The sequence below is a fragment of the Lygodium microphyllum genome, chromosome 11, assembly GCF_053477565.2.
Source record: "Lygodium microphyllum isolate KBCC chromosome 11, Lygodium_microphyllum_v1.1.10, whole genome shotgun sequence".
NCBI lineage: Eukaryota > Viridiplantae > Streptophyta > Polypodiopsida > Schizaeales > Lygodiaceae > Lygodium > Lygodium microphyllum.
The window spans coordinates 90,448,997-90,593,175 of record NC_141145.1 but is presented as its reverse complement, the minus strand read 5'-3'; the positions used below and the strand labels follow the sequence as shown (position 1 = coordinate 90,593,175).

At 41.1% G+C, this 144,179-nt stretch overlaps 4 pseudogenes across 1 annotated transcript; 2 read left to right on the top strand and 2 right to left on the bottom strand.

The window, feature by feature from the left end:
* Positions 1–37,900: 37,900 nt before the first annotated feature.
* On the top strand, positions 37,901–39,547 carry LOC148029073 (uridine 5'-monophosphate synthase pseudogene; annotated as a pseudogene). The gene is made up of 3 exons (XR_015692366.1): positions 37,901–38,728; positions 39,249–39,333; positions 39,440–39,547. The product of XR_015692366.1 is annotated as a uridine 5'-monophosphate synthase pseudogene (transcript).
* Positions 39,548–85,715: 46,168 nt separating this feature from the next.
* LOC148029070 (uncharacterized) lies at positions 85,716–109,484 on the top strand (annotated as a pseudogene).
* On the bottom strand, positions 87,528–88,021 carry LOC148029072 (uncharacterized; annotated as a pseudogene).
* On the bottom strand, positions 107,751–108,474 carry LOC148029071 (uncharacterized; annotated as a pseudogene).
* Positions 109,485–144,179: the final 34,695 nt, after the last annotated feature.

The window sequence follows — 144,179 nt, the reverse complement described above, 5'->3', positions numbered from 1 at the left end:
GCTCTCCAGTAGGGATTCTCTTGAAGAGACTCCGCACATGGGTCACGTAATCGTGAATGTCCTCCTTCTCTTTCTGCTTGATGTTCATCAAGCGTACTAGTAGGTTATCGGAGTATCCGGGCTCGGCAAATCTCTTAATGAGGAGATCCTTGAGGCCATTGAAGTTGGTTCGCTCTGCGTTATCTAAGCTCATATACCACATCCTGCCTTTGTCGTCTAAGCAAAGCCGGAATGCTTGAGAGCATTGAGTTAGGTCATTGAGGCCGTTCGCTTCGCAGACCTGCTCGACAAAGATGTAGGGATCATCATGGGGTTGGTACTTATCGAGTTGCTTAGCAATAATAGGGATTTTAGCCTGGCTCTTTGAGCCCTGGTTTGCTCCTAATCCTGCGAGCAGTGATGTTGCTAGAGCCATGGCACTTTGCTCTGCAGCCGTGTTATCGAGCAGTCACTTCATAAGAAGCTCACTCAACGTTAAGTCTCCTTCTAGTGCCCTCTCATGGTCCGTTCGATTCCTGCTAGCTAAGTTTAGTACCTGCTGCACCTCTCACAACTCCATGCCTTGCCTTTGGTTCCTAGCCTGCTGATCCCTATTGTACTCAGCCATGCTTTGCAATGCCTTATGGACCAGCTTTCTCTCCTCCTCTAGATCTGAAATGATAGCGTCCGCCATCCTAGTGCGGTGCTCGTACCAAGCATGAGCGTCGTAACTACTGACCAGTTGTTGCTGAACTAAATCTGGAAAGGCTCATAGGTCGAATTCCTCATTGTATCTGCGGTCTGGACTTTCTTCTGCCATTGTTGAGTTGTCGTGCTCCACCAAGCTATCGATCAGGTTCAGTAGGCTTGTCAGATCCACTTCGTCGGCGTCCCTTGCTTAGTCCTACCTCTATGCGTTGATGGTTTGTCTATGTATTGGGTTCTCTTCTATTGGTGGGTTCCTTGAGTGGTTTATCTGGGTGAGTTCCTTCAATTATTTAATACAATCCTCAATTTATGGCCACTCAATGTGTCTTTAATCGTGCACTCGTGCTCAATCAGGCTTTCAGTTTCCTTATGTGTACTTCAAGTGCGAAAATTCAAGGTGAGTGCAGCAACCACTTCCTAGTCGTCTTACACACTCTCGCGTTGTTTTGGGCCGAATAAGCTTGTTGGTCAACTTCCTAGCAATCTTGTCAGGGTTTAGGGTTTCCCTAAGATGTTGCCTCGTTCGCTTTTGGTTTGATCAGGCCTTACAGCTCAGCGGGTCGTGTCTAAGCCTCTAGGTCTTGCAACTGCCCATTTCTAGCTGCTAAGCAATGGCGCCCTACAATTTTACCTATTCCGCGTGCCAGAATCAAGTTCTGAGCGCCCTACAATTTTACCTATTCCGCGTGCCAGAATCAAGTTCTGAGCGCCCTATGGGCTTTCGACAGTTTGAGCTGTTGAGTCCTAGCCGGGTCAGGTCAATTTTCTGAAGATCTGGTAAAAATCTACACTCGGCCCAACTGGTCCAAATTGCAGGGTCCGGGTGGGTTACTCGGACGGGCCGAGGGCCAAATTGGGGATTTGGATAGGGTGGACTCGGACGGAGTCACTCGGACGGGGTCACTCGGATGGGCCGAGTGGTTGACTCGGACAAGGTTGTTCGGACGGGCCGAGGCAAGTGGACCGAGGGCCGAATTCGATACGTGGCCGAGGGCTGAGTTTGTCCACGGTCCGAATTATAGACTCGGACATGCCAATTAGGGTTTTGGTCGGATGGGCCGAATGGCGAGGGGCCGAGGGCCGATTCTAGGACTTAGCCCAGGAGTGGCCACTCGGTCGGGCCGAGCGCGGTGCACGTAAATAGCGCAAACTCGATTTCAATCATTTCTCGTGCTTCACTCAATCATACCAGGCATAACCTTCCAGATCCTACCTAAGGGAGTAAGAGAAGGGATTCATATACCTGGATGGAGTGATGGGCTCGTCGTTGGTGTGATCGAATCGAATTGGCCGGTAGCTCTCTCTCTCTCTTTCACACTGAACTGTTGCAAATGAGTGTTTCCTTGGCCTTTTGGCTCTTATACCCCTTCTCGTGTATGGTGTTAATGCCCCCAATCACTCACTTACCAATCTTAAGCATTGCAAGCGAGCTTTTTGCCATTTTTGCACGATTTTTTCCTGTTTTGCAACAGTAAACCCTACCCTTCTCCAGTGCGATTTCCTAATCCTATCCTGCTCTAAATGCAACACGAATCGAAAGCAAAATGCTGAACTGATTTTTCCATGTTTCCTAATCATCAAACAAACAAAATAACCCAAAATACTTACTTGTTTTGAAGATAAAAAACACCCAACTTCCTACCTATCTCAAGCTCCGGTTCGGGGATGAATCCCTTACTTTGATGCTCGATATGAGGCGCGCAAGTGCTCAAGCTTGAATCCGTTAGTCCCAGCAAATGGAACCAAAATGTGGGAGCTTTCGCTCAACCGCCAAGACCCACGGACCGCTTATTGTTTCAAGCATTCCAAGCGAGCTCTAATGGCTGTCTCTCACCTAGCCGACGCACCATGGATCCTACGAGTGTAGTGAGCTTACCTTAGTGCCGATATGAGCTGCCTCCTCTATTCCGCACACCGGTACCTCCACCATCCTAGATGCTAGCTCAAGCATCCTCAAGCCTCCTCTACCTCCAAGCTCCATCCTCCATAGCCGCGCACGCAAGAAGAGAGAAGGGAAGAGAAGAAGAAGAAGAGGAGATGGTGAAGAGCTTCACCCTCTTGATCCCTCACTCTTACACACACTCACTCCCTCACACTCTCACACTCCCTCTCTCAAGAGCACACACAAGCAAGAAGGTGAGAAGGAGAGAAGAAGAAGAAGACTCCTTTTGCCACACACCAAAGAATGATCTCTTATTCACTTTTTGAACTTTATATATACAAACCCTAAAATCCCATGGGCACCCATCCCTTTTTTACATGACCGGCCATTGTGGCAAGGTCATTTTTCCATTTTCCTCTTTTAGCCCCGTGCCTCCAGCCTACACCCATCTAATATTTTACAATGGGCATAGGAGGGAGCCTGGCGTTTTTTTACAAGGATTTTCTGAGTTTTTTGAGGTGCCTTTTCTTTTAAGGTTGCGCCTTTTGCCTCGGTTCATCTTTAGAGGCCACTTGCTGAGAGCGGAATTTTGGTGCCGACAATTGCTTAAAAATAGCTAAAAATTATGAATATCAAGGGAAAAATATTCACCGTCAAAGGCGGCGGCTCGATCTAGGACGATTTTAAGCGTCAAAGTGCTTTAAAGGTGCCCGAACGACACTTGTTGATTTTTCATAATTTTTCAGACAGTCATGCGGGTTGACACAAGCTACTGCCCAATGCGGGATGCTAAGCCGGACGTCCAGGATTTTTCAGAGCTCAATTCCGAGTCCGGATAGGGAAATGGCCAAGGAAACGGTCAAGATGCGAAGGGGTGGACAAAATTTGGCCCAAGTAAGTGAGTACTCTTGGGAGCCCAAGAATGAAAGTCACATGAAATGTTGTTGTAAAATCGTGGAGAGAGAGGGGAGGACATCATGACAGCATGGCGCCGAATTTTGCGCTCTTCTTGATGGAGATGGAGGTGTGGGGCTGCAAACAACCCCTGCAACTGATCATGGGCCCTCATTCCCTCCTGTCTGTGAATCTTATCGCCGCCCTTCGCTCCTCAATTGATGGCCTGAATGCTGAGATAGAAATCTAGTCTTTCTCTCTCCTCCCTCTCTCTCTTCTAAGGGGGAATTCATGTGGGAAGAAGAGGGAAGAAGAAAGAATGATGGAGGCTTGTCTGGCATGGATCGGATTGCTCCACGGGCTGGAAATGGTGATTTGTGATCGTGACGAGCATGAAGTGCTGCTGATTTTCAGATTTGCAGCCATGGACATGAAACCCGAAACACGCAAATAAGCGGTAATTCAATCTTTTCAAAGGAAATTTGAGATTTTATGGCTTTTGATTGATAAAATGTTGTTCATGTGGGCTAAAAATTATTTATGTTGCTGTTTTCCGTGAGTACTTGTTGATCATAATCAGAAAATCAAAAAAATATGCATCTTGTGGCTCAAAATAATACACTAAAACACGTAAAATATGGAAAATCAAGGGAAAATTATGTTTTTGGGCATAAAAATGGAAAAATGAATAGGAACACCAACTAAATTTTCATTTTGCTGCAAGAAGGAACTAAGGGCCACTACCCATAACCTATTTTGAATTTTTAGTAATTAAATAATGCGGAAAATAAGGGAAAATACAAGAAAAATAGAGAAAAACCATAAAAAAATAGGGAAAAATGCATTTTGGGTGCGGAAAATTAATTATAATTAAGAACAATGTTTGTGAATGGTTGTGGGGACTGAAGCATGAGGATTTGCCTCAGTTAAACCCCATCTTCTTGTTCTAGTGTGTTTTTCCCGCTTTTTACACATAAAATGATGGCAAAATGCCCTATAAGTCTATACTACAATGCAACATTCGATTGATGGGAGGGTAGAGTGGTTAGAATGTTTCTAAATGTGGAGGCAAATGATGAAAAGATTGCTGTTTTTGTTTGCATGCCATATAGGTCGGTGAATAACTATAAAATAAAGGCCTAGTAGCACGAGGGTTTCCTCGGTGCTAGGTTTGTGCAACGCCGCATAAGAACGGTAGTTGAAAATCATTGAAAGAATGTTTTTCGCATATGCACAATATTGATTTCATAATTGTTTGAGCACTTAGCATCCACAATATGCATAAATCATGAAAATATTTAAAGGTATCAGAAATCCTGGATGCACAGCAATTGTTTTCATTAGGACCTTGACCCACGTTGAGTGAGAGACAGGACACCCTAAGGCATAGGCTAGTCGTGAGGTCTAGGGAAAAGAGAAGTAAGGACAATGGTACATTCCTGTATACGATTAAATGGTACCTTAAGTGGATTTTGTACGAAATGTTTATATGTTGAGCGACGCATCGAGGGGCCAATCCCCAAGGTGTAGGAGAGTCGTAGAGAGGTGGCGGCATTCAGCCGTTAGAGGACCCCCTATGTCTGTGCTTCGTGCCATTAGGCAATGCATAAGGGACTCCCTCTGAGGAGTAGTGGGTGAGAGAAGAGTGGACTACAAACGACGTAATACAAATGCAAGATGTCTAGGAAGGCAATGTATGTGTTATCAACGCTCCTGGCCGCGAGGCCGTGGGGTTGTTGAGTGCGTGAGATAGAGGTCCGGCTAGTGCACGAGCCAGTGCCAGCCCGTTTTAGGTTCCATCAGTGGTGCGTCTGCCAGGAGCCGCTTAAATGTGGCTGTCCTCGAATCCTGGTTGTCTAGGGACCAACTAGCGGTTTATGCCAGAGGATACTGAGATTGATCAGTTATTTAACAATAAGCATCGTCTAGCAAAAATCCAAAAGCAAGAGAGAGACGAAAGAGCTAGGCGACGTGCTGAAATTTTTAGGAGATATTCCCCTAAGCGTAGCGGTGCTGAACCCTTACGAGGGAGTGGATCTAGTAGTCTTGGGGCCACAAGCAGTAAGTTAGGAGAAGGTGGAAGCTTTAGTGCTCCCCTTTCTTCCATAAGCCCGTCTACATCAAGTGCGGGAGGTGTAACCCCACCTTCCCCTATTCCTAGTGCAAATCCAATCCTCATCATGGTGCAGCCTATTGCAATTCCTGCAGGAACGACGGATTTGCCGGCTCTAGGTTACCCACTACCCATTTTTAATGGGCTAGTTGAGGAAGATGCGGAACTCCACATTAGGGAGTTTCAAAAGCTGATGTTTAACTGTCGCATTCAAGAAGAAGGACATTTAATGATGTTCTTCAATATGACTCTCAAAGGAAGAGCTACTATATGGTATCATGGTTTAGAAGCCGGAACCATATTGAATATTGATGCATTTTATGGAGCTTTTCGAAGGGAGTTTTCCCCTGAAAGGGGTGGACAATATTGGTTGCGTGTACTCAATGTGACCCGCCAAGAACCACACGAGGATATTCGTGCTTATGCGAAGAAAATAAAAGAGGTTTTCCGTAAGTTGGACACCTCTATTCCTATCCCCGCAGCTGCCTAGTTGCAATATTTCCTACATGGTTTGGACTTTAATATCCAATTGCAGTTGAGTAATGTCCCCTTGGGGGATATAGATACTGCCATTACACGAGCACAAGAGGTGGAATCCCGACTACAAGCAGCCTATGCTTCTCGAGGCAATTAGAATATGGGTTTAGTATTGGAAAACAATATGGCGACGGCCAATGGCAGTGGTAGCCAAGGGATAGCGATGGCTAACCCTAATGGGAGAGGGAACATGATGCAGAATGTCCCTTTATTACCAGCTCCCCCTAGCATGTCAATGCCTACGGGTAGTCAAATGACTCCAAATGGTGGAGGCCAAGTGGTCAATTCTAATGCCATGCATGTGGCTCAACAACCGGTGCCTAATCGAATTGTTAGGCCGATGGAACGACATGGTAATGACCAAGGCTATGAGTCGAGCACTTCCAATGTTCTTGGTGAGGTTAAGGACACGATGAAGCATTATACCGACATGATTACGTAGCAATTTCGACAAATAGCCGTTGATGTCAACTTCCTTAAAAAACAACAAAATTTGATAGGAAGTAGACACCCAGATGAGGGTACATCTTCGAGGTTTAGTTGCAAATGGTGTGATGGGCAGCACTATCCAAGAAATTGCCCAAATGTTAAGTGCGACATCTGTGGAAAATCCGGCCATTTAGCAGCTACTTGCTGGAGTAAGATCAGTTCCCTCCAGCGAGGTAGTCGGCAACCAGGGCCTGTTAATCATCATGCGCAAGGAAATGATTTCCAGCGAGAAGACGGGCCTAAACAAATACTTCAGCGCGACCAAAGACTACAGTGGAGGAGCTACCCAGTGGTAGTGGGGTTAGTTTGATTGAGGCTGTACGCATTAATGATGCTGAAACCTCTAATCTGCAAGCTGTCCTTACAAGAGGTCAAAAGGGTAGAGAAGCCGACAAGGATAAGCCTGTCGACGGAAACCCTAAACAAGGCAAAAAAGGAATGCAAGTTTTGGATCCTGCCATGGAAGGGGGACCTTTAAAGCCCGTGGAGAGTAAAGCCGATAAAGAACCACCAAAGAAGAAGGTGAAAGTTAAAAAAGAGGTAATAAAGCCGATTCACGAACCTAAAGAGCGGATGGTTTGGTGTGAAAAGTGAACTCTATCGAACTATCATGAATTCGATTTGGCGAGCTCTCTCTGCGAAGTCAAGCCGGATGTGAATCTCTTACAGCTTATTAAGCTTTCCCCAGGAGTACGCAAGGAATTTAGAAAGATCCTACATATCGGGTATATCGTAGAACCTTTGGGTATTGCGTGAGTTGGTGATGACTAGTTCGAGCATGCTGAGAAGCATTGCCCAAGGGTTGCAGCCTATGTCGACGGGATATTAGTAGATTATGCCATTGTCGACACGGGATCATCTGTTAATATTATGAGTTTTGAACTGATGGAAAGGTTGGGTCTTGCAATCCAGAAAGATACCTCCACAATTCTCAGAATGGCAGATGATAGTTTGAGACAGCCGGAAGGCTACATTACTAAGGTCCATGTCACTGTTGCAAATGTAGAATGCCTGTTGGACTTTAGAGTGATTCGTTTTGCAGGCTGTCCAAGTTACCAAGTATTACTGGGGTGACCTTGGATCTTGCAAGCGGACTGCCAAGTGGATATACCCGCCGGTCAACTAATATTCGGTAGAGGTGCCCAGCAGTGGTGGTTGATGCTTATCCTGAGTCCCCGCAGAGTGAGAGAGCTCCTCTATCTTCTACAGAATTGGAGACATTAGAAGATTTATCTGCCAGTGAGACATCGTCGAGTGATGAGTCCAAAGAGGGATCCACCACGGAAGACATCTATTAGATCACTTTGAACGAGCCGATAGAGGGCCAAGATTGTATAAGAGATGCAGATGTTATCGAGCTAGACCTTGGTACGCTTGATGATTCGCGGCCAATCAAATTAGGTTCTATGCTCAGCACAGCAGAAAGGGAGGACTATGTGGCCCTGATCCAGGAATTCCGTGATATCTTTGCCTGGAGTTATGATGAGTTGAGAGGCATTCCTCCTAGTCTTGATGTTCATACAATTCCGTTGAAAGAGGGCAGTCGTCCTGTGCGACAGAAAGTAAGGTGTATGCCTTTCGAACTAAGGGACGGGCTATTTGAAGAGTTACAGAAGCTTCGAAAAGAGGGTTTGATTTTTCCTGTGAAACACACGGAATGGTGTTCATCGGTTGTGATAAGAAAGAAGAAGAATAATCAGATCTGATTATGTGTAGACTTTAGAGAGCTGAATAAGCAGACAGTCAAGGACTACTACCCGTTGCCATTTATTGACCAGATTTTGGATCAGTTAGCGGGTAGGGAGATATATTCGTTTATGGATTGCTTTGCAGGATATAACCAGATGGCAATTGCAGAAGAGGACAAGTTGAAAACAACTTTTATTACTGTATTTGGTACTTTTACATACCATGTGATGGCCTTTGGTTAATGCAATGCGCCTGGTTCGTGGCAATGAACAGCAGATAAGACATTCGGTGACATATCCCCTGAAGAGTTGAAGGTGTTTATTGATGACTTAGGGGCTGCCACCGTGAGAGGAAGGCAGTTGATCATTTTAAGAAAATTCTTTGAGCGCTGTAGACAATTTTGCATCGCCTTAAACCCGCGGAAGTGTGTTTTTGGAGTACCTTATGGGCTATTGCTGGGTCATGTGGTCAGTTCGGTAGGAATTGCTACAGACCCCGAGAAGGTCAAAGTTATAGTTGCCATGGGTCTACCACGCAATCCGAAGGAAGTTCATAGCTTTCTGTCTTCGGTTGGTTATTATCGTAGATTCATAAACGCCTTGGCAGAAAGAACGTTGCCACTTACAAATTTATTGTCCTTTAGCTGTTTGTTTGTATGGGGTGACCCTTGTAAGGTAGCATTCGAGGATGTTAAACAAGAGCTAGCAAGACCACCCGTTTAAAAGCACCTAAAAGAGTTGAGGTGTTCTATATATTCTCAGCAACCACCATGTATAGTATCAGCTGCTGTTTAGCCCAAATTTGGGAAGAGAAGTGGTACCACCCGATTGCTTTTGCTAGTCGAAAGATGGGGGTATCCGAGATCAATTATACCTACATGGAGAAGTTGTGTCTAGCGATGGTCTTTGGGACCAATAAATTTAGGCATTATATTCTCTATGAGAAAGTTGTGCTTTATACGAAGGCGGAGGGACTTCGATTATTGATGAATAAGCTACAGCCGCCTGATCGTCTAGCAAAGTGGTTGATCACTTTGCAGGAATTTGATTATGAAATCAGGAGTAAGCCACCAAGATTGCAAGGCATCGTGGAATGTCTAGTGGACTTTGGGGAGCCGAAGGAATCTATGGCTGAAGGTAGTGACATGGAGTTGTTATTTAAAATAGATACGGCATCTATTCCCTCCTGGTATGCTACAATAACGCATTATTTATCGACGGGAGAGGTAGGATCCGAATTATCTAAGGCTGAAAGAAGGAAAATTAAGCAGCAAGCGTTAAAGTTTGCCTGGATCGCAGGTACATTATATCGGCAAGGGGTTGATGACATCTATCGCCGATGTGTGATGCCTGACGAGGTGCCATTCATTTTGGAAGAGTGCCATGATTCTGCTTGCGGTGGCCATTTTGCTGGACGGCTTACAGCACAAAAGGCTTTAAGAGCAGGTTATTGGTGGCCTGCCATCTTCCAGGATGCGTTTGCGTATGTTAAGAGATGCGATATTTGTCAACGACATGATAGTCGCGAGAATAGGAAACGACCACTCACCCCTATTATGGCGATACTTCCATTTGAGAAGTGGGGAATAGACTTTGTGGGTCCTATTACTCCGTCGTCGACTGCGCGAAAGAGGTATATCATTGTAGCAACTGACTACTTCACAAAGTGGTCAGAAGCACGTGCAACAAGGAAAGATGATGTTAAAGAAACTACTAGTTTCCTTTTAGAGCAGATAATATGCCGTTTTGGTTCGCCGAAAGAATTAGTGTCGGACCGCGGAACCCATTTCCTGAATAAGGTGATCAAAGGTTTGACAGAGATGTGGCAAATCAAGCATAACAAGACAATCCCATATAACCCGCAAGCCAATGGGCAAGTTGAAAGCACCAACAAGCAGCTTGTGGGCATCCTGTCCAAAATTGTATCGGAAAAGAAACGGGATTGGGATAAAAAGTTATACGTGGCAGTGTGGGCCTATAATACGACCTTCAAACGAGCCACTGGCCATACCCCGTTCAAGTTAGTATATGGGGAGGAGTGTGTCTTGCCTTTGGAGATTGAGCTGCCGACTATTCGGTTCGCCATCAATCATTCTTTGAGTGATGAAGACGCACTGTTTGAGCGCTTGACGACACTGGCACATTTAGATGAGCTTAAGCTGCAGAGCTTATTGCACCAAGAAGTGGCGAAGCGCCGAATGAAGCAGTTACACGACCTCAAAGCCAAGAAATACACCTTCAAGAAGGGACAGCTTGTTCTGTATTATGACGCACGATGTGAATTATTTCCAGGCAAGCTAGAGCCCAAATGGGATGGGCCCTATAGGATCGTGAGAATAGGAAAGAATAAATCTACAGTTTTGTTAGCTGACCTTGAGGGGATAGAATTTAAAAATAAGGTTAATCTTAATAAGATTAAACCTTATTATTTCTGATTGCACTAACACTATGACTGCCTTGCAGGTCTAGGAGAGATTGATCAAATATCTGCAAGGAAATCGTGATAGAGGTTGATGGGTCGTCTGATCCCTTATTTAGACCACCCATATTTAGAACAGAGGTATCATCAGGGAAAGCTCATTTGGTGGAGCAAAGGATATAAGGTGATTGAGCAAGAAGGCGGGACATTTATTTGGGAGATCAAGGTCTTCTGCCATCACTGCCTACAAATTTTGACGAGCATCCCTGTTGAATCCAATGATGATGGAGGGATAGAGCCTACAGTCCACCCGTTGAATATGCTGAATTTCGATTACCATAATTACGAGTAGAGTTCCGGATGGCAGGATTTGTAAACCCTTTATGGACGTACGCCTTGTATTTCGATGGGGCGTCCAGGGGTGCATGCAAAAAAGGAAGTGTAGGAGTTGTCATCCGAGACCCCCGACGACGCATTGTTATGAAGTTAGCTGCTTATCTCGGGGAGAATTTTACCAATAATATGGCAGAATACAAAGCCCTGATTATGGGTTTGAATATTGCAAAGAAGGGTGGTATCCTTCAGTTATTGGTGAAAGGGGACTCTCAGTTGGTTTTAAATCAACTCAATGGGACGTACATGGTACGAAACCCCATCCTTTGCATGTACCATCATACTACCATAGCCCTGCTAGACGAATTTGATAGAGTGTCTTTTCAACTGATTCCACGAAATTGGAATCAGTTTGCCGATTCATTGGCTAATTTTGCGTATGAAGAAGACCTCTTCTTTAATTGTGGCCCTTGTCCCGATATATCTATTGACGATGAGACAGGACCTGGTCGTTTGTGGGGTATGCTTTCTGAACATGCCCTCTTTGGTAGACGATGGTTGATCTAGGTGATGCAGAGGGTAAGCGAGACTCATCTGCCTTTATTATCTTGGACCCATAGACTGATTAGACGACATGTGATGCGAACACCTCTTGCGATATACGCAAGAGGGATGGGTCATAATTTAATGCACCTAGTTTAGGGCTACGAGCCTCTGTCCCCCTGGGAATGGTATGCTTTGATGTCTATCATAGTTGTTTCCAGGAGGATGTTATGCATAGTCATGTTTTGTTTCATTAGGCCAAGAGGGACGATTCAGTTTTGTGGTGAAGTGTTTGATTTCATTAGGCCAAGAGGGCCATTCCCCTGTCTAGTGCGGGTGCGTTTAATCGGGTTTTTGTTTTAAGTGTTGTGCTGGACAGGTTTTGTGGTTCGTGGAATTTGGTGGAGCCTGGAGGAGCCTTTGCTGTGATGGAAGCTTCTTGTGGCCAATCTAAGTGATACCTCTCCTTTACAAGTATCTTTCTTTCCTATTATATGTGTATTTGTACTTGTCGAGGGGATACATTTTTGTTGGGGACCGGCAACCAAGTCATGAAGTCCCAGGTTTAGGCTAAGTATGTTTGAGGGAGGTCGGAGTAGTCATTGCCTCCTGTAAAGACATTGTCAGGCATCGAAAGACCTGTTTTAGAAGGAAGTCCTAGTGACCCTGTTCTGCTAGCTTGCTAGGAAACCGTTCTAGGAGTTCTTATTAGTAGTGAGGCAGTTAGAGAAGCCTGCCAGAAGATAAAAATGATGATGCCAAGAAACCCTGAACATCCTAAAAGATGAATATAAATACGAAGGTGTGTAAAAAGGGGTTCTAACCCCTATCCTAAGAAAAGAAAAGTAATGAAAATATATAAGCAGTTGATCGTCGCCTTGCGAAGGCTTGGTAGGTTCCTGGGGACGAGTCAGACCCGAGGCCGATACCTTGTCTTCCTAGGGGTGGCTTCTTGCTGAAGAATGAATGACAAAACAAGGAAGGTTGGAGCGAAAATAAAAGTGAACGTTAGAAAAGGATTAAGTGTTGCCTTGCGAGGGCTTGGTAGGTTCTTGGGTGCCGAGACAGGTCCTGAGGCCGATGCCCTGTTCTCCTTGGGTCACTACACTCAGCTCCCTCCTTTTTACATGCCCAAGTATATTAATATTAAAAAAAACCCTAAAAGAAGAAATGTACTGAAAGAAAATACTCCTTGATTAGGCTATAGGAGTCCTCGCCTTGTGGGAGCTCCTAGTTGTGCTGCCTTTAGTTGGTAAGTAGTTCAGACTACCATTTAGGGCAACCTCTGTGATACGTTTTTCAGTTTGGCTGTGTTGGAGCAGTTGGTCAGTCACTCGCTTCGGATCTTCTATTAGATGATGCTAGGCCTACTCCTTGTGGATGTCATGCCTTGGTTCTGTCCCGGGGTAGGGGCAGCATTGTGCTGAGTTTGATTATATATTTGTTTTGTATCAGTTTGATGCTTCTTTGGTTGTTTATGTGCAGATATGTTCGTGGATTCGACGGGCTGAGTCGCCCTATCCCGTGGTCACCAATGAGAGCGGAATTTTGGTGCTGGCAATTGCTTAAAAATAGTTAAAAATTATGAATATCAAGGGAAAAATATTCACCGTCAAAGGTGGCGGCTCGATCTAGGACGATTTTAAGCGTCAAAGTGCTTTAAAGGTGCCCGAACGACACTTGTTGATTTTTCATAATTTTTCAGACAGTCGTACGGGTTGACACGAGCTACTGGCCAATGCAAGATGCTAAGCTGGACGCCCAGGACTTTTCAGAGCTCAATTCCGAGTCCGGACGGGAAAATGGCCAAGGAAACGGTCAAGATGCGAAGGGGTGGACAAAATTTGGCCCAAATGAGTAAATGACTCTTGGGAGCCCAAGAATGAAAGTCACATGAAATGTTGTTGTAAAATCGTGGAGAGAGAGAGGAGGACATCAGGACAGCATGGCGCAGAATTTTGCGCTCTTCTTGATGGAGATGGAGGTGTGGGGCTGCAAACAACCCCTGCAACTGATCATGGGCCCTCATTCCCTCCTGTCTGTGGATCTTATCGCCGCCCTTCGCTCCTCAATTGATGGCCTGAATGCTGAGATAGAAATCTAGTCTTTCTCTCTCCTCTCTCTCTCTCTTCTAAGGGGGAATTCATGTGGGAAGAAGAGGGAAGAAGAAAGAATGATGGAGGCTTGTCCGGCATGGATCGGATTGCTCCACGGGCTGGAAATGGTGATTTGTGATCGTGACGAGCATGAAGTGCTGCTAATTTTGAGATTTGCAGCCATGGACATGAAATCCGAAATACGCAAATAAGCGGTAATTCAGTCTTTTCAAAGGAAATTTGAGATTTTATGGCTTTTGATTGATAAAATGTTGTTCATGTGGGCTAAAAATTGTTTATGTTGCTGTTTTCCATGAGTACTTGTTGATCATAATCAAAAAATCAGAAAAATATGCATCTTGTGGCTCAAAATAATACACTAAAACACGTAAAATATGGAAAATCAAGGGAAAATGATGTTTTTGGGCATAAAAATGGAAAAATGAATAGGAACACCAACTAAATTTTCATTTTGCTGCAAGAAGGAACTAAGGGCCACAGCCCATAACCTATTTTGAATTTTTAATAATTAAATAATGCGGAAAATAAGGGAAAATACAAGAAAAATAGAGAAAAACCATAAAAAAATAGGGGAAAAATGCATTTTGGGTGCGGAAAATTAATTATAATTAAGAACAATGTTTGTGAATGGTTGTGGGGACTGAAGCATGAGGATTTGCCTCAGTTAAACCCCACCTTCTTGTTCTAGTGTGTTTTTTCGCTTTTTACACATAAAATGATGGCAAAATGCCCTATAAGTCTATACTACAATGCAACATTCGATCGATGGGAGGGTAGAGTGGTTAGAATGTGTCTAAATGTGGAGGCAAATGATGAAAAGATTGTTGTTTTTGTTTGCATGCCATATAGGTCGGTGAATAACTATAAAATAAGGGCCTAATAGCACGAGGGTTTCCTCGGTGCTAGGTTGTGCAACGCCGCATAAGAACGGTAGTTGAAAATCATTGAAAGAATGTTTTTCGCATGTGCACAATATTGATTTCATAATTGTTTGAGCACTTAGCATCCACAATATGCATAAATCATGAAAATATTTAAAGGTATCAGAAATCCTGGATGCACAACAATTGTTTTCATTAGGACCCTGGCCCATGTTGAGTGAGAGACAGGACACCCTAAGCCATAGGCTAGTCGTGGGGTCTAGGGAAAAGAGAAGTAAGGACAATGGTACATTTCTATATACGATTAAATTGTACCTTGAGTGGATTTTGTACGAAATGTTTATATGTTGAGCGACGCATCGAGGGGCCAATCCCCAAGGTGTAGGAGAGTCACAGAGGGGTGGCGGCATTCAGCCGTTAGAGGACCCCCTATGTCTGTGCTTCGTGCCATTAGGCAATGCGTAAGGGACTCCCTCTGAGGAGTAGTGGGTGAGAGAAGAGTGGACTACAAACGACGTAATACAAATGCAAGATGTCTAGGAAGGCAATGTATGTGTTATCAACGCTCTTGGCTGCGAGGCCGTGGGGTTGTTGAGCACGTGAGATAGAGGTCCGACTAGTGCACGAGCCAGTGCCAGCCCGTTTTAGGTTCCATCACTTGCGTGCCTTTGCTCTTTCTTCATCTTCCTTTGCTTTTTCTCCATCTTTCGCCATCTTGACTTCGCCATCTTAACTTGGGGTTAACACCTTTAGTGAACATATTTGAGCTTACTCTGGCCTCATAGAAGAGATAAATCTTGGCAACCTTAAGGGATTCCATCCACCTTAGCCTCTTTAAATTATTTTGGAGATAAGCAAGATGGTTTGCATCAATGTAACAATACCCTCTACTTAACATCCATTATCTTTCATAATACAAGGGTGACAGATTGTATATCTGATCTAATATTCACATCATCTGGTTTCTCTAGCTAAAACTAGAGGAGTGCATTGCTAACATAAACATAACTTGGAAAATCAAGAATCATTCCCAAGGTTCTTCTTTCTGCCAGAAATCAAGAACATATATTAACAAGAGAATATTTTTGCTATTTAAGGGAAATATATTTTATGTTGTAAATATAAGTAGTTATATTTACTTACATTTTATCCTATATCAAGGTGCGCTTTGATACCAACTGTAATGTGCCCACCCAAGCTTTCCTTTGGTGGATGTTCTTAGTAGCCCATCAAGAGATATCCTAGAAAGCATCATCTGGGATTTTGATGAAACCCTCGAAGTTTGCTAACTAGGCTCTCTTGATTCTACTCTGCAATGGAAGTTCCAACTGTTCCCAAGAGGATCAACTTGAGTTTTTTTTTGTCAAATCAACTACTAATAGTTGACTAGTATCAGCGGTCTGAGATTCCATCCCTTATAGAAATTGCTCACTGAAACAGGCTTACATTGTGTTGGGTTCAAAGAGAATGGGAAACGAAGGAAACTATGGCACTTTGATCCCTTCTACCCATGGTTCGAAAGTTATGTGAGTCAAGTTTTCTGATCCCTAATGGTCCATCAAAAATGCAATTTTTATTCTTTCTTAGGAAAGCTCTTGGTTTATCAAGACCACCCAAGCATAGGTCTAGATTTGTCGGGGTCCATCCGCTTGCTTCCCTCGATAGAGTATTTTTAATTACCTAATTACCTACCACTTTAGGTTCAACATATAAAAATAGCTTCTTTGAATTATTTTCCAATATAAACTTGTTACATGTCTTTCATTCACAACATAAAAACAGAGTAAAGCAATCCCTTCTCAATAGGTTCCTTTAAGAAGAAATACTTTTTACATTGTTTTCTGCTCTAACTAGAATGATGTCATTTCGAAGGTATTATTCTTTCCAAGTTCAGTTCCTTAACTAGTAATTGAAACTTCCAAGACACTATATGGAAATCAAAGGGTAGTTGGCAATTCGTAAGAGCCTAAGGAGTTTATGACTAGAGCCCCTTGGTATCCTCACCTCCTCTTGCCGACTAAAATTTCCTATGGCAATACCTTTTGCATCATGATTGTTCTATACTCAATAACACGAAATTAAAAAAAGAAAACCCCTTGGAGTAGGTTTTATTCACGCTGACCTTGAGGAGGTCCAGCACCATTAAGAACACTGTCTCAGTCGGCATTCTGTGCTCACCAGAATACTACCTTAGTCTCATGGCGATCTATACTCAATCATCCATATTTTAGCTTGATGATTTTAGGAAAGATCAATACCTATTTTGCAATCAGAAACATCTTATTTTGAATGCATTATATATAAACTTTTAACAAATTTATTTCCAATACAAATATTTTTTTCCAAAAATAATAACATTAAGGTAAAATTTAGCATAAGTAGCAATACCTTCCAATAGTCTTCTCAGATTTTCCCTTCCTCGAGATCTAGTTTGGACTAAACAACAATTCTATTCTTGATAATAACTCCCTGGAGTTTTTTGGGTCCTTGCCCACGATAAAAGAAAATATTAGTTAGTTTAATTATGAACAGTATTCTTTGACAATTTCATCGCAATGTCTTTTATATACCGAGGATTAGCATCAGTGATTATCCATCGGAGGTTTCAATAGATCATTTAAAAATATTAAGTCTCTTAGGGACACAGTACCTTCCTCGTACTTGCTGATGGGACCAAAAATGGGATGGCACTGGCTATGGCACTAGCCGGACCTCATGCACACAACAAACAACTCCACCACCACACAACCTCACGGGCCAGGAGCGTCTACAATAACTAAATGCACACTAGATACATCTAATACTGTGTTTGTAGCTAGATAAGAATCCAATGGCACCTTCCCCAAAACCCCTCAAAGGGGGTATCCCACACATATTGGCAATAAGTGCCACGTATCACAAACACAGGAGGCACCCCATCGACTGATTGCTGTGGCCCCACTGCAGCTCTCCTACATCTTGGGGATTGGCCCCTCGATGCATTGCTTTTACATATAAACGCATTTGCACAAGACTCCTCTTTCTTTCAACGAGATCCAGGAGATACCATGTTTCCTCACCAATAATTTTTCCCAAGAAACAAACGACTAACCTACGGCAAGGGGAATCTCTGCCTCTTAAGCGTGGGTCAACTATAATTCAAACAATTGCTATGCGTTTCCAAGACTTGATACCATATGTATGATCAATGCAATAGTGGATGTCTCATCGTGCACAAACAGTTATGTTTCAAAATCAGCCTATATGCTAGTACACAAACAATCTTTTCATGAATTCCAACTAATATGTATATGCTTCATTGTAAGAATCTAGCACCAAGGCAAACCTTGTGCTACTAGATCCCTTATTTCCAAATAGGCCGTTTCCTAAATGCTATGCATAGAAAAAACAATCAAAATTTATATTATTTCAGCCCTCAAACTGTTGCACAAAATCCTCCTCCCCCTCACCGTTTAAGTTTTGCTTTGTTGCATAGGTGTAGAGGTTTGTTTTGTCATGGTTTAATATATAAAAAGTAATAAATCACACATTGTGATAAAAAAAATAGGGCAAACTGAGGTCAAACCTCATGCTTTGCCACTACTATACTTCCACAACCACTTATTATATTTTTTCGTATTTTTCTAAGGCGTATTCCTATTTTATATATTTTTTCCATTTTTCTCAATTTTTCTAATAAAAATTTGATATATTTTCAATGTTGTGGCTCTTGATTCTTAGAATAGCAGAAATATAGATTTTATTGGCATTTTATCCCATATGTATTGGTTTATCCCACCCGAAAACACCAAAAACCCCCATTTTACTCATAAAAATCGTGTTTTACGCATTTCTAAAAACGATTTCCAATATTTTGACTTTATATTTTCTGATTTTTTCATTATACGAGCATGGAGCAAATAGTAAATAGCATGTCTACCAATTTTCACTCCATAAGAACAACACTGGCTCAATCAAATATAAAAAACGAGCACTTTTCTTTTGTAAAATAGAGTTACCATTTCTTTCCTTCTTTGCTAGTTTTAAAATCTGATGCGAGACTGTAGATTAGCCCTCATTCAAGGCTCAGCCCACCTTTGAACAGCCAAATCTAGCCCTCCATCGATTCAGGAGTGATTGAGTACCATGCCATACAAGTGTTCACCACCCAATTCTCTTCTTGGTTCTTCCCACATGAATGGCCTCTTGGAAGAGAGAGAGAGGGAGGAGAGAGAAAGACAGGTTTTTGTTCTTCATCTTCATGCAACCATTGGAGGAGCAGAGAATGGCAATGGAGAGCGTAGGCATCAAGCATCAAGGGGCTATGATTAGATTACATGGTTATTCTCAAGCTGAAGATGGCCTATAGCCCCCCCTCATGAAATAGTCGTCGCCTGTCAATGGCATTTCCATTTTTAGCATGTGCCTGAAAAAAACGCCCCCCCCCCTCCCATTTCGTCAAAATTTTGGGGGGTGAGACCTCAAGGGTCACCCCCCTTACCCTAAAGTCTTTTTCACTTGACATCCTTTGAATCCTGGCCTCCCGGGCATCCCCATTTCCCCATCTGGCGTCCGAATTACAATCTAAAAATTCTTGGGCATCCATCTCGAAGTCCCACACTTCCAGGCATCTCCCAAAGTCTCATTTGACATACCAAGAAATTATGAAAATTCCCCAACCGCTGCTCGGTGGGTCTTTAAAGCACTTTTGGGCTTTTCGGCTTAAAATCATACTGGTTGCAGCTGCCGCCTTTGACAAAGTCTATTTTTCCCCTAAAATTTAGTTTTTTTGGCTATTTTAAAGCACTTTTGAGTGTCAAAAATCATCTATCACTTGCTTAGGTTCATCTTGTACAAACTTAAGTTACCCCTTGGAATTTACAGTTAAGAATTTCCTTTAAAAATTAATAAAATCCTATTTTTACGAATGCAGATTTTATTGCCAATTCATGGGATGATGGCCTACAAGCTACCTTTGTTATAAAAATATAGTACCTAGGGGATCCATGATGAGTGCTTGGTTGATTGTATTTGCAGCTTCATTTGTAATCCCAATACTTGCCATTTTGTTTATAATAATTGTGTCCATACCATTATTGGCAGCTCCTACCTCCCCGCTCTTCATAACTTTCTTCTTCTGGGCCATGGTCTTTAATCACGAGATCGTAGAGGGGATTTTTGGCAAGAGAGCTTGGGGTCATTGCAATTTGATTGATAGGGGTTGGCGATCACTAGGATTTTAGGAAAATCGAGAAGAGTCTTAATTCCACGGGGAAGTAGGATAGAAGGGATGGATGAATCAATTTCAAGAGCTCGCAGAGTATCCTCCTTGTCTTTGTGATGAGAATTCCCGTCCTCGTGATTCTCTTACCCCACTCCCTCTTGCTCCTCATGCCTCATATTTATAGCTAAATTAAAGAAGGGTTGTGGCCAAGAAGAAGAGCTCTTTATGCAGAGTGTCTTGGGAAATCAACAATCTAGAAGCTTTCAAGATGCAATATGATGTTGGGGCGATTTGATCTTTGAGGTCCAAAGAGGCTGCCATGACTGATTTGCTTGGCTCTCAAATGATATTGCTTCAATCCAAGCCTCTCATTGAACTAAGAAGAGGGGGAGATTGCTGGAATATAAAAGGAGAATTGAGGCTTTTTCATCAATAAATAGGAACTCCAAATTTGGGAGTTTATGGCACCATTTTTTTCAAAAAAAGGGGGGGGTGGCCTGTCATTGTCGTTTTTATCCTCTTCTTCTTCTTTTTTCATGATATTTTTAAAGCTTTAGTTCTTAAAGCGTTGTGACTTGTCTTGCTTTGCTAAGTTTTAAATGTGTTTGGTCAATTTTGACTTATGGCCCATGACTCACATTCGCATGGTAACTTCCGTGAACGGATGGCTACAATCCCTATCAATCCAGGAAAATGTCGGGTTATGATCCTTGGACTATTTTGCTCGAGACTTCCTCGATTTAATGGTTTACAATTCTTCAAGTCCAATTTGCAAGAAGTCAAGAAGATTGAAAATAAAGTTGGGATATCATAACTTTAAGGCTGGTTTTCTCTTCACCCATCAATTTTTGTATGCCAATTTAGATAAGGATGCATTCGCACACCCTACATGTATTTAAAATTTTATTTTATTTTTATTGCACCCCAACAACCACATTTAATGGTTAAAAGGAACTAGCTGATCACTTTTTCCACATGCATCTGTGCCAATACACACCAATTTAATTAAAATAAAATCAACCCACTGTTCACATTGCATGCGCTTCATGTGCTAAATATGCACATTTTTAATTGGTCATAAAATGAACCAATTGTCACTCTTACCACGCTGGCATAAAGGCACTACACATACAATAATTGTTGAAAAATAAATGTGCATTTAGAGACCTATGGAGTCAGGATCGAAGTCCAAGTTTGTAATGCCCCCATTACTTTGTTTATTTTAATATGCATATACATTCCAAAGAAAATTGATCTAGCTCTAATAATTATTATTTTAAATGAGGTATATGTCAGTTCATGGAAGAAAGACTTGGGAAATCCTCCCAAGACTAGCTTATTAAAACTATGTTTGTAGTATAGAACAACAAAAAGAACTAGCCTAGTGGATAGTCACTTGGCAATTAAGTGCACTTGGGTGATGACATTGCCGGGATGGGTGACCTCCCAAGAAGATTCTCTTACAAGCTAGTGGGAGCTTCTCACGTACAACCAACGCCACCAACAAAGCCTTTGTAGCTCGTTGCCAAGTATGCCAAGGCCAAGATGCCAAGGTCTATGCCTTGGTCATCACCTTAATTGTGCACCTTGGAGTGAGGCCCATGTGATGCACGTGCACAATACATAAGGGCCCATATATTCATCAATTTTTATCTTTGCACTACAAAAATGGAGCCCCTCCTTGACATCATCAAAAATACTAAAAGAAAGCGTTCTCTCTTTGTCATCAATGGTGTCATAAAAAATGCAGCAAGTGCCCTCTCTTTACCCCCCCTCATTACTATATAAAGAGGGGTAAAGTGTCACACCAAGGACACACAACGATCCATGGAGAAGTCTCTCTACTACTATTGACACAAGAAAGCTCTACTACAATCAGCCAAGCCTCTCTTTCTCTCTCTCTCTCTCTCTCCACTTTTACGTAGAAGCGCTGCCCGAACCCATCAAGCTTCTTCCGTGGCTTCAAAGAGACGTCGAGATGCTGAGTGAGGTCACTCAAAGAACTTCCCAACATGAATAAGTAGTCATTGTTGAAAAGAAATTAGAAGTTAATCTTGAATCCATTCAACTCGAAGGACGGGTTATTCCACAACAAACCGAGGTTGCGATCATAAACCATAATCACGATGGATGGCCAAATGGAGATAATTAGGTTAGTACATAAGAAAAGGATCACTATTAGTTAGAACTTACTTAAATTTGTAAAAGTATGTCAGTAATATCAAATGATTTTTAGGAAGGAACACAAAAATTGATGAAGGGGGTAGATTCTATGCATTGCATACATTGACAACTGTGTTAAAAATGTTTTATCGTTATTACTACTTTTGGATTTGTGAATGATGAGTTATTGCTCTTATGATTCCAGGCTTGCACAACCGGACGAGTTGTGGATTGTGGTGGTTTGGGACATTGGGATCCCCAACCCAATGCTTCCTAACACTCTAGGAAGTGTTGAAAAACTCACCTGTAGGTGGGGGTCCTATGCTCTCAAGGGAGGCAGATGTTTTTTATTTTGATCACTCAAGCACCTGAGAGGGCAAGGGCTGAGTAGTAAGTGCCCCTGTTATGTAGGATGGCTCCAGAGGCTCAAGGAAGCTTAGAGGGGTTCTAAGCTAGTAAATTCCATGTTAAGCACAGATGGAGTGCGATCACATACAGCCAAATCTCGAGGGATTGGAAGGTCCTATCCTAGGCTCGACGGTGTCTTTCTTTAGAAAGACGATTTTGTATCACTCTATGAAGTGATGATTCTGGATGTTATTATGAAATAAAGTATCTAATTTTCAAACTGTTTGTTATGTGCTAAAGATCGAGTTTAACGAACCTAGCTTAACTGAGTAATAAAAGGAAGCTGATTTTATATATCCAAACAGTGTGGTAGTATGCTTTGCTAATTAGAAAACTAAGCAAACCCATCGTGGAAAGTGGGAGGCTTAGATCATGATAATTGGATGCTTATGGCTAGATGGACCCGATAAGTCAAGTAACTTTCCAACACAAGATAGAGCTGATTAAATCTTGACCCCCCCAATATCAATAGGATTAGTTACTAGGTTTAACACCATTTTAGGGGGCCCGAGCTGAGATTTTACCTTATGGATAGGGGGATCGAGTCACACTCTCCCTTGTCTCTCACTCTCTTTGAACCAAGTGTAGTGTTAACCTCACTCCTACCTTTGATTGATTATAAAGTCGTCTTTCTTAGGTGGGTGTTAGATTGCTGTTAGGGGTGACTTGTCCACACTTCCCTTGTAAAGTAGAACTGAGATTCCCATGTTCAACTAAGTCCAAGGTTTCTATAACGTGCCTGCCTATCAACTATCTAAGCACGTTTTAGCAGTCCATCAAGAAAGGATTCTAAGTGCCGCCACTCGACACTCCCATGGAATGTTTCGAGGTTTGTCACCTAGGGTTTCTCAAGTCCGCCTTGCAATGGAACATCCACAGCCAAACCCACTAGGATCAACCTAAAATTGGGGTTCCTAGTAGACAAGGTCTCCTAGCAGTATCCTAGTGTCGGGTTTTGGACATCCTACTTTACGTAGAGATACCCAATCCAAAGCAAATCCATACCACACTTGGTTCAAAGAGAATGGGAAACGAGAGGGATGCGCCGCTCAACCTCTTTGCCTGTAGGGCATAGTCCCATTCCCGTCCCCTAAAACAACATGAATCAGGTTCTAACCTAACCATACCTAAAGGTCAAATGACGATAAAACCTTGTGAGAAGCCTCCCAGTTCTTTGGGACCTTCCTGCCATAGGACAAACCGTTAGGGTTTTTCCCACCCGCTTCCCTTGATAGCTTCAGTTTTCTAATTAGGTCCTACCATATTTATGTGTAATATTTAAAGTCAACTTCATTAATTAAGCCTTTTAGGGAACATGGTTCATTTGCATAATTTACGGCACTGACACAAAAACAAAACAAGCTGTCCTTTTGACAAACAAGTTTCTTAACTTATCTTTAAGTTAACCTTTGTCTCCTACGCATACACGAGAATTATGTATCCCTTATGTCCAACAGAAGTACCCCATCCAAATCACATGGCACCATAATTTCCATCCTTTATCTAGAATAGGAACTTCCAACTTCGACGTTGGGCTCACGATAGTCTACAATTCCGTTCCAGTCTAGGCAAGGGGTGTCCAGAGCTTCACTGACCCCAAGTAACACAAGAGTGAGACACAGCTTCCATGGTTGGCCTTTTCACCACTCGACCTTCGGCCCGTGAATCAAGCAGTGCCCTCTCGAGGTAATCTGCGATGCGATCTTGGAGATGATCCACCCATGCAAAATATCCTTCCTTAATTAATCCATTTAGGAATCAACCATGATCAAGGCAATCAGCCTAATATCATCTTCCAGTGAAACATTCCTTTATGTCCCATGGCTACTTGTCATTATTGACCCTTGCCGTGCTTTTAGCATCAAACACAAGCATTTGGAATATTTATCCAAATCACAATGCAACAATTAGTTGATTGAAAAAAAACATTTAGGGTGTTTTTCAATCACCCAACAAAACTAATTGTATTTTTCCCAAACAATACAAGAATAGATGCGATAATAATCCCATCGCATATTTGCTCTCCCCCTTGGCATTAAAGAGTGATTCTATGCAAAATTTACTTAATACTTGCATGCACAATTCTTAATGTTACTTTTTTAATGATTATTCTATTCATAACCCCTCATCGATTGCTCTATCAACAAATAAGCCATATGCAACTAAGTGCAATTAACTTCTCTTTTGATATATGCACTTTGCTAACTCCATCTTTCGAATTTGTGGGAAGAGGCCTATTCCTTCCCATGACCTATTCTCCTACATCATAGTATAGAGGCTAAAGTATCTCATGCGAGAATCAAAGCAAGAATCTATCAATTTAGAAATACATTACTTATGATCGGAACCGGAGTTGGATTGACAGTGATGCCTTTGCCCAAAGCTTCGTTGTTTGCTAGTTGTAAGATTGACATCCGCACACGACATTCTTTGCTTCGAGGCCATCATCTGCAAGTAGACTCAAGGGATTAAGAATGTAGAATACATTCAATATGGGAGAGTGTAAGAGAAGATGGCTAAGTCAAGGATTGAGATAGAGGGAATTGAGCTAAATCTCTCCCTTGTAGCCTCTTGGGGTAACTCCTCTCTCTCCCTCTCTATCTCTCTCTCTCTCTCTCTCTCTCTCTCTCACACACACAATTTCTTGGAGGGGTATCCTTCTCTCTACCTCTCTCTTGCAGCCTCTCAGGGTCTCCTTATGCTCTTTTGTGCCTCCCCATGCCTCATATTTATACTGAATTAGAGAAGAGGGGATGAGGCTGAGAATAAGAGTTCTTGGTGGAGGGACTCTTGGAAAACTCAGTGGTCTGATGCTTAACTCATAAATCAGATGGTTTCATTGGCTCCAAAAGGGGGGTAAAACCCCAAGTCAGTCACTTGGTTGGAAAGCTCTCAGTTCACTCCTTTCTCTCCCTGTTCGAAGTGTTGTCTACTACCTGTAGACTACGATCGCGGCGTGCGCGATTTTGCCGATCACTCTTTTTACCTTTTTGTTCTTTTTATAAAATCTCCAAAACTAACTAAGACATCACTTGTCTTTTCTTTTAAATGACATCCAATTCTATCTTTTTAGGATAATATCTAAAATATACTAGTTTTTGGCCCAAAAATCTAATATGTTTGGACCATCCATATTATACACATTAACATTAATGATTAATATGGCTCATAACTCTCATTCACGTTGTAACTTCTGTGAAGGGTGGCTATGGTTCTTGTTAATGTGAGAAAAATATCGGATTCACGACTCTCACTTTTTTAAATAAAGTATTTTTAATTAAATAAAATTTATTAGTTATCAATGTTAGTTAGTTTTTACCTTAGTTAGTCTTTAGTTAGTAACCTTACTAACTTATTAATTGACTAAGTAGCTTTCGAACTAACCAACTAACTTTTAATTGCATGGAGATATTACATCATCCTCCCCTTAGAGAAATCGAGATGTCCTCATCTCGAGAGAAACCGGGAGTATCATTTCGGATCGTATGGGTTATAGGCCCACCACGCTTTCACTGCGCTACTCTAGTCACTCAAGTACTTGTCTTCAAAACCAATGCAATTTATATTATGCAAATTAGTTGTAGGTATAAGAGTAGGATTTATTGGGATATTCTCAATACCGAATGTATTACATTTTTGAAAGATATCTAGGGTTTTTAATCATCCTGAAGAGGTGTTGTAGGTTCTAGGTCTTCATCTTCATCAGATTCCTCTATATATCCATGGATTGCACCTATGTAGCTTCATTTTCTTGGAGGCTCAATGTCTTCTAGACTTAGATTAGGGTAGTCTACTTGGATGTGTCCTAGCTCATTACAATGGAAGCATTGACTATAGGGACATCTCCTATGGATGTGCCCTATCTCTCCGCATGTGTGGCATCTCTTGCCCTAATCTTGGGAGTCATTTTTGCTACAATTACCCAATTTAAGTTCTTGGATGATTGGATTTGCTCAGAGTAATGCATCTTGCAAGTTCTCTGGACTCATTGCTTTAAGACGGTGGTTCAAAGGAGTGTTTAGGCCATGACAAAACTTGGATACTTATTGTGCAATATCCATAGGTGGTGCAAATTTTAGTAGGGTTACAAACTTTGAGTAATAAGCCTCCAGGGTTAATTCCAGATGCTTGATCTTGAAGAATTCATTCATCTTCAAAGTATGGTAGGTTGGCGAAAGGTATCATCCGCATACAACATCTTTTAGCTGAGCCCAAGTGACATCGGCTTCAAAAATACCTTGATCTTTGCACCATTTCTTCCATCATATCTGAGCATGGCGACCTTTTGGCTATCAATGCTTGATTGGTAGAGGTAGTTCCCGATGCAGAGAAATAATCATCCATCGACTCAATCCATATCTCTGCCTCTACTGCGACATCTATCCCTTCTCCATCAAACTCGGGTGCCTTAATTTGCTTCAGAATGAATTTTTTATCTTGCATGTCGGCATTCGTGGGTACCAAAGGTGCTTGACAATCAAGCCATACCATAAAGGTTATTATGTTTAAGATATTTCTACGAGCCACACATTAAACAATCGCATGTGATTACAAAGTTTTGCTCTGATACCAACTGTAACGTGCTTGCCTATTAGCTATCTAAGCATGTTTTAGCGGTCCATTGAGAAAGGATTCTAAGTGTCACGGCCCGGCACTCCCATGGAATGTTTCATTGTTTGTCGCCTAGGGTTTCTCAAGTCCGCCTCACAACAAAACGTCCACGGCCAACCCACTAGGATCGACTTGAAATTTGGGTTCCTAGTAGACAAGGTCTTCTGAAGCATCTTAGTGTCGGGTTTTGAACGTCCTACTTTACGAATAGATACCCAATCCGAAGCAAATCCATATTGCACTTGGTTCAAAGAGAATGGAAAATGAGAGGGATAAGCCACTCAACCTCTCTGCCCGTAAGGCATAGTCCCATTTCGGTCCCCTAAAATGACATGAATTGGGTTCTAACCTAACCATACCTAAAGGTCAAACAACAATAAAACCTTGTGAGAAGCCTCCCAATTCTCTAGGACCACCCTGCCATAGGACAGACCAGCCCACCCACTTCCCTTGATAGCTTTAGTTTTCTAATTAGGTTCTACCACATTTATGTGCGACACTTAAATTTAGCTTCATTAATTAAGCCTTTTAGAAAACAGGGCTCGTTTGCGTAATTTACGGCAATGACACAAAAACAAAACAAGTAGTCATTTTGACAAACACATTCCTTAACTTATCTTCAAGTTAATCTTTGTCTCGTGCCCATACAAGAGAATTATGTATCCCTTCTATCCAATAGAAGTACCCGATCCAAATCACATGGCACCATAATATCCATCCTTTAGCTAGAATAGGATCTTCCAACGCCCTAGAGGTCTGGTCTAGGTAAGGGATGTCCAAAGCTCCACTGAACCCAAGTGACATAAGAGTGAGACACAACTTCCATGGTTGGCCTGGCCTTTTCACCACTCGACCTTCGGCCCGTGAATCAAGCAGTGCCCTCTCAGGGTAATCCGCGGTGCGATCTTGGAGATGATCCACTCATGAAAAATATCCTTCCTTAATTAATCCATTTAGGAATCAATCATGATCAAGGCAATCAGCCTAATATCATCTTCCAGTGAAACATTCCTTTATTTCCCATGGCTACTTGTCATTACTGACCCTTGCCATGCTTTTACCATCTAACACAAGCATTTGGAATATTTATCCAAATCACAATGCAACAATTAGTTGATTGAAAAAAAACATTTAGGGTGTTTTTCAATCACCCAACAAAACTAATTGTATTTTTCCCAAACAATACAAGAATAGATGCGATAATAATCCCATCGCATATTTGCTCTCCCCCTTGGCATTAAAGAGTGATTCTATGCAAAATTTACTTAATACTTGCATGCACAATTCTTAATGTTACTTTTTTAATGATTATTCTATTCATAACCCCTCATCGATTGCTCTATCAACAAATACGCCATATGCAACTAAGTGCAATTAACTTCTCTTTTGATACATGCACTTTGCTAACTCCATCTTTCGAATTTGTGGGAAGAGGCCTATCCCTTTCCATGACCTATTCTCCTACATCATAGTATGGAGCCTAACGTATCTCATGTGAGAATCAAAGCAAGAATCTATCAATTCAGAAATACATTACTTACAACCAGAACCGCAGTTGGATTGATAGTGATGCCTTTGCCCAAAGCTTCGTTTTGCTGGTTGTAGGATTGCCATCTGCACGCAACATTCTTCACTTGGAGGCCATTGTCTACAAGTAGACCCAAGAAATTAAGAAGACGGAATAGATTCGAGATGGGAGAGTGTAAGAGAAGATGGCTAAGTCTAGGATCGAGATAGAGGGAATTGAGCTAAATCTCTCCCTTGTAGCCTCTTGGGGTAACTCCTTTCTCTCTCTCTCTCTCACACAATTTCTTGGAGAGGTATCCTTCTCTCTACCTGTCTCTTGCAGCCTCTTAGGGTCTCCTTATGCTCTCTTGTGCCTCCCCATGCCTCATATTTATACTGAATTAGAGAAGAGGGGATGAGGCTGAGAATAAGAGTTCTTGGTGGAGGGACTCTTGGAAAACTCAGTGATCTGTTTCTTAGCTCATAAATCTGATGGTTTCATTGGCTCCAATAGGGGGGTAAAACTCCGAGTCAGTCACTTGGTTGGAAATCTCTCACATCACTCCTTTCTCTCCCTGTCCGAAGTGTTGTCTACTGCCTGTAGACTGCGATCACGGTGTGCGCAATTTTGCCAATCACTCTTTTTATCTTTTTATTCTTTTTATAAAATCTCCAAAACTAACTAAGACACCACTTGTCTTTTCTTTTAAATGACATCCAATTCTATCTTTTTAGGATAATATCTAAAATATACTAGTTTTTTGCCCAAAAATCTAATATGTTTGGACCATCCACATTATACACATTAACATTAATGATTAATATGGCTCATAACTCTCATTCACGTTGTAACTTCCGTGAAGGGCGGCTATGGTTCTTGTTAATGCGAGAAAAATATTAGATTCACGACTCTCAACTTTTTTAAATAAAGTATTTTTAATTAAATAAAAATATTAGTTATCAATGTTAGTTATTTTTTACCTTAATTAGTCTTTAGTTAGTAACCTTACTAACTTATTAATTGACTAACTAGCTTTCGAACTAACCAACTAACTTTTAATTGTGTGGAGATATTACAATTTCCCATGGGGAGATGGGATGGTTGATGTGTATGGATATGAATTTTAGTCAACTACTAAGAGAACTCCTTTGGGTCTGTTGGAGGAGGCACCTCACACGTGGTATTAGAGCCTAGGTTTCAAAAGAGCCTAGGTTCCAAAAGAGCCTTTAGTGTAAGGTTTCAACGTATAAAAAGAATTAATAAAATAACCACACTTGTTTGAAGAAAACTATTTCAGCGATGAGGAAGTTGCACATTTGCATGATATTTTCCCCGTCATGTATCATGTAGCCTTAGGGTCGAGTAATTTTTCATATCGCAAGGCTATATTTGAGATAATGGAAATGATCTTTATTCCTCCAAATTTTTTTGCAACCTCATCCTAACTCATGGTACATGAGAGATTTGTGGCCAAGGATTGGGTCACATATGGAGATATATTGTGAGCATAACATTCTTCTTCATTATGAACTATGGAGGATTCGATGGGCTGAACAACTAAGGATAGTTAAGATATACCTTTTGTTCAATGCCTTTGTTGAATGGGTACTAAACATTGGGGATGAGCCTGTATTTGAAACCTTGTGGGTATATCAAAAAATGTTACAAATAGTACCACCCGAGAGAGTTGTTGTAGTACCAAGAAGGTCTTATTTTGGTACGGGATGTTTTGATTATCCCCAAGAGCCACCACATTATGTTTTTTGCCATGTATATGAAAATCCCCCAAGATATGAGAATATAGACCTTGATACTTTTCATGAGGAAAGGATCCATGAGATGATGTATTGGTAGATCATAGTATGATCAACACATCTTTGCAAATACTATTCATAAATATAAAGTCTCGTTATTATTGAAGAGTGTGAGTTATGAGATTATGATGATAGTTGAGCAACTTTGACAAGTTAATGATGAAGTATGCTTTCTGCGAGTTATTTTTGAGAACATGTACTCCACTGCTTGTGTGCCAGTCAAACATGTTGGAATTAAGAGAAAGCATAATGTCTATCTTAGAGAAAAATCGTCTATGGAATTGTTTAAGCTTACGAAGGGGATAAAACTGGAGCTCAAATTTGGGGAAGGGACGACTCTTACTTGTACTTAGACTCAACTCTATAAGTATGAAGATGTGAAAGTCCATCTCAAGTTGTTGAAATGGCTTGAAGAACTAAAACTAGTTCGATGTTCTCATTTGAAGTATAGAAGGTTAATGATACTGTGACCCTACATCATTGGGTGTATGACCAATATAGAAAGGTTAATTTTCCCAATAGGATCACCCTTACTGGGAGTGTAAAGTCAAAAAAATTATGAGCTTCCAAAGTATCCCAATCTCCCAAAAATCTTATTGATTCCTAGAGGCAAAGGCCAAACCACCTCATTTTGTAACAAAGAAGTTACGATGATAATCAAAATCGCCAATTAGTGCAAATTGATGAAACATACAAGGAACTCTAAGAGAATAAATTTCTTCTCAAGCAAACACCAACATCTAGGTTTAGCATGTTGAGATATTTGCAATCACACCCACTATGGCCTCTTTGTATGAGGTAGTTCTGGGCTTAGGACATGCAAGCAGACTAAATCCCATATGCATAGAAAAGGAAACTACTACCCATCCAACAACTATAAATCATTGTACACTACCACTTTTTGATACACGATGAATACAATATCATGATGCTTTTCCATCTCAGTTAATATCTTGGTCATTGTTATTCTTATACACAAGATTGTGTTTATGAGTCCTAGTCTCAATCTTAGAACCCAATTCACTCGTGTAACGGGTCAAGTCCTCAGTTTATTTAATCATGAGTTTAATCTTCATCTTCCATCTGCCATAGCCATGCACTAGATCCTGCATCTTTTCAACATGGTATCAGAGCGCAGCTGAGCATGGCTTAGCATGTCTTAGGTCTCCTCTCTACTCTTTTAGCTCCTCTTCATCTTTGGATAGCTCAAGATCAGTGTATGACTCCATTTCCAACTTCATCCTCACTTAACCTTGAGGCTGCCATAGCCACACAACACCTACCCTACTTTGAGCTCTTGGATCTCATCAACCAGGCTAGATCTTGACAGGCTTTCTTCTAATTATTTGTCCCTCTTCTCTAGATGCAACTCCCTGTTATCTCAATCACTGATATTGACCCTTCTACAACCTGGGATTGTCTAAATTTGTGGTCGCTGCCTGTCTGCAACCCACCGTCTGGTCGTACAATTGTTCTCCTTGTCCACATCAATGTTTATTCTAATCATAGGGCTTTGAAATACCACTACCCAAGCTTCCTTCTCATCAAGTCTTGAGAAAAATGATTAAGTCCATGAGCTACACGAGTAAAACCAGGGCTGCCCAGAAACCCTAGAGTTGGCAGCCATAGCCAACTTCTCAAAAGCTTCATCTTTACTTCATTTTCTCTCTCCTATTACTTGGATTGAGACATTGCCACTCTGATTCGCTGACTTACTCAGTGATAAACATCAAGGTGAAGACATTTGTGGAGTGTTTGGAAGACTTGGAATATTCAATCAAATATCATCATCGAGCTTCTCTTCCATCTCACTCCATTGGAAGGTTTTGCAACTTTGATCTGAGCTCCTAGTTCAATTTCAAACAAGGATTCAAGTAAAATTTATCCATCACATCAGCAAGGAGGGGACTCAAGTTGAAGGACAAGACAAGCATCAAGAATCATCATCAAACTCAAGCATAGTATCTCTTGATACTCTACAGTGTGTTTTCACACTACCTCCTTGTGTCCTTTGACATATTCAAGAATCAACTCATTGCTAGTCTGATCTCACTTACTTGATACTAATGTCAACGACAAATAAGAAGATATCTATGTGGAGACACTTCATGAAGAGCAACATGACTTGTGTTGCTTATCTACAATACATAGAAGATTTTTGTGATCTACTTATAGGAAGATAAGGACGTGCCTATATCCAAATGCCATCAATATTTCCATTTGTAGAACTACCTGCTACCTTGGAGAAAGTGCAAGAGTTTGAAGCCATTTATTTTGCCTCAAAGATGATACCTTTGCTTGAGGGGGACATGAACATGAACTTTGATGCAACTATTGCAACCAAAGTCAATAAAGAAGCAAATCGGAAGGACCTAGAAGAAGAGGACCAAAAGATCAAAGTGGTGGACACTAAAGCTACAAGCAAAGTGAAGAACAAGTATAAGATCAAAAAGATCAAGCTAGACTACACTGAAAATAATACCTATAATAAATTGAAGATATATGGGAAAAGAAATGCTGAAAACCACAAGGATCTCACGGTCCCTGACCCAATTTTTACTAGAAATTTTTAGCCTTGTAATGCCTAGCCCTAATGCTTCTGACATAAAATTGTAAACTCCTCATGTAGCCTTGTACTACAGCCTCTGTACACTTTATGAGGCCCCTATTATAGCCTCTGGATGTCCATCATGTCTATGGTACCCACACTTAGTCTTTTCTACAATAGCCTCTGGTGTTTTGCCATGTTTATGGTGTGCCCACACTTTGCAAGTGTTGCTCTCACTTAAGCTTCTACACACTTTGTACTTTCTAGTTGTGATTGAGGAGGGGTGTTGAGATATTTTCAATCACACCCACTATGGCCTCTTTGTATGAGGTAGTTCTGGGTTGAGGACATGCAGGAGACTGAATCCCATATGCATAGAAAGGGAAACTGCTACCCATCCAACAACAATCAAGCATTGTACTTAACTACCACTTTTTGATATATGATGAATACAGTATCATGATGCTTTTCCATCTCATTTAGTATCTTGGTCATTGTCATACTTATACACAAGATTGTGTTTATGAGTCCAATTCTCAATCTTGGAACCTAATTCACTTGTGTAACAAGTCAAGTCTTCAATCTATGTCATCATGAGGTTAATCTTCATCTTCCATCTTCCATAGCCATGCTCTAGATCCCACATCTTTCTAACATAGCGGTGAAGGACCCAAGGTGGAGCAAGATGTAGAAGCATGGATTGAGGCTTTGGACGACTATTTCCTAGCCGTTGAAACTACTGCTGCAAATTAGTCCATGACTGCTCGTCTTTGTCTTACTGGAAAAGCTAAGCTTTGGTGGAAATAGTTTTGTTGAGATACAGGGGTAACAGAAGCTTTCCAAACTTGGGAGCAGATCAAAGAACTTGTGAAAGAACGTTGTCTTCCCCCATCTTTTGAATCAATCAAGATGAATGAATTCTACAAGTTACGACAATTAAGCCTAACCTTGGAAGGATACTATTCTAATTTTGTGAGTCTACGCAAATATGCACCCCCAATGACAACATCTCAACAGATTGCAAGGTTTTGCCAAGGACTAAATCCACCTTTGGACACTCGCCTTGAATCAATGAGACCAACAACTCTCAAAGATGCTCTTATGTGAACAAAACCTACGGCCAAGAAAATCGCTCAAAATGACCAAAAGGAACCGTCCAATAAACAACTATGGAAGGGAATACCCAAACCGTGGTATTGACATGGCCAATGCTAGAGGGAATGGATTGACTCAAGAAGAACAAAGCCCAAATTGTATGTGTTGAAGAGGAAATAATCTTTCAAGACTTGGAAGGAGAAACTGTAAAGGCACATGGAAAAGCTGGAAGAACTAGAGTCCAACTAGCCAAGGCAAGTTGACTCGGGAAGGGATTGAAGAAAGGTCAACCAATCTACATGATCCGATTGAATAAGGTCAAAAAGACTAATGAAGGCACTCTACCTTCCTGGGTCAACAACTTCGAGGATGTCTTCCTGGAAGAATTAACTCAACTACCTCCAAAGTGTGAGGTTGATCATGAAATAAAATTGATTCCCAGAGCTAAATGACCATACAAAATGTCTAAACCTAAAGCTATTGAGCTTAAGGAACAACTGAGGCAACTGATAGAGCAAGGATTTATCCGCCCAAGTAATTCACCATTGGGGAGCGCATGTCCTCTTCTAGAAAAGAAGAATGGAACACTTAGACTCTACATTGACATCAGAAGACTAAACTAGGTTACGATAAAAAACAAGTACCCCATACTCAAGATAGACAAACTTTTAGATCGCCTTCACAGAGCCAAGGTTTTTTCCAATATTGATCTAAGATCCGGATACTATCAAATTTGAATCAAGGAACAAGATATTCCAAAGACTTCCTTTAGCACTAGGTATGGTCATTATGAATTTTTACTCATGCCATTCAAATTGGCTAATGTCCCAGCTACATTCAATTGTCTAGTGCAAGACATCTTTCAACCATATCTAGATGATTTCGTACTAGTATTCTTTGACGATATACTATTATACTCCAAATCAATAAAGGAAAATGAAAGTCACTTAAAGATCGCCATAGTAACACTTCGTGAAAATCAGCTCTATGCCAAGATGAGTAAATGCGTATTTCTCACTGACAGGATTGAATATCTTGGATACATTGTTTCCGCTAATGGAATCTCTGTAGACCCTACCAAAGTAAAAGATATCTTAGAATGGACAATACCTAAGATAATGAAAGACATCCGAGGATTTTTGGGACTGACAAGATGGTATCAAATCTTCATCAAGGATTATTCCCTCATTGTTGCACCCTTGACAAATCTTTTGAAGAAAAATATAGTAATCCTTTGGACCATTGAGCATCAAGAAATCTTTGATAATCTTAAAGAAATTGTAAACATTGCACCTATATTTAAACTCCCTGACTTCAATCAATCAACCATTTGAAGTGATCACTGATGCAAGTGGACTTGCAATCGGTGGGGTGCTAGTACAAGAAGGAAGACTAGTGGCCTATACTTCCAAAAAATTGAAACCCTACGAGTCCAACTATGCCACTCATGACCTTGAGTTACTCATAGTAATCCATGCCTTGAAATTGTGGAGACACTATCTATTGGGAAGGAAAATTACTTTAGTGACAGATCATAAAAGTCTTAAGTGGATCTTCACCCAAGCTGACCTAAACATGAGGCAAAGAAGATGGATAGAGATACTACAAGAGTTTGATTTTAAAATTAAATATCATCGAGGGAGGGACAATGTTGTTACAGATGCATTAAGCCGAAAAGCCTTTCTTAAGAGCGTTGTAGAAGTTCGAAGCTTACGAACCGTATCCATACTTGATAACCCTGTACTTGAGCTTGTACGCTAAGCTATTTCTCAGGATAAGGAATATGTAACGTGGCTGCTTCTTCGTTTGTGGGACACGTCTTAGCAGCCCATCGGGAGGAGGGTCTAGAAGGCTCTGCTTGGCACTCGCAGGGAATGACACAGGGTTTGCGAGCTAGGTCTTCTCGAGTCTACCCCGAGCGGAAGTGTCTAGCCGTTCCCACTTGGGATCGACCTGAGGTTAGGGTTCCTTTCCTATCAGCAAAGTCTCTAGTAAGAAGCTAGCGTTGAGCTCCAGTTATACCACTTTGCATAGGAACCACAAAGTCAAAGTGGATTCATGCTGCACTTGGTTCATGGAGAATGGAAAACAAGAGGGATGCAAAGGTCAACCTCTCTGCCACATGGCATAGTCCCATTCCTTTCCCCTACAACAGAATAAACCCGAAATTCTACATCCACTATCTTATTATCTCATCATTTTAGAAAAGTTTCCAATTAACCAGGACCACCCTTCCGTAGGATGGACTCGGGGGGGTCACCTTATAGAACATGTAATATACCACGTGAGTTCAAAAGAAAGGGTATTTTTATTATGTTGACTTACAGTTTTCCAAAAACAGGAGGGGTTTATAAATGCACCTCATGTAAAATTTACATTAGGGGTCTTTTTATTAAAAAAATTTCAGAAGCATACTTTTTTAGGGAGACAGGGGGGGGGGGGAGGGGGTGTGTGGGGTGGTAAGGGGATGGGTGGGGGGAAGATGGGGGGAGGGGAATCAATACTTAAAGGCATATATATTCTCACGAGACAAATATTTATAACTAGCATGTGGGAGGGGGGGGGGGGGTGGATTCTATCATAGCTTTTCATCAATATGAATTTACCTTGTGTTCACATTAAAATCTAGAAAACTTCCAAGTTTGAGGATTATAGGCAACATAGGTGCTTTTGTCGGGTGAGGCAAAGCATTCATAGTTGTTCCCTCTCCTTGCAATTTTATTGGCATTGCCCTTTAGGGTATATGCTAGTAAAATGGTGCGTGGCAAGGTAGTGCATGGCTCCAAAAAATTAGACACACTTTATTCAAGTTAAGTGGCTCACTATCTTGAGTAAAGTGGCCCACTTTATGAGTTATGAGTTGTGGATATTGGAAAAAAAGAGTCCTTAAAATTAGGCATTGGCTACATCAAGGCATATTAGAAGTGTTGGGGGAGGGCAATCAAGAGGTTTCTCAACTCACTCAACCTTGTAAACTACCATGGATAGTGGTCGAAATAGAAGTGGTACAATAGTATAGTAGTAAATCGCATCTTAGTATGGATAGCACCCCCCCTCTTTGCATAGAAGGCAAGAAGATCAGCCAATCATTGTCTTCCACTCATGTTAAGAAGCCACATTTGCAGAATCTAGGCTCAAGGATTATGGCTTTTGTAATGAAGATGTCATTGTGCATGATTTTCTTGGTTCTCTTATTGATGCTAAGGAAGATAATGTAGCTATTAAGTTGGATTTTCATCGCTTTAGACATCGGTATATTTCCTATATCTTGTAGTGGAGCATATAACCTAAAGATAGGATCAAATTCATAATCTTCTTCTTCGTAGTCATCATCTTCCCCCAAGCGTGCTTTCTCTAGAACATTCCAAATTGAAAAGTAGGAAAAGGAGGCAAATACAATACAACTCAACTTTATCCATTGGGCCTGGTTTAGAAACAAAGCAATTAATGGTTTTTGTGAATTTTTTCTCAGTGGAAATTCTTGAATCCCTGCTCAAAACAAATGCTAGGGCTTCCATATGGGAGAAGAAGTAAACAAAAAACTATAGCTTGAGGAGTGTTCACCAAAAATCCAAGATTTAATGTAAAGTGAATTGCAAAAATTTCAAAAATACCCTCAATTTTTAAAGAAGAAGGTTTTAAACCTTGAACCCTTGAAAAATTTTAGTTATAAAAATGAAAAAATGCATGTAATTTGATTCAAGAATCCTTCCAAAGTTATAAGTTAAAGGTTTTTGTATTTGCTACCAAAAGTATTTTTCATGAACACTGAGACCGGGATATTTTGCTACTTGTGACATTTCATAAATAGAACCAACAATCATTCTTTCATAATTTAAATAATTCTGCTAGTTAAGATGTGGTTGCATTAATGTTGTGTTACAAATAACGTAACCTTAGAGCTACAAGGGTATACTCTGGGTATACTCAAAGTATTGAAATCTACTTATTTGACATAAGTTTGTTGAGCTAACACAGAGAGAGAGAGAGGGCGAGCGAGCCACCATGGACATCTCTCCGAGCTCGACAAGCTTGTGCTAGCTCTTCATGAGGCCAAGGCAATCAAATTCAGGTGCTTCAAGCTCAAGAGCGACATCACCTCCCCCATATACATCAACCTCCGTTTCATCGTCTTATTCCCTGACGTGCTTGTGCAGGTTGCACAGGCCATCTGGTGCACCGTCTCCTCCCTCTGCTTCGACGTCATCTGTGGTGTCCCCTACACCACACTCCCCATTGCCACCGCCATCTCCCTCGCTCGGGCCGTTCCCATTGTCGTGCACCAGAAGGAGGTCAAGGACTACGGCACATGCAAGTCCATCGAGGGCGTCTTTTGCCCTGGCCAGTCCTGGCTAGTCCTTGAGGACCTTGTCACCAACGGCGCCTTTGTCCTCAAGACTGTCGGTCCGCTCACTAATGTCTCACCGATGCTATTGTGCTGATCAACAAACAGTAGGGGGGGCCGTGCAACCCTGCACCAGAATGGCGTGAAGCTTCATGCTGCGCTCGAGCTGACTCAGATGGTGGAGGTGCTCATGTAGCATGGGAAGCTAAACGAAGATGTGGCTGCCTCTATGCAGCAGTTTTTGGCAGAGAATCAAACTTCCTTACGAGGTCCAGCACAAAGGCAGGTTCCCCATCCTCCTAAGAGCAGGATGTCTTACAGCCAACGTGCTCTTCTTGCACAGAACGCAACAACAAAGAGACGTTTTGAGCTCATGGAGAGGAAGAAGAGCAACTTGTCATTCGTTGCAAATGTGAACACAACAGAAGAGTTGTTGGTTATATCTGAAAAGGTATGTATAAGCTTTTTTCATCAAGATGAGGATGGCAACTTCTTGTCTTCTGTCTGATGCTATGGCCTATTTATATGCCCCTTTCCACTCACTTAGTATTGTTGTATTCGATTACATCCACTTGGAGAGAGGGAAAGTGAATGCACTACTGGTCATTACACATGTTGGTATTTCTGTAGCACTGTACTGTACATCTGATGCTTTCATTTATGGATCCTATTGCCCATTCATCATTCGCTTTTGAGTTCTTGTTCTTCACTATTTTCACGATTTGTCTTTTATCACTTCTGTTCATTTGTGCATTCTCACATGGTATAAAAAATGACTGTTTTTGCTGCTGTATTTACATTGATTACATGTCTGCAATCTTTGCATTTGCTGCTTCCCAACCTGCTTCATGTTGGGTGACTTATTTACCTGCTAATCTGAGCTGATGTACCTACATTTTCTACTGTGGAGCTTCTTCTACAGCTGCATGACATCATTCTTGAATCATGAAACCTGTTTTCTATTGTTATAGATGGCTGCACCTTGTGTTTTTGCTGCTACACCTGTTGTGGAGAGCTGGGACTGCTTTGCAAAGGCTGATTACACTGTTGCCTGTGGTTGTGATCCCTTACTACTCCACTGTTTGGGTTGGTATCTGTGCTTTTTTGATTGTTTGTGTGAGATTGAACTGTGAGCTAATTGTTGAATTCTTGTGTTGTTCAGGATGATTGACCTGAAGTGCCCCATGTTTCTCTCTCTATTCTCTATTCAGTTAGAACAATAGTGAGATTTGATGGTATAACTTAACCAATAACACAAGCAATCGATCAAGCAATCGATCAATGTGAGCTTTTCTGTCCTTTACATTGATTTCAAGTTACATAATTGGAAAACACAACAGTTCAAGGAAAAACAAAATGTATGCCTTTTAATTGTTCCTTGGAACTTAAATATACTAACACTTCAAGTCCAGAGACCTTCTTGATGCAATAATTTGCTCCACATTAGTACAATCATCTAGACAAAGAGGAGCATTTCTTCAAGGAGCTGTCTGATTGGATCTGTGTGTGGTACAATTGAAGCCATCTTTACATGTTTCGGTTGTATACACTTATCTGGTGGATGCTGTCATGTGCAGGTTATGTGAGTTTACTATTGTAAAGGCCTTGGTTAGGAACATCACCACAATATTCGATCAAGGCAGTTGCAGTACGAGTTATGAGAGACTGAGGTATTCACCATCACTTGCCAAATATGTAATTAGTAGGCCCACCTCTTAACTAAGGGCAACAAAAGACCACAGCTAGGCTGGGCGCAGACAATTGTCAGTGCATTAGTTAGTCAAGTGCATCTATGTCTAGTAGGTGCATTTTTTGCATCTAGAAAAGATGAGCTTGTCTAATAGGCTGCTCACTTTTCTAGATGCAAAAAATGCACCTACTATAGTGGTTGCACTTATTGCATCTATGTCTAGTAGGCTGCTCACTGGAGTGGTTGCTAAAGCAGCCATTGGACAGACTCCAGAGTTAAAATATTATGTCAAAGGGATATTGGAGAATGTCAAATTCTTCATAGTGCTATTTGGTATTATAGAACACCAAGAAATCATAGGTTCAAAGGGGTGTTGAAGGGGGAGTCTCAAAGTATTGTGATCATCCATCATTCTTATGTGGATTATTGAACTTGTTTTCCTCTTTGTGGTGTCGTGGGCTTGAGATGTGAACATTGCTTGACCTATTTCAGCTTGTGCAAGGCTAGGATTTTGGTGCAATCTAGACAAACTTGTACTTAGAACCATCTCCTTAACTTGGATCACAATTCAATTGTTATGTTTAGGGTCTTTTAGATGCTAAATATTTTACTTGCAAAGTCTATTTGGATTCTTGAGTAGAAAGTTCAAAAGATTATCAATCTTGTTGTGAGAAGGGTCACTTGTAAGGAAATGCTAGGGCAATAGAGAAGGCACAATTTTTACGAGGCATATGGCAATACAATCTAATTGAATGTTCAATGAGAGAAGAGTGTATCAAAATGAAGTATGTACAAGGAGGCCTTTGGTCTTCATGTCTGGAGGGCTAGGATTGGAGGTGAGTTGATGGAGTTAGAGATGTTGGAAATAGCTCCAAGAGGATGTTGCATTGAGATGAATCCCAAATGTAGTAGCAATAGTTAGACAATGATGATGGGGCAACTTGCACAGGCTAGAAATGGTGACATTTGAGAATGTGTAGTAGTGGATCACTTGAAAAGGGAAATGATGAGCAACATGTTTTGTAGAAAGGATCATAGGATGTAGGTAGCCAAATTGTTTTGTGAGAGGGCATAATGGAAAGGAAAGTGAACTCGGAGAGAATAGAGAAGGCTTGAAAGAAACTTAAGAGTTAGAAGCAATAGTTAACAAGGTTGCAATAGTTAGCCCCAACATGCAACTCGGAGCATTTGTGTGGGTGCTAGAGGGGGATGAGATAGAATGAGGAGGGCTGGATGAATGAAGAGTGGATGATGGATTAGTGGAGTGAGGGGGCAAGCTACCTATAAATGGGCAAGTTGTAGTCTCAACTAGTATATCAATCGACTAGGCCCAAAATATTGGCACTTAGGTGAGCTTGCCCATTCCCAAAGTGGCCATCACGATAGAAATGAAATGTATTGGTGCAACTTCCAATAAACACTTAAGCTCGGACACATAGGTAGGAGATGACGAGACATGATAGACATGATTGCTAATATCCCCTCTTAGATCCTAGATGTGGTGGGAGGCCAAAGAAGATGGACTAGATCCAAGGGTGGTAGGAGTGCCACTATCGATGAAGTCCATCAATGATGAATGCCAACCAAGAAGTAAAAGAACAATAGGGACAAAGGGCCATGGAATAGGCATGCAAGCGGTATGGGATGGTATCTCGATGATGAAGGAAAGAGACCGTCACATGAAGAAAAGGCTTGTGGAGGATTGTAATCCTTGAAGAAGTTCCTCACAATCTTGGGTATCCCTCTCTAAAACACAAAGGCTAGGGAATCTAGAGTTGCATCTTTGATATTGTTCCCCTTTGAAAGGGATGGGGGTCTGAGGAAACGACCAAAATATATGGTGGGGGTGGGGTGGAATCTGTTGATGGATGGTACACAAATGGGAATGAAGGGGGCAACAGGAAACTACCTCAGAGGGCCCTTTACAAGAAGGGCCATGGAACCTATACAACTACAAATCCTATCAACTTGTCATAAGAATGGCCCTTGAAGAAGAATCTATAGTGAGTATGGCTTGCTTGGTGAAGACAGCTTAAGTACCTAGTCTAGTAAGGCCATGGATTGAGAGAAGATGAAATCCTAAGTTGAAAACATGTAGGATTTTCAAAATGGAGCTTGAAGTTGATGGTTGGGCGAAGGTAAGGGTATTTTTTCCAACACTTCTTTTGAAGGTGTGAGGTCTTCCCATAGTGTGGATACTTTGAATACCCGTTGTGGTTCCCCTTTGTATTTGTATCAAATCAGAAGATTACTTTGATTTCTTGGACCTCTTCTTCCCTTCCTTTTGCTTGCCTTGTCCTTCTCAAGAAAAATGATGGGATGGCATGCACTCATACCATATCAGGGAGATAGTAGGGATCGCGGGGAGAAACACAGAGTGTATGACAAGCACTAATATTTAAATCTAAGGTTCACTAAAGGTTGGGGAGTACTCCAAGTTGCAAATGGCCTAGGAAAGCTAATTATGGATGGGCACATTTAATTTTGGACTGAAATTAATTTTTTGAATGATTAAATTTGAAAATTAATTAGCAGCTGGATAATGCTGGAAAATGGGTTTAGAAGGCTACCACTTGGCAAAAATTCCCATGCAAACTAAAGAGACATTTTTGGGGGCTTGAGAGATGGATTTAGTTCACTCAGCCTCCTGCAAGAGAGAGGAAGAAGATATTGTTGGTCTGATCTACAGCCATTGGAGGACCATCTGAGGCAGCCAGGAGCAAAGAAATATCAATGTCCAGAATTGCAGCATCATTAGTAGTTACCCTCTACATGACCCACCAATGTCACCCACATAGTGATACCCACATGGTTATAGAGTAATGGGACTAGCATAAGTCTTAGCATAAGTCTTAGGTAGGGGCTATTTTAGGATAAGCTAGGTTAGCTTCATTACTTTGGTATCAGAGCATTAGTTTAGATCCTGTCAAAAGTCATTTTCATGCATTAAATCTAGTTACAGTGACTAGGGAGTGAAAACCATAGTTAAAAATTAGTCATAGGAGTTAGTTCTTCCATAACCGTGGTCACACATGGAGATCTGTCACAAACTATGACTAAGATGGAGGTTCTTGGCATGAACTAGTGGATAATGGCGGGCTTCAGCTATTTTGGCAGGTTGTGACTAAAATTTTGACCAAAATCTAGGGTAACATGGACAAAATGAAAGCTACAGTCTTTAATGAGACCAATCTTGAGTTACTTTTTTAAAAGACAGGGTTTCTTCTCTTTCTTCCAACTTTCTTTCATAGATTTCATGGAAAATTTCTACTCCTACCTTGATTTTATGACTTCTACCTTGCAAAAGCATTCCATACCAAGCTTCTTCATCAACTAAGCTTGCCAACAAGCATCATTTATGGTGGTTTTGCTTCAGATGTGTTGCTTGCTATGGAGCTTTTAAAGTCTACAAGCACCATTTATGGAGGTTTTGCTACTTCAGCTGTGTTGCTTGCTATAGAGCTTTCAAAGGTGTCAATGCACAAGAATTGGTGTTCATAGGGAGCTAGCTTTAAATATTGATGAAGGACAGGTAGAAGGTATCTCATACACTAAGCTTCCATCCCAGAACTGCACCCAGGAGAGACAGACATTAATGAGTTCAGGGGCAAACAAACCGTTCAATGTGTTCTATCTCATCAAATCAAGAGGCACTTGATCATTGGGATGCCATTTCTGACTGTTAGCTTTTATTCCAGACTGCACACAGGAGAGACAAACATTGATGAGATCATGAGTTCATGATTAGTCATTCCAGAATTGCATGCAATGGAAAATACGATGAGGAGATTGAATAACTGGATAGATCATAAGATCTTCCTGTTCAACATCACATTCGGGCGGCCATTCTCTAGATGATTCATGTTTGGCTTCAGCTACTTGTTCCTTTTCTTAGTAATCCTTCTCCTTTTCCTTTGCAAGCGTACAAAGAAATCTGGACTAATGAGGCATCCTTTTGACCATCTTGCATCTTTGCTCGCCTTGACGTGGAGAAATTTGGACTGACGATGTATTCTTTGACCGACTTGCATCTTTGCTAGCCTGAGTCTGCGTCTTCCTGACAAGGGGAGTGTTCTGGCAAGAGAAGACGTCGAGTGCCGTAAAGGATGGATAAGTAGGTATTGGAGAGGATGAACCTATTGCAGATGGAGGTGCAGGAAATTGCTTCCCTTCACATCTCGATTGGAATGCTTGTGGCCATAAATGAAATGATTTAAGACGACCTCTGTGTTGTTTGTTTTGAGCACAGACTGGCAAGGAAGCATTAAATGTCTCCAAGGCAAGGCCAGAGCGGTTTGCTTGCACTTGGGGTTTGATATTGCATGATTGGCAAAGTAGCGTTAATTGTTACTGCAGGACTGGCAAGGCAGCATTAATTGTCTCCAAGGCAAGGCCAAAGTGGTGTGCTTACACTTGGGGTTTGATATTGAAGGATTGGCAAGGTAGCGTTAATTGTTACTGCAGGACTGGCAAGGCAACATTAATTGTCTCCAAGGCAAGTCCAGAGTGGTGTGCTTGCACTTGGGGCTTAGGGAAGGAGGAATAGGGGTGCCATCACCTGCCCCTGCTTGGGAGGATCCTCCGAAAAACTGCCATGTACCAAGTAAACAACCAAAAGATTGCTCTCAGGAGGTTTTTTCTTACAGGATATGGCAAAGTCTGATGTTATGGAGGTCTTACTGAATGATGATTGTATTGATACATCATCTCAAATTCTTCCCTAATCATCAACAAATGTCATTAGGATTTTCCATCATCAAGTGGATAGGTGTATAGGTCGAAGGCCCTTTACGGCCTCAAATAGGCTCCATGTGCTTGGAATGAGAAGATATACTCGTTTCTCCAAGGGAAGTTGGCGTATTGACATTCCTCTTCTGATCTCTAGTTGTATATCCACACCTTAGTTGGAGAGCATGCATTGTTCGTGCTTTATGTGGATGATTTTATCTTGATAGGCGACATGTCTAGAAGGTCATGTAGACTAAGGAGGCACTACATGAGGTGTTCGAGATGATAGATATCGGTCTTCTCCATTTCTTTTAGGTCATAAGATTTACTAGACTCCAAGGGGGTTTTCATCTCCTAGTAGCTGTATGTGTAAGAGCTTTTGGCCACATTTGAGATAGATGGATATAAGTGTTAGCCTGCTCTTATTCAGTCTCAGTCTGTCATCTCCTGGTTGTGAACTCCTGTCAGAGTCTGACAAGAGACAGAGGAGCTCTGTCAGTGTGTTTTCAGTCTGCTTTAGTCAGCATGTAGCCCTGGGCATTTTACAGCCCAGATCTGGGCTGTTTTTGGGGTGACTGCCCATTATTTTGGGCAGTCGGACCAGTTCTGGTCAGTCGGACCAGAACTGGCCAGTCGGACCAGATCTGGCCAGTCAGACCAGATCTGGCCAGGTCGGCCAGTTTAGCTGGTCGGCCAGTTTTCTGGCTGGGGGCTATATATAGCTGCCCCCCCAGTTAGTCCAGCATTCATCTCATTCATGCTCTGCAGGTTCAGCACTGCTCCCTCCGTCTCCGTCTCTGGCATTGGTGCTGCCTCTGCTTCCAGTCTGTCCTGGTTCCCTCACTGACGCTCCGGGCTGCGTGCAGGGACTGTTCTGTCCATTCCAGTGTATTCAGCATTCATCTCAGTCAGTGCAAATTTTCTTCCTTCATTCTCTGCTTCATCTCTCCTCTCCTCTGTGTTCGTGTTCTTCTTTCGCTGCGCACTCTCACATGGTATCATCGCCTGATTGAGAGCACGGAGGACGCGAGAAATACCTTACTGCTGCTGTTCACAGTCCCACAACAGCTAGGCGATTCCTTCAGGAGGCTGCCAACAGGACTATTCCAGCCAGGCGACTGCATCAGAAGGCTGTACAGCCTGCGTTTGCTGTACACAGGGGCTGCCACATCATCAGTGACGCAGCAACCCTGCGTTTGCTGCCAGGTGACCTCCTCTGCTGCAGGGCGACCCTCCTACAGCCTGCGTTTTGCTGTTTTGCAGGTCGCTTCTACCCTGGCTGCTCCTATCCTGCAGGCGACCTCTGTCTGGGCAAGTTCCCGGTGCTGGTGGTCTCGTTTCTGGTGTTCGCCATCAGATCTATTTGCGTTTTGCAGATCCAGGTGGCTGTAGGCACTTTCTGCCTGCATCTTGGTGGTTGGTGACCACACTGTTGGTCCTATTTCGTCAGCGGCACAACTTTCTTTGGTATTTTGCAGATTGGAAGATGTCTTACCAGTTTTCAAGCTTTGAAGACTCAGAGGATGAGCTTCTTTCTCATCACTCCTCTGAGCGGAGGCGGGACTATCGTGAAGTTCGACAACGGGATGACCCTCCTCGCACTCGTCCTTCTTCAGTCCATGCATCTCAGAGGGTTCCATCTACTGCGAAGGTTTCTTCAGTGAAGACTGCATCTACTGTGTGGATGCCTTCCTTGATTCCCTCTATCCAGGTGCCGATTCTCCCTTCCTTTCCGAAGGAAGACAACAGAGTCTGACAGGAGACAGAGGAGCTCTGTCAGTGTGTTTTCAGTCTGCTTTAGTCAGCATGTAGCCCTGGGCATTTTACAGCCCAGATCTGGGCTGTTTTTGGGGTGACTGCCCATTATTTTGGGCAGTCGGACCAGAACTGGCCAGTCGGACCAGATCTGGCCAGTCGGACCAGATCTGGCCAGGTCGGCCAGTTTAGCTGGTCGGCCAGTTTTCTGGCTGGGGGCTATATATAGCTGCCCCCCCAGTCAGTCCAGCATTCATCTCATTCATGCTCTGCAGGTTCAGCACTGCTCCCTCCGTCTCCGTCTCCGGCATTGGTGCTGCCTCTGCTTCCAGTCTGTCCTGGTTCCCTCACTGACGCTCCGGGCTACATGCAGGGACTATTCTATCCATTCCAGTGTATTCAGCATTCATCTCAGTCAGTGCAGATTTTCTTCCTTCATTCTCTGCTTCATCTCTCCTCTCCTCTGTGTTCGTGTTCTTCTTTCGCTGCGCACTCTCACAATAAGGCCATTTCTACTCCTATGGATCCAAACTAGAAAGCTATGGCCTATGGAAATTCAATAATGGTGGATGCTTCCCTCTATAGACAGTTGATTGGGTCCTTGATTTGGCTTCTTAACACTTGGGTTGATTTATGCTTTCATGTAGGTTTGTTGGCTAAGTTAATTAGTGAACCCAAGGTGGTTCATTGGAAGCTTGCTATGAGGATTTTGTAGTTTTTGAGGGGGGCGTTTGATCTTGTACTCATTATCCAAAGGGTATTGAAGATTCACCTTTGGTTCTTACGGGTCGAATGGATTCAAATTGGGTTGGAGATGTTGATCAATGGAGGTCAACCAAGTGTTATCTATTGGAGTGGCAAAAAGCAGCCCACAGTTGCCTTTCCTTTCAGAAAGGTGGAGTATAGAGTAGTCTTCTACCTGATTCAATGTCAAGATGTGTGATGATGCAGAGAGAGTAGGGTTTGCGGACATAATGTGTATACAATAAACACTGAGAGAGAAGAGAATCTCAGAAATACAAGAAGAACATGGTGATAATGCACTAAATCATGCTATGAGAAGAAAAATTGATACAACGGAGCGGAAGCTCTAAAGATGGCTAGTCGTAAAAGTAATGAAGTCAACATACTTATGTATTATTATTTTTTATAGCATACAACCTTTATCATACTACACAATCCAAATGTATAAGACATGCTTTGGACATGTGGATCTTAGAGTCTTTTGTGTATAGCTCTATGTTACAATGCTATTGTAAAAGTTTCATAATATTAACATCATGTTTGGATATCCATCTTGGATCATTGTGAGACTTCCATGGCTAAAATATTATAGTATTATGTTTTAATTTGAATTGTACAGAAGGGGCCATGAGAATGCACATTCAATTTGAATTTTAGATTTACAGAGGGGATATAACTATTGACTTCAAAATTCACAAAAGGAGTATATAAAATAGTGAAAAAAATTTAAAAAGGGGTTTTTTAAGTATCCTTTGAACGCACGTTATATAGAGGGCTTCTATAAGGTGACCCCCCCGAGAGGATGGACCTAAGTCACACCCACTGCACTTTCCTGAGTTTGATTTAGTTATCTAATTACCTAACACATTATGTTTTGACATGCAAAATCAGCTTCCTTAATTAAACAAACTAATCACGAGTTCCTTCACGTAAGCTAGGCACTGACACAAAAACAATGCCAAGCAAGTTCCTTTTTCTCCAATAACTGCTCTTTATTTATAAAAAGCCTGGAGTGCATCCAATATCATGCCCAAAGGCTATCCCAGCAATCTACAGGATTGCTGCTCCAAGTACACGGGCCTCGAGATCCTATCTCGAGTCACGTCGACCTCTTGTGCAGGATCTAGAGGTAAGGGATTTACAGCCAGAGCCTCCCCTGGCACCCAAGCTCCTCCCGCTCCAAGTAGCACCCACGGATAGACCTCTCCCAGCGGGTTAGGTCCATATACCCGACGGGGTTAACAACCCCCTTGGATAGGGCTAGGCAGACAGTCGGAGGTAACTGTTCCTGCCTCTCCCTCCAGAATTTCAACCTGAAGCATTAAGTGTTTTCCTTGAATTAGTTCCTTGAGCAAAGAGATCTTTTCGTGACTTGGCAAGATCCCAATACTTTCAACAAAGTACACAAGAAAATGGTCATGGTAAGTTGACTTATACTTGCCCTTTTCCCCTGGGTTTTATCTTAGGGTATCTTAGTCCCTAACTCAAGCATTAGCTAGTCAGTCAATGCAATGGACATGCCTTATTCACAACCCAACCAAGGGTCTTTTAATCTCTAACTCCAACCAAACACAGTTAACACACATGGCAGCACATGATTCTTTGTTTAGACTTTTCAAGATACAGTCTAGATGCATGTGATCCTTCCAATTCTCTTAGTGTAGTTGTATGCAGGATTTCCCAATCAGCCTTAACCATCGTGCAGATTGTGTGTTTTAGTATAGTTGTACCTCTGAAATTACCTTTATCTCTCTTCATTTCCGGCAATAAGTACTTATTTCTAATACACCAGATCATTATTGACTTGCGTATATGAAAGTCTAGGGTTTTGTCTAACGATGCAAGTGCATCTCATGAACAGAAATTAACATTTCATGTGTTTCTTTTAACCATGATTGCAAAATGTGAATTCTAAATGACTATTCATGCACTGAACTAGTTAAAAAGCTATCATTTTATGTGAAGTAAGGTGATAACCTTATCATTTTATGTGAGTAAAAGCTATCATTTCATGTGAGGTAAGGCGATAACCTTATCATTTTATGTGAGTAAAAGCTATCATTTCATGTGAGGTAAGGCGATAACCTTATCATTTTATGTGAGTAAAAGCTATCATTTCATGTGAGGTAAGGCGATAACCTTATCATTTTATGTGAGTAAAAGCTATCATTTCATGTGAGGTAAGGCGATAAAGTTATCATTTTATGTGAATTCCAAACTCTTCCGTTTCATGCATGTAACTTAGTTCTTAGAGTAAACAAAACCTAAGACTCATTCTTATTCCATGCATGTCATCAATCATTTCATCCCTTCCACAAGAAATAATTCCTAATTAATTTTAAAGCTTAGAACCTGGGCTTGATTCGTATGTGCGATGTTGGTCGCTCTGCTCGCCTCTCCAACATTACCGTTAGCTTGGGCGCCTACGCTTCCTGCGACTTTCTTCTTGGGAGCCATTCGCCTCATGGAGATTGGGTAGTCCAACGGGTTTTGGGTTGTTCGGGTTTGGTAGGAAAGACCACTGAATGGGGTCCTTCGCCAAGGGAGTGGTTTGGGTGTGGCTTGTTGTGGTTACCAACTCTCACTCCCTCTCCTTCCTTCTTTCTATCTCTCTCTCTTTTTCTCTTATCCTCCTACTCTTTCTCTCTCTCCTCCACTTCTTCTTTTCTCTTATTCTCCTACTCTCTCCCCTTCTCTTCTTTTCCTCTCCCTCTCCCACTCTTTTCTCCTTCTTTCCCTTTCCTCTCTTTTTCTTCTTCTTCTCTACTTCTCTCTTTCTACTTCTCTCTCTCTCCTTCTCTTCCTTCCTTCTCCTTCTCTCCCTCTTCTTCTCTTCTCTCCTCAACTCCTTCTTCTCTCCCACTTCTTCCCTTCTCTCTCCCGCTTCTTCTTCTTTTCTTCTTCTCTCCCTCTTCTTCTCCTCTCTCTCCCTCTTCTTCGATTCTCTCTCACACTCCGCCTTCTTCTCTCCCACTTCTTCTCTTCTCTCTCTCCCTCGTTTTTCTTCTCTCCTTCTCCTTCTCTCCCTCTTCTTCTCTTCTCTCTCCCTCTTCTTCTCTTCTCTCTCCCACTCCTCCTTCTTCTCTCCCACTTCTTCTCTTCTCTCTCTCCCTCCTTTTTCTTCCCACTCCTCCTTCTTCCCTCTCCTCACTCCTTCTCCCCTCACGGCCCAAATTCGTGTGACAATCATGGAGGTGGTGGCTTTGTTTGGAGGACCCTGGGGAGGGTCTCACGGCATCTCGTAAACCGGGGGGGGGGGGGGGGGCTATAGTCGAAGGGCCAAGGCCGTTTCAGCAAAATGGATGGAGAAAAAACAACCAGTCAGAGGACCAAGTAGCACCGCCAACAAGGAGAGGGAGAAAACCTTCAAACGGAGGCCCAAAGGCCCTGCGCAACTGCTGATGGGGGGGCTGACGTAAGGGAGGGGGGGCCATAGGCTCTATCGGTCATCAAGTGAGGCAGCAGAGTTGATGGGGGGAGAGGGTGGCGACATGTGGACAATCGTAGCCTCCTCTCTCTCTCTCTCTCTCTCTCTCTCTTTTTCCTGGGGAGGGGAGAAGCCTCCCCTTATATAGGGGAGGGGAGGAGGTAGGTGGTAGAGCCACCCCTCCCACCTGGGGGGCTACATGCCCCGTAGCACCATCACTCCCTCTTTCTGTCTCCCCAACGATGTGCTGTCAGTGGGGAGAGAGGGGGGAGAAAAAAAATTGAACTAATGATAAAAAAATTTCTTTTTCTTTTTTAAATTTCAGGGGAGGGTTCCTATGGCCCATTACATTCTTTTCCCCTTAGAGGAATCAAGATGTCCTCATTTCGAGAGGACCTAGGGGTATTGTTGGTTGAGAGTATCTTCGTCCATCCAAGTGGCATCCTCTTCGGGATAATCTTTCCACTGGACGAGGTATTGTCTCAAGTTCCTTGACCTCAAATGCCTCTCCCTGACATCTAGGACTCTATCAGGCTGTAGCTCAAGGACTCCTTGGCTAGGCATTACTATTTGCTGATCATCAAGTACATGATTCGGATTAGGAAGATACTTTTTCAATAGGCTAACGTGGAATACTTAATGAACCTTTAGGGTTGCAGGCAGCTGTAGTCTGTAAGCATTAGGTCCTAGGCACTTAGTGATCTTATAAGGTCCACAATACCTTGGACTTAGCTTCTTGTACTCTCTCAAGGACAGTGAACTCTTTTTAGGGCGTACGTGGATGAAGACCATATCACCTTCAAAGAAGGATCTGTGTTGTTGTTTCAAGTCCGCATAAGCCTTCTGTCTATCTTTGGTGGCTTGGATGTCTTGTCTTATTGATTTGATTTGATCATCCATGTCTTCCAGCATCTGCCTTGAAGCTTCTACCCTCAGGGTTGGATCCGAGAAGCTCAAAGGAGTACGACAATTGTGCCCATACAATGCTTGAAAAGGGGTCATCTGAATACTTTGTTGTAAGAAGCATTGTAGGCAAACTCAACCAGTGGGTGGTAAATATTGAATCCACTTTTTGGGTTCGCGACGACAGTATGCCCTAAGCATATCTTCAATGACTTGGTTGACTCGTTCTGTTTGACCATCAGTTTGGGGATGGTAAGCTGTACTGAAACATAGCTAGGTCCCAATAGCCTCGAAGATAGCCCTCCAAAAGTGTGATGTGAAGAGAGAGTCACGATAACTAATGATTCTTCTGGGTAACCCATGCAGTTTGAATATTTCCTTGATGAATAATCTTGTGATGTCTGAGGCTTTATAGTTTGTCTTGATAGGGATGAGATGTGCAACCTTGGTGAGCATATCTACTACAACCATAATAGAGTTGTATCCTCCCTAAACTTGGGGTAGGCCAACAACAAAGTCCATACTAATGAATTCCTATTTCATTTGGGGAATGCCAAGTGGTTGCAATTTTCCTGGCATTTTGACATGGTCTGCCTTAATGCGATGACAAGACAAACATTCCATGACATATTTGTGGATGTCACCCTTGAGCCTATCCCAATAATAGCTCTTCCTAACCGCATTAAAGGTCTTGGCATAGCCAGGATGTCCTGAGAAAGGGGAGTCATGGGCTTCCCAAAGTATCTTATGCTTGAGAGATTGGCTTGCGAGGATACATAATCTTGTCCTAAAGTAGACAAGTCCACCACTGACAGAGAATTCGTGATACTTCGTCTTTAGCTTTGGGTCTTGATCCTTGATGGGGATCTCCCTTAGTAATTTCTGAAAGACTGGGTCATGGCATGCCTCTTCTCTAGCTAGCTCAAGAATTGGGTTGTTTGGCATTGATACCTTTGTGGCTAGAGATCTTGCTGTTGATGGATCTTGCAAAATAAGAGAATTCAAGAATGCCTTGCGATTGAGTGCATTAGCAACTACATTCTCTTTTCTAGGCCTATATTTGATTTCAAAATCATATTCTTGTAGCACTTTGATCCATCGATGTTGCCTCATGTTAACCTCATTCTAGGTGAAGATCCATTTAAGACTCTTGTGGTCCATCACTAAGGAAAATTTGTTATCTAGCAAGTAATGTCTCCAAAGTTTAAGAGCATGGATGATAGCCAGTAGCTCCAGATCGTGGGTAGCATAATTCCTTTCATGGCTCTTCAGTTTCCTTGAAGAGTATGCTACGGGATGACCTTCTTGCATAAGAACACATCCTAAGGCAAGTGCGCTAGCATCAGTTACCACCTCAAACTCCTTACTAAGAACAAGAAGTTTCAGGATGGGTGTTGATACTAAGCTTTTCTTTAGCTTGTCAAAGCTGGTCTGTTCGGCAGGTGACCATACAATTGCTACTTGCTTCTTTAGTAGATCAATCAGAGGCACTGCAATCAAAGCATAATCTTTGATGAAGATCCTGTACCATCCTGTCAATCTAAGAAAGCTATGTATTTCTTTGATAGAAGTTGGTGTTGGCCATTCCAGAACATCTCTGACCTTGGCTGGATCTACTGAAATTCCTTCCGCTGATACAATGAATCCCAGATATTCAATCTATCGCTTGAAAAAATGCACACTTCTTCTTCTTGGCGTAAAGCTTGTGTGCTCTCATTGTTTCAAGAACAATGCGAAGCTGGGGTTCATGATCTTTTTCCTGTTTAGAGTAGACTAGGGTATCGTCAAAGAAGACGAGTACGAAGTCATCAAGATAGGGCCTAAAGATATCCTGCATTAACTTGTTGAAGGTAGCAGGAGCATTTGTTAGCCCGAATGACATCACTAGGAATTCAAAGTGTCCATACCTTGTGCTGAATGCAGTCTTCGGGATATCTTCCTCCTTGATCCTTATCTGATAATATCCAGATCTGAGATCTATCTTAGAGAAGATCTTCGCACCTTGAAGACGGTCAAGTAATTCATCTATTCTTGGAATGGGGTATTTATTTTTGATGGTTGATTGATTCAACCCTTTGTAGTCAATGCATAGCCGAAGAGTTCCATCTTTCTTCTTTTGGAACAGCACTGGAGCTCCCCATGGCAAACTGCTAGGACAGATGTAGCCTTGGTCTAACAGCTGCTTGAGTTGCTCTTTCAGTTCAATAGCTTCTGGGATGGAAATCCTATACGGCCTCTTTGCGAGCGACTAGTGCAGCTCCTGGCGCCAGCTTGATTTCATGGTCCACTTCCCTTTGAGGAGGAAGTTTTGTCAGCTCTTCAGGAAATACGTCTGCATATTCCTTTAACCATGAAGGTTCTTCCCCAGATTCTTGATTCTAATCTAGCTTATTCAGTTTAATCAGATAGACAGACAGGCCCTTTCTAACTCCTTTTATTATATGTGTTGCTTTTGCCATCTGAATTTTTGGCTTACCAACCTCTCCTTGAGTTGTAACTAGTTTCCCTTCAGAATTTTGAAAGGAGACTTGGCCCTTTCCACAGTGGATGTGGGCATCACTGGGTATTAGCCAATCCATTCCAAGTAAACATTTGTGGACGCCTAAGTTCATTACCCTGAATCTCACCAAAGTTGGCTTCCCACCCAGTAAGAATTTCACCTTAGCAGTTTTCCTAGTACAAGAGACCTCATGACCATTGGCCAATTCCACAAGTAAAGTAGGTGCGTCTATTGTGGTTATACCTAGCCTTTTTGCACAGATCGGTGAAATGAAGGAATGTGTACTACCACAATCAATTAGGGTTTTAAAGCTTTTACCTTCATAATCCGATGGAGTTTGGATCACCGAGAATTGGCGATTCGGACCCTTCTTGTGAAGAGCGGCGTGAACCGTTGCCCTCTCAATATCAGCATCCATGGATGGATCTTCTTCGTCGCCCAGCTCCTTGTTGGAAACACTGGAGGTTCTCCCTCTGGCCATGACTGTGGCTCCTTGGCCATGGGCGGCTCCTTCGAATGGCCCTTAGCGACGTCCCCTGCTAAGCTTGGGACACTGCCTCTTGAAGTGTCCGGGCTCGTTGCAAGGGAAGCAATGTAGATTGCGGTCATTACCTCGTGTAGGAACAAAGTTGTTGACATCATTGGTCCTAGCTTTCTTCCTTTGTTCTTGATTCTGACCTTGCGCTCTCTTAGTCTGAGCCCTATAGATTCCCTTGTTCTGATCCCTGTAGGGCCAAGTCTTGTTGTTCCTTGGCTTGGTTTGCACCTCCTATATTATTGGTGCAGCTCGAATGAGTGCATCTTGTAGGTCCGTTGGGCGCATTGATTCCAAGCGAGTGTTTATGGGTGGATTTAACCCAGCACAAAACTTTGACACCTATTGTGTCATATCCATTAAAGGTGCGTACTTTAAGAGAGAGACGAACTTTGAATAATATGCATCAAGGGATAGTCCAAGCTGCTTCAATTCATAGAATTCATTCATCTTCTGTGTGCGATAGGCAGGTGGCAGATACCTTCCTCGCACAGCTTCCTTAAGCTTCTCCCAAGTGACTGTTCCTTCTGAGATTTCTTGGTCTCTACACCATTGTTTCCACCAAAGTCTTGCTTTGCCTGTAAGCTTAAGTCTGGCGAGCATAGCTTGGTTAGCAAGTGCAGTACCTGATACCTCAAAGTAGTCCTCCATGGACTCGATCCAGATCTCAGCATCAACTTGAACAGTCCTTCCCTTGTGCCATCAAACTCAAGTGGCTTAATTTGTTTGAGAAGGAACTTCTTCTCTTGAATCACAGTTGTACTTAGTGTAGGGGTCGGACTTGGAACTTGCACTTGGGGTTGCACCTGGGAAATAAGATTTTTTATGTTAAAAACTTATCAAACATTTCCCATATTACATTAATATGACCAGCACAGCTTTTAGCCAAGTGACCTAATCACTTAACTCCTTTGCCAACATTTACAATCAGGATAGACAATAGTAAGAAGTCTTATTCATTCGTGAAGGCATAGACCTTTGAGTACATTTATTTTGGGAAAGTAGAACAAGCAGTTTGGTACATCAGTTTAGGGAAAATAGGATTGTGTTACAATCGGCTACAGGGACTGAGTAATAATATGGAGTGGGGTCATGGATTTTCAGGAATTGATAAGTCATAGGAAGCTTGGGGTATCCCTTCCTTTGGTACCCGTTCCTCTCATAGCGCCCTAGTACTTTGATTTTTTCGGTAGGGATCACCTGAGTCACTTCTTTATACACATACTTGTTCTACTTGACTTGTCGATCGCCAACCTGCAGGGTTGCTTTTGCGTGCGCTTCGACAAAGATGAACAGCTTCACGATCTTTAAATCCTTCATCCACTTGATTCTCTTCAAGTTGGTCTGAAGGTATGCAAGTCGGTGGGCTGCTATATAGTATATTCCTGATTCTCCCATCCCCCTCCATTCCACGTACAGGGGTGAAGGATTGTAGATGCGGTCTAGAATATTCATCATGCCTAGCCTCCGTTGACAAGCATGCATTGCAGTCATAAACATAACCTGGAATACCAAGAATTTGTTTCATGCTTCGTAACTCTGCAACCCAACATCCACAAGTGAGTAAGGAAATGTTTTCGACAAAAAACATTGCTCTATTCCAGTCACCTTCCCCTAGATGTCCCCTTATTCCCTTTACTTTTCTCCAATAAGTTCCTTTGTAAATCTTAGATCCCGTTGGTTCGCTCTAATACCAATTGTAACGTGGCCACTTGTTCGTTTGTGGTACATGTCTTAGCAGCCCATCGGGAGGAGGGTCTAGAAGGCTCCGCTTGGCACTCGTAGGGAATGACATAGGGTTTGCAATCTAGGTATTCCTGAGTCTGCCCCGAGCGGAAGTGTCCAGCCGTTCCCACCTGGGATCGACCTGAGGTCAGGATTCATTTCCGATAAGCAAAGTCTCTAGGAAGAAGCTAGCGTCGAGCTCCAGTTGTACCACTTTGCGTAGGAACCACAGAGTCGAAGCGGATTCATGCTGCACTTGGTTCATGGAGAATGGAAAATGAGAGGGATGCAAAGGTCAACCTCTCTGCCACACAGCAGAGTACCATTCCTTTCCTCTACAACAGAATAAACCTGAAATTCTACATCTGCTATCTTATTATCTCATCATTTGAGAAAAGTTCCCAGCTAACCGGGACCACCCTTCCATAAGACGGACCTAAGCCACACCCACTGTACTTTCCTCAATTTGATTTAGTTATCTAATTACCTAACACATTACATTTTGACATGCAAAATCAGCTTCCTTAATTAAAAAAATTAATCACGAGTTCCTTCACGTAAGTTAGGCACTGACACAAAAACAATGCCAAGCAAGTTCCTTTTTCTCCAATAACTGTTCTTTATTTATAAAAATCCTGGAGTACATCCAATATCATGCCCAAAGGCTATCCCAGCAATCTACAGGATTGCTGCTCCAAGTTCGGCCTGTTGACTAGTACACAAGCCTCGAGATCCCATCTCGAGTTACGTCGGCCTCTTGTGCGGGATCCGAAGGCAAGGGATTTACAGCCAGAGCCTCCCCTAGCACCCACAGAGAGACCTCTCATGGTGGGTTAGGTCCATATACCCGGCGCAGCTAACAACACCCTTAGATAGGGCTAGGCAGACACTTGGAGGTAACTGTTCCTGCCTCTCCCTCCAGGATCTCAACCTGAAGCATTAAGTGTTTTTCTTGAATTAGTTCCTTGAGCAAAGAGATCAAATAATGTACCTAAGTACAAGAATGAACATTTCGGAGGTCATTTGTACGACCAACTGCTAAGGTGTGACTCCTTCTTTTCCCGGATGCTCCCAGCATCCGATCTTGGTCTTTTCGCGACTTGGTGAGATCCCAATACTTTCAACAAGATACACAAGCAAATGGTCCTAGTAAGTTGACTTATACTTGTCCTTTTCCCCTGGGTTTTACCTTAGGGTATCTTAGTCCCTAACTCAAGCATTAGCTGGTCAGTCAATGCAATGGACATGCCTTATTCGCAACCCAACCAAGGGTCTTTTAATCTCTAATTCCAACAAAGCTCAGTTAACACACATGGCAACACATGAATCTTCGTTTATACTTTTCAAGTTGCAGTCTAGATGCATGCGATCCTTCCAATTCTCTTAGTGCAGTTCTATGCAGGATTTCCCAATCAGCCTTAACCATCATGCACATTGTGTGTTTTAGTATAGTTATACCTCCTAAATGACCTTTATCTCTCTTTATTTTCGGCAACAAGTACTTATTTCTAATGCACCGGATCACAAGTGACTTGCGTATATGAAAGTCTAGGGTTTTTTCTAATGATGCAAGTGCATCTCATGAACAGAAATTAACATTTCATGTGTTTCTTTTAACCATGATTGCGAAATGTGAATTTTAAATGACTATTCATTCACTGAACTAGTTGAAAAGCTATCATTTTATGTGAAGTAAGGCGATAACCTTATCATTTTATGTGAGTAAAAGCTATCATTTCATGTGAGGTAAGGCGATAACCTTATCATTTTATGTGAATTCCAAACTCTTCTGTTTTGCGCATGCAACTTAGTTCTTAGAGTAAACAAAACCCAAAGACTCGTTCTTGTTCCATGCACGTCATCAATCCTTTCATCCCTTCCACAAGAAATAATTCCTAATTAATTTTAAAGCTTAGAACCTGGGCTTGATTCATATGTGAGGCGTTGGTCGCTCCGCTCGCCTCTCCGACATTGCCGATAGCTTGGGCGCCTACGCTTCCCACCACCTTCTTCTTGGGAGCCATTTGCCTCGTGGAGATTGGGCAGTCCGGGTTTTGGGTTGTTCAGGTTCAGTAGGAAAGACCGCTGAATGGGGTCCTTCGCCGAGGGAGTGGTTTGGGTGTGGCTTGTTGCGGTTACCAACTCTCTCCTTCCTTCTTTCTGTCTCTCTCTTTTTCTCTTATCCTCCTACTCTTTCTCTCTCTCCTCCATTTCTTCTTCTTTTCTCTTATTCTCCTACTCTCTCCCCTTCTCTTCTTTTCCTCTCCCTCTCCCACTCTTTTCTCCTTCTTTCCCTTCCCTTTCTTTTTATTCTTCTTCTCTCTTTCTACTTCTCTCTCTCTCTCTCTCCTTCTCTTCCTTCCTTCTCCTTCTCCTTCTCTCCCTCTTCTTCTCTTCTCTCTCCCTCTTCTTCTCTTCTCTCCTCCACTCCTCTTTCTTCTCTCCCACTTCTTCCCTTCTCTCTCCCACTTCTTCTCTTCTTCTTCTCTCCCTCTTCTTCTCTTATCTCCCTCCCCCCTTCTTTTTTCTTCTCTCCTTCTCCTTCTCTCCCTCTTCTTCTCTTCTCTCTCCCTCTTCTTCTCTTCTCTCTCCCACTCCTCCTTCTTCTCTCCCACTTCTTCTCTTCTCTCTCTCCCTCCTTCTTTTTATTATCTCCTTCTCCTTCTCTCCCTCTTCTTCTCTTCTCTCTCCCTCTTCTTCTCTTCTCTCTCCCACTCCTCCTTCTTCTCTCCCACTTCTTCTCTTCTCTCTCTCCCTCCTTCTTTTTCTTCCCACTCCTCCTTCTTTCCTCTCCTCACTCATTCTCCCCTCACGGCCTGAATCCAGGTGAAAATTAGGGAGGTGGTGGATTTGTTTGGAGGACCCCGGGGAGGGTCCCGCGGTGTCTCATAAACCAGGGGGTTTGGCTATAGTGGAAGGCCTAGGGCCGTTTCAGCAGAACGGACGGAGAAAAAACGCCCAATCGGAGGGCCCAGAAGCACCACCATCGAGGAGAGGGGGAAAACCTTCAAACAGAGGCCCAAAGGCCCTACACAACTATTGGCAAGGGGTTGACATAAGGGAGGGGGGCCATAGGCTTTGTCGGCTGTCAAGCGAGGCATCAGCCTGCTGACGAGGAGAGAGGGTGGCGACGTGTGGACAAGCGTAGCCTCCTCTCTCTCTCTCTCTCTCTCTTTTTCCTGGGAAGGGGAGAAGCCTCCCTCCCCTATATAAGGGGAGGGGAGGAGGTAGGTGGCATAGCCATCCCTCCCACCTGGGGGGCTGCATGCCCCCCAGCACCATCACTCCCTCTCTCTCTCTCCCCGACGTGTTGTTGGCGGGGAGAGAGGGGGAGTAAAAATTTTTGAACTAATGATTAAAAATTTTCTTTTTCTTTTTAAAATTTCAAGGGAGGGTTCCTATGGCCCGTTACAGAATATGAAGGACTCATGGATAAGGTACTTCAAGGAGAAAGCTCTGACAAAGAAAGGTCTAAGATTAAGGGTTATCGTGCTAGCAATGGTTGTCTATATTACCATGACCACCTTTGTGTCCCAAAAAGACCAAAAGTAAAGGCCAAGATCTTATGGGAAGCGCATGACAACCCCATTGCAAGACATCCTGGGTATGCCAAGACACTCAATGTAGTTTGTAAGAGCTATCACTGGTGAGGATTAAAAAGGGATGTATTAATGTATGTAACTCAGTGCTTGACTTGGCAAAGAGTCAAGGCAGGAGGGATCAAGATGCCTGGAGAGTTACAACACTTGGAAATTCATAAATGAAATGGGGGTCAATAAGTATGGACTTTTTTGTTGGATTACCTACTACTGCTAGTGGATATGACTCCATCATGGTAGTGGTTGATAGATTGACAAAAGTTTCACACTTGATCCTAGTCACATCAAAACAACCTATAAGTCATCTAACATTGCTCTAGTCTTTATCAAAGAAGTATTTAGGTTACATGGATTGCCAAAGAGCTTAATCAATGACCAAGACTCCAGATTCGCCTCTAAGTTTTGGACTTGCCTATTCCAAGCAACTGGAACAAAGCTATGCTTCAGTACCGCTTATCATCCTCAAACTTATGTGGCCAAACTGACAGGGTGAACTAGACCATTGAAAATATTCTAAGGTCTTATTGTGGCAAAGAACCAAAACGGTGGATTGAACATTTACCTTTCGTGGATTTTGCTTATCACACTACCTTTCAACAAACAATCAAGATGTCACCATTCCAAGCCTTGTATGGGCAAGAATGTCATACACCTCTAAACTTCTCAGATCCCACTCTCAAAGTAGAGGCTTCTAAGGCTATGCTTGAAGAGGTGGACCAACAAATCCAATTGATCTGACACGACATCTAAGCTCCTCAAGATCGAAAAAATTCATATGCTGATCTTGAAAGATCCATAAGAACATTCAAGGAAGGTGGCATGATGTTTCTAAGGGTAAGACCCGAAAAGAGCTCATTATCCTTGGGGAAATACAAAAAGCTTAGTCCAAGGAACTATGGACCATATGAAGTAATCAAAGTAATAGAAAGACAAGCCTACAAGCTTAAATTGCCACCCCATCTCAAGACTCACAATGTATTTCATGTAAGCCTACTGAAACCTTATGTATCAAACCTCGATCATGTGCTTAATGATGAACGAATAGTCATGCGTGCCCAAGGAATTCTAAAAAAGCAACCCAAGAAAATTCTAGATACAAGGGAGAAACCTCTAAGAAGCTGAATCCTAAGAGAACACCTAGTACAATGAAAGGATTATCTTGAAGAAGTTTCCACTTGGGTTGATGAGGCAACCCTTATGAAAAAATACCCCCAATTTCTCTCGAGATGAGGACATCTCTATTTCTCTAAGGAGGGAAGAATGTAATGTCCCCATTACTTAGTTTATTTTAATGTGCGTATACATTCCAAAGAAAATTGATTTATGTTGCACATTTTTAAAAACTAGCTCTAATTATGAAAATGACTCTCATTATGAAGATAATTGTTATTATTAATGAGGTATTATATGCCATTCATGGAATAAAGACTTGGGAAACCCTCCCAAGACGAGCTTATTAAAACTATGTTTGTAGTATAGAACAATAAAATGAAGTAGCCTAGTGGATAGTCACTTGGCAGTTAAGTGCACTTGGGTAACGACACTGCTGAGATGGGTAACCTTCCGGGAAGATTTTCCTACAAGCTAGTGTGAGCGTCTCATGCGCAGCCAATGGCGCCAATGAAGCCTTCATAGCCCATTTCCAAGATACCAAGTTTTATGCCTTGGTCTCCACCTTAATTGTGTACCTTGGAGTGATGCCCACATGGCACACGTGTGCAATGTGTCCTCGTCCATATATTCATCAATGTTTTTCTTTGCACTACAAAAATGGAGCCCCTCCCTGACTTCATCAATGACGTCTTCAAAAACGCTAAAAGAAAGTGTTCTCTCTTTGTCGTCGATGACATCATAAAAAACGCTAAAAAAGTAGGTGCCCTCTCTTTACCCCCTCCCCCCTCAGTACTATATAAACAAGGGTAAAGCGTCGCATTGAGGACACACAACGATGCATGCACAAGTCTCTCTACTGCTATTGACACGATGAAACTCCCCCTCCCTGACTTCATCAATGATGACGTGAAAAATGCTAAAAGAAAGTGTTCTCTCTTTGTCATTGATTACATCATCAAAAATGCTAAAAAAGTAGGTGTCCTCTCTTTACCCCCCTCTCGCATTACTATATAAACAGGGGTAAAGTGTCACATCAAGGACACACAACGATCCATGCAAAAGTCTCTCTACTACTATTGACACGACGAAGCTCTACTACAATCACACACACACACACACTCTCTCTCTCTCTCTCTCTCTCTCTCTCTCTCTCTCTCTCTCTCTCTCTCTCTCTCTCTCTCTCTCTCTCTCTCTCTCTCTCTCTCTCTCTCTCTCTCTCTCTCTCTCTCTCTCTCTCTCTCTCTCTCTCTCTCTCTCTCTCTCTCTCTCTCTCTCTCTCTCTCTCTCTCTCTCAGAAGCGCTGCCTGAACCCATCAAGCTTCTTCCATGGCTCCAAAGAGACGTCGAGATGCTGGGCGAGATCACACTCAGAGAACTCCCCAATGTGAATAAGTAGTCACTGCTAAAATGCAAGAAGAAGTTAACCTCGAATCCATTCAACCCCAAGGACGAGTTATTCAACAACAAACTAAGGTTGTGGTTATAAACTGTAATCACAATGGATGGCCGAACGGAGATAATTAGGTTAGTACATAAGAAAAGGATCATGATTAGTTAGAACTTACTTAAATTTGTAAAAGCATGTTAGTAATATCAAATGCTTTTTAGGAAGGAACACGGAAATTGATGAAGGGGATAGATTCTATGCAACGCATACATTGACAACTATGTTAAAAATGTTTTATGGTTATGATTGCTTTTGGATTTGTGAATGATGAGTTATGGCTCTTATGATTTTGGGCTTGCATAGCGAGACGAGTTGTGGATTGTGGTGGTTTGGGACATTGGGATCCCCAACCCAATGATCCCAAGTGGAGTGTGGAAAAACTCACCTACGGGTGGGAGTCCTACGCTCTCGAGGGAGGTAAGTGTTTTTTATTTTGATCACTCGAGCACCTGAGAGGGAAAAGGGTCGAGTGGTAAGTGCCCCTGTTATGTAGGACGGCTCTGGAGGCTCAAGGAAGCTTAGAGGGACTCTAAGCTAGTAAATTCCACGTTGATCGTGGATGGAGTGTGATCACATACAACCCAATCCCGAGGGATTGGAAGGTCCTAATCCTAGGCTAGATGGTGTCTTTCTACGGAAAGACGGTTTTGTATCACTTTGTGGAGTGATGATTCTAGATGTTATTATGAAATAAAGTATCTGATTTTTGAATTGTTTGCTATGTGCTAAAGATTGATTTTAATAAACCCAATTTAATGGAGTAATAAAAGAAAGTTGATTTTATATGTTCAAATAGTATGGTAGTATGCTTTGCTAATTAGAAAACTAAGCATACCCATCAAGAAAAGTGGGAGGCTTTGATCCTAACGATTGGATGCCTATGGTTGGGTGGATCTGATAAGTCAGGTAACTTTCCAACACTAGATAGAGCCATGACCCTCCCCATACCTGTAGGATTAATTACCAAGTTTAACACCATTTTAGGGGGCCCAAGCTGAGATTTTACCTTATGAGTAGGGGGATTGAATCACACTCTCCCCCTTCTCTCACTCTCTTTGAACCAAGTGCGGTGTTAACCTCACTCCTACCTTTGATTGATTACAAAGTGGTCTTTCTTAGGTGGGTGTTAGATTTTTGTTAGGGGTGACTTGTCCAGGCTTCCCCTGTGAAGTAGAACTGAGATTCCCATGTTCAACTAAGTCCAAGGTTTCCCATGGGGAGATAGGATGGTGATGTGCATGGATATGAATTTTAGTCGACTACTAACAGGACTCCTTCGGGTTTGTTGGAGGAGGCACCTCACAAGGTTCATTTAAAGCACTGTTAAATGTAATAATTTTTCTTAAAGGATAAAATGAACCATGTTTTTCTTTTTAAGGTTAAAATAATCTAATAAAAAATCACCCGTTGTTAATAATTGATAAAATCCACCTCCCTTTAAACCTAAATCCATCTTCATTGCACATCTCTCATCTAATCAATGAGTGCAATGTGTGGGAAAGAAAGAGGGAGATGCAGTTGGTTACTTAGTCCATGTTGACACGTTTCAGTCTGGTCGTGGTTCAATTATGTCATGACTAGTGTAGTTTGTGGTAATTCTTTTACTTTGCTAGTCATGTTGATGTGTTTTGGGATATGGTGTGTATATTTTTTAATTTTCTTACTTGATATGGGGACTAGGATGCCTTTTTGTTGCATTTCACAAAGGTATCGGTCGCACGTGTGGGTAGGTCATGCGAAATTTTTTCTAGGATGTGGTTTGCTTAAGGGTGGTCTTTTGTGTTGTGAAAGAATTGATCCTCTATCAAGATCTTATTTCTTCTTTCTTTTTTAATTTTTTAGACCTTATCTATGTCTATTTGTGGTGTATGTTTTGTTTTCTCTATCTGAATGGCACCCACACTCCTCCTCTAGTCCAGTATGTTCCATTGGCTAGTCATGATTATTCTCCAACTAATGACATTGGACCTTATTACTAAGGCCAAACTCTCCCAATTCATGGCTATATCATTGCCACTTATTCCTGACGATTCCACCCTATGTGATGAATTTTTAACCTCATTACAACAAGTACTCTATAGCTCTACTCGAGGTACCACTATTCATATGATACCAGCATTGTTTTATGATACCTAGAGGATTGGGAAAGGCTTTATCTCTTCCCTATTGTGGGAAATCTTTTCCAATAGCCCACCAACTCTTTTTTAATATTGATATTTTGAAGCTCTTACTAAAGAGACAAACAAAAGAATTATTAGATGCCAAATGGGTCATCACTACATCTGGGATTTGTGTCTCATGATTTTTTATCCTTTTTGGAAACAGCTATGTTAGTTCCTTCAGGACAGGTTTATGTTTGCTAAGAGTCTATTTAGTTATATATCCAAGAAATAGGTCGTTGCTTCTAGAATGGTACTCAAGGGCATAACCATTGACTGGAATTCCTATGTCCTAGCTAAAATGGATCAACATTGTATTAGGGTGACTAGGGATAATGTGACCAATGCCACGTATAGCTCTTATTTGTATGCTTTCCTAACATAATATGTCCATGTCAAATTAGGTCCACCACCTCCTAATAACCCTCTAGTTGTTCCCTCTCCTTCTCTCTTGAGGATTATGAGCCTATCCCTAAAGATCATGACTCCCCTCCTCTTGTGGTCATTCAGAGGAAGTGCTTAAAGAAAGTAGAAAAAATAATTCCTACTTGTGTTCCTCCAGTGCCAAATCTTGCTAGATCTAGTAGTACCCTCCTCCATGCCTCACAGCTCCAAATTTATTCAAGGCACACAGAGATGGTAGTTTGGACATACTAATTCCTTCTCTATATATCCTAGTTTTAGGAGATGTTATTCCCTTCCTCTATAAGGATATTCAGAGTTCTATAGAGATTTCAATTTTACACCTTGTGTTTAGCAGATGTATTCTTTTTCCATGAGGAGATGCAACACTCCAAGGAAAAGTTACATAAGGTTACCATACAGTAGCTACGACACCTGTACTTTCTAGCATTTCAAGATTTTAGAGTTATATTAGAAGAAAAATGTAGTAATAAACTTACCACTGAGCTTGCCTTAGCTAAGAAAACTCTTTCTGATCTTTTCAAGAAAATGAAGTCCCATACTAAGTTGATAGAAGCCTAGAAGGTTGGAATCTCCTCTTTGCAAGCTTAAGTGGCTACTGCTAATGAGGATAAGAACCATATTTTTTAGGAGATCCAAGAGCTTAAAGCTTTAATTATTGCCCAAATAGTGGAGTTACAATCATCCAATTTTACTATTGAGCATCAGAATACCAAGGTTGAGGAGTTAAAAGAACAATTGGCTCAGCTACACTCCATTCCTTCAAGTCCTAATCTACGATTAGTACCATCTTTGTCAACCTATAGACTTTGCTACTCTTCAACATCAAGCTACTTTGTGTTCTTTTTTCCAAGCTAAAGTGGAAATACTTCAGTCCAAAATGGATCTTTTATGGTCTTATTTTGAGTAGTTTTTGAAATACATCCTGCCAAATCATTCCTTCTTTTTATACCATTAGCAACAGAAGCTGACTTTTTATGATATCTTATATGTACCTTAGAGATGATCTCTTGATTCTTGATGATGAGGATATGTCTTGGTATGTGGGGGATGTCATCTTACAATATGTTCTTTATGTAAGACACTTGGAGTGGCAGATGGATGAACTTTTTCAAGCCTATCCTTCAAAGTGGATGCATGTCCTAAGGTGTCTTGGCATTCCATGATTGGGTCTGTGGTGGTACTAAATCAGAGACAATTGAAAGCTCCTACATGATTATAAACTACTAGCCACCTAAGGGAGGATCTTTTAGCTCATATTTCTAATCAATTTCCTTTTGATACCTCATTCTTTGAATCTTATAACTGCTGCTTTATTCTAGGTTCATCAGTACCTTCCCTTGCTTATTATCACAACAAATGGCCCATATATTGGATTCTTATCTATCCATACTCAAAACGACTCCCTATGTTATTTTCCATCTTCTTTTCCAACCACAAGGTGCTCCTCAAATTCCTATCTTTACTCATTGCCCATTTATTGTTTATCATGTTTGTTCTCCTACTCCTTCTTGTCCATCGCCATCTATCATCCTCCTTTCCACATTTCTAACCTATTTGCTAAACCCTTTCCTATTTGATTTAGTAAAATTACTTGAATCTCCATCTTTAACCCTTTTTTATTTTTATGATTTTTCTTATCCATCACTGGATCCCTTGATGCTTGTTCCACTTCCTCCATCTACCTTTTTTATTCCTAGTCCCCCCTCGATCGGTTAGTAGCCACACTAGTTTTGAACTGTAGATACAAAGACAAAGAGGGTGGAGCCAAAATAAATCATTGATAGGACCTCATATTAACTGGCATGTAATTCCAAGGGATTGGTAGACTCCTATCCAAGCATATCACAATTATTTGCCATTTTCTCAAATCCATCATTAATCTATTGATCCTTCAGTTAGACAGCCCATTTTGCTTGGTACTAGCATACATGAATTGACACTCTCATAATGATTAGAAATAGGTCCCAAAGTTGTATCTGAATGCCAATGTGAATATTGATCCTCCCCATTAATTATATATCTTGTACTTTCATGCCCTTTGTCTTCCGAGAAGATATATTGTCCTTGTGGTTGGAGAGGATGTGTTGTTTGCAATTTTTTAAAAATCCTCCCAAGATATTTGTAGATGAATCTATTTCTATGGATAAACCATCAAGCCTAATTTAAAAGAGAAAAATTTCATTTATGTTTTCTTTATGGATGTAATTGATGGATTGAGTTTTAATGGATGTCTCTTCTTCATTCTCCCTTGTTGGGGTGTCATTCAGATTTTTTTGTATGTGAGTGAGTATGTGGGTGTGTTTTGATTAGTCTTTATCTAGAGATATGATTTGAGTAAACAGAAAAGATTTCAAGGAATTAATTTATAGATTTGGCTAAATTTTTGAAGGCTTGCGAAGGATTGGACCAAACCTCTTATATCCTTTACTAATTTATTTGATTTCCTTTTGAAAACTAAGGATTGGTTTATGCTTTAAGGTGTTTTTCTTTCATCGATTTGTTTGATAGATCCAAGTTATTTAGGAGATTGATAGATTGAGGTTTTTCTGTGGATGATAATTGATCAATGTTCAAGAAGCAATGTTGAGCTAGTTTTTAGACTTAGTATTCTTTGTTGTTTCAAGGTCATCATGACACTCCCTGATTAAGTGTGGGGATATATGTTGAGGGTTGAGATGACCTATTTTTCTGGGCTACTTTTTGTTGTTTTTGTGAGATGAAATGTTAATTTTGAGGGTTGATTGATTGATTTTTGTTGTATTGGAAGTGTTTTGGAATGTGTTGGGATGAATTGAGTATGGTTGTAAAGCTCATAATGGTTTTTCGTTGCGATATGATGTTCTGATAGATTCTATAATGTGTATGTTTGGTTCTAATAAGGTATGTTTTGCCCCTTTTTTTATCTGATTTCTTTCTATTTGTGATGTTAGGATTGTGAACAAGTTTTTTGAGGAATAATTGAGCATGTGCTGTGACTGGTTTTGTATGGTTTGAGGTGATTTTAGTTTGAGATGTATGGTTTTGTTGCCTTTTATAATTGACCCTCTATGGTAGTGTTCTGTAGAGTCTTTGTTTGCTTCTTTATTTGTTCTGATGGATGGATGTTTAGCTTGGGACATGTTTTTCAATCTTGGAAGAGTAAGAATACAAGCTCAAAATACCTCAAAGAAGAAGAAGAAGAAGAAGCTAAAGAAGACTTGAAGTGAAAACTACAGTGATAGTGATAGTAGAGAGCTCTCGAGGAACACTATAGTGGCTTTGGTGACTCTTCATATCAAGCATACCTCTTGGGAGAGCTATCCACGAACAAGAGAGGGTTATTGAGGATTATTATGACACTGCATCTCGGATAGCAAGCTTCTCAAAAACTTCTTGAGATTTGGTAAGGGAGCTAAATTTTCCATACATATCTAGCAATTTGTTGATCACAAAATGGTCCTTTAGAGCTAGATGCATTGGAGGAGGCAAAATTAGGTGAAGGTACATTGTAGTCCCACTGAGGCTTGCAAGGAGGCCCTACGGTTAGGCCATCTAGTTGCATATATTACTCTTACTTCTATGACTCCTACCATGCATTCAAATCCTATGAGTGTTATTCCATTGGCATGCAACCCAATCTTTCATGCAAACTCCAACCACAATGAGGTGCATTATCACTTCATCAGAGAGGTGATTGAGGACAAGTACATCGAGCATGTCAAGATCTCTAGAATTGAGAATCATGCTAATCTACTCACTAAAAGTCTCCTAGTGGAATATTATGCCTTCCTTAAGAAGATGATGGACATATGATAACATGATGTCTTTCCTCATCTAGTTATACTCATATGTATAACTTTTTCCTTTAAATGGGAGATTTTTTGGGACTAAAGGCCACATGTGCCTAGACGCCTATATTTACCTTGTACTTACTATCAACACATCGTACTTAGTGCCCACACATGTACCTATTGTCAACACACCTGTACAATGCAGGTGGTTTGAGTGGCCCATTAATACATCATGTCAAAGACATCACTATATGCATGCCTCTTCAATACCTTGCCCAAGTACATAAATTATTTGTGGTACATGCCACCATTGATATCCCTAAATCACATTGTAACACATGTTGCTTTCCTCTAGGGAATGTACAACTTGGATTGATATTGGTGCTAATAGAACTATCTTCCTCCCTGTTACTTGATCAAGTTGAGACTCTAGTGCTCCAATTCTAGAATCATGTTTGGACATGACTGCTTTTGCCTACCATATGTCTTTTCCAACTATGGGAACGCTCCTTACATCATCATGTTTGATGAAGGTTCATGACGTTTATTAAAACATGCAGAGCTAGCATCCAGCACGCAAAGCAAGGGAATACTCCCTTCTAGATTCATCATCTACAGGTCCAAAATATCTCCAATAACTGGATAAAGAGCTTAGATAGATCACCAAGGAAAAAATGTAATCAAAGGACAAGATTTTGAAAAAGCATGGGAGCTTCATGATTAGGGTATGGAATAAAGTCACAAATTTCTGCTATTACTGGAAAACAAAAAGAAAAAGCACAGATTGAGAGTGAGAATAGGGACTCTAGCCCAGTTGTGACAAGGATATATTCATCAAATGGTGTTCACATGATTGGTATACCTGTAGAGAAAGTCTTAAATGACAAGTCAAATTACTTACTACAGATGGAAGAGACACTTCCAAGCTCACAAGAAGGAAATTTCCCTGAAAGATGATTGCCAGAAATATTCGAATACTATAAACTTGAGCAAGCACCAAATGTGTTGGAGATGGAGCCAATAAACTTGTTACTAGCAAAGTCTAGATACTATATGTTTAAGCATCTCAAACTCGTTGGCAAAGAAATTATCTAGCGAGAAAGACCATTGAAGGAAATGTTCAAACAGTATATTAAGGAATTTGGGAATTCCCAATATAGTTAATAGTTAGCCACATGATCAAATCTTATCCCCTTACTTGAAAGTGGATCTACCCTAATTACTATATGGTTTATCTTTCCAAGTCCCGCATTGAAGCATGGGTTAAGATTTAGCCACATGGCCAAATCTTTACCCCTTATTTGAAAGTGGGACTTGGGAGATTCCCAAATTATCCAATATGGTGTTTTGATCTATTGCAAGATTAGGTGATATAAAATGCCCAATGGCAGGTTTAAGGTTAGAAGATTTTTTCTCAAGTCTAAGGAGGTCAATGATGGACAATCTATAAGCACAAGGGAGATGGAGCTAGGAAGGAATTCATATTGCAACTTTCCAAGTATTTGAGTCCATCCAAGAAGATTCTCCCATGTTATAGTCAAGAGGCGCACATTTTCAGTTAACTGATGGTATATGTCAATAAGTGTGTTCAAGTTTAACATTAGAGCCAAAAATGCTTCAAAAAGGCACTTGTAAGAAAATGATTAACTTGCTAATTGGAGGAGGTTTTGAAAGAAAAAACCCTCCAAATTTGGCTACTTGGATGTGACTAATGAGAGAATATATGATTCATTGAAGAGGTCACCCACTAAATATATTCATTCTTTAATGGACATTAAGGGTCAAATTTTCAGTCTTATTCTCTTGGAACTTGCAAAATTTTGTATTTTTTAATTTTCACACCAAAGACACTCATTTGTTCCTCGATGTTCATTTTTTGCACCTCTATTCTTTTTCGTTCTCTATGACATTTTTGCCCTGTTAAGGGTTCTCCACCAAAATGTTTACCTATACCTCTTCTAACAACATAAGCACAGCCCCACCATGAAAGTATAAAATTACTATTCAACAAGATCCTATTTATTCATCTTGGAGGAGTATACACCATCGAGCATTGTTGGACAAGGATGAAGCTAATAGATTATGATTACAAGGAAAGAAGCATGTAGACTTATGGGTGGATGGAAATATTTATCCATCAGACCCTTCTACATGTAAACATCCTCCTTTTTACAAAATTCAAAACGTCATAAGGTACGTTGGAGATGGTTGTGATGGGATGCTTGACTATTGTATGAGGTTATATTTTGCATCTTATGCATTTAGAGAACAGATACATGAAATGAAGGAATCATTAACATCGGCATAAAACTTATTTCTGAGTTGACGAACAAGAATGATATTGCAAAAAATTCTAACAAGTCATTGCAAGAAAAATTACTATGCTTGAAGGAAACTCCAATAGGATTTAGAGAGAGAAAAATACCGCAAAAAATACAATGGGCTTGTGTAGTCGGGTGAAAAAAAGGAGGCTAAATCTTGCGAAGATATGTGTCTCTAATATTTCAGGCATTAATATTCGAGAGAATGATGAGAGAGTTAAGCTTATTGAAGAAACCATGACAAAGAAGGACATTTTTAGGATTCTAAAATCACTTGAAAATGTAGACTTGAAAAGACAAACTCTAAAATATTTAGTGAAAGATTTGAAGGAAAAGTCAAACCAAATGAAATAGTGGAGTGTCAGTAAAACAGGCCCAACACTGGCTATAGGCACTAGCTAGCAGGCCTCTCTAACACTCACAAGATAACCCCCTATAGCCTCATATCCAGGGGCGTCCAAGGGACACATTGCCCTAATTGCTATGGTAGATATTGCATTTTTAGTGGAACGTTGTCCAATGATTGCCCTTCCATAATCCTTAGAGGGAGATCCCACACATCTTGGTGTAATACACCAACGTGATACAAACATAAAGGAGGCACCCCCTTTGACTGAATGTGGTGGCCCACTGCAACTCTCCTACACCTTGAGGATTGGCTCCAAGATGCGTTGCTCTAACATAAAGCACATTACAAACACACTCCACTCTTATACATTTCAAACGTTGCATGATGTAAAATTTCCTCACTCAACAACTTCCCAAAGATTCGATTATCTAGCCTACATCTTGGGTTTCCTCACAACTCAACGTTGGTCATGTGTTTGGCAATCAGTTACTATGCATCTAGGAGTTACCATGTGATATGCATAATACAACTATGGATGACCTACCTTGTGCTCAAACATTTTATGATAAAAAACCAGCAAGGCAAGGTGCAAAGACAATCATTTAATGATTTCCAAGCTACTCGTAATTACGACGTTGCTAGAGACTAGCACTGAGTTTCCTTGTGCTACTAGTCTCTCTTAAATTTAAATAGTGATCAGCATGTATGCTATGCATAATTGAATAAATCAGAATTTAAAACATTTTTAGTGACATCTCACTTTTAAAACCCTCTTCCCTCCTACCATCTAGGTTTTGCATTTGTTGGATAGGTGTACCGTTCATTTTTGTCTAGTTTTTAATGTAAAAATCGATAAAAACCATACTCTAACATAGAAACATGGCTTGACTGAGGCTTATCCCTCCATGCTCCAGCCTTGTTATATGTTCACGAGCCTAAAATATATTTTTTCTAAATTTTTAGGTGCAAAAACTAATTTTTCTTCCTATTTTTTCTATTTTTCCTCATTTATTTGTTCATAAAAATGTGGTATCATCTGATTTATGTGTCTTGACTAATCATATTGACTGAACACTGATCACTATCTTCTTTATTCTTATTCTTTACTATGACATAATAATAAAGAGAAGGCAAGTCACACATTGTATATGTTGGCGTTTCCACACGTTAGTCTTACTCTCTTAAGTTCAAACCTCCATAACCATAGCACTCGCTTTTGCTTGTGCTCTTGTCTCTCTCATGCTTTGTCATCCTTTCAATTTTGTCCTCAAAACTTGAGATTACAAAATATACAATAATGGTGATGTTACAAGGGTTGATGTCATAAGCATGATTATTGAAAATACTCCATAGATCAATGAGAAGTTCTCTGATGGAATTAAGCATCAATTTTGAATTCATAACTATGAACATCCAACAAGCTATCTCATGAACAAGGCTATTGTAGTAATATGCCCATAACTTTTGTGGGAAACCTCTTATTGAAGAAAATAACATATATCCCATATGAACCTCATTCCCCAACCCGAAATGGAAGAAACCCTCATTTTCCCTCTTAAAAAACACATTTCAGGTTTTAAATTATTTATTATGACTATGTACGACAATTGGTTCTACATTTTATCATGTGCAACCCTCAAACATACTTCAAACATGATTCATGCAAATTTTCTTTCCATGTGCACATCATTTAAGCCATCAAACATCAAAATAATGAAATTTTATTTGTAAAAAATGAGCATACCGCTTATCTGCGTGTAGCGTGTTATTATAAATGGTTTCGAGGTAGCCCATAGACCAGCCCATGGACCCATCATCACTTCCCCAATAGTGATGGACATCGCCTCTTAGCATCCTCTTGATCTTGTAGCAATCCAGTCCATGCGGACAAGCATCCTTCATCCCCCTTTCTTCTTGATTCTCTACATGTGATCAGTCTCTTAGAGGAGAGAGGAGGAGGACATAGAAAGACTAAGTTTGGATATTTGCATCCGGGAAGCCATTACATGAATTGAGACGGCCATCAGAGAGCGAAGAAAATGAGAAGTTCATTGATGATCTCTGTTGTATGGGTTGTTTGCAGGCCACCACCACCATCTAGAGGCAAATCGTCGCCTTGTGGAGGGGGGGCGGCACGTTCTAAAGCAGTGCGGTTTCAAATGACGCTCCCCCCCTCCAAAGGCCATGCCATTGCTAAAATTCTTGGCCCTTTGGCACTGCCCGACTCCGTATCTCTCCTATCCGACCTCTGTTTCTCATTCTGAAAACTTCTACCGACTTGAGGTCCCGAATTGCCGATCACTTGCTCTAGCTTGATCAAGCACCTGGAAAAATTATGAAAAATGTGCAACAACTGCTTGGTTCCATCTTTAAAAGCACTTTTCAAATCCCGTCTTCCACTGCTGCTAAAAATTGACAAATCCGCCTCTGCTGCATCCAACGAGGTTGGGTTTTTGTCTTAAATTAAAATATTTTGCCACATTTTTATCGCTTTTTGGGCCCAAGAATCCATCTCTCATTGGTGACCACGGGATACGGTGACTCAACCCTCGAATCCCACGAATAGATCTGCACAAACATAACCATAAAGAGCATTAAGTTGATACAAAAAATATACAACAAAAAGCACACCACAACTCTCACCCTACCCCTCGACAAAATCAAGGCATGAAAATCCACAAGGGATAGGCCCAACATAATCTGACAAAAATCCAAAGTGAGTCTATAACCCACTGCTCTAACATGGACTAGCTAAAAATCCTATCAAAGAGGTCATCCTAGGGGTGGTCTGAACTACCTACCTACCTACCTACCTACCTTAGGACAACTGGACCAAGACCTCCTACTAGATGAGGAGTCCTATAGCCTGATCATTAGATTTTTCTTGTAGCACATTTTCTTCCAAGGTTTCTATACTTAGGTGTGTAAAAAGGAGGGAACTGAGCATAGAGTGACCCAAGGAGAATAGGGCATCGGCCTTAGGTCTTGCCTTGGTACCTAAGAACCTACCAAGCACTCCTGAGGTGACACTTAATCATTTTCTTTTGCTCACTTTTATTTTCTCTCCAACCTTCCTTTTCTTTTCATTTTGGCTAGCTACTACCCCTATGAAGACAAGGCATGCTGACTCGTCCCCAGAAACCTACCAAGCCTCTGCAAGGCGATAAGCAACTGCTTCTAGAAAGTTTCTTTCTTTTTCTTTTCCTTTTCTTATTGAGGGGTTAGAACCCCTTTTTACACACCTCTATAATTTTTACCTTAAGAGATATTCAAAATTTGCTCTTCTCTAATACTTTGGTATGCTTCTCTAACTGCCACACACATGCAGGGACTCCTAGAAATAGCTGCCTAACAAGTAGGAAGGACAGGGTCATGAGGACTACCCTCTATCATAGGTCTTTAATGCCTGACAATGTATTAACAGGAGATAGATAACTACTCAAATCTTCCCTAGATATACCTAACCAAACCCTAGGACTTCGTGCCCCACAAACAAAAAAAAGTAACCCCCACATACACACATAGAACATTCTTGGGAAAAACTTGGAAAGGCAACGATACCACTTAGAATGGCCACAAGAAGCTCCCACGCAGCAAAGTCTCCTGTCGGGCACATCATCCAACCTATGTAATGCAATCACTAAAATATAAAACCATTAAACATACCTGCATCAAACAAACATACAGCCCTCTTGGCCTTAAAGAGATATAACATTTCACAACCAACAAAATCGGCCCTCTTGGCCTAAAGAGATATAACAATACAACTCATGTAAAACCCTCCTTGGAGGGACACTAATATGCAACCAGCCGCTCCATTCCAAGGAGAAATTAGGGTTCCAAGCCCTAAGCTAAATGCATTAAATTGTGACCCATAGCTCATGTATATATAGGAAGAGATGTACACATAATGTGTCATCTAACCAGCCTATGGATCCAAGATAACAAAGGCAAATAGGTCTCAGCTACTTTTTGCATTACCCATACTAACCATCGCCTACCACTGAGAGCTGGATTTTAGGATCCAATTTGGACCCATTCTTGAAGCGTTGGAGCCCGTTTTGGAGCTGAAAAGTGCCCGAGAGGTGTTAAAGAGAAAATTTTCATGAAAAATCAAATGGTGGTCAATGGCTGAGTTGGAGTTTTCCAAGATGCATTTCGACGTTAGGAATACAACACAAGTCTCAGTTCGTCAATCAAAGGTCGTTTGACTCCCATTTAATCCCTAAAAGGTTTGGTGTTATAAAGCAACTATCATATCGAGAAGCCATAAAGTGTGTGGGAGAGGCCAAATTGATGGAGTTCAACACCATGAAGCCACCTGTCCAGTCAGATTGCAAATTAGAGTTTGTTTGGACCTTCAAAATCAAAAAATCCATTTGTTGTGGGCATTGTGAACAAGAAAGACTGAACCTGTTATTTTAGTATTTAAACCTTAATGCATGATTAAAAGGGGAAAAAAACTCATGAAACTGTTGACACAGAAGGGGGCGCATTTTTTCATGACTCTCCGATGATTGGTACCTCTCTGTTTCCTGGCCAGGTGAGAGAGATGAAGATGGATTACTGATCCACACAGAGCGCTCTTTGTTTTGGTTGTAAGCACACGTCATATGATTGGAAAATGGAAAATCTAATTTTTTAGTCTTTCTCTCTCCTCCCTTTCTCTCCTGCAAGGGGCAGTTCCTGTGTGTGAAGGGAGATGAAGCCTGGGTGAAGAATGCTTGTCCGGTTTGGTACCGGATTGCTTCCGAGTCGGTTTGGGGCTAGAGATTGATGATTGGAGAGGGGCTGAGCATTAATGGTGGACTTTTTTGCTATCTCTAATTAGATTTTAAAAACTTCAACAAAAAAGAACCCGGTAACTCTCTTTTATGAAGGAAAATGGTTCTTTTTTTATATTTTATTAGTCAAATGGTGTTCATATTGGATGAAAATAGGTAGGAATATTATTTGCTGTATGTTTGATGATTCTATGATAGAAAAATTAGAATACATAATGCCATAATACTGAAAATAATTTTCTAAAACCCGAAAAATACGCATTTTACAAAGAAAATAGCGTTTTTGTCATTTTAGGTTTGATTTTAAAAATGCATGAGGGATGAAATGTGGGAAATGAGTAATTCTCAGTTTTCATAATAAAAAAAACCCTCAGCTCACCCTTTTTTGTATTTTTTTAGTACGTTTCTATTGCTTTATACAGCGGAAATGGAAAAAAAAAACCCCTATATTTATGCAACGATGCAACACATAAACCGTAGGGAAAAAGAAGAGTTGTGGAAGTGTTTAAGTGGTGAGAATGAAGTAAAGTCTGATCTTTTGATTGTGCAAATCATATAGGACGATATTTTATTTAAGTTTTAAGAGGCTAGTAGCACAAGCTAACTCGATGCTAGTCTCTAGCAACGTAGTAATAATGAATAGATTGAAAATCATTGAAGGGCTGATTTTACACTCCACTTTGGTGATTTGTTTTGGAATAAAATGTTTGTGCACAATAAGCATACACTTTTTCATTTTGCATGCTATATGGTATAATCTCCTGGATGCATAGCACACGTATGCCGAACATTGATCAACACTAAGAGTGTGAGGAATTCCTTACTATAGGTTAGACGAGCGGTTCCTTGGGGTCAGTCTACTGGGGAAATATCAACTTCTGGATCGTTTGATAAATCAAAGAGTGGACTATGTATCATGTATTTTATATGTTGAGGTAGTGCATCTCGGGGCCAATCCCCGAGATGTAGGAGAGCTGCAGTGAGGCCGCGGTGTTTCAACCAAGAGGTTGCCTCCTGTGTATGTGATACGAGGTGTTATACATGTATGTTATGGGGTCTCCCTCTAAGGAGAAGGGAAGGTAAATGTTGGACTATGTCCTATTACAAACACAAAATTGATATTAGAGTTATTGTAGTGTGAGCCTTAGACACTCTTAGCCGCAAGGCTGTGTGGGGTGTCTTGTGTGTCTTAGAGGTCCAACTAGTGCTAGAGAGTCAGTGTTGGGCCCATTTTAGGTCTCGACAACCATATAGGGCATGTTCTGATAAAAGCCCCCACAATCAACTAGGTCCCATCTCATCATTAATAGAGATATCCAAACTAGGACCACAATTGAAGAAAATGTCATTTTCATAAGTAAAGTTTGCTAACAAGTCTACAAATTGATTCCAAGAACGTGGAACCAGTTGAAGAGACACTCTCTCAAACCCATCAAGCAGGGTCATAGCAGTGCGATAATACATAGAAAGAATGGGATTTTTTATTATGTATGTCCCATTTAATTGGTTCAATACCAACTGGAAATCCCCTTTTACTAATAATAGACGGATACTGTCTCTCTTAGTAATGTGATCAAAGCTTTATACTCCGCCACGTTATTGGTAAATCCTACCCCAAGATAAATAGCTAATTTCATCACGACGTGACGTCAGGAATCTCTAATATAACTACCCCTATATTCCCTTTCTTTTTGGGACCCCTCAACGCTACGTCAAAGTACAATGTGTACGTTGTCCACAATGGGTTCACACAGCCAACCATCGTTAACTCCTCTACTTGTAATTATGATAATCAAAATTCAACATGTTTAGAGGATGAATTGTAGGCTCCATCCCACCATCATCATTAAATGCTACAATGCTTATCGAAATTTGTAAGTAGTAATGGCATAACCCTTTGATCTCCCAAACAAATGATTTATCCTCTTGTTGGGGTAAAGGCACCTCCACCTAGCCACCCGTGCATTACTACATTGATAGTACCTGTACCTGCACACTGTAGATGGTGGGCATTTGTCACCCTCACTTTATTCTTTATCCTTTTAGTGACAGATGAATAAAGGGAAGGCTGGTTACACATTGTGACTGTTGGAGTTCCCACATTTGAGTCTCTCTCTCTCTTGCTCTTGCTCTCCCGCCATAGCTCTCCCGTGCAAGCTTTGATCCTTCTCACCTTTGAATTGGTATCAAAGCATGGTTTCTTGAGCACTTAAGCATGGTTCATGACTCCATCAGCATCCCATTGAGTCCCTACACCATTGGTGCATTCTCTCTCGACATCCATATAGCTCCGATCACTTCCCGGCTTCTCAAGCACCAACCCGGCCCATTTTGGCACCCTTAGGGCATTCCTTCAGAGGTGTAGAAGCATTATTTTGAGTGTAATTTATTTTAGTTTGAAGGGTACAATAGGAAGGGGCAGCCATAGCTCCAACCATTGGAGCTCCCCCATTTTATATCTTGTCTCCTGCTTGATTAGCCTTGTTGACAAGGCTTTTTGTAGGCCTTCTTTAGGCCCTACTTGAGCCCCCTTCCACCCCATTAATGCCACGTGGACCAGTAACATACCCTGCAACATCGGTCTTGTTTGCACCAGCTTGAAAACTTGCAAAAAAAACATTTTTTACTTTAGCCCTCCCTTGGCACTCATTGGTAGCTTGAAAACACTTCATTTGGCAGTTGGGAACACCCCCTTGATGCTCCGCATTGGTGGTTTATCATTGACATTGATTTGAGGATTTATTGATCTCAATCCAAGATCATTTTCCATAGTCCACAGGCAGGCACAAATAGTATTACATCAACACTTTATGTTTATGCTTGGATAGCATTGGCTATTTGATGCCTGAATGCCTATGGTTGATGCTAGATGTTTAAGGAATTATGCTTACTAATTTGCCATCATTTTGGGCTGATCTTGAGCTGAAAATAACTCAATTTTATGCAGTGAATGTATGTTGGAAACTTTAGGGCTGAAGTGGTTTTGTCAGAGGTTTCTTATACCTATTGCAATCGGGTTATGTCTTGGAAGCTTTACATGATGTATTGATGCTTTGGGATTGACATGGAGCTTGACATTACTCCCGAATGTATTGTTGATGCTTATAGAGCATTTTGGATCTCCATTTGGATGTACTTTGGCATGTATGCTTGACCGCCTTTGACATGCTTGATGCTTATGTCACCTACACATGCTAGTTACATTGTTTGGACTTGAATGCTACTAGAGTTTCATTTGGGCTTGACTTTGGATACTGTAGAGCTTATTTTTTGGTCTTGCTTTGGCTTGTTAGAGATTGATTGGGATTTTGTTCATGACATTCAATGCTATCATTGGATCCTTGACTGCTCATATGCTTCGGATGTCTTCTTGATGTATGATCTTGGATACTCCATCTCACACTGGTGCTCTTACATGCCTTGTTTGAGCTTGGATGCTTGATTTTTACAGTTTTTGTGCTAGTGGGAGAGTTTATGTACATTGTCATTTGATAGACATTGAGCGCATAGGTTATGTACTTGAGCTTTTGGATACTTGAGATTGGGATCTCCTTGTGGATGATGTATGGTTGATTTGCCTTGGTCCCTGTAGATATACTTGGGCTGACTCGGCTTTGTATTCACTGAGAAAACACCAACTTGTGTCAAGTCTTGGAAGTGGTATGTACATTTTTCCCTGTTGATTGGGGGTGTACTGACTTGACAAACTTTGTCTGACATGCTTGGGTGTTGGCTCATGTCAGTTTTATTGTTACATGCTTGTTGATGCCCGTTTGATGTTGGTTTTGCATGGACAGTCAGTGGTTGACTTGGAATATTCTCTTGCTCTTTCTCTCCCACCATAGCTCTCCCGTGAAAGCTTCAATCCTTCTCACCTTTCACCTCTTGCTAAATCTCTTGATATCCTTTTCTCCACTAGATAAGCTTCCCCTAATGGTATATCTGCTCTAGGTATGGGTGTTCTAGATAAGGAATTAGTTGCCCTGTCAACCACTTTCGTCTCTTGTAGGTTTCTAATCAGCCTAGCATTGACCTGCAAGGCAATTATTTCATTAGTACAATTAGAAATAATAAGGTTTTGATATTATTAAGATTAATATTATTTTTAAACTCCACTCCCTCAAGATCTGCCAGTAATGTTGTGGACTTATTTTTCCCTATCTTGACGATCTTGTAATAGGGACCATCCCATTTGGCCTCAAGTTTTCCTAGAAATATTTCCCTACATGCATCATAATGTAGAACTAACTGCCCTTTATTGAAGATATATTTCTTCACTTTTAAATCAGGTAGCTACTTCATTTGACGCTTGGCCACTTCTTGATATAATAGACTCTACAATTTGAGCTCATCCAAGTGTGCCAAAGTCATAAAGCACTCAAAGAGTGCATCTCCATTCACCAAAGGATGGTTGATTGTGAATTTTATGGTTGGCAACTCAATCTCGAGGGGAAAAACACACTCCTCCCCATAAACTAACTTGAATGGGGTGTGGCATGTAGCTCGCTTAAAGGTCACATTATATGCCCACATAGCCACATATAGTTTCTTATCATAGTCTCATTTCTTCTCTGATATGATCTTTGATAAGATACCCACAAGCTATTTATTAGTGCTTTCAACTTGCCCATTTTCTTGTGGGTTATAAAGATTCGTCTTATTGTGCTTAATCTTCCATGCTTCAGTCAGGATCTTAATCGCCTTGTTTAGAAAATGTGTTCCTCGGTCCGATACTAATTCCTTTGGTGGGCCAAATCGGTAGATAATCTACTAAAGTAGGAAGCTAGCAGTCTCCTTTGCATCGTCCTTCTTCAGTGTAGAAGATGATGGGGTAATAGGACCCATAAAATTGATGCCCCACTTCTCAAATGGTAGTATAGCCATAATAGGAGTTAGTGGCCACTTTCTACTCTCCCCAGTCATGTCGTTGACATATATCACATCTCTTAACATACTCAAATGAATCTTGGAAAATGGACAGCCACCAATATACAACTCTTAAAGCTTTTTGTTCAGTGAATCACCCAGCAAAGTGCCCTCCACAAGCATAGTCTTGGCACTCTTCCAAGATAAACGAAACCTCGTCAGGCATAGCATATTGGTGATAAACCTCATCAACCTCCCTACCGATATAATGTTCTTGCGATCAAGGAAAATTTCAAAGCTTATTTTCTAATTTTCCTCTTCTCAAACTTTGTTAAAGTGGATCCAGCCTCTCCTATAGATAAATAGTGCGTTATGGCGACATATCAAGATGAAATGGAGGCCATATCAATTTTAAACAATATCTCCACATCGCTTCCTTTAGCCAAAATCTCCTTTGGCTCCTCGAAATCCACAAGACATTCAATGATGCCCTGCAACTTCGATGGCTTACTTCTAATCTCATAATCAAACTCTTGCAAATGATTAATCACTTTGCTAAACGATCAAGCGGCTGTAGCTTGTTCACCAACAATCTAAGCCCTTCCGCCTTCATTTTAAAGTTTTCATAGAGGATGTAGTGCCTGAATTTTTTAGTCGCAAATACCATTGCAATGCACAACTTCTCCATATAGGTGTAGTTGATTTCTGATATGCCCAACTTTCGACTAGCGAAGGCGATCGGATAATACCATTTTTTCCTCCCAATTTTGGACTAAACAACAGCTAATACTATGCATTGTGGCTGCTGAAAATATATAAAAGGTCTCACCTCTTTTTGGTGCTTTTAAAATTGGTACTTTTACTAGCTTCTATTTTACATAATTAAAAGCCTTCTTACGAGGGTCTCTCCATACAAATCGACATTTAAAGGATAATAGATTTGTTAGTGGCAATGTTCTTTCTGCTAGGGCATTTATGCACCTTTGATAATACCCTACTGATTATGATAGAAAGCTATGTACTTCTTCAGAGTGCACGGTGGACTCATGGCAACTATAAACTTGATTTTTTCAGGGTTAGAGTCTTTCAATCCCTAGTGAGCTAACCACATGGCCTAGCAATAGCCCATAAGGCACCCCAAAGATGCACTTTCATGGGTTAAGAGCTATGAAAAATTGTCTATAGCGCTCAAAACACTTTCTTAAAATAATAAATTGCCTTTATCTTGAGGTGGCTTCCCCCAAGTCATTGCAATAAATACTCCCAACTCCTTTGGGGAGATGTCACCAAAGGTGTTGTTTGGTGTTCGTTGCCATGAACCAGGTACATTGCATAAACCAAAGGCCATCATATGGTACTCAAAGGTACCGAAGACAATAATGAAAGTTGTTTTCAGCTATCTTCTTCTGCACTTTCCATTTGGTTGTATCATGCAAAACAATCCATAAATGAATATATTTCCCTACCCACTAATTGGTCCAAAATCTTATCAATAAAGGGCAACGATTAGTAGCACTTAACTATTTGCTCATTAAGCTCTCTAAAGTCTACACAAAGATAGATTTGATTATTTTTCTTCTTCCTGATAACAACAAGTAAACACCATTCAGTGTGATGAATAGGGAAGATTAAACTAGCTTTTTTGAAATTCTGTAACTCCTTGAATAGCCCGTCCCTCAATTCAAAAGGCATATGCCTTACTTTCTGATACACAAGAGGACTACCTTCCTTTAGAGGAATGGTATGGACAACCAGGCTAGGAGGAATACCTCTCATCTCATCATAACTCCATGTAAAGATGTCACAAAATTCTTGGATTAGGGACACATAGTCCCTCCTCTCTTCTAGACTGAGCATAGCCCCTAATTTAATAGGCCATAGATCATTCAATGTACCGAGATCTAGCTCAATCACATCTGCATCTCTTATTCTATCTTGAGCTTAAATTGGATCATTGAGAGTCACTGGTATATATCCTTTGTAGTGGACTCCTCTTTTGATTCATCGCTTTGATGAAGTCTCACTACGACGTAGTTCCTCTAATGCATCTAATTCTGATGAGTATAAAGGAGGTCTCTCACTTTGAGGAGACTCAAGATATGCATCAAGTACCACAGGACTGGCACCTCTGCCAAAAATAAAATGACCAATAGGTATATCCACTTGACATTCGAATTGTAAGATCCATGGCCTTCCTAACAATACTTGATAGTTTGGCCATCTTGCAAACCAAATAACCCTAAAGTCTATAAAGCATTCCACACTCGCAACTATCACATGGACTTTGGTAATGCAACCTTCAAGTTGTCTTAAGCTGTCATTAGCATTTGAAGAATTGTGGAGGTATCCTTTCGGATTTCTAAACCCAAATTCCGAACTCATGATGTTGACGGAGGATCCCGTGTCTACAATAGCATGATCCACTAATATTCCATCAACATACGCAGCTACCCTTGGGCAATGCTTTTCAGCATACTCAAACCAATCCTCTCCCACATAAGCTATTGTCAAGGGCTCAAGGATATACCCAATGCATAGAATCTTCTTAAATTCCTTGCGCACTCCTAGAGATAGCTTGATCAACTGCAGGAGGTTCACATCAGGCTTTACGTCGCAAAGAGAACTAGCTAAATCAAACTCATGATAGTTAGCAATAGTTCTCTTCTCCCGCCAGACCACCCTCTCCTTTGGCCTTTGAATTGACTTTGGCGCCTCCTTCTTGGCTTTTACCTTCTTATTTGGCAACTCATTTTGAGGTTCTGCTTTTCCATCAGTCACTTTTAGAGGACCAGGATCTACATTAGGGTTAAGGACTTGCATTTCTTTATCGTCCTATTTAGGGTTTTTCAATAGGTTTTACATTATCCCTATTGCCTTCTTTAGTCTTTTTCCCTCTTGTAATGGCTCCTAAATTAGAAGCTTCAATGTTGTTTACAGACACAGCTTCAATAAGGCTGACACCACTACCCGTAGGTAGCTCTTCTACCATAGATTTCTCTCTTTGTAGTATTTGCTTTGGTCCTTCATCTTGCTGGAGGTTTTTCCCTTGCACTTGATGGTTAACTAGACCTAGCTATTTACTTCCTTGCTAGAGAGAGCTAATCTTACTCCAGCAAGTACTAGCTAAATGGCAAGACTTCCCACATATGTCGCATTTGACGTTTGGACAATTCCTAGGGAAATGTTGACCACCACACCACTTACAACTGAATCTTGATGGGCCACCCTCTTTAGGGCATCGACTCCCTATCAAGTTCTGCTACAGCTAAATCTTAATGGGCCACCCTCTTCAAGGCATAGACTCCCTATCAAGTTATGTTGCTTCTTACACTACTAGTCATTGAGGGGCTATGCAAGGGGGTTAAAATATTTAAGTGTCTCTTATACAATGACGGGCCATCGCATAGGTGACATTGTTGTTGTATAAGAGACATAAAAAATTTGAAAAAAACTTGTCGCGTAAGTGACAATGAACATCAGTGTCACTTAAGTGAATTTTGAAAACAATGCAAAGAGTGACATTTACACACTACTTTGTGTCGCTGAAGAGACACTACAAATTCATTTCCCCAACCGTGGGAGATCATTTGACAAGGGAGTTCCACAAGAGATCATTCGACAAGGGAGTTCCTTCTTTTTCCAACTATCCAAACAAGCAGGTCAGCATCCACAATTCTCTCTCTCTCTTTCTCATTTTGTTATTGCCTTGGGATTCCTGCTCCCTCACCCCAACAAGCGATCAATAGAACACCTTGCATGGCCCACTGGCTCTTGACAATACAATCGTACTGACCTGTATATAAAATAAATTTGCCTTTTGAAATTCATTTGCCTTCAAAAATGTTGTTGGAAGCGTGAGTTTCCTTGTTTGCTTGCATGCATGCTCACCCCTACTCCCTTGGGACAAAATTCCTTCTAACTTTGTACCACATCAGGAGACACCCACTTCTTGGTTTGCTAATCCCAAGCACCAGAAGCATCTTCTGTTTCTTCTCACACAGAAATAATCAAATATACTTGTTCCATGATTTTGATATTCATTCCAAAAATTATATTTTATAGCATGAAGAGCCTTTCCCATCATTTCATATCGCAACAATGCCAATCCTTTTGTCCTTCAAGGCAAGACATGTGATGAGACCGATAATGATACAAACTCTTGTAGCATCAATAGAATTTCTAAGAGACACTACTCCACCACTAAGAAGACTTCCTTTGCCAAAAAACGTAGTGGATAACCCATAGATTGTTGCTATGATGTGAACAAAATCTTTATTCTTTGCAGTTTGTTTTTCACTCCCAACTAATTGATTGCATTTATCATTGTCCAATCCATTGTTATGGCCTACATACAGTTTTATTTTCCATTGATATCCTGGACTTAAGTGACCATCTCTACCTTCATGTTGCAAGAAATTGAATTTTTATAGAAAACTCAGCCAAAGTGCAAAGTTTTACGTCTACTGAAAGTAGCTAGGAGATGTGGATGCATCTTGCTTGGAGTTATTTGGTCAATGTTTCTTATTAGATATATTGAGCTCTCCTCTAACAATGTATCTCTAGTCTGACATATAGTTGTTTTAAATATATAGATATGATGAGTGACCACACCAGTAAAGTGAAGTTGGTGATCATCAAGACTTTGCTACAAGGCATTGGACTTTCTGGAGATACATTGTCAGAGGCCATGGCAGATTATGTGGAGATGGATGATGCTAGTTTAGACAGTGCCATCAAGATTCTTGGGAGATTCAGTATGCTTGTACGTCCTGGAGAGGGTGCATCCTCCCAGCCACATGCAGGAGTGGAGACTTTTTCTCATACACACACTACAGTGCATCGATAAGCTTCTTGATTGATAAAATAGTAACATCATCATTTTTTACATATAGAATTCGTAATATATGTATCCTTTTGATGTCTTTGTTTGCTTAGGACTCTTATCCTAGGTACATCACATCATGGGAGTCAGCAGCTTACTCCTTATGTACCTCCTCCTACTCAAGTAACACCTGATTCACAGGCTAGTGACCGTCAGTCCCATAGGTATGTATTTTATGGTGAATACATATTAAATATCAAGTAGTTTTTAAGAACTCACATCTCAATGTATCGTATGTTTGTATTGCATGTAGGTGTTAGTGGGGCAAAGTATCACACCACCAGCCTAATCAATTGGCGAGACACTACGAGTGCCCCCACCAATACTAGTGTGCATGTGCACTGGAACTTTGGGTGTCACGTGCGACATCACACCAGACGGGGGTATCCTTCAAGTCGGAGTCGGAATTGCCTTTTCAGACGTCAGATGAGAGACCTTTGTATGTTTTATCTACAGTGAGTTCATGTACCATGGGAGTAAGTATTATTTAACATAAAGAATATAAATTACAGCTTTTTATTTGAATTACTAATTGAATTTATTTTTCAATTCAGCGAATCAACTTGAGGATGATAAGAAATATGTCATCAACACACTGGAGACAGAGTTTGGGACAGGATGGAATCGGAAGTGGTTGCTCAAGAAAATGTGCAAAATCATGAGTCATCGACACAGCAATGCACAGTAAGTAGAGAGAGAGAGAGAGAGAGAGAGAGAGAGAGAGAGAGAGAGAGAGAGAGAGAAATGAAACAAAATGAAATGCTATATTTATGTCTTCAAAAGGCCAACATGACCTATGAGACCAAAAAGTTATGACTAGAGAGCTTTGATATCAATGTCAGGTAGAACAATGGTATTTATGGTTTGTTGCGGAACAAGTGTGAGATCGTACATATCTATGGTCTCTCAATCTACGTCCATGAGGCAGTTGACAAGCATGGGGCCCATACTACTGCCACATACATCAAAGATGGGGTGACATAGTGTCATAGAGAGAGAGGGAGAGAGCAGGACTAGAGCAGCAAATGGGTAGCGTGGGGGGGGGGGGGGGGGGTACTATGGCAAAGAGTATTGCGGGTACTCACTAAGGGTGCTACTGGAACTGCTTCCAGGAAATGATAGAAGATTGTTGGCTTCAATGGTCTACTACTAGGCCAAGTCAATCCAGGAAACAATTCTTGATTGCGGGTACTGAAGGTTGAGATGCTGATATTGGGGTTGAAACGCGAGATAGAAGTCTTAGTAGAGGAGGAGAATCAAACCCCGATACACACTTTCTTTCAATGAACTTGAAGCTAAGATTACCTTGTACACAGGTAGAGAAAGAAAAACGAGTCTGATGGAAATTAAACCTCGACACTAGCCATATGAGGCTATCACCACGAGACTCCCCACCACCCACCCTTGTTAGTAAGTTTTCAAAAGAATAAAAATCATGACTTCACATGAATTATTTTGAGATTAAATCTTACTAAGAACATAGGCTGACACGTAAGATTAATAGTCTTACTAAGTTGACACTTAAGACTAATAGTCCTCATCGTCATCTCTGAGATTAACCATCAATACATTTCATCTTCATTATCCTTGTTGACTTCTTCGAACTCCTCCTTCCATTGTTAAATCTATGTTGATGTTCATTTCCTCTGTAGGCTCGACATCCATTATTTCTTCCTCTTCGGTGTCTGTAGTGTCAGAGTTTGGATCATTGTCATTCTCATAATCTACAATGCCATCATCATGATCGGAAAGAAGAATTCTACACCTCTTTGATGTCGATGTGTCTAGGTTTGAGGATGTAATCAATTCATCCTGATATGTTCCCTCAAGGTCAACGCTATCAAAACAAACAAGTGCCAACCTCTAGGTTGGACATGCACAACTTGCCACCATGGATGAGCATCTATATTCTTGTAAAAGAACACTTGCTCAACATGAGTTGGAAGAATGTAAGGCTCTTTTGTTGCACACAATAACTTCGAGAAGTCGACGGACCAAAATCCAGATGGTTCTCTTTTCATTGTGGCATTATTACCTTTATACTCGGCACGAAACCAATCCACCTTCAAACCCACCTGTCAAAATATACAAATCAAAACTTTAGAATTATGTATAGCTTCAAGAAATCTACATGTCATTATTGCATGAAGAGAGATTTCATTTATCTGCTTGAAGATACGATACGATACGATACTTCATAAATGCCGACTATGGTTCCCACGTAACCAAGTTCACCATCAACAAGATTTGTGTATCTTGAACTTGCACGTGATAATTGCTTGAAAGAGGAAATGATGCAAGAATCTTGAGTTAGACGTAAGTCGTCAATAGATTTTATCCGACGATGTTGTCCATAAGCCCACATGTTGGTATACATTCGAGCCTAGACCAATAAATCAATTATTTAAAAAAAATGAAATTTGCTTGTTTAGTTCAGAGTTTTCAAAAACCAACAAGTTACTTTTCTTTCACACCCGATCATAAGCTCTCTCTGTTCCGTTGAGATTGGCTCATGATCACTAACCACTCATTGCATATGGGTGTATAACCAATCCATGAAAGTAGGTATGTCCCTGCCATTATTTACATTGGTTTGACGTTTAGATCTCCTCTTTTTATGTCTACCAACTCATTTTCTTGCAATTTTCTCCTCATATTCAGCAACGAATTGATGCATGCATTCACTATTATAGACAATGAAAGTAGAAATATCCAATTTATCTTGGACCTTACGTCAAAAAGGGACTCCCTTACTGGACATGACATGGTAGAAGATGACTCATTTGTCCATATGTGTGGAGCTTTAGAATTGGTTTTCTCAAGGTATTCACAAATGTAATACATGCATTCTTCAAGCATCCATCCCTCTGCCATAGAACCCTGTGGTCTTTCTTTTTTACGTACATAACCTTTCAATACTCCCATAAATCTCTCAGCCCAAAACATCCTTCGAGTGCTCACAACACTAGTGAGGTCTATCTCATCCACTAGATGGATTAGAAGATGAACCTGGATATCAAAAAAGGAGGTTGGAAGTTCCTTTTCCATTAAACAAAGAAGCTCTATACATTCACGCTTCTTTTGTGGATTTGACCCTTTGGCAATCTGTTTAGATGTAATCCATCTCTATCAGTGAAAGAAAGAAGATATTAGGGATGTTTTTGAATTAAAATGATATCAAATAAAATTTTATACTAAAAATTAAAAAGCGATAAGTACCTTGCAAGTGATCCAGGGCAATATATTACATATCGGACTCCTCTTATAGTACATCCATCAAAAACAAGGGGTAGAACATGCTACATACATGATTAATTCGATCAACAAAACATGCAAGAAAATAAATACTTACAAAGATCTAGATAGATTTACCTTCACAAAATTGTGTCAATCATGTGTTTTTAAACCAGACAAGCTCTTGTCAACTAGAGTGAACATGTTTCGACAAGATGCTCCATATCCTGTAGACGTACGAATCAACTGAATCTTCTTGTTGATAGTCTCCAGCTCTTCTGTCGTGAGCACCCATGGGGCTAGCTCGTAGGTTGTCTCATGTCAAGTTTCATCATAAAGTGGCCATAGATTGGGCTTTGATTTTTGATCCTTTAAGTCATTTCTTGTTGTCACTGTGTCTTTCAAGCCAATGAGGTGTTGTCATAATGAATGACCAACGTTCTTGAATATATGCATAGGATCAAGAAGATGGCATATCTTCAAATCCTTCCAATATTCCAAAGTATGCCATATCAAAGTGTAATATTTCCGCATGAAATATCAACAACCCTAGACCCACACATCCCACGCAAGAGGAATTTGGAGTGGTCCCTGCACAGAAAAACCCTGGGCTAAATGCTCCACCCTCACGCGTTAATAAATTCCAGTCACATTGTGCATAAGAGGCCGTGGCTTGAAGACCACAAGCCCATACGGGAACACCTCTTGAAGGGGGAAAAAGGGGATAATGGTTAAAATTGTGGCAAATTTTTTTATTATAAACCCCTCCCCCTGTGCCGATGCATGGCAGGGAGAGGGAGTGTGAGAAGAGCATGACTTGTGTGGAGTGGTGGAGGGCATGGGGAGGTGGCATGCAGCCCGACACTTGGAGGCTCCCCCCCCCCCCCCCCTTAGTGCTATAAAAACACCCCCTCCCCAAGCTTGAGGGGAGGGAGGAGAGAGGATTGGCCGTGCTCTTGCCTGTGGAAGCCCGCCAGCTACCACGCCATCACCAACAGCCGTCACCACGTCACGGGCTACTGCCGCCTCCGTCGTCACCATCACCATCATCATCCTAATCATCATCCTCTTCATCTCCTTCGTCATCATCCTCATCATCCTCTTCATTATTACTTTCTCTCTCCATGTAAATTCCTGCCACAGAAGCTTGGAAGCTTCTTTGGAAGCTTCCATTAAAAGCCTCCTTAAGCCTTATTCACCCGTGCTCTCGAGTTTTTCAAAAGCCGTGACTGTAAGGCCCATTCCTACACAGAAAAAGAGAACGCCAGGCAGAAAGAGATTCGTAACACGTAAGAGACCCAAGAGGAAGTTCTGAACCGAGATTTAATGGCTCCCAAGCAAAAGATGCGAGGCGCACACATGGGAGCTTCCAACCCGATTACACGTGTGGACAATGCTCCGAGTCCTAATGCCCAGGTTCCATTTATAAACCCGCATGAAAAAAATGCATTTAGGCATGTTTAATTTTCGTAGGGGATTATAAATGCATTTATTCATTCGATTTACAAAGTGGAGTGCATGTCGAATATTGGAACTGCTCGCACTCCCGTGGACAAGGGTAGTTGCAATCTTCTTGAACGTATAATGCATGACTTAGAAGATGATATCGTGCTAAGAAGGATAGAGCTTATGTCACATGATGCACTTATGAATTAAATTCATGGTCGTGGTTCATATAGAGGATAATCTTAGACGCCCATTGAATGTTGTCCAGATCGTCGTAATGTATGGAAAAGAATTATGAACTTGCAAATTGCATGCGAGGATGGTTACATTTTAGGTCGATTAAGTGCTAAAGGACAGGTTAAATCATAAATGGTCTCATGGCATTTGCTCATGCATGGAGTTCTTTAATCGAAGTTGTATTTAGGAAAGGATGCATTCTCATATTAAAGCTTGAATTCAATGCATGAAACGAAGGGTTTATAAGCATTGTTCTTGATGTAAATCAACGTAGGATTTATACAAGTTAGCTTTGAATTGTCAATCACTATAGTTTAGGCAAGGAAATGTAACGATCATTGTATAGCTGCATAGAAGGAAAAAGCCTATGAATCGCATATTTGCGTGGAATGTCATATCTTGCAATTATTTTCATCTTTTAAGAAAAGTATTTACATCTCTAAGGAAAGTTCACCTCTTATCGCAAGACAATTAGATCAATTAGGTAAATCGCTTGTAATGGTGTAACTCTAGTGATGATCACCTCAATGTGCTAGGTAGAGCTAAGCCTTATTAAAATTCTACCTAGTATCGCACTCGGGAAACCGACTTAATATTTCTGACCTCAAAGGTCCTACCCACATTCACGGAATGTTGGGGTTAGTTAAACGCCCATGCAAGAATGATCTAGGGTTCTTACCCTAAGGATCAATTAGCCAAATACTAGACCTCCATATGGATTTAGGAACCCTAGGACCAAAGTGTCATCGGCCTAGTAGGGTTAGGCTTGGATTGGGTCAAGAGGACTTGCAAACCCTACATCTTGACCTAAGGTATTCTTGGCCAAGGAATACCGTGTGTCAAGAGAAATAATCCCACAAGTTAAGTGCGATACTTATCTCGTACAACAAGTTGCAACGTCGCATGGTTTTGTGTCTAATTCACAAAGTAGTATTGCCACTCCTTAGGACAAGGTTGGCAAGATGTAAGTACAAGTCTAATTTTCTGGAGGATGAGTAGACATCCTGCTACATCACCCTTTTGTGAGGCTGATTTGCCAAGTTAGAATAATTATGAATTGCCTAGCAAGCAATTGACCAATCAAGTTAGGGTGACGAGGTTGCCCAGGATTTATTGTCTTTAATGGAAATGCAAGATGGAAACAATTTGGGTTAACTGGGTATAAACCCTAACCCAAGGAAAAAAAGGGTAAACAACCAACTTAGCTTACGAAACCCTTGGGATCTTGCCAAGTCGCAATTGATCATGGATCGATTGCCAAGTCGCAATTGATCCTGGATCGAATGGTGGATGCATTCGGAGAGAAGGATTCACACCTTAGCAGTTGGCCGTATAAACGACCACTGGAGTACTTGTGTTTGTACACTTAAGAGCACTGTTTGTTTTTCTTTGCTCAAAGAACTAATGTTGGAAAATAACTAATGCTTCAGGTTGAAAGCCTGGAGGGAGAGGCAGCATCAGTTACCCCCCACTGTCTGCCTGACCCTATCCAAGGGGTTTGTTAGCCGCACTGGGTACGTGGATCGAACCCACCGCGAGATGTCTCTCTGTGGGTGCTACTTGGAGCAAGAGGACGCTTGGGTGCTAGGGGGGGCTTTGGCCGTAAATCCCTTGCCTCCGGGTCCTGCACAAGAGGCCAACGTGACTCGAGATTGGATCTCGAGGCCCGCATACTAGTCTACGGGCAGAAACTTGGAATAGCGATCCCTGAGAATTGCTTGCCTTTGGGCGGATTATGGAATTGCCTTCAGGCAGATTATGGATTAGCCTTCGGGCTGGATTATATGATGTATTCCAAAGACTGATAAATAAAGATCAAATGTTGAAAATGAACTTGTTTTGCATTGTTTTTCTATGTCAGTGCCTAAGTTACATGAAGGAACCAGTGATTAATTGGATAATTAAGGAAGGTGTTTTTACTTGTCAAACTAAACGTGGTAGGTAATTAGATAACTAAAGCAACCCGAGGAAAGTGTGGTGGATGTGACCGTGGGTCCGTCCTATGGAAGGGTGGTCCCGATTGGTCGGGAACTTTTCTCAATGGAATTGACAGCAAGGTAACGATGACCTTGAATCTAGAAAGCTAGAGTCCCGATTTATACTGTTTTAGGGGAATGGAATGGGACTATGCCTTACGGGCAGAGAGGTCGAGCTTCACATCCCTCTCGTTTCCCATTTTCCTTGAACCAAGTGCAGTATAAATCCGCTTCAACCCTGATGTTTCTGCATAAAGTAGTTCGGATGCTAGTTACCTTTCAAGAACTTGACCATTAGGAAAACCCTGATTCAGGAGAAGAAGTTTCTTCTCAAACAAATCAAGCCAACAGAATTCGATGGTAAGGGAAGGACCGTCAAAACTGATGCTAAGATCTAGATCGAATCCATGGAGGATTACTTCGAAGCAGCAGGTACTGCACCCGCTAACCAGGCTATGCTCGCCAAGCTGAAGTTTACTGGCGAAGCAAGACTTTGGTGGAAGCAATGGTGTAGAGACCAAGGGATCTCGGAAGGGTCTGTTACTTGGGAGAAGCTAAAAGAGCTGTGCAAGGAAGATATCTACCACCTGCCTATCGCACGCAGAAGATGAACAAATTCTATGAACTGAAGCAGCTTGGTCTATCTTTTGATGCATACTATTCAAAGTTTGTCTCTCTTTCAAATTACGTGCTACAAATGGATATGACACAACAGGTGTCAAAGTTTTGTGTCGGATTAAACCCACCCATGAACACCCGCCTGGAATCAATGCGCCCAACAGACCTTCAAGATGCATTCATTCGAGCTGCACCGATAATACAGGTGGTGCAGACCAAGCCAAGAAGTAATAGGACTTGGTCTTACAAGGATCAAAACAAGGGAGTGTTTAGGTCTTAGGCCAAGAGAGTGCAGGGCCAAAATCAGGCACAAAGGAAGAAAGCTAGGGCAAATGCTGCCAATAACCTCTTTCCTACCCAAGGTAATGGCCGCAATCTCCTATGCTTCCATTGCAATGAGCCCGGTCACTTTAAAAGGCAGTGTCCCAAGCTTAGCGGAGGACAATGTCAAGGGCCATCCCAAGGAACCGTCCGTGGACAAGGAGCCACCGTCATGGCTAGAGGGAGAACCTCCAGTGTTGCCAATAAGGAGCTGTGTGATGAAGAAGACCCAACCATGGAAGCTGACTTTGAGAGGGCAACGCCGCTCTTCACAAGAAAGGCCTGAATCGCCAATTCTCGATGATTCAAACTCCATCGGATTATCAAGGTAAAGGCTTTAGAACCTTGATTGATTGTGGCAGTACACATTCCTTCATTTCACCAGTCTATGCAAGAAGATTAGGAACAGCCACAAATGATGTACCTACCTTACTTGTGGAATTAGCAAATGGTCATGAGGTCTCTTGTACCAGGCAAACTGCTAAGGTGAAATTCCTACTGGGTGGAAAGTTGACTTTGGTCAGATTTCGAGTAATGAACTTAGGAGTCCACGAATGTTTGCTCGGTATGGATTGGCTAATACCCAATGATGCCCACATTCACTGTGGAAAGGGACAAGTTTCCTTTCGAAATTCTGAAGGGGAACTAGTTACAACTCAAGGAGAGGCTGGTAGGCCAAAAATTCAACTGGCCAAAGCATCTTGGATAATAAAAGGAGTCAGAAAGGGGCTATCTGTCTATTTTATTAAGCTAAATAAGCTAGATCAGAATCAAGAGTCTAGGGAAGAACCTTCATGGCTAAAGGAGTACGCAGACGTATTTCCTGAAGAGCTGATAGAGCTTCCTCCTCAAAGGGAAGTTGATCACAAAATCAAGCTATTGCCAGGAGCTGCACCAATCGTAAAGAGACCATATAGGATGTCCATCCCAGAAGTGATTGAGCTGAAGGAGCAACTCAAGCAACTATTAGACCAAGGCTACATTCATCCCAGTAGTTTGCCATGGGAAGCTCCAGTGCTATTCCAGAAGAAGAAAGATGGAATGCTTCGGTTATGCATTGACTACAGAGGGTTGAATCAATCAACCATTAAGAACAAATATCCCATTCCAAGAATATATGAACTTCTTGACTGTCTTCAAGGTGCGAAGATCTTCTCCAAGATCGATCTCAGGTCTGGATATTATCAGATAAGGATCAAAGAAGAAGATATCCCAAAGACGGCATTCAGCACAAGATATGGACACTTTGAGTTCCTAGTCATGTCATTACGGTTGACAACTACTCCTACTATCTTCAACAGGCTAATGCAGGATATCTTTAGGCCCTAGCTTGATGACTTTGTACTCATCTTCTTTGACGATACCCTAGTCTACTCCAAGCAGGAAGAAGATCATGAACCCCAGCTTCGCATTGTTCTTGAAACAATGAGAGCACACAAGCTTTATGCCAAGAAGAAGAAGTGTGCATTCTTCAAGTGACAGATTGAATATCTGGGATTCATTGTATCAATTGAAGAAATTTCAGTGGATCCAGCCAAGGTCAAAGACATTCTGGAATGGCCAACACCAACAACTGTTAAAGAAATACGTAGTTTTCTTGGATTGACAGGATGGTATAAGGTCTTTATCAAAAACTATGCCTTGATTGCAGCGCCTCTGATGGATCTACTGAAGAAGCAAGCATCAATTGTATGGTCACCTATTGAACAGTCCAGCTTTGATAAATTAAAGCAAAGCTTGGTATCAACACCTATTCTGAAACTTCCAGATCTTAGTAAGGAGTTTGAAGTGATAACTGATGCTAACACACTTGCCTTGGGATGTGTGCTTATGCAAGAAGGTCATCCTGTAGCATACTCTTCAAGGAAGCTGAAGAGCCATGAAAGAAACTATGCTACCCACGATCTGGAGCTGTTAGCTGTCATCCATGCTCTCAAGCTTTGGAGACACTACTTGCTGGGTAACAAGTTTACCCTAGTGACGAATCATAAAAGTCTTAAATGGATTTTTATCCAGAATGAGCTCAATATGAGGCAATGTCGATGGATTGAAGTGCTGGAGGAATATGATTTTGAAATCAATTATCGGCCTGGAAAGGAGAATGTAGTTGCTGATGCACTCAGTCTCACAAGGCATTTCTAAATTCTCTGATTTTGCAAGATCCATCAACAGCAAGATCTCTAGCCACAAAGATATCCATGCCAAACAACCCAATTCTCGAGCTAGCTAGAGAAGAGGCATGCCATGACCCGATCTATCAGAAATTGCTAAGGGAGATCCCCATCAAGGATCAAGACCCGAAGCTACAAACAAAGTATCAAGAATTCTCTATCAATAGTGGACTTGTCTACTATAGAATGAGATTATATATACCGGCAAGCCAATCAATCAAGCAGAAGATACTTTGGGAAGCTCATGACTCCCCTTTCTCAGGACATCTTGGCTATGCCAAGACCCTTAATACGGTCCGAAAGAGCTATTATTGGGATAGGCTTAAAGGTGACGTTCTCAAATATGTCACGGAATGTTTGTCTTGTCAATGCATTAAGAGAGAACATGTCAAAATGCCAGGGAAATTGCAACCACTTGACATTCCCCAAATGAAATGGGAATTCATTAGTATGGACTTTGTCATTGGCGCCCCAAGTTCAGGGAGGATACAACTCCATTATGGTTGCAGTGGATATGTTGAGATATCGAGCTCCACTCGTGATATGCTAGGGTGACCGTTGTGCATTTATGTCACCGACTTGTCAGTTGCAGATGCGGTTGGTACACCGCCCATGAATAATAGCTAGATGACAGCTATCCTTATCTACTCTAGTTCGTGGCTCAGTTAGTATCCTTATCTACTCTAGTTCGTGGCTCAGTTAGTATGCCACCTTAGTTAGTTGAGTTTGGTTTGAGACCCATATATAGGGTTCTTCTATTTCTTTTGTACGAGAGTTCTTTTGGCTTACACAACTAAGAAGAGGAAAACTGTTTTTAGCCTCCACCCTTGTGTGTATTCCCCCATTGTACAAGCAAGAAAGCTACAAGTGAGACTTCTTCCTTCTCTCCCACAATCTTGACATGGTATGAGAGCCTTGTTCATGGTAAGGAGCTCAAGAAAGCAAGCCAAGTTCGCGGTGTTCTAGTAAGAGGACCAGTGTTGCTTTCATTCTTCTGTTTTGCGAGCAAGTCTCTGCAGGTAGCACAGCCGGAAAGTGCAAGAGTGCATTGTCTAAGATGCCCTTTGCGGTGAAGCAAGAGGGCAGTATATAGTGGGGAAAGGGCTTTAGTCCCGGTGACCCTATTTTTTTGATTTGAGGCCATTTTGGGGCCTGTTTTGGAGGCGGAAGTTTTCTGCATACGCACTCAGGAAAATGCCCAGTTTTATGTTGTGCGACCACTGTTCTACATGTCGGTGAAAAGTTACTGTAGAAATTACATCGTATGCCTGTGCCAGAGACATTGGGAGTTACAGAATCATCCTTGTTGCCTGTTGATGCAAAATCGTCACTAGGAAGTGACTGTGTGGTCAAATACCACTTTCGTCAGTTTTGCAGATTTGCCCTTGTGACGCTGAAGCTGTGTTCTTTGCAGTGACAGAATTTTTTGCAGTGTTCTGTAATTGCGTCTGATTCTCTCTCACAGATTGTCACTAAAAAGCTTGACAAGAATAACTTCCAAGCATGGAAGTTTAGAATGACGAATTTCCTTATGGGAAAAGGATATTGGGAATTTGTTGCAGGAAATGAAGAAGAACCAGTTCTTCCTGATGTTCCCAATCAACAGCAAATGCAAGCATTTAAAGCATGGCATGAGAGAGCCAGGAAAGTTATGTATTGGCTGTCTATCAGCATTTCAGACTCTATGATTGTGCATATTTAGGATGCAAGTACGCCAAAGGAGGCATGGGATACTTTGTCAAAAATGTATAGCACAAATACGCAAGCCAGGAAAATGCAGCTCAAGCAAGAGTTCCACAATGTGCAAAGAGAAAGTATGAGCATCAATGACTACCACATCAAGGTGAAGAAGATTGCAGATGCACTTGCTTCCATTGGGTCACTAGTGGAAGATGATGATTTAGTTTATGTGACCTTGAATGGTCTAGGAAAGGATTATGCACAGTTTCGAACATCCATTTCCGTCCATGAAAGATTTCCTGATTTTGAGGAGTTGATTGCTCTTCTAATTTCTGAGGAGCATAGAAATGGTGGTGCATCTTCTTCAGGAGGAACTTCAAAAGAAGCTCTCTTCTACTCAAATGTTGGAAGAGGTAGAGGCAGAGATAGAGGAGGCCGATCTGGAGGCTCTGGTAGAAATCAGAATATGCAGCAAACTCAAGAAAACCAGTCCTATGGAGGAGGACATGGTAACTCTAGAGGCAGGGGAAGCCAAAGAGGTCGTGGTGGATGGCAAAGAGGGCAAAATGCTAAGAGCAATGTTGAATGCTACTACTGTGGTAAAATGGGTCATATGGCTAAAGACTACTATAAAAACCAGAATGACATCATGAATGGAAAACTGCAACAAGGGAATTATGCATCTTCTAGTAGACAGGGTGATGACAAAAATGAGCATTTGTTTATGGTGCAGCACATGACCAATTCTGTGACAAGTGCAGAAGAAAGTAACGATGTGTGGTATGTTGACTCAGGTGCATCAAACCACATGACAGGACATGCAGAATGGATGCAGGATGCAAGGAAAATGAAAAAACCAGGATTTGTGGAGACTGGTGATGATACTGCACATCCTATTGTGCAGATTGGAAATATTCCTTTGTCTATGCAAGAAGGGAAAAAGAAATACCTGTCTGATGTATTTCATGTTCCGAATATCACCAAGAACCTGGTTTCTGTTGGTCAAATGGTTGAGCAGGGCTTGCAGGTCAGATTTAATTCCCATGGATGCTTTGTTGAGGATATGAAAAATAAAGGTCGCTTGATAGCAAAAGGAAAGAAGAAGGGCAGAATGTTTACATTGGATGCAGACATGCCTAAATTGAGTGCAGCAATGTTTGCACATGGGACCGGTGTAGTTGCAGATATTGATATCTGGTATAAACGCATTGGTCATGTTAATGTACAGCGACTTAAATCAATGCATGCCCAAAATATTGTTGCAGGATTGCTAAAATTCAAGGTTGCAGAAATGCATAAGGTATGTGAAGCCTGTCAGTTTGGAAAACAGGCAAGGAAACCATTTCCTAGACATGTTCAAGAGAGTAAGAAGCCATTGGAATTAATACACTCTGATATGTGGACTACTAAAGCTGCATCTCTTGGAGGCTGTCATTATTTTGTCACTTTTATTTATGACTATAGCAGAAAAGTTTGGGTGTATTTTATGAAAAAGAAAAGTGAAGTTTTTGGGCATTTCAAAACTCTTAAAGCTGTGGTTGAAAAAGAAACAGCCCTGCAAATAAAATGCCTAAGGTCAGATGGAGGGCGAGAGTACCTCTCAAATGAGTTTGCAAGGTTCTTGCGGGAGCATGGCATAAAGCAGCAATATTCATGCAGTCATACCCCACAGCAAAATGGAATTGCAGAAAGAAAAAACAGGCATATTGGAGAGGTATCTCGTGCCATGCTCAATGAAAAAGACCTGCCAGACTTTTACTAGGCTGAGGCAGTTGCTACAGTAGTCTACATAATGAACAGGACTCCCATTGCAGCAATACATGGCATGACTCCAGAGGAGAGGTATACTGGTAGGAAACTAGATATTTCTCATTTGAAAATTTTTGGTTGCATTGCCTATGTTCATGTGCCAAATGAGTTGAGATCCAAGTTGGATCTAAAAGCTGAAAAGTGCATCTTTATTGGTTATTCTCTGCCCAGCAAAAGGGTATAGATGCTATAACCCTTCTACTCGTAAGTTTATAGTGAGCAGAGATGTTGTTTTTTATGAGATGAGTAGCTGGTATAAACCAGTAAATGTGATTGATAATGTAGATGCACAAAATGGTAATGCTGCACGGAATTCATAGCAGCAGTCACAAGATATTAACGGACCTAGAGTGTCCTCTAGCAGTGGTTCACATTCTTCGCCATGGACAGGCAGATTGAGATCAGGAGAATCTTCTCAAAGCAATGCAGATAGTGGTATGCAAGTATCACGAAAAGGAAAAGAAAAGGTAGATCAGTCCATGTTTGATGTGAATGCAGGTCACTCTTACGTGGATGGTGAATCCAGTGGCTCAGAACAGAGCATTGATGATGAGTTGGGTATTCCTTCTATTGTTACACCTGGAGTAAGGAAGACCATGGATGTTTTGAGAGCACCTGGGAGTGAACCTACTTTGCGTAGGTCTACCAGAGCTAGGTATCCTGTGGATAGGTTGAAATATGATGGATTTACAACCATTCACTATGCATATATGGTCAAAGTGATACAAGAACCAGAACCCACTTCCTTTGAGCAAGCCATGGAAAAAGAAAAATGGGAGAAAGCCATGGATGAAGAAATGGATGCCTTGGAAGCAAATGCTACATGGGAATTGGTACCTTTGCCTAAAGGTAAGAATGCAATTGGCTGTAAGTGGGTTTATAAGGTGAAGCACAATGCAGATGGTTCTATGAACAGATACAAGGCAAGATTAGTAGTCAAGGGGTATGCACAAACATATGGCATTGATTATGAAGAAACATTCAGTCCGATTGCAAGGATGGCAACCGTAAGAGCAGTCATTGCTATGCCTGCATCAAAGGAATGGTATTTACATCAGATGGATGTAAAGAATGCCTTCTTGCATGGTGATTTGCAAGAAGAGGTATATATGGAGTAGCCACCAGGTTATGTGCATGTTGTTCATCTTGAGTTTGTTTGCAGGTTGAAGAAAGCATTGTATGGCTTGAAACAAGCACCTAGAGCATGGTCTGACAAGATAGGACAATATCTTGTCACTATTGGCTTTTAGATTTCCAAGGCAGATTTCTCACTTTATGTGAGAAAAATAGAGAAAGGTATTATGCTACTTGTCATTTATATTGATGATTTGATTATCACAGGTGATAGTGATGAAGATATCCTTCATGTGAAAATGCTATTGAAGTGGAAGTTTGATATGAAGGATTTGGGAGAGCTGCGTTATTTCTTGGGCATTGAGGTGATTAGATCACCAAGTGGGATATGGCTCTTGCAGAGGCAGTATGGATTGGACATGCTGTTCAAATATGGGATGACAGGCTGTAAGCCTATTTCAGTTCCTTTGGAGCAGAATGTGAAGCTGAGCGCAGATGCAGGTGAGCTTCTCGAAGACCCTACTATGTACAGACGCATAGTAGGAAGTTTGATTTATATGACTATTACCAGGCCAGATTTGAGCTACGCTATTGGATTGGTAAGTCAGTTTATGTAGGCTCCAAGGAAACCACATTTGGATGCGGCTAGACGCATACTCAGGTACGTGAAGTCCACATTGCAGTATAGACTATTTTATGAGACTGGGGTTCAGATACAGTTGTATGGATACACTGATGCTGATTGGGCTGGTAGTATTTCTGATAGATGATCTACCAGTGGATATGTGTTCTCTTTTGGGAGTGCTGCAGTCACTTGGAGGAGCAAGAAATAGCCTACAGTTGCCTTGTCAAGCACAGAGGCTGAGTACAGGGGTGCAACAATGGCTGCATGTGAGGTAGCTTGGTTGCATAAGCTACTTTATGATATGCATCAGCCTACAGATGGGACAGTTGTCATTTATTGTGACAACATGAGCAGTATACACTTGGCAAATAACCCAGTCTATCATGCTAGAACAAAGCACATTGAGGTGCATTATCACTATGTGCGGAAGAGGGTTTTACTAGGTCTTATTGATCTAGTTTATGTCAGCACAGAGGATCAGGTAGCTGACATATTTACGAAGGCATTGGGCGCAGAGAAGCTGCACAAGTTCAGAGACCTGCTTGGTGTGCAGGAATTGGGATTGAGCTCGAGGGGGAGTGTTGAGATATCGAGCTCCACTCATGATATGCTAGGGTGACTGTTGTGCATTTATGTCACCGACTTGTCAGTTGCAGATGCGGTTGGTACACCGCCCATGAATAATAGCTAGATGACAGCTATCCTTATCTACTCTAGTTCGTGGCTCAGTTAGTATCCTTATCTACTCTAGTTCGTGGCTCAGTTAGTATGCCACCTTAGTTAATTGAGTTTGGTTTGAGACCCATATATAGGGTTCTTTTATTTCTTTTGTACGAGAGTTCTTTTGGCTTACACAACTAAGAAGAGGAAAACTATTTTCAGCCTCCACCCTTGTGTGTATTCCCCCATTGTGCAAGCAAGAAAGCTACAAGTGAGACTCCTTCCTTCTCTCCCACAATCTTGACAGGATATGCTCACCAAGGTTGCACACCTTATCCCTGTTAAGACAAACTATAAAGCCTCAGACATCGCAAGGTTATTTATTAAGGAGATATTCAAACTGCATGGGTTACCCAGAAGAATCATTAGTGATCGTGACTCTCTCTTCACATCACACTTCTGGAGGGCTATCTTCGAGGCCATTGGGACTCAACTCTATTTCAGTACAACTTACCATCCACAAACCGATGGTTAAATGGAGCGAGTCAACCAAGTCATTGAAGATGTACTTAGGGCACACTGCTGTCACGAACCCAAAAGGTGGATTCAATATTTGCCACTGGTTGAGTTTGCCTACAATGCTTCCTACCAACAAAGCATTTAGATGACCCCTTTTCAAGCATTGTATGGGCATGATTGTCGTAATCCTTTAAACTTTTCAGATCCAACCTTGAGGGTTGAAGCTTCAAAGGAGATGTTGGAAGACATGGATGACCAAATCAAGCCAATAAGATAGGACATCCAAGCCACCAAGGATAGACAAAAGGCTTACGTGGACTTGAAATGGCAAGACAGATCCTTCGTTGAAGGTGATATGGTCTTCATTCACGTACGTCCAAAGAAGAGTTCCCTATCCTTGGGTGAATGCAAAAAGTTAAGTCGAAGGTATTATGGGCCCTACAAGATCCTCAAGTGCCTAGGGCCCAATGCCTACAGACTGTAACTCCCTGAGAACTTAAAAGTTCATAATGTATTCCATATCAGCCTACTGAAAAAGTATGTGCCTAACCCTAGTCACATGCTTGATGATCAACAAGTTGTAATGCCTAGCCAAGGAGTCCTTGAGCTACGGCCTAACAGGATCTTAGATGTTAGGGAGAGGCATTTGAGATCCAGGACCTTGAGAGAATACCTCGTCCAGTGGAAAGATTATCTCGAAGAGGATGCCACTTGGATGGATGAAAGTACTCTCAACCAACAATACCCCCAGTTCTTCTCGAGATGAGGACATCTCGATTCCTCTAAGGGGGAGAGAATGTAATATTTCCACATGAAATATCAACAACCCTAGACCCGCACATCCCACGCAAGAGGAATTTTGAGTGGTCCCTGCACAGAAGAACCTTGGGCTAAATGCTCCACCCTCACGTGTTAATAAATTCCAGCCGCATTGTGCATAAGAGGCCATGGATATCGCAAGCCCGCACGGGAACACCTCTTCAAGGGGAAAAAAGGGGATAATGGTTAAAATTGTGGCAATTTTTTTTATTATAGACCCCTCCCCCTCAGCCGATGCATGGTGCGGAGAGGGAGTGTGAGAAGAGCATGACTTGTGTGGAGTGGTGGAGGGCATGGGGAGGTGGCATGCAGCCAGACGACACTTGGAGGCTACCCCCCCCTTAGTGCTATAAAAACACTCCCTACCCGAGCTTGAGGGGAGGGAGGAGAGAGGATTGGCCATGCTATCGCCTGTGGAAGCCCGCCAGCTCTGCCACACCATCGCCAACAGTCGTGACAGCATTGTAGGAAGCATTGTATGCAAACTCAACCAGTGGCAAATATTGAATCCACCTTTTGGGTTCGTGACAGCAGTGTGCCTGACAGCATTTTAGGTCGGTTAAGTGGTTGACGGGTTAAATCATAAATGGTCTCATGGCATTCACTCATGCATGGAGTTCTTTAATCGAAGTTGTATTTAGGAAAGGATGCATTCTCATATTAAAGCTTGAATTCAATGCATGAAATGAAGGGTTTATAAGCATAGTTCTTGATGTAAATCAACGTAGGATTTATATAGGTTAGCTCTAAATTTTCAATCATTATAGTTTAGGCAAGGAAATGTAACGATCATTGTATAGCTGTATAGAAGGAAAAAGTCTATGAATCGATATTTCCATGGAATGTTATATCTTGCAATTATTTTCATCTTTTAGGAAAAGTATTTACATATCTAAGGAAAGTTCACCTCTTATCACAAGACAATTATATCAATTAGGTAAATCGCTTGTAATGGTGTAACTCTAATGATGATCACCTCAATGCGCTAGGTAGAGCTAAGCTGCATTAAAATTCTGTCTAGTATCGCACTTAGGAAATCGACTTAATATTTCTGACCTCAAAGGTCCTACCCACATTCACGGAATGTTGGGGTTAGTTAAATGCCCATGCAAGAACGATCTAGGGTTCTTACCCTAAGGATCAATTAGCCAAATACTAGACCTCCGTATGGATTTAGGAACCCTAGGCCCAAAGTGTCATCGGCCTAGTAGGGTTAGGGTTGGATTGGGTCAAGAGGACTTGCAAACCCTACATCTTGACCTGAGGTATTCTTGGCCAAGGAATACCGTGTGTCGGGAGAAATAATCCCACAAGTTAGATGCGACACTTATCTTGTACAACAAGTTGCAACGTCGCATGGTTTTGTGTCTAATTCACAAAGTAGTATTACCACTCCTTAAGACAAGGTTGGCAAGATCTAAGTACAAGTTTAATTTTCTAGAGGATGAGTAGACATCCTGCTACATCACCCTTCTGTGAGGCTGATTTGCCAAGTTAGGATAATTATGAATTGCCTAGCAAGCAATTGACCAATCAAGCTAGGGCGACGAGGTTGCCCAGGATTTATTGCCTTTAATGGAAACGCAAGATGGAAACAATTTGGGTTAACTGGGTTTAAACCCTAACCCAAGGAAAAAAAGAGTAAACACCCAACTTAGCTTACGAAACCCTTGGGATATTGCCAAGTTGCAACTGATCCCAGATCGAATGCTGGATGCATTTGGAGAGAAGGATTCACACCTTAGAAGTTGGTCATATAAACGACCATTGGAGTGCTTATGTTTGTACACTTAGGAGCACTGTTTGTTCTTCTTTGCTCAAAGAACTAATGTTGGAAAATAACTAATGCTTCAGGTTGAAAGCCTAGAGGGAGAGGCAGCATCAGTTACCCCCGACTGTCTACCTGACCCTATCCAAGGGGGTTGTTAGCCGCGCCAGGTACGTGGACCGAACCTACCGCGAGAGGTCTCTCCGTGGGTGCTACTTGGAGCAGGAGGATGCTTGGGTGCCGGGGGGGTTCTGGCCATAAATCCCTTGCCTGTAGGTCTTGCACAAGAGGCCGATGTGACTCGAGATTGGATCTCGAGGCCCGCATACTAGTCTACGGGCAGAAACTTGGAATAGAGATCCTTAAGGATTGCTGGAATAGCCTTCGGGCAGATTATGGATTAGCCTTCGGCCTGGATTATATGATGTATTCCAAAGACTGATAAATAAAGATCAAATGTTGAAAAGGAACTTGTTTGGCATTTTTTTTCTATGTCAGTGCCTAAGTTACGTGAAGGAACCAATGATTAATTGGATAATTAAGGAAGTTGTTTTTACTTGTCAAACTAAATGTGGTAGGTAATTAGATAACTAAAGCAACATGAGGAAAGTGTGGTGGATGTGACCATGGGTCCGTCCTACGAAAGGGTGGTCCCGGTTGGCCGGGAACTTTTCTCAACGGAATTGACAGCAAGGTAACGATGACCTAGAATCTAGAAAGCTAGAGTCTCGATTTATACTGTTTTAGAGGAAGGGAATGGGACTATGCCTTACAGGCAGAGAGGTCGAGCTTCGCATCCCTCTCGTTTCCCATTCTCCTTGAACCAAGTGCAATATGAATTCGCTTCGACCCTGATGTTTCTGTGTAAAGTAGTTCATCCGGGGCTCGACGCTAGTTACCTTTCAGGAACTTGGCCATTAGGAAAACCCTGATTCAGGTCGGTCCTAAGTGGGAACGGCCATGGGAGTGTCGGGTGGTGCTTTATGGACTTTCTTCCTGATGGACTGCTAAGATGTGTCTAATCAAGTGGAAAGGGGGACACGTTACACAAAGGACTTTGAGCTAGAGCATGTTTTCCTCTCGCTTGCTTCTTCACAGTGTCATCATCATTGCCGCTTATGATCTTCGACTTCGAATCGATAGCGGGTCCAATAGTCCACTTTAGATACCAATCCTTTGGTGTCATTGGTATTGGGCATCTCCCTTCTTCTACCTTTCCATTAAAATGTATGACTTGCCTTCTATCTTGTAGATAATTATCTTTAGATAAAAATCATCTATGTCGAAGATATATATTTTTTGAGGTTTTTGCTATAAGTCAATCTCAACCAATCACCATAAATTGAACAAGCTTTATAACCCTTGATACATATCCCTGCATGGAAAACATAACAAAGGTGATTAGCGCAATGAACATTATAAAAAAGTATGAGATAATATATATTTATTTAAACCATTTACATGAGCAAAAACCATATCCTGGAAAGTTGTGGATAGTCCATGCTAAAATTCCATGAACAATGAATTGTCTTTGACCAATGCTTCTAGACATATCCGTGACATCAATCCCTCTCCCCAAATCTTGAAGATCGTCGATGAGAGGGGCCAAATAAAAATTCAAGTCTTTAACTTGTCATTTTCCTAGAATTAAGAGTGAGCGCATTAAATGCTCTTTCTTAATGGTGAGATATGGGGGTAGATTATAGTTAATAACTACCACTAGTCATGTAGACCATTTACTTGATTTCATTGAAAATGGATTCACACCATCTAATGCTACACCCATCTTTAAATTGTGTGGTTCTTTTGCAAAATCTGGCCATCGCAAATCAATATGCTCAAATGCAGGACTATGTGATGGAATTCACATTACTCCATCTTTGCTCTTGCGCTCCGCTCCCCATGTCATAAGCTTAGCTAATTCGGGACTTTGGAACATATGTTTTATACATAGAGTGAGGGGAAAATGTCTCAATACATTTCTAGGGACCTTACCTTTCTCCTCTTTATAACAAGTCATTTGAAATTTTGGACACGTCACACTATCCTCGTATAGACCTCTACATAAAATACTATTGTTGGGACATGCATGTATAGAAGAATAGTCAAGTCCAAGACTACTTATCATTTTCTTCACCTCATCATGTGATGCAGGAAGGGAATTGCTTGTCGGCAAGAACTTCTGAGAGAGCGAAGCCTGTAATTTCATTAAAAATATGATCAATAACAAGCAAACATGTTTAGAATGTAACAAAAAAATATGTTAGATTATTACATACTTCAAAAGTGCTGAAATGGATAGATTACTCCATCCAAAACAGTTTTCAAGGTTAAGAATAAGTAAGATTGCACTTAGTCGTGTCAGTTGGTTTGCTGCGTAGATACACTTTAGAGCTTCTTCTTGAAGATACTTCTCATTGTTAGGAATGTAACTCGCACTATCATTTTGATACCAATCCTCAATAAAATCAAACATGCCATCATCATTAGCAAAGATAGTCTTGCATACACATTAGGATCACTCTTGCGCAGGATCCTCATGCACTCTATTGACATGTGAGATACGTCAATCGAATGTTGATTTGTGACATTATCGATGTCATTATCCGAAATCTACACATTTGAAGGTAAAGAAGATTGTATCAATAGCATGCTTCTATATAAAAGGAAAGAGAGATGTGCATGGAATTCAATAATTATCATAGATACGAAACATTTAGAGACAATAAAAGATGATTATCAAATTAAATTAGAGATAATATTAGAGAATGTGGTGCAAATTAAAGTGTAGAATCAGGGTACAAGAGTCCAAAATAACATTAGGAATTGTATACAATGAAGCTCTCTACCCTCATCTGTTAAGGGTGCTCGTGGAGGTCTATGCCATCCATAATTGACTAGTAATTCATCACTAGCACGTAATGATCTAATAGCATTGACAACTATGTATCTTTGTACATCCCTACTCATATGTCTTGGTTCATGACTATTCTCACACTCCACAAACGTGCAATTGGTTCTTGCACTCATCCCTGGACTACTATTGATTAAACCTACTATGTTTTCTTAAGAGTAAGGTTTTCCATCAACATAGAGTCTTTGTCCTTCTACATGTGTAATCTCTCTATCAGAAATAGAAGCTGCACTCATGCTCTAAATGTAGCGAGTAAGCTGATGCCATGGACCCCATCTATATATAGGTCCACAAAAAGACATAAGAGTGACCTCTGAATGAGGGGGCACATGCAAATCCTGTGCAATAAAGATGCCTCATCCTGCTCCACTGATGGTAGATAGAGCAATCATGTAGCGATTGCCCTAGAAGCTAAAAACCACTCCATCTAAAAGAAGTGATCCTCTTTTCCATCCTCCATATCATCTTCGATCATATGTCTATACTAGAGAATGCAAACGAGTAGGCAATGGATGATCTCCACCTGTCTCAGCCTCCAAAGCAAGAGGTAGAGGATGTCAAGAAACCTCGAGCTCCAACTGACAAATGGCCTGTCTGTGTCATGTGCGAGGGACATGTGCACCACTAATAGTGGAAGTCATCCTTGTTGTGTCATCAAGTGAATATACCTACATATATAATATGGTTGCATTATATATAAGCCTTTCATTTATAAAATAACCAATAATAAAACTAAGGGAGAATAGTCACATACCATAGGTCAATGTTGCTCCTCAGGTGGTGGTGCTTGCTCAAAAGTACCATGAGTCATCTCATGTGAAAAGCACTCCCTTCGTGGCCTCCGATATGTGCCACGACAATGAGCACTTCAGCATTTAATAGACTTATCATAGTAGAAATCATTGTAAACAAGTTCATGTGCAGTATTGGAACTTTGTGCACCCCAACCACCACCAGTAGGAGGTGGCCGTGTATCCTTTGATTGGTCTGAATTTGATTTTCAAGTACCATAAAAACATGAGACATCTATCAAATGATCAAAGTTAAAAAATCAATAAAAGTAACAAAACATTGAAATCCAAAAAGTTCTTTGGTATATTCTAACACTTATTGTAATATGAAAAATAAACAGACGCTACTGTATGGTGGAGAGAAACAAGAGGAGGGCTGATATGTGCATGGAGACATGGCAATACTTCCTCAAGGAGAGATGCCTATGCATCGGCTTTCCTCAGGAGAAGGTGTGTGCCTTTGCTAATGTATATTAGAATTAATATAAACTTTTCTAGATTGATTCTAACTATTCTCTAATCTATGTTATTTTGTTTAATCAAATTTACATAGGGGGTAGCATGAAAGATAGTGATAGCTGGTCACACATCTAGACTGGGCTGGATGGGACAATATGGATTTGTGGCCACATTTGTGAGTATAAGCCGTTCAAATTTTAACTTTCAAAGGTAATATTATTGAATGAAAGAATCAATAAGTCTTTGGTCTTGATGTAGACCAAAGACTATGGTCATGCACCTATGGCATAGGAGATGGAGTACGCCACATACTATGGCTACCGCTATCGTGCCGCTACCCACACACCATGTAAAAAAATGTAGAGTGTGGCTTTCTTATTGATTTAGAGAGCCAATTCCATTTTAGACATTAGTGTTAGCGTCCATGGTTCAAAAATATTAGATTTTTGGACAAGTTTTAGCCTAATTTTGATATTTTAGATATTATCTCTTGTAAAAATCCATAAAACTATAGACAACTTCTAAATTAGGATGACATGTAAAAGAAATAATGTAGCTTTCAGCCAATTTGAGAGGATTTTATGTAAAAAGAGAGATTGACGAAATTACGCGACGCGCGATCACTGTTTTCAGGCAGTGAACAGCACTCCGAAAGGGGGTGATGAAGAAGGAGTGATCTGGCAGAATTCTAGCCAGGTGTGCTGGTATTTTACCCCCCTTTCGGAGTCAATGGAAGCATCAAATTGGCGATTTGAGTAGCATAGAGGAAGGTATTATTTTATACACGTTTTTGTCTATTAGAGTTTTATCTTCTCATAATGCAGGAATAAACTAATAGTCTTCATCTCTGTTAGTATTCTTCTACATTTTCTAATTATTTTTTGGAGTATTCTCCTACATCTTCAATTTCTTCGAACCCCTTCTCTTCCATCTACTCCTCTCCTTGAATCTACCTTCACCCTGTTGTCTCTTACCCCCATGGTGGACTTTCGACACCAAACGCTCCGATACCATATTAAGGGAAGTTTATGCTGTCATCATAGGTGAATTCCGAAATATATTTGGGCTAATTTAGGGCTGATATCTTCAGCCATATTCAGAGAACTAGCTAACATTATTCTTTTAATTAATTTCTTATTATATAGAAGACATCTTGTCAAAATATGCAAGTATTATGTGCCCCTATGGTAGGGCAATGTTTGTGGATCATTCACAAATACTTTGAGTTGAATTAAGAGGAGCTTTTTCTCTTATTTCTTGACTATGGTAACTTATCCTTATCAGGAACTCAATTTGAAGCTCTCTTGAAGCAAGTCTCTTTGCCCTACAAGCCTTGTAATTGACTCATAAGATTTTGTTCCTAACAGTCTACATTGAATGTAATCATGCAAAGTTGATTCATGCTATGGCATCATGTATGAATGATGGGATGCAGAGTTGTCTATGATACATGACAGCATATTGTACTTGATTTTATAATTTGTGATTGCTCTTATAGTCAAGAAAACAAGCTTGATTTGAGCTTGAAACCTTCAACCCTTCTCTTATATCTACCATCTCTATCCAAAGTCTAAGCTCTTGAACCCCCATACATTATTCTCTCTCAAACCCCTGTGATTGACCATAAAGTACCTCTTGAACCTTTAAACATTCATTGTAATCTACTTATCTCTTGAAGACACATCTCCATCTATCTTGTCCAGTTTTCTTGCCAAACCCTTGTGGTGACCTTTAACCCTACACGTTGTGACACTGCACTTTGCAGGGGACACTTACTGATGATAGGCCAGATCCACTTGTGAGTATCACTTTTTTTTTTTGTAGTTTATTTTCATATTAACTGTATTATATTCTTATTTGATTTCAGTAACTAATGCAGGAGCAATATAGTGAGGACGACATGACAGAGGTGGCTCGATAGGAGGCCGAGGTGGGGTGACGCTGAGAAGCTGAGGGGAGTGGCGGCTAGATCGCTAGCCATGGTGGTGACAATCATGGAGATGGGGGAAATGGTGGTGTTGTGGGTGGGGGCAGGGGTGGTGGCACAAGCGATGGTGATCATGAGTCTGATACTAGTGACTTGTATAGTGATGACTCATATAGTGATTGTGCCTAGGGATCTCTTATGTATATTTGAGGATGAGACTTCTATTGTATATGTGAGAATTCATCACTATTCATTGTATAGACATATGTGAGGATGACTTGTTTTGTATATGTGAGGATTGATCACCACACACTCTAGACACATGTACATATATTTACTAATGATATATATTGATGTATGTTCATTGCATCATTGAATTTGTCTATTGTCAAATAATTAATTATTTGTCTATTCTCTATTGTCTCTTGGAAAGCTAGATAGAGACACATTAGAATTTTTATCGCAGTTCAATGTTTTTCTATGTCAGGCTCTAATATTAACATGCTTTTGATTTTCATAGTTTCTATAGAGGTCATTGATTCTACGCTACATATCAACTCAAGCTAACTTTCAAGCTTAAAGATCCAAACTACGAAGTTTCAAAGCATGTGATTTCAAAGTATCAAGCTTACCATAAGCTATTATGGTTACAATACCTGATTTCAATTTATGTACCATGTACCATGTACCAATTGTAGGTATGAGGTTTCATTATGAAACGTGATACCAAATCAAGTACCCATTACCAAGTACCAAATCTAACACTAAAAAGGTTTCTTTGTTTCCATGTTTATTGGTTAAGGTACTGCAAAGTTAGATCAACCAATCAAGTACCAAGCATCGAATCAAGTACCAAGTACCGAATCTATACCAAGTATCAAATCAAATACCAAGCACCGAATTTAAGCACCAAGTACCGTGTAACGTGTCTGCTTAACCACTTGTGGGACACGTCTTAGCAGCCCATTGGGAGGGGAGTCTAGAAAGCGCCACCTGGCACTCACAAGGAATGTCATAGGGTTTGCGATCTAGGTCTTCCCGAGTCTGCCCCAAAGCGGAAGTATCTGGCCGTTCCCACTTAGGACCGACCTGAAGTCAGGGTTTCTTTTCTATCAGCCAAGTCTCTAGGAAGTAGCTAGCGTCGATCTCCAAATGACCCACTTTGAGTAGGAACAATAGAGCCGAAGCGGATTTATGCTGCACTTGGTTCATAGAGAATGGAAAACGAGAGGGATGCACCGCTCAACCTCTCTGCCCATAGGGCATAGTCCCATTCTGGTCCCCTAAAACGGCATGAATCGGGTTCTAACTTAACAATACCCAAAGTCATCTAATGGTAAATCCTTGTGAGAAGCCTCCCACTTCTCTAGGATCACCCAGCCATAGGACGAACCCATCGGGGAATTCCGTCCACCCGCTTCCCTTGATAGCTTTAGTTGTTTAATTAGGTCCTGCCGCATTTATGTGCAACATTTAAAATCAGCTCCATTAATTAAGCCTTTTAGGGCACAGAGTTCATTCACGTAATTTACAACACATACACAAAAACAAAACAAGCAGTCCTTTTATCAAATAAGTTTCTTAACTTATCTTTAAGTTAATCTTTGTCTCCTGCCCATACAGGAGAATTATGTATCCCTTCTGTCCAACAAAAGGACCCGGTCCAAATCTCATGGCACCGAGATTTCCATCCTTTATCTAGAATAGGATCTTCCAACGTCCCAGACATTGGGCTCACAAGGATCTCCACCAACTCCATTCTGGACATGCAAGGGGTGTCCAAAGCTCCACCTGACCCACAAGCGGTCTAGGAGTGAGATGCCATTTTCGTGGTTGGCCTTTTCACCACTCGACCATTGACCTGTGAATCGAGCAGTGCCCCCTCGAGATAATCCGCGATGTGATCTTGGAGATGATCCACGCGTGCAAAATATCCTTCCTTAATTAATCCAATTAAAATTCAAGCACAATCGAAGCAATCAGCCCTAATATCATCTTCTAGAAAAACATTCCTTTATTCCCATGGCAACTTATCATTACAGACCCCTGCCATGCATTTGCCATCAACACAAGCCTTGGAATATTTATCCAAATCAAATGCAACAATCCCTTGATTGAAAGAAAAACATTTAGGGTGTTATTCAATCAACCAACAAGAAACGAAGTTTCATTATGGAACCTGATGTCAAATCAAGTACAAAGTATCAAGTACCAAATCTAACACTAAAATTTTTTCTTCATTTTCATATTTATCAGTTAAGTTACCGCAAAGTTACATCGACATGTACCGAGTCGTACGAAATAGGGACAAAAAGGTTGAACCTAGGTACGATACTTGATGTCTTATAATTTTCAATATTTATATTTTTTGTTTTTCCTTTTGGCTCATAATTTAGCAAGCTAATGTATCGGATGGTAAGTCCGCAATAATCTCTCTCTTTCTTTCTTTTGTTCTATCTCAATGTATATACAAGAGTTGTCGGGGGCAGCCATGACGAAATATGACGTTATGGAGAAGAGCTGATATGACTGTAGATGATTTTGTATCCGAGAGTGCTTGAGCTTCACACCACCTAGTTAGATCATCTGTCATGACACGGAAAAATTTGTTGCCTACCACACAGAAGTAGGAAATGGACCTATGAGGTTCCAGCCAACCATCTCAAATGGTTCATTCACCTGTATCAGTGAGAGAGAGTCAGGTTTCTGATACAGGTTTCTGATTGCAATTTCTTAATCATCGATGTAGTTGGTCGATCCTTTCATGTATCTGATTGTAAATTGGTATTCTCTTGAAATGCCAAAGCTCATCAAAGAAGCCGTCCTGGTGGGTGGGATTTTTGCAGAAGAGGAATGAGGGGTTGATGGTCAATTTCGATAGTGATAGTCGTTCCATGAAGATATTGGTGAAATTTGGTAAAATCCCAGACCATTATAAATGAAAGTTATGCACTCTCTTTAGGTCATGTGGGCAGAGCAGTGGCAAAAGATAACCGGATTTAGTTTGTATAAAGCAACAGATGGCATGATGAACAAAGAACTACTATGTGAGTTAGGGGAGAACTAATCACTACCTCCACCAATGTAATGTGCATAGGTTTAGTCCAAAACTAGGCCCTTATTCTGGGCATCCTTTTCTCTCTTTATTCCCATTTGGTCATACATCAAGAATGTCTCCACAACTGAACCGTTGAGGCCATTTTGGGAGTTATACCTACGTGGCAAGGTCCAGTCCAATAGCTTAGCTGGCATTACATCATGGGCTTGGGCTAGGCTGGACCCTATGGTCTATATATATATATATATATATATATATATATATATATATATATATATATATATATATATATATATATATATATATATATATATATATATATATATATTACCATATTAAAAAACTTGGGATTCTTCCAATTCTAAATTTTGTATATACTAGAAACGTGGCAACCACTAAGTACGTCTACATATTTATCAAAATCATATAATGTAACCTATCATTAAAAAGCACACCAAAAATGGAATCTAATTAGTCATCGAGCTCAACACAAGAGTCTGATTTTCATTTAATTTAAAGTTTCAATTTCAAAAATTAACAATAAAAGACAATTGTGTTGTTTACCATAATTCATGTTTAGACCGAAACTGTAAATTTGTATCGCTTACATAGTGACCAACCTCCTCAATACTATGCAGAATAGAAACAATGAGAGCATCGAGAGCAATCACAAGTGCAAGGAAGCATGAACCAAATTAGAGAGAGAGAGAGAGAGAGCACTAGATAGAGCTAAGAGAGATGAGAGAGAGAGAAAGACATATGATTTTGAATATATATATATATATATATATATATATAAATTATTTTCATCGACCAAAAATGGATCAATTTCTAGTCATTGCGTGCAAGCATCGCTTATGCAATGCTGTCATCGCTTAAGCAATGCGCAGTTTTTATAAGCAATTTTATACCAATAGCGACATAAAGGGTTGCTAGGTGCCTCGCTAAAGTTTTTGCATATGCAACGGACACCAACGACGTCACCTGGCGACGTAGTGTGGCATCGCTTTACTATGCGTAAGCATTGCTAGAAATGTCGTTGTACATCCAATGGCTAGTAGTGCTAAGAAAATTAACATCAAAGGCTATTTGTCTATATCGTTTGCTAATCATAGTATAGTGCTTCATCATATCCTTATCTTCACCCAAGGACATTCGAGGCACTCTCATAGCCATTATCCTCTACCTGTCGTTCCACTGGCCTAACCACTTGATAAGGGATTAGCTATTGTTGATTCCCTAGAATAATGGTAGGATTTATTGTTGGGCTTCCAATAGGTCGGTGGAGCCATTTGACTGGTCGTGGGGAAGGTCAAGACTAGGAGGAGCTAGAAACATGGGCACATTTGGAATTATGCTTCCTTTCCCATTAGGAGGACGGATGGCATCCCTTAACCTCTGTTTGGCAGTGCTAAAGTGTTTCCAAACCCTAAACTCAAATTCCAATTTGACCTAGAGTCATAAGCTTCTTGTAATCACGATTCTACCTCTTTTGCTCGTGTAATGGTTGTATCAATGTCGGCAAGAGTGACAATGCTCAATTGCACTTGAATATTAATGTCTAATTCATTTAGAAAATATTGCAGCTGAGCAGCAATAGGAATGGAGATATAGTTTTACAATTTCTAAAATACCTCCTTCAGTTTCTTGGCATACCCACGGACATTCTTGTGGGGTTCTTGATGTATAACATTAAGGACATGTAGCCAATACTGACCTCCCCTTTCAGGGGCAAACTCTCTTCGAAAGGCTGCAAAGAATAATTCAATTGTGTGATACCACACTGCAGCTCACCCTTTCAAATTCATGTTGAAGAACATCATTTAATGTCCTTAATCTTGAATCTGACAGATAAACATCAACTTCTGGAATTCATTGATGTGTATTTCCATGACTTCCTCTGCTAACCCATTAAAAATTGGTAGAGGAAACCCTAAGGCTAGCAAATCCACTATTCCAGTAGGTATAGCAATAGGTTGTGCCACCATGGTAACAATTAGATTCGCTATAGGAATTCAAACAACCGAAACTACCACTTCACTCGAAGTGGATGGAGTAATTGAAAGGGGGGAAGTACTAGAGCTTCCTCCCCCTAATGGACTATATGCCAAGCTAGGGTTACCAAGACCTCACACTTGTAAGGATATCGGGCCACTCCTTTGCGGAGAGTATCTTCTATTTATTTTGGCCCATCGTTTAGCTCGTTCAACTCTCTCTTCTTTTTGAAACTCGGTTTGATAGTCTTGTGAGTTTAGCTCACTAATTTTTGGCATACACTAATGAATAGGTCCCAATTGACCAAGATACAGAAACCGCCACTTATTAGTTGCTCCCAAAAAATGCACCACTTGTTGGGACCTAAAATAGGCCTAACATTGGCTATAGGCACCAACTGGGCCTCTCTAACACTCTCAAGACAACCTCACACGGTCTCGTGACCAGGAGCATCCAAGGGACACACTACCCTAATTGCTATGGTAGATATTGTGTTTATAGTGGAGTGTAGTCCAACGATTGCCCTTCCTTACTCCTGAGAGGGAGATCCCACACATCTTGGTGTAGTACACCAATGTGATATAAACATAAAGGAGGAGGTACCCCTCTGGCTAAATGTCATTGCCCCACTGCAACTCTCCTACACCTCGGGGATTGGCCCCAAGATGTGTTGCTCTACCATAAAGCACATACAAACACACTCTGCTCTTATATATTTCAAACATTCTAAGATATAAAATTTCCTCACTTAACAATTTCTCAAAGATTCGATCGTCTAGCCTACAACTTGGGTTTCCTCACAAAACATAGGTCACATGTTTGGCAATCAATTGCTATGTATCCACCAAGAGTTACCATGTGATATGCATAATGCAATTGTGGATGACCCACCTCGTGCTCAAACATTTTATGATAAAAAACCAGCAACGTGAGGTGCAAAGATAACCCTTTAATGATTTCCAAGCTACTCGTAATTGCAACGTTGCTAGAGACTAGCAACAAGTTTCCTCGTGCTACTAGTCTCTCTTAAATTTAAATGGTGACCAACTTGTATGCCATGCATAATCGAATAAATCATAATTTAAAACATTTTCAGTGACACCTCACTTTTACAAACCCTCTTCCCTCCTACCATTTTGGTTTTGCATTTGTTGGATAGGTGTAGCATTCATTCTTGTATACTCTTTTATGTTAAAATCGATAAAAACCATACTCTAACATTAAAAAAAGGCTTGACTGAGGCTTATCCCTCATGCTCTAGCCTTGTTATACATTCACAATTTTTTCTAATTTTTTAGGTGCAAAAACTAAATATTTCTCATATTTTTCCTATTTTCTCTCATTTATTTGTTCATAACAATGTGGTATTTTTTATTTATGTGTTTTAACTAATAATATTGATTTAACGGTGGTCTTTATCAGTTTTTTATCGCATATGAACCTCATTTCCTAACTTGAAATGGAAGAAACCCTTATTTTCCCTCTTAAAAGATGCATTTTAAGTTTTAAATTATTTATTACAACTACGGGTTCTATATTTTATCATGTGCAGTCCTCAAACATACTTTAAACATGATTCATACAAATTTTATTTCCATGCGCACATGATTTAAGCCATCAAACATCAAAACAATGAAATTTTCTTTGTAAAAAATGGGAATACTGCTTATTTGCGTGTTATTAAAAATGGTTTTGGGGCAGCCCACAAACCCATTATTACTTCCCCAATAGTTCTAGACATCACCTCTCAAAGTCATGTTAATCTTGTAGCAATGCGGTCCATGCCAAACAAGCATCCTTCATCCTCCTTTCTTCTTGATTCTCTATGTGTGATCAACCTCTTAGAGGAGAGAGGAGAAGAGAGAAAGACCAAGTTTTGATCTCTGCATCCGAGCAGCCATTACATGAACTGAGATGAGTGTCAGAGAGCAAATAAAATTAAAAGTTCATTCATGATCTTTGTTGTATGGGTTGTTCTACCAATGGTAGATTTTGGATCCGCTTCTTGGGTTCACGACAACAATATGCTCTAAGAATATCTTCAATGAATTGGTTGACCCGCTCTGTTTGGCCATCAGTTTGAGGGTGATAGGCTGTACTGAAATAGAGCTGAGTCCCAATGGCCTCGAATATCCCTCTCCAGAAGTGAAATGTGAAGAGGGAGTTGCGGTCACTAACGATCCTTCTAGTAGGCAATCCGTGGAGTCTGAATATCTCCTTGATGAATAATCTAGAAATATCTGAAGCTTTATAGTTTGTCTTGATTGGAATGAGATGTGAAACCTTGATGAGCATGTGTACTATAAACATAATTGAATTCTATCCTCCTTGAACTGAAGGTAACCCAACAACAAAGTCCATGCTGATATATTTCCACTTTATCTAGGGAATGTTGAGAGGTTGTTGCTTTCTAGGCATCTTGGCATGCTCTCCTTTAATGCGCTAGCAAGACAAACATTCCCTAATATATTTGAGTACATATCCCTTGAGCCTTTCCCAATGGTAGCTCTTCCTGGCCATGTTGAGGGTCTTGACGTATTTGGGATGGCCTAAAAAGGGGGGGTCATGTGTTTCCCAAAGTATTCTTTGTTTGAGTTTCTTGCTTGAGGATATGCATAATCTTGTCCTGGAATAGACAAGTCCCCCATTGATAGAAAATTCTTGATACTTGCCCTTAAGTATGGGGTTTTGGTCTTTTTCCAAAATCTCCTTTATCATCTTCAGATATTCTGGGTCATGGCTAGCTTCCTCCTTAGCTAGTTCAAGGATAGGCTTACTAGGCATTGACACTGTAGTTGCTAATGATTCTGCCATTGAAGGTTCCTCCATAATAAGAGAGTTGAGGAACACCTTGTGACTTAAGGCATCAATGACCACATTCTCTTTGCTAGGTCAATACCTGATTTCAAAGTTATATTCCTACAGAACTTCAATCCAACGATGTTGCCTCATATTGAGTTCGATCTAGGTGAAGATCCATTTGAGGCTCTTATGGTCTGTGACCAATGAGAACTTGTTGCCAAGCAAATAGTGTCACCAAAGCTTGAGAGCATGAATAATTGCTAGTATCTCCAAATCATGGGTAGCATAATTCCTTTCATGGCATTTTAGCTTCCTCGAAGAAAATGCTATAGGATGAACTTCTTGCATTAGTACACAGCCTAGTGCGAGTGAGCTAGCATTCGTGACAAATTCAAATTCCTTGCTCAAGTCAGGGAGTTTCAGAATTGGTGCTTTCACTAAGCTATGCTTGAGTTGATCAAAACTCAATTGTTCGGTGGGTGTCCACACTATGGCAACCTACTTTTTTAGTAGATTTGTGAGGGGTGATGCAATTAAGGCATAGTCCTTAATGAAGATCATGTACCATCATGTTAAAACAAGAAAACTACGTACTTCTTTGATAGTGGTTGGTGGAGGCCACTCTTAGACATCCTCAACTTTTGTAGGTTCTATAGAGATTCCTTCATTTGACACAATAAATCCAAGATATTTGATCTACCTCTTGAGGAAGGCACACTTTTTCTTCTTGGCATAGAGCTTATGAGTCCTCATGGTCTCAAAGATTATGCAAACTTGGGGTTCATGGTCCTCCTCTTCCTTGGAATAAACCAAGATGTCATCAAAGAAGACAAGTACAAAATCATTGAGATATGGTCTAAAAATGTCATGCATTAGCCTATTAAATGTGGCAGGAGCATTAGTCAAACCAAAAGACATTACTGTGAATTCAGAATTACCATATCTGATATTAAATGTCATCTTAGGAATATCCTCATCCTTGACGCGAATCTGGTAGTATCCTGACCTCAAGTCAATCTTAGAGAAGATTCTTGCTCCCTGCAATTGATCAAGTAACTCGTCTATCCTTGGAATAGGATATTTATTTTTTATGGTTACTTGGTTTAGGCCTCTATAATTGATGCAAAGGCAAAGTGTACCATCCCTTTTCTTTTGGAACAAGACTAGAGCCCCCCAAGGAGAACTGTTGGGGCATATGTACCCTTGGTCCAATAATTGTTTGAGTTGTTCTTTTAACTCAATAGCTTCAGGAATGGACATCTTGTAGGGTCTTTTTGCGATTGGTGTAGCTCTTGGTATTAGCTTAATCTCATGATCCACCTCCCTAGGTGGTGGTAATTCTGTCAATTCTTCCGAAAACACATCCGCATACTCTTTGAACCATGATGGTTCTTCATTGGAGTCATTTACCTGTTCTGACTTGTTTAGCTTGATCAAATAGATGGGTAATCCTTTCCTTATACCTTGAGCTATTCATGTTGTCTTAGCTAGTTGGATCTTTGGTTTGCCTGCTTCTCCTTGAATTGTAACTAGCTCACCTTTAGGATTCGGAAAGGAGGCTTTTCCTTTCCCACAATGGATGTGAGCATCATTGAGAATTAGCCAATCCATCCCAAGTAGGCACTCATGAACTCTTAGATTCATTACCTTGAACTTAATAGACGTGGGCTTATTTTTGAGTAGGAATTCCACCTTAGCATTTTGTCTTGTGCAAGTAATTTCTCACCCATTTGCTAGTTTGGCAAGTAAGGTAGGTGCAAGTACTATGGCTATCCCTACCCTTCTTGCACAAGCTAGTGAAATGAAAGAATGAGTACTGCCATAGTCAATCATGGTTTTGAATTTCTTACCTTGGTAATTTGATGGAGTTTGGATCATCGAAAATTGGTGATTCGGGGGCTTTTTGTGGAGAGCGGCGTGAACGGATGCCCTCTCGATCTCAGCTTCCATGGATGGGTCTTCTTCTCCATTGATTGCCTTTGTGGTGATATTGGAAGTTTTTGCCCTTCCTATTGCTGCATGTCTGCAACCATAGGTAGTCCTAGCTTATCCACTGAATTTTCCTTAACGATGATATTTGCCAAGTTTGGGACATTCTCTTTTGAAGTGCCCTGATTTCTTACAGTGAAAACATCACAGACTTTGATCCCTTCTTTGAGTGGGGACAAAGTCACTGATTACATTTTCCCTTGGCTTTTTCCATTGGCCTTGATTCTGTCCTTGTGCCCTTTTAAATTGAGCCTTCAGCATCCCTGGACTCTGGTCTTTGTGAGACCAGGGTCTATTATTCCTGGGGACTTTGGCTGGACTTCTTAGGCAATGGGTCTATTATAGCCATGATGTTCGTTTCACCCCATTACTTTAGTTCTATCTGCTGGCAAGACTTTGGCCACCTCCTCATAGATATAGCGAGTATGTTCTACTTGCCAGCATCCAATGTGTAGGATCGAGTTCACACGAGCCTCATGGAAGATGAAAAACTTGATAATATTCAAGTCCTCAAACCATTTTAGGCTCTTCAGATTGTTTTGAAGATAGGCGAGTCGGTTGGCATCTATGTAGCAGTAACCTGCACTACAAGTCCAACACCTTTTCGCATACGGCGAGGAAGGGTTGTAGAGTCGATCCAGGATCCCCATCATGTCGGATCGTTTGCAATAACTTGAAGAGTTCATAGCCATCCTGAACACGATATGAAATATTGGGAACCTACTCCATGCCTTGTAGGTCTGGAAGCAGCAACAAACCACAAGTGAGTGAAAGAAAAAAGAAATATAGTGAAAACATCACTTCACTCTTCTCGAGTTATTCCTATCCTGATTTTTTTATTTGTTGGTTGGCTCTGATATCAACTGTAACGTGCTTGCTTATTGGCTGACTGGGCACATTTTTAGTGGTCCGAGTCTAAGAGATACCGCTCGGCACTCTCATGGAATGTCACAGGGTTTGTCACCTAGAGTTTCCTGAGTCCCCCTCGCAATGGAATGTTCACGGCTAGAGCTACTAGGATCAACCTGAAACTTGGGTCCCTCGTGGTCAAGGTCTCCTAACAATATTCTAGCATCGATTTTCAAGCATCCTACTTTACCTAGATACCCAAACTGAAGTTGACCCATTCCGCACTTGGTTCAAAGAAAATGGGAAACAAGAGGGATGCACCACTCAACCTCTCTACTCGTAGGGTATAGTCCCATTCCGATCCCCTAAAATGGCATGAATCGGGTTCTAACCTAACAACACCTAAAGATCATATGACACTAGAATGCTGTTAGGGGACCTTGACCATGAGGGACTCAAATTTTAGGTTGATCCTAGTGGGTTCGCGGCCATGAACATTCCATTGCGAGGTGGACTCAGGAAACCCTAGGTGACAAACCCCATGATATTCCATGAGAATGCTAGGCGGCATCGATTAGAATCATCTCTCGATGGACTTCTAAAAACGTGCTTGGTCAGCTGATAGGTGGGTACGTTATAGTTCTAGAATACCCATACTATTTTAAAAATGATTTATACATGGCTAGCTTTCAAGAGCCTTTGCATCCTCATCCTCCTTAGGCCTTTTTCCTCTATAACGTAAAAACTCTCTTCTCTTGTATCCAACTCTATGGACTTGATATCTGTTTTATTTGCTGCTAAAGCATAAGATGAGAATGCTAGGAAGTATCCAACCCTAGAGGTAGAGAAGCTGGGATCCAATATTCGGATGGCTATTTTCTTTTCTAGGAACATGACTTTGTGTGCATTGTACTGCAAACCTAAGTACCCAAGGAGACTTGTAAGTGCTTTGACATAGACAATCAGCCATGAGGCCTCCTCTAAGAAAGTGCTATGCAAAACCAATAGAACATTGGGATCAATCCTTGATATGTAATACCCACATGCAACATCCTTTAGGGAACTACCAACAATTCTTCATCCTTTGCCTCTTCCCAAGAAATTATCATCATTTGCAATCTCCATAGTGTTAATAAGTCCTCCTTCAATTCATTCTCAACATCCACTATGCCTTTTGCATCTGCAAATGCCTTTGCAATAACTGCCAAGCAATAATCCTCCCTCAAATTGAAAAGGATTTGTAGAGTAGGAAATAATATATACTCTTTGTGTTTAATTGGGAAAGTTGGCAAGGATGGAACTATGAGGTTGGAAGGGGCATCTGTTAACCCCAACACGAAGAAAGAAAAATGAAATAAAAAAGATGCAGGGCAAAGGCGGAAAAAAGATAGCCTGACTGAAGAAAGAAGAGGAGAAAAGGCCAAAAGCGCAACGGCAACCTTAAAAAGTCCAAGGCAATTGCAAAAGGGAAAAGGTGCATTTTAAAATACAAAGGCGCACCCTGAAATCTTGTAAAAGAGTGCCAGGCGGTGGAAAATCCAGAAAGCTAAAACAAAAGACAAAGACAAAGGCCAAGACAAAGAGAAACAGAAGACAAAGGCGCACAAGGAAAAGTGCAAGTCAAAGAGGGAAAATGTGCATTTTAAAATACAAAGGCGCACCCTGAAATCTTGTAAAAGAGTGCCAGGCGGTGGAAAATCCAGAAAGCTAAAACAAAAGACAAAGAAAAAGGCCAAGACAAAGAGAAACAGAAGACAAAGGCGCACAAGGAAAAGTGCAAGTCAAAGCTTTTGTAAAAGAGTGCAAGCGCATCATGGTTTAATTCAAGGAGCGCCGGGCTCTTACCCGTGCAATTTGTAAATGTAGACGGGCGGTGGAAAGGAAGCTAGAAAGATAGAAGGACAATGGGAAAAAGGGCCTAGGCTACGGTCGACCATGTAAAAAAGGAGAAAAGGGGATGACCGCCCAAAAGGGATTTAGGGTTTTGTATATAAAGTTGAAAAGTGAATGAGAAGCTCATTCTTGTGTGTGGCAGAAAGTGGCTCTCTTCTTCTCCTTCTTCTTCTTGTTCTTGCTTGCTTGAGCTTGTGCTCAAGAGAGGGAGTGTGAGAGTGTGAGGGAGTGAGTGTGTGAGGGTGAGGGATCAAGAGGGTGAAGCTCTCAATCTTCTCCTCTCTCCTTCTCTTCTATTCTCTTCTCTTCTCTTCTCTTCTCTTGCTCGCGGTGATGGAGCTTCGAGCATGGAGCTTGAGGATGGAGCTTGCTTGAAGCTTGCACTTGGATCGTGGAGCTAGCGGAGTGCGCGGGAGAGGAGCTAACTTGAACGGCATGGAGGTAAGCTCACTACACCCATAGATATGGATGGCGTCTCGGCTATGTGAGAGGTAGCCATTAGTGCTCGGCTTGGAACACTTGAAATAATAAGCGGTCCATGGGTCTTGGTGGTTGAGCGAAAGCTCCCACATTTTGGTTCCGTTGCCGAGACAAACGGATTCAAGCCTTGAGTGCTTGCGCGCTTCGAATTGAGCATCGAAGTAAGGGCTTTCCCCGAACTGGCGCTTGAGATAGGTAGGAAGTGGGGGGATAGAAGCTGGTATTCGATCTCCTTGATAAGTAGGTTTTTTGCTTTTTTGAGATTTATGTTGTGAGATGGAGTAGTGTAGGTATTTACTTTCTGAATTGGATGTATTAGAGTAGGAGAAAACAAAGAAAAACAAAGAAAATAAGCATTAGGGTTTACTGTTGCAAAACAAGGTAAAACAGGGCAAAAAATTGTGCAAAAAATGGTAAAAATCTCGCTTGTGATGCCGAAGATCGGCAAGTGAGTGATTGGGGGCATCAATACCATACCCGGGAAGGGACATAAGAGCCAAGAGGCCAAGGGAGAGCTCATTTGTGACCATTTCAGTGAGAGAGAGAGAGAGAGAGAGCCATTGCACGATTCGCTCTGATCTTGCCATCGACGAGCCTACTGCTCTATTCAAGTATATGAATCCTTTCCCATATCCCCCTAGGTAGGATCTGGAGGTTTATGCTTGCTATGATTAGGTAAATCGCACGAATCGAGCAAGATCGACATCTCACTGTTGTCGTCGCCTCGTGTTCGGCCCGTCCGAGTGGCCGCTTCTGGGCCGAGTCCTAGAATCGGCCCTCGGCCCTCTTTCGCTTGGCCCACTCGGCCCAAAACCCTAATCGGCCCTCGGCCCAGACCTACTCGGCCCGTCTAAGTTGACCATTCGGACCATCAACCAATTCGGCCCTCGGCCACGTGTCATATTCGGCCCTCGGCCCAAGTGCCTCGGTCCGAGTGACCTCGTTCGAGTTGACCATTCGGCCCGTTCGAGTCTACCTTGTCCGAGTCACGAATTTGGCCCTCGGCCCATGTGCCTTGGCCCGTTCGAGTGACCCACTTGGACCCTGCAATTTGGACCAACTAGGCCGAGTGTAATTTTTTATCAAATTCTCAGAAATTTGACCTAACCTGGCTATATCTCAACAGTGTAAACTGTTAAAAGTCTTGACGCTCAAAACTTGATTCTGGTACATGGAATAGACGAAATCGTAGGGAGTAGCTACTTGGCAGCTTGAAGTAGGCAGCAGCGAGACCCAGAGACCTAGATACAAAGCGCTAAGCAGTTAAAACCTGATTGGCCAAAAACAAACGAGGCAACATATTAGAAAAATCGTGAACCCCAAAATTGACCCCAAAGGCTACGTAGAGCTAAAGGCACATCACAGATCCATCACTGGGCTGAAACTTAGAGCAAGTAGTTCAAAATTTGGCTAAACGGTCCTCCAAATTGCGCATGGTGTTTACCGTAACGGCCCTATGGGCCGGGGGGAGCCCCCTCCTCACCTCCCCCAAGTAGGTTGGAGAGAAAACACGCGCCGTGACAGGTCCTCCAAATTAGACCCTAGTGTAGTAATGGCTCTACACAAACATGGATTCTCACTTACAAAAGAGCAACCAAAAGCCCATACCCGAACCGAGAGAAACAGAGACCCTAGAACCTCAATGGGCCAATCTAGCCAACAAGGGTAAAAAGGCCACACTGCAAAAACACATACATGTTGCATTCGGACTGCATCTAGTCAAAGCGAAAAGCAACAACATCAAGCTACAATAGTGAGAATGACTAGATATGATAGTCCTGACAATAGATGCTCCTTGAATAGCACTGCACTGACGAGCCAAGACATCAGTGGAGAATCCACATCTGGTCATGCAGTTCAGGACTCAAGGGCATTTGTCAGAAGGCTTAAATTTACAAGCCAAGACCCGGAAGATGAAGACATACTACCACCTGCTTATCTTAAGGTCAAACTCACCGCAAAAAGAGAGCATACTATCGATGCACTGATTGATGAAGGAGCAGATTTTAATGTCTTGACCTATGAGGCATGGACCCTACTAGGCCAACCAGAGCTGACACCGACTAATGCAACTCTTAGCCCTTATGGGGGAACTCCACAAGCACTCATAGGGAATTGCAATATCCTTGCAACAATTGAAACTAAAAGCTTGCCTATCCTATTTCATGTTCCTCCAAATAGTGCTAAATATGGTAAGGAAACCCTCTTGGGAAGACCCTTCAAAAGGGCGACTAAATGTGAGGCTGACTATGTAGCACAGAGGATATACTTGACACTACCGGTGTGAGGATAGTCACAACCTTTAGCAAGGGTGACCTCATCGAACCTCGAGGGAAAGGCAAGGAAGGTGCTGATGTAACAGCCAAGCCTACTAACGAGAGCAAGGACTTGTTGGAAGAGTTGATACAAGCACAGGTCGAACAACAAGAACCAGTTGAGTGAGGCCATGCTTGAAACAAGAAGGTCAAGAGACAATGCCAAGGATGGGCTTTGGACTTACAAATATCGTAGGAGACCCCAAAAGAATCCCAAGCCTTATAGACGAAGGCATCGATGGAGGGTCAGCACAAAGCCGCGATGGATATCCAAAGCGTTGCTACGTGCTTAAGGGTATTACGCAGGTAACCGATGGATTTGGGTACCAAAATCCCCTGCTAAACCATCTCTATCAGCTGAAGGCAAGATTGCATCAAAAGCAATGAAGCACAGGAGGAAATCTAAGAGAAAATCTAGGTCTCGAGGCAAGAAACCAGACATGAGTGTTCGAAAGAAAGAGCCTCATCCTAGCATGCTTAATAAGTAGATGTCATATGTAGCCATTGAGCGTGCACAAAAGCCATTAGTTTCCAAAGAGCCTTTGATTTTCCAAGAGGATAACAGGCATCATAGGCACAACATTGCTCATGGCAAGGCTAATCGCTCAACAAAGAAAATGGCACAATCGTCTAATAGCCTCGAGCAAATCATTCCGCCAGTGCCAAGTCCACCTAAGAGTCCTAGATCTCCTACATCCTCTTTTTCCAAATGGACACAGGAAGCACAACAGCGGTCGTCAATGGTAGCTGCTCACTCCCAATCTCTATCTCCATCAAAGCTTCCAAATATCCAAGAGGGGGGACATGACACTAGCCATAGCTCTCAGCCCACGGATATGCCTGTGCAACCCAATGTGACCAGATCAACTCATGCTCGATCTACACAGATGAATGCTCAAAGGAAAACAAAAGATGTGACCACTTCCGATCGCCCTAGGGACCTCACATTGCAATCCACCAAGAGTAGCCAGCCCACTGGACTAGCTGCTACTACTTTCAATCAGGGATCACAGCAGTCACAGCCCTTGGCTGTGACAATGCCCCTTGCAGAACATGTTCTTAGCAGTTTACCTATGAAGGAAGTGTCGCAACCAACTTCCTTGACAACTCCAGCACTTCCAAAGTGCCTAAAGCCTAGGCTGGAGGAGTTAAACACATGGGAATTGGCTAAAGAGCTAGGCTCTCCCAAAAGGGAGAGTGTTGTACCCTCACAACCTGGCAAGGCTATTCAGCAGGCCACGGTTATGTCCCATGAGGACACACTAGAGAAAGGAAATGCTGAGGCCCAACCAAGCACATCAATGGTTGACCTAGTCCAGGGCCCTAAGTCATTGAGAGATGCACCTTCACTGACCAAGAAAAAGAGGAGAAAACAGCGAAAACAACAACAGTTGCAGGTGGTTGTGGACCCCAAGAACATTGAGATGAAGAGCGCTGGAGAGCTGATGAATAAAGCATCGAGCCCATTCACCCCATTGATGCCTCTCCTAATAACGGGGAAACCTCAGACACATCTGTGTGCTCTGAAAAATCAAAGCAATTGTTACCATCAATGGATGCTTGCAACACTCAATCCACCGACAATAGAACTTGCATTGACCAATCAAGAGTGAATACAACGCTGTCACAACAGGGTGACAAATCTATACCAGTCACATCCGAGGAGAACCATGACAAAATAGTAGCAAAACCTCTAGAAAAATGCACAATCCCTGAGAGCATAAGCAATCCTAGCATTGACCAATCTTGCTCATCTGGGCCTGAGCCCTAGCTATGCTAAAGCCTAGGCAAACTCCTAGAGCCTTGCATGACATAGCAACCAAGCAAGCCCTCGTTGAACATAGAAGTGTCACAGAATGCTTAACTGAGTTGGATGCTAAGCTCAAGATGTTCACACGTGTCTACGTCCTTGCAGACATGGGGGCATTCCCTAAGGAGAAACTTGGAGAATACTTGCCATTTTCCCTATCCTGGGAAGAGCAAGAACATCTTAACGAGCACTATGATAGGCTCCTGCATGAATGCATGCGACTCATCTTTGACGAAGAAGCCAACGAACTATGCTTAACTGTAACATTCAATGATGTGCTCTACCAACCAAATCTCTTAGAGATAGAGCAACTAAAGCGACAATCGAAGGGTCAAAGTCAATTTGAGAAACGTTGGTTTGAAAACCGTGTTGCAATGGCCGAACTAGGAGCCCAAATCATGACAGTCTCAGAAAAGCGATTGGCCAAATGGCGGTCTCAAAGAGACCCAACCTATGTGGCACCAACTTCCCTTCAAGTGTGCTGACTGCCATTCAGGGTACGGACTTAGTTGAACCTAGCCAGGAGAACTCTTTGTTTGATAAGGTTCTCACGGAGGAGTAGTTACATGTTGCCAATAGACTCGGACAAGGTTCCATGCTACTCGATGTTGCAAAATATCTATCGGTATTGAGTAAGCTACCATGAGTACTGGATGCATGTGCCACGCTCCAGTACAATCCAGAGTTCTACAATTGGCTTTTATCCTCATGAAGTGACATGGATTCATGGATATGTATGTAAATAAACAATGACTTTTGTGACCCTGTATAAACACTATCAACACACACAAGCAATAATAGTCAAGCGCAGGGAGAAGAGTTGGGGTCAACAGGCTAAGCATTAGGGGAGTTTTGAGGTCTCGAAAATGCCCTGTAAGAGATCCTAGAGAGAGAAAACAATTTAAGAAATAAAATCATTTTATAGAATTTTTAAAAGGTTTATATTTTGGTAAGTTAAAATATCAAAATTCGTTAATAAGTCATTGTCGTGATATTCTCGTGGTCACATCAAACCTAGAAATCTAGGTCGCCATATAGTTGGCAAGGTTGTCATAATGAAGATCTTACCTCTCCTCATTAAAGTGAAAAGTAATATTCAATTTGAATTTTGGTGGATACTCGATTGCCTCCCTCCATCGTTTCTCTCTTCTTTTTTTCTCATCCTTAGTAGTCTCTTCTTTGTTTTCATTCTTGCTTCTAATCATATCCTTAGCTATGGATCAATCACCCAATGATCTCTGTAACTCAGCTATGGATCAATCATCTAATGATCTCTGTAGCTCTCATAAAAGACCTCTCCATCATCTTCATATTGAGTTGGATAGTGAGTATGAACCAATAAGAAAGAGAACAAAATCTATCACGGTTACAGAGTCTATAAAACGTATACTGAGGTTTGAAGGAAAGAAGAATATTGATATTAGGTTAGATGGAAAGCTATATCCCAAAGATCCTAGCAGAAATAGCACTCCTCCTTTCTATAATAGCTCATCATTAATGAGGTTTATTGGTGATGGCTACAATGGATTTTTAGGTTATACACTTAATCTTGTTGCAAAAAAGGATATCCTTGGACTAGAGAATCATCTTTTGATGAAACACAATATAGAGTTGTTGCAGAAGCTAGAGGATTGTCAACAAAAAATTCATTCATTGGAAAAGTGTATCAAAGCTTATCAACGAAAGCAAACTTTATTAGGCCTTCGAAATCGACAAAGAGCTCTTAAAAATATTGAGAATCTCAAATGAGGAGGAGAAGGCTGTGGTAAAAGAATCCAAGCAGCAAGGTATATTTTTTTTTCACTTGAAAAAACTTAAATATGGCTTTATTTAAATTGCTTGCATTGATTTGTGATGTTAATTTTGCTTAGATCTCTTCTACAACCAAATGCAAGTGAAAGAGATTCTTTAAAAGTAGCTCAGTTTTATTATCATCTTCTTCCTTCAGTAGTTTCAAAGGATATTTTGGAGAAGAAGAAATTTAAAAAGGCAAAGAAACAATGCTTGGAGTCATTTATAAAGGATCATTCTTTGGATTCTGAGTTAGTACATAAGACACTGGATAGTATTGGTATCAGTCGAGATGCTTATATGCAACTTTTCCAGCTTTTATAATCAAATATGAAGCAAGGACAGGTACGCAATTGCATACTTCTGAAGCCATTTGTGGTTAGGACTATCAGACAGAGAATTAATAACAAAGTGATGGGGATTCTAGGTGAGCCTTTTCATATCAAGGCTAGCTTCAAGGGCAAGAAAAAGGAGGTTACATTCAATGAATTTAACAATATTTTCTTTGACTTGCCCACCCTACAATGCTTAATGATCAAATTTTATGACTTGTCAGTAGCAGAGGCACAGGGAGTGGCTAGATTTGTGATTAAACTTGATGAAAGTGAGATTCTGAAATGTAAAAAAATTGGAGAGAATCTCTATCACCTTGATGAATATAGCACTTTCATCGGTCATTGCAATCACTAAACATCATTTAGTGTTCAATCTGAATATAACATCTGGTGGCTAGGAGCATTTGAGGTAGATACTGAGAATTTTGATATACTACATTGGGTTTTTCATCAAACATCAATACCTAATGTTATTCAAAGGCAAGAAGGAGGAGAAGAGCTATTTGTTGAAGAATTTGGGAACTACAGGATTGAGTGGCACATAGCTGGTAACCTAAAGACACTCAAATGTATGTATAATGTATCAAAGGGAGCCAACTCGAGATCTCCTTGCTTATACTACATGTCACCAGCTACTGAGTTAAACTCAAGCAATTGGAATAGAGCTCCCACTAGGCACAATAAGGATCCATAGTTTAAACTAGTCTTGGACATTCCTTTAGCGAATGCCCATATTTGTACACTTCATGCACTTTGCAGGATAATTGAAAAGCTTGTTCATCTCTATATAGGATTTGCATGGAAGCTAAAGCCATTATCAACTAGAACAGATGCTATAACAAAGCTTGAAAAAGTTCTCTCTGCAATTGGTTTGCATGGTGGCAATGTTGTTATTGAACCAGATCTTCAGAAGTCTAAGGATGGTAATTGTGTCCCAAAAAAACCATCTATTGGTGGAGTGAAGGCTAGAAGGAAGATGAAGCCATTATAAACTAGAACAGATGCTATAACAAAGGTTGAAAAAGTTCTCTCTGCAATTGGTTTGCATGGTGGCAATGTTGTTATTGAACCAAATCTTCAGAAGTCTAAGGATGGTAATTGTGTCCCAAAAAACCATCTATTGGTGGAGTGAAGGCTAGAAGGTTTCTAGGCTTTCATGGGAGACTTGGCAAGATAAACTCGAGAAATGGTGGCTCAACTATTAAATTTAATCAGTGGAAATTCTTACATAATGCAGTTAAGGATCATACTGATAATGGACAAGCTCGGAATAGAAAAGCTAAAGTTTGGGAAACACTAGACAAAGTGTTTTTTTATTATGATAAGACTGAATGGAATGATGATGATCTCAAAGACATTAAAAACTAATTGAACCTTTTCAAAAAGGCGATGACAGAAGCTTGGGGTGATCAACACTTTACTCACTATATGGTAAGAAGTTTGTATATGTTTGTTTCATCATTGTCGAGCTCATATAATGTTTTTTAATAACTTTCTTTATTGGTTGACTATGCAACATATTCTATACAACCATGCTCCATACTTTATTAAACAATATGGATCTCTATCTATCTAGTCAACCCAAGGTATGGAAAAATCACATTATCAAGCAAGAACAAAATATTTCAGACACACAAGACATGGAGGTGGGAGACACAAAGCCAACAGTTTATTAGAGGTCTTTGCATGGTTCTATCGACAAATTTGGCATAAATTCAAGCTTAAAGATACAACCACATCAAGCAATACTTCATCTTTAGCAAGGACTATACAAATTGTTACCCAAAGAAGAAAAGATAGATATTTAAATTCTGTCGCAAAGCAAAGATTTACAGAATGGTTACAAACAAAACAAAGAGTTGGGAAAAGATGGGTTTCAAGAAACGCTTAATCTTTGGCATCTTCTAGTCTGATTGTGGTGCAGAAGAGTCCTTAGTTTCAAGAACCTCAATAGGGCCTTCAGTGGAGTCCTTGGTTTCAGGTAGCTCGACAGGGCCTCTACATGAATCTTTTGTTTCATCCCACTCAATAAGACCTCTGTATTTCAAAAACTCATGTTTCTGATAGCCTGGAAGAAGCTTCAAATTCTTACTATCTCCTACATAAGAGAGCAAATAGGAGCCAAGAACTCCAAAATATCCAGCTCTAGATCCACTGTATCCAGGTATGAAGCCAAAAACTCTTATGGCTTCTTCCTTCTCCACTAAAATGATCTTGTCCAAACCTCTGCTGAAAACTTGAGATCCAATTACCTTTGAGATAGCTCTCAAAGCCATCATTGGTAGACTTGGAGAGCTTGACAATCTACTATGATGTATTACAATTGTTTGATTGTTTAAGTTTCCAATATAATGGCCAAGGCTTTTATTTTTTCCAAGCTTCATTGGCCTAGAGCCCTTGGCCCTTCCAAGAAAGTTGTCCAGATCTTCAATCTCAATCTACACAACAAACCACAACAGTACAAGATATTTATCTATAATGCATAATAAAGTCTAACATAAACTCAATGGGTAACTTCGAATTATATTTCATACCTTAGGATATTCGTCTTCTTCAAAAAGACTATCATCATAAAGATTTATTGAACTCTTGGGCTTCTCATCTGATGGAGACTTCAATCTCTCTTCATACCCTACATCATCAATATGAAGTTTCTTCTAGACCTGCAAGAACTCTTCTTCTGTAGGTAGCCCCCCTTTTTCGTATTCTATGATCTGATTAATACATGTATGTAAGGCTATAGAGTTGTCTTGGAAATTCTCTCCCTCAACATCAAGACTTACTAGCGGTTCTTGTTCATAACCTATAAAATTCATGTCATTTTTGCCCCAACCTGCAAGGATTGCTAAGCAATAATCTTCTCTAAGATCATGAGAGTGAAATTTTGGTGTCGGAAAGTGCTTAAAAATAGCAAAAAATTATGAATATCAAGGGAAAAATATTTACTGTCAAAGGTGGCGGCTCGATCTAGGACGATTTTAAGCGCCAAAGTGCTTTAAAGGTGCCCGAGCGACACTTGTTGATTTTTCATAATTTTTCAAACAGTCGTGCGGGTTGGCAAGAGTTACTGGCCAATGCGGGATGCCAAGCCGGACGCCCAAGATTTTTCAGAGCTCAATTCGGAGTCCGGACGGGGAAATGGCCAAGGAAACGGTCAAGATATGAAAAGGTGGACACTTGGGAGGCCAAATTTGAGCATGCCTTTTGAGTTTGGACCCCCCCCCCCCCCCCCCAAAAATTTTATGCACCAAAACGTGGAGAGAGAATGCAGAGGGATGAAAAAACGTGGAGGAAGATGGCGCCCGAAAAATGTGCCATGGAGGATGGAGAGGCAACTTGCCTGCTGCAAACAACCCCCCCAATGGATTATGGGGCTTCATTCCCTCTTGAATGCTGACTCTATCGCCACCCTTCGCCCGTCAATTGATGGCCTGAATGCTGAGATAGAAATCTAGTCTTTCTCTCTCCTCCCTCTCTCTCTTCTAAGAGGGAATTCATGTGGGAAGAAGAAGGAAGAAGAAAGAAGAAAGAATGATGGAGGCTTGTCCGGCATGGATCGGATTGCTCCACGGCCTGGAAATGATGATTGGTGATTGTGCTGGACATGAAGTGCTACTGGTTTCCAAATCTACAGCCATGGACATGAAACCCGAAACACGCAAATAAGCGGTAATTTAAAATTTTCAAAGGAAATTTGAGCTTTTATGGCTTTTGATTGATGAAATGCTGTTCATGTGGGATAAAAATTGTTCATGTTACTCTTTTCTATGAGTTCTTGCTGGTCATAATCAAAGAATCAAAAAAATATGCATCTTGTGGTTCAAAATAATACATTAAAACACGTAAAACATGAAAAAACAAGGGAAAATGATGGTTTTTTGCATAAAAATGGGAAAGTAAATAGGAACATCAACTAAACTTTCATTTTTCTACAAGAAGGAACTAAGGGCCACAGCCCATAACCTGTTTTGAATTTTTAGTAATTAAATAATGCAGGAAAATAAGGGAAAATACAAGAAAAGGGTGGAAAAACCCTAAAAAATAGGGGAAAAATATATTTTGGGTTCCGAAAAATAAGGATAAATAAGAGCAATGTTTGTGAATGTTTTTGGGGAGTGAAGCATGAGGATTTGCCTCAGTTCAACCCCACTTTCTTGTTCTAGTGTGTCTTTTTCCATTTTCTATACAAAAAATGATGTCAAAATACCCTATAAACCTATGCAACGATGCAAAATTTAAACGGGGAAGGGTAGAGGAGTTGAAATATGTCTAAATGCTGTGTGAAATGATGGGAAAGTTTCTGATTTCTATGCATAGCATTTAGGACGGATGATAATTAAAATTAAGAGCTTAGTAGCACGAGGATCACCTCGGTGCTAGGCCCATGCAACGAAGCACGAACTGTAGTTGGAAACCATTAAAAGAATATTTTTGCACTTGTGCACAATACTGTTTGCTAAATGTTTGAGCACTAGGCATCCACCAAATGCATAAAGCATGAAAAGAATTTAAAAAGTATCAGTGATCAGCTCCTGGACATGCATTGCAATTGGTTTATGAGGACATGACCTACGTTGAGAGGCAGTGAAATACCCATGCTGTAGGCTAGTCGTGGGATCCTAAAGGAAAAATCAAGTAAGGACAATGGTACATTCCTGGACACGCTTATTGGGTACCTTGAGCGACGTTTGTGCGAAATGTCTATATATCGAGCGACGCATCGAGGGGCCAATCCCCAAGGTGTAGGAGAGTCACAGAGGGTTGACGGCATTTAGCCGTAGGAGGAACCCCATGTGTATGTGATTCGAGCCTTTTGACTATGTGAAAGGGACTCCCTCTGAGGAGTAATATTGGGTTAGGATCAGTTGGACTACAACGTATTACAAACGCAATGTTTAGGAAGGCAGAGATTTTGATAGACGCTCCTGGCCGCGAGGCCGAGGGGTTGTCTTGCGCGTAGTGACGAGGCCCGGCTAGTGCATGAGCCAGTGCCGGCCCATTTTTAGGTCCATCAGTGGTGCGTCTACCGGGAGCTGCCGATAAGTGGCGGTCTCCAAATCTTGGTCTCATAAGGGACCTATTAGTTTTATTGGTCGATAGCCGCCTTGAAGCGGTGGATATCAAGTTAGTCTGATAAAAACTTTGGTCATTAGTATGACGGTCAATCCAAGAAATTCCCAACACCCAAAGGATACTTTGTCTATCTTGAACAGTCTAATGGGATCTTTAACACGTTGGGTGATTGACTATTTTACCATTTGCCCTGAAAGTGATACCATGCTTGAGTTTGGGTCCCTATGGGAAAATACTCATGGAGCTACCTCTAAGATTAATAGCCCATGGCGATTAGAGAAAAGGGAAAGTGAAAGTAGTGCTAAGATGACACAGTCATCTATGATAATTCATGATGATAATGTCATAGAAAAGACTGTGACAATGATGGTTAATATGCACATAGGAGGACATGATGATTATGATCTAAAGATACATCCGATGCTAGTGCTCGACGCAGTTGGGTACTGTAGTGTGATTGCCAAGATCCATAAAGCATTGGATGATGTCCATGTGTGTGGAAAACCATTGTTAGTAAGGAAGATTTCATTAGGACCTATCCTAAGTTCTAGCAAAGAGGTGGTAGATGAGAATAGGCTTACTAGAACACCACTAGCAGATGATGGGATAGATTCCCTATTGCATAGTGTTGGACTCCCTAAACCACTTTGTGAGTTGGTGGAAAGGGAAGTTCATGGAATTAGTGACTCTTCCACACCAGTAAAGGTAGAAATGGAAGAGGTCAAAGACCCTAATACACTGGTATTAGGTCAAGAGGAATACAAAGATTTTAATGACCCAGTCTTGATCCCAAAAGGGAGGACTAAATGTCCTCCTCTTTATAGGGATCTCCCAGTGTTTTATGGGTTGCCAAATGAGGATCCGATGATTCTTTTAAGAGAATACGACCTAACTTGTATTGCAAGTGGGTTTGACAATATACATCGGATGCTTGTATTCCCAAGTACCCTAAAGGGAGAGGCAAGGAAATGATACTGGAGCCTCCCAAGAGGATCAATCAGATCATTTGAGGAGTCTTGTGATAGATTTCTAGACGAGTATGTAAAACAGCTCCCTATGATTCAGGTCTTAGGGCAGCTTATGCAGTTTAGACAAGAGTCTTATCCTTCTGTTAAAGAGTATGCTAGAGCCTTTGATAGTATTCTTAGGCTTTGGCCAAGAAGAGCCAGTGTACTACCAGATGATGTGCTATGTGAGCTCTTTTTGAATGGCTTAGAGATTAATATGCAAATCCAAGTGGGACTGCGGAATCCTAAGTCATTAAGGGAAGCAAAAATGCATGCCATCGATTATGAGGGTCATATTCAAAGATGTTGGGAAAATTTTTGGAGTTTTCCCCGCTCAGTACACGTGCATCCTAGCTTCCAACCATTTCTACAAGAAGACAGCTCACTTGTTGATACCAAGGTAGCCTATGAGGGGAACCTTGGTGGCCAAAATCTCAAAGCAAAAAATGGTCATCTTATGAGTAGTAATGACATGCCTCTCAATGAACAGGTTCCAAGCCATGTAAGTCCCAGTAGGGCTTGCAACACTTCCACGAGAAATAGTTGTGATGGAAATATGGATCACACCAATGGGCCTATGAGTGTTGATAAGAATTCTGTGTGTGGTTCTAATTTTGTTGCTAGTAAGGCTTTTGAGAGACCTTTATCATCTCTAAGTGAATCATGCTTCCGGGTGGATGTTGTTCCTTCCAGTGAAAGCATGGTTCTTATGGAAGAAAATTTGTAGTATGGACGTAAACAAGTAAAGACATCTTTTGTAAAGAGGATGCAAAATGCTAAAAGTCCACCTGTACTTCACAAAGGTCGTAAGGATGTGAGGCCATTTAGCCATAGGGATAAGTTTGCATTGAGTTCGTTAGACAAGTGCAGCAAATTGAGGGAATGCAAGAATATTAAGGGGAATGTGAGATGGGTTTGGAGACCCAAAATCTCCAAAAGTATGGCAGGAGTGTCAGATGCAAGGCCAAGGTGCTCATCTGGATATATTCTGTTGAACCCCCAAGAGGGTAAGATTGGATATACATCTGACCATATACACTGCCTTGGGACACACCCATGTGATATGCTTAGGCTTGAAGTTCTACCTAGTTTGGGTCGCAGCACTGATCTACGTGAAAACCCAAATAGGGGGAGGTTTGAATGAGTACAAAGCTATGATTCTTTCTCCCAAAGGAGCCACTCAGCCGCTTGAACGACCAGGTTATTCGGATTACAATAAATGTGGAACATGCGAGCTCACTAAGGTTGTTCATTCAGCTCATAGTGCCCAAGAAGGGATCGGTCTTATTGATGAGTTATTTGTGGGAAGGCTTGGACTTGTAGCTCTACAAGAAGACAACCATAAGATTAAAAAGAAAAAAAGAAAAAAAAATACAAGATCAACCTTTTAGCTAACCTGCATGAGTAGCATGGGGCTAGTGGACCTATAATATGCTATCTTTGGCACCCTGGGTAGTCTGAGTGGGTGTGATGTATATGCCAAGAACGTCAGTATTACGTGGACTAAAATGACCTATCTAGTTTTAAGCTAGGAAGGCTAGCTGCTTTGGAGATTACGTCCAGATCTCGTTAGGCCAAGAGGGCCATTCCCCTGTCTAGTGCGGGTGCGTTTAATCGGGTTTTTGTTTTAAGTGTTGTGCTGGACAGATTCCGTGGTTTGTGGACTTTGGTGGAGCCTGGAGGAGCCTTTGCTGCGATGAAAGCTTCTTGTGGCCAATCCAGGTGATATTTCTCCTTTACGAGTACCTTTCTTTCATGTTATATGTGTATTTGTACTTGTCAAGGGGATACATTTTTGTTGGGGACCGGCAACTAAGGCATGAAGTCCCAGGGTTAGGCTAAGTATGTTTGAGGGAGGTCGGAGTAGTCGCTGCCTCCTGTAAAGACATTGTCAGGCATCGAAAGACCCGTTTTAGAAGGAAGTCCTAGTGGCCCTGTTCTGCTAGCCTGCTAGGCAGCCGTTCTAGGAGTTCTTATTAGTAGTGAGGCAGTTAGAGAAGCCTGCCAGAAGCTAATAATGATGATACCAAGAAACCTTGAACATCCCAAAAGATGAATATAAATACGAAGGTGTGTAAAAAGGGGTTCTAACCCTATCCCAAGAAAAGAAAAGGGATGAAAATATATAAGTAGTTGATCATTGCCTTGCGAAGGCCTGATAGGTTCCTGGGGACGAGTCAGACCCGGGGCCGATACCTTGTCTTCCTAGGGGTGGCTTCTTGCTGGAAAAATAATACCAAAACAAGGAAGGTTGGAGCGAAAATAAAAGTGAGCGTTAGAAAAGGATTAAGTGTCGCCTTGCGAGGGCTTGGTAGGTTCTTGGGTGCCGAGATAGGTCCTGAAACCGATGCCCTGTTCTCCTTGGGTCACTACGCTCAGCTCCCTCCTTTTTACATGCCTAAGTATGTTCATCCAATACAAACCCTAAAAGAAGAAATGTACTGAAAGAAAATACTCTTTGATCAGGCTATAGGAGTCCTCGCCTTGCAGGAGCTCCTAGTGGTGTTGTCTTTAGTTGGTAAGTAGTGCAGACTACCACTTAGGGCAACCTCTTTGATAGGTTTTTTAGTTTGGCTGTGTTGGAGCAGTTGGTTAGTGACTCACTTCGGATCTCCTATTAGATGATGCTAGGCATATTCCTTGTGGATGTCATGCCTTGGTTCTGTCCAGGGGTAGGGGGAGCATTGTGCTGAGTTTTATTATATATTTGTTTTGTATCAACTTGATGCTTCTTTGGTTGTTTATGTGCAGATATGTTCGTGGATTCGACGGACTGAGTCGCCCTATCCCGTGGTCGCCAATGAGAGTGGAATTTTGGTGCCAGAAAGAGCTTAAAAATAGCAAAAAATTATGAATATCAAGGGAAAAATATTCACTGTCAAAGGCGGCGGCTCGATCTAGGACGATTTTAAGCGCCAAAGTGCTTTAAAGGTGCCCGAGCGACACTTGTTGATTTTTCATAATTTTTCAAATAGTCGTGCGGGTTGGCAAGAGTTACTGGCCAATGTGGGATGCCAAGCCGGACGCCCAAGATTTTTCAGAGCTCAATTGGAAGTCCAGACGGGGAAATGGCCAAGGAAACGGTCAAGATATGAAAAGGTGGACACTTGGGAGGCCAAATTTGAGCATGCCTTTTGAGTTTGGACCCCCCCCAAAAAATTTATGCACCAAAACGTGGAGAGAGAATGAAGAGGGATGAAAAAACGTGAAGGAAGATGGCGCCCGAAAAATGCGCCATGGAGAATGGAGAGGCAACTTGCCTGCTGCAAACAACCCCCCCAATGGATTATGGGGCTTCATTCCCTCCTGAATGATGAGATAGAAATCTAGTCTTTCTCTCTCCTCCCTCTCTCTCTTCTAAAGGCAAGTTCATGTGGGAAGAAGAAGGAAGAAGAAAGAATGATGGAGGCTTGTCCGGCATGGATTGGATTGCTCCACGGCCTGGAAATGATGATTGGTGATTGTGCTGGACATGAAGTGCTGCTGGTTTCCAAATCTACAGCCATGGACATGAAACCCGAAACACGCAAATAAGCGGTAATTTAAAATTTTCAAAGGAAATTTGAGCTTTTATGGCTTTTGATTGATGAAATGTTGTTCATGTGGGATAAAAATTGTTCATGTTACTGTTTTCTATGAGTTCTTCCTGGTCATAATCAAAGAATCAAAAAAATATGCATCTTGTGGTTCAAAATAATACATTAAAACACGTAAAATATGAAAAAACAAGGGAAAATGATGGTTTTTTGCATAAAAATGGGAAAGTAAATAGGAACATCAACTAAACTTTCATTTTTCTGCAAGAAGGAACTAAGGGCCACAGCCCATAACCTGTTTTGAATTTTTAGTAATTAAATAATGCAGGAAAATAAGGGAAAATACAAGAAAATGGTGGAAAAATCCTAAAAAATAGGGAAAAAATATATTTTGGGTTCCGAAAAATAAGGATAAATAAGAGCAATGTTTGTGAATGTTTGTGGGGAGTGAAGCATGAGGATTTGCCTCAGTTCAACCCCACTTTCTTGTTCTAGTGTGTCTTTTTCCGTTTTCTACACAAAAAATGATATCAAAATACCCTATAAACCCATGCAACGATGCAATATTTAAACGGGGAAGGGTAGAGGAGTTGAAATATGTCTAAATGCTGTGTGAAATGATGGGAAAGTTTCTGATTTCTATGCATAGCATTTAGGACGGATGATAATTAAAATTAAGAGCTTAGTAGCACGAGGATCACCTTGGTGCTAGGCCCATGCAACGAAGCACGAACGGTAGTTGGAAACCATTAAAAGAATGTTTTTGCACTTGTGCACAATACTGTTTGCTAAATGTTTGAGCACTAGGCATCCAGCAAATGCATAGAGCATGAAAAGAATTTAAAAAGTATCAGTGATCAGCTCCTGGACATGCATTGCAATTGGTTTATGAGGACATGACCTACGTTGAGAGGCAGTGAGATACCCATGCTGTAGGCTAGTCGTGGGATCCTAAAGGGGAAATCAAGTAAGGACAATGGTACATTCCTGGACACGCTTATTGGGTACCTTGAGCGACATTTGTGCGAAATGTCTATATGTCGAGCGACGCATCGAGGGGCCAATCCCCAAGGTGTAGGAGAGTCGCAGAGGGTTGACGGCATTTAGCCGTAGGAGGAACCCCATGTGTATGTGATTCGAGCCTTTTGACTATGTGAAAGGGACTTCCTCTGAGGAGTAATATTGGGTTAGGATCAGTTGGACTACAACGTATTACAAACGCAATGTTTAGGAAGGCAGAGATTTTGATAGACGCTCCTGGCCGCGAGGCCGAGGGGTTGTCTTGCGCGTAGTGACGAGGCCCGGCTAGTGCATGAGCCAGTGCCGGCCCGTTTTTAGGTCCATCAATTCAAAAAGATGTTGAATATCATTTAGCAACACATATCTCTTCTTGTTGATAAGATAAGTGGGAAATGTTGGAACACATGCAAGAGGACCTTCTTCATCAACCTGTGCACTTGGCTCGATCTCCTTTTCTTTCACCATTGTGATATTGTCACTCTTGAACAAACCTACATCAAAACCTTGGACAAGTTGATTCTCAACATCTTCTTGGAACATCTCCTCCTTCTCTTCGACCTCCTTATCCATACTTGCAATATCCTCTAGCTTTCCCTGTTGGTCTATATCTGGAGAAGAATTTTCCATGTACTGAAGATACACAATAAATCCAACGTCCTTGTGGATCGGAAGGCATTGGCATTGATACCTATGGAAAGGGCAACATGTTTCTCTCTTTCTGAATTCCTCATTAATGAGGTTAAACCTGCCTAGCAAAGTTGACCTGGATGTACTGGTGGCTCCCATGACATCACTATAATGAACAAATCCATTGACTTCCAAACCTTACACATGTCTATCATAAAAACATATGTACTCCTTAAGTTTATCTTCAAGATCCTCCAATAACTCCTTCAAATCAAAAGGAACATTGAAAATTTCCCTGATATAGCTAAACTTGGAAGAATTTCCAGTGGTGTGTAAGAAATCAAAGAGCCTATCATCAGAAGTCTCCATTAGCTCCTCCTCATCCATTCCTTCCAAAGATAGCTTCCTCTTTGTCATCTTGACTAGGAAAAGATTTATCCCGAAAAACAAAGTAGAATGGCAACTATGGAAAGAGGCCCCAAAATTGCATTTTTCAAGACAAAAAATCAAAAAATGAGAAATTTTTTTAGTTGACTAATGAAACGCAAAAATAAAGGTGTTCAAGGCAAATGCCGGTGAAGACATTTGAGGTAGATACTGAGAATTTTGATATACTACATTGGGTTTTTCATCAAACATCAATACCTAATGTTATTCAAAGGCAAGGAGGGGAAGAGCTATTTGTTGAAGGATTTGGGAACTACATGATTGAGTGGCACATAGCTGGTAACCTAAAGACACTCAAATGTATGTATAATGTATCAAAGGGAGCCAACTCGAGATCTCCTTGCTTATACTACATGTCACCAGCTACTACTGAGTTAAACTCAAGCAATTGGAATAGAGCTCCCTCTAGGCACAATAAGGATCCACTTAGTGCATTGGGTTTTTAGTGCATTGGGGGTAGATACTGAGAATAGAGCTCCCTCTAGGCACAATAAGGATCCACTTACTACATTGGGTTTTTAGTGCATTTGAGGTAGATACTGAGAATTTTGATATACTACATTGGGTTTTTCATCAAACATCAATACCTAATGTTATTCAAAGGCAAGAAGGAGGAGAAGAGCTATTTGTTGAAGGATTTGGGAACTACAGGATTGAGTGGCACATAGCTGGTAACCTAAAGACACTCAAATGTATGTATAATGTATCAAAGGGAGCCAACTCAAGATCTCCTTGCTTATACTACATGTCACCAGCTACTGAGTTAAACTCAAGCAATTGGAATAGAGCTCCCTCTAGGCACAATAAGGATCCACAGTTTAAACTAGTCTTGGACATTCCTTTAGCGAATGCCCATATTTGTACACTTCATGCACTTTGCAGGATAATTGAAAAGCTTGTTCATCTCTATATAGGATTTGCATGGAAGCTAAAGCCATTATCAACTAGAACAGATGCTATAACAAAGCTTGAAAAAGTTCTCTCTGCAATTGGTTTGCATGGTGGCAATGTTGTTATTGAACCAGATCTTCAGAAGTCTAAGGATGGTAATTGTGTCCCCAAAAAACCATCTATTGGTGGAGTGAAGGCTAGAAGGAAGATGAAGACATTATCAACTAGAACAGATGCAATAACAAAGGTTGAAAAAGTTCTCTCTGCAATTGGTTTGCATGGTGGCAATGTTGTTATTGAACCAGATCTTCAAAAGTCTAAGGATGGTAATTGTGTCCCAAAAAAACCATCTATTGGTGGAGTGAAGGCTAGAAGGTTTCTAGGCTTTCATGGGAGACTTGGCAAGATAAACTCGAGAAATGGTGGCTCAACTATTAAATTTAATCAGTGGAAATTCTGACATAATGCAGTTAAGGATCACACTAATAATGGACAAGCTCGGAATAGAAAAGCTAAAGTTTGGGAAACACTAGACAAAGTGTTTTTTTATTATGATAAGACTGAATGGAATGATGATGATCTCAAAGACTTTAAAAACCAATTGAACCTTTTCAAAAAGGCGATGACAGAAGCTTGGGGTGATTAACACTTTACTCACTATATGGTAAGAAGTTTGTATATGTTTGTTTCTTCATTGTCAAGCTCATATAATATTTTTTAATAACTTTCTTTATTGGCTGACTATGCAACATATTCTATACAACCATGCTCCATACTTTATTAAACAATATGGATCTCTATCTATCTAGTCAACCCAAGGTATGGAAAAATCACATTATCAAGCAAGAACAAAATATTTCAAACACACAAGACATGGAGGTGGAAGACACAAAGCCAACAGTTTATTAGAGGTCTTTGCATGGTTCTATCGACAAATTTGGCATAAATTCAAGCTTAAAGATACAACCACATCAAGCAATACTTCATCTTTAGCAAGGACTATACAAATTGTTACCCAAAGAAGAAAAGATAGATATTTAAATTCTGTCGCAAAGCAAAGATTTACAGAATGGTTACAAACAAAACAAAGAGTTGGGAAAAGATGGGTTTCAAGAAACGCTTAATCTTTGGCATCTTCTAGTCTGATTGTGGTGCAAAAGAGTCCTTAGTTTCAAGAACCTCAATAGGGCCTTCAGTGGAGTCCTTGGTTTCA